The sequence below is a fragment of the Leucopleurus acutus genome (assembly GCF_964270905.1).
Source record: "Leucopleurus acutus genome assembly, chromosome: 17".
In the NCBI taxonomy this organism is placed as follows: Eukaryota; Metazoa; Chordata; class Mammalia; order Artiodactyla; family Delphinidae; genus Leucopleurus; species Leucopleurus acutus.
This window is the reverse complement of record NC_139159.1, coordinates 22,189,588-22,333,766: the sequence shown is the minus strand read 5'-3', so window position 1 is coordinate 22,333,766 and position 144,179 is coordinate 22,189,588. Positions and strand designations below refer to the sequence as shown.

The 144,179-nt window shown below is 34.7% G+C and overlaps 2 protein-coding genes across 2 annotated transcripts in view; one reads left to right on the top strand and one right to left on the bottom strand.

Annotated features, from left to right (window-relative positions):
* IL7 (interleukin 7) overlaps positions 1-50,843 on the top strand; it is a gene marked incomplete at its 3' end in the record, with an annotated part of 54,455 nt that extends 3,612 nt beyond the window's left edge. The window contains exons 2-5 of the mRNA XM_082859147.1: positions 5,982-6,115; positions 44,681-44,761; positions 45,832-45,963; positions 50,724-50,843. Of these exons, the coding sequence (XP_082715273.1) occupies positions 5,982-6,115; positions 44,681-44,761; positions 45,832-45,963; positions 50,724-50,843 (467 nt within the window). The remainder of the gene's footprint in view (positions 1-5,981; positions 6,116-44,680; positions 44,762-45,831; positions 45,964-50,723) is intronic.
* Positions 50,844-71,382: 20,539 nt separating this feature from the next.
* ZC2HC1A (zinc finger C2HC-type containing 1A) lies at positions 71,383-131,069 on the bottom strand (the record flags this gene model as incomplete). The annotated part of the gene is made up of 10 exons (XM_082858432.1): positions 71,383-73,633; positions 79,996-80,103; positions 83,688-83,804; positions 93,038-93,137; positions 93,766-93,865; positions 105,354-105,502; positions 107,831-107,972; positions 111,553-111,669; positions 114,004-114,077; positions 130,970-131,069. Coding segments are annotated over 10 exons (1,173 nt in total), but the record flags the coding sequence as incomplete, so codon positions are not given.
* Positions 131,070-144,179: the final 13,110 nt, after the last annotated feature.

The following is a 144,179-nucleotide window of genomic DNA, read 5'->3' as shown; positions in this document are numbered from 1 at the left end:
CAAAAGGATCTTGCTGTGATTTATGTCATAGAGTGTTCTGCCTATGTTTTCCTCTAAGAGTTTGATAGTTTCTGGCCTTACATTTAGGTCTTTAATCCATTTTGAGCTTATTTTTGTGTATGGTGTTAGGGAGTGATCTAATCTCATACTTTTACATGTACCTGTCCAGTTTTCCCAGCACCACTTATTGAAGAGGCTGTCCTTTCTCCACTGTACATTCCTACCTCCTTTATCAAAGATAAGGTGACTATATGTGCGTGGGTTTATCTCTGGGCTTTCTATCCTGTTCCATTGATCTATATTTCTGTTTTTGTGCCAGTACCATACTGTCTTGATTACTGTAGCTTTGTAGTATAGTCTGAAGTCAGGGAGCCTGATTCCTCCAGCTCCGTTTTTCATTCTCAAGATTGCTTTGGCTATTCGGGGTCTTTTGTGTTTCCATACAAATTGTGAAATTTTTTGTTCTAGTTGTGTGAAAAATGCCAGTGGTAGTTTGATAGGGATTGCATTGAATCTATAGATTGCTTTGGGCAGTAGAGTCATTTTCACAATGTTGATTCTTCCAATCCAAGAACATGGTATATCTCTCCATCTATTTGTATCATCTTTAATTTCTTTCATCAGTGTCTTATAATTTTCTGCATACAGGTCTTTTGTCTCCTTAGGTAGGTTTATTCCTAGATATTTTATTCTTTTTGTTGCAATGGTAAATGAGAGTGTTTTCTTGATTTCACTTTCACATTTTTCATCATTAGTGTATAGGAATGCCAGAGATTTCTGTGCATTAATTTTGTATCCTGCTACTTTACCAAATCCATTGATTAGCTCTAGTAGTTTTCTGGTAGCATCTTTAGGATTCTCTATGTATAGTATCATGTCATCTGCAAACAGTGACAGCCTTACTTCTTCTTTTCCAATTTGGATTCCTTTTATTTCCTTTTCTTCTCTGATTGCTGTGGCTAAAACTTCCAAAATTATGTTGAATAAGAGTGGGCAACCTTGTCTTGTTCCTGATGTTAGTGGAAATGCTTTCAGTTTTTCACCATTGAGGATGATGTGGGCTATGGGCTTGTCATATATGGCCTTTATTATGTTGAGAAAAGTTCCCTCTATGCCTACTTTCTGAAGAGTTTTTATCGTAAATGGGTGTTGAATTTGTCAAAAACTTTCTCTGCATCTATTGAGATGATCATATGGTTTTTCTCCTTCAATTTGTTAATATGGTTTATCACATTAATAGATTTGCATATATTGAAGAATCCTTGCATTCCTGGAATAAACCCCACTTGATCATGGTGTATGATCCTTTTAATGTGCTGTTGGATTCTGTTTGCTAGTTTTTTTGTTTTTTTTTTTTTGCGGTACGCGGGCCTCTCACTGTTGCGGCCTCTCCCATTGTGGAGCACAGGCTCTGGACGCGCAGGCTCAGCGGCCATGGCTCACGGGCCCAGCCGCTCCGCAGCATGTGGGATCTTCCCGGACTGGGGCATGAACCCGTGTCCCCTGCATTGGCAGGCGGACTCTCAACCACTGCGCCACCAGGGAAGCCCCTGTTTGCTAGTATTTTGTTGAGGATTTTTGCATCTATGTTCATCAGTGATATTGGCCTGTAGTTTTCTTTCTTGTGACATCCTTGTCTGCTTTTGGTATCAAGGTGATGGTGGCCTTGTAGAAGGAATTTGGGAGTGTTCCTCCCTCTGCTATGTTTTGGAAGAGTTTGAGAAGGATAGGTGTTAGCTCTTCTCTAAATGTTTGATAGAATTGGTCTGTGAAGCCATTGGGTCCTGGGCTTTTGTTTGTTGGAAGATTTTTAATCACAGTTTCAATTTCAGTGCTTGTGATTGGTCTGTTCATATTTTCTATTTCTTCCTGATTCAGTCTTTGCAGTTTGGGCATTTCTAAGAATTTGTCCATTTCTTCCAGGTTGTCCACTTTATTGGCATAGAGTTGCTTGTAGTAATCTCTCATGATCTTTTGTATTTCTGCAGTGTCAGTTGTTACTTCTCATTTTTCATTTCTAATTCTATTGTGGGTTACTTTTTATCCTTTTACTTTGACACTTCTTTTGGGAGTTGAAGTAGTTGAGGACGTACTATGTGGTCCTCAATTGTGCTATCTAGTTTAGATAATTTAATCATATTTGAGGACCCAAAAATGGAATAGCAATAAAAACAGAGAACTGAGAAAGATTAAAAAGCCTGAACAAGTATAAAGGAGGGTTACACAGGGTATCACATCAGTGTTGCAATGCCTTAAACAAAAATGGAAAATGTTATTTTGTAGGACCAGCTTACATGTTGATGTCACACATGTGATGTGAGATTGCTTTTCTGGCCTCATCTCTGACACATAACCTAATGCAATAAAGCAAATAATCAGTGTCTTTTTTCCTGAAATAGGAGTACGTGATGCCGTGTTTCAGGAATTGGCCAAGGAAACGCTGTAGTGAGATTCATCTGGAGGAAGATGGACTTTTGTACATTTCCCTTGACTACACACATGCAGTTATTTTTATAGGAAGCAGTGCAGCTCAGCGGCTAACAGCTTAGTTTCTAGACTCTTGGATTTGAATCATGCCTCTTACAAGACATATTTTATATGGGGGAAAAATGTTTGGGTCCCAGATTCTCCATCAGCAAAAATGTTAGTGATTGGTAGTACTTACCTCAAGAAATGGTTATGGGATTAAATGAAATATTGTATGCAGTATTCTAGGATGGCTTTAGAAATGTCTTTAACTGTTGTTTATCATGGGACTTGTGGATAGAATTTATAATCCAATCTTAATATGTTTGTGGAATGTATTAGAATTCTTTATGTGAGCATAATCACATTCATTTTTGTAATCTTAAAAAGCTGATTTTCATATAACATATGGTTATTGCCTACTGTTTATTAACTTTTTCTTTTTTACTCACTTGTACCAATTGTTCATATTAAAGCCAAGTCTTATATATTCAGATAACGTCTTTAATTCCATCTTAAATGTCTTTTGACCATTTCTTTAAAATCCCAGTGAAAATAGGTCTATATAATGTCTATAATAGACAATCAATAAACACTGATCAGTCTTAAACACTAAGGAAAGATTGGATTTGAAGGACTGTTGAAACTAATTTGTTCATGTTCACTTTCACCCCATAACTTAAGCATCTGAGGATTAAATGTATTATTTGGCTTAATTTAAAAACCAACAAGATTTTTTTTTAGACAGCCATCATTCTGGTTTAACCAAATTCCCTACTGAAAACAAATTCTCCAGTTTCAATCCCTTCCGGAAATCTCAAGAAAATTCCACAAGCCCAAGATTGCCTTGCATTATTCTTTATGGTTTGTCTTTTTTGTAACCTAAGGGAAAGTTCAAGGTGGAGGGAAGGAATGGGTATCTATGTATAATCTAAAACAAAAATAAAAGCAGAGTCCTTTTCTATTGTGACAACAATGTCAAAAGCGGGCTCAAACTAGGCAATATTAATATGTTACTGTCTATGTGGTGTGGAGAAAAGACTTCAATTGCAGACCAAACTGTAAGTCATTAATGAGACAGCTGGGAACCTCTGAGATGTGGATTTGAAGCCCTGGGTGTGTTTGCAACATTGTTGGTCAGGCGATTTCAAATCTAAAGAGTTATTGTATTTGGATGGCTGGGTAGATTCTTAGAATTAAGGTGCTTGAGAGTTGAAAGCCCCATTAAGAGATCATTTAGTCTAAAGTGAAGCTTTTATGAGGCTCTGTCCTTCAGTCAGTCACACAACTCATTGGCATACCAACACAAAACCCTGCGTCTCCCTCTGTACATTGCACTGCCCTAGTCTATCTGGGGCTAGCCTATTTAACAACAAAGATGGCAACCAAAGACATGCTTTCCAGATAAGGCAAATATTGTTTTAGAATTGAGAAACTGGTTACTCAAAAAAGACTGAATTTTCCACTAAGCCATCATTTGAAAGCATTGACAAAATGCCATCCAATGAGTAAATGGGTTGATGTGAATTTTGGGAGCACTAATTACTGAAATTTGGAGTGAAGAGGGCACAACAACTAGTGCTCATAGAAAATAAAACCACCTCCTTTATTAAAACATAAAATGTGGACCTTTGAAATGACGTTTATGTATAATAGTAAAAATGCCTCTTTTGCATTCTAGTATTTAATTATTTTGTTATATTTCTTTTAAAGCTCATTTCAAGTTATATGCTGTATAAATTTTCCTTACCATCTACTTCTCGCAAAGTATCCCTGCTGGACATCTGTAAGATGACAGAGAAAGTAAAAAGTTTGGCTCTGTGCAATCTATACAAAGCTAGGACTCAGTAAATAATTAGCAATTGATCACTGTTTGAGAATCTTCAGGATGAAGGGACTGTGGTAGAAGAAAGAGAGGTAGGGCTGTATAATAGTACATGGAAGTGGTTTTCATTCAGAAGACCAAAGTGATGACATGTTATCAGAAGATAATGGGCATTTCTGATCAAATCCTGGTGAAGTAACCAGCTCAGGTTAGAATCCAGACCTGGCACCTTACTATTTATGTTTTATAAAAAGATTAACTAGCAGGTAGGACCCTTTTGCTCCTTAGATAGTAAGTATAAGGCACTGAACAGTGCTTGGTACATGACAGGTACTCAATTAAAGGTAACTAGCCTCATCATCATTATTAATCTCCAAAGCGAATTCTTGCTCATCATGCATATAGAAATTTAGTGGCAGAGCTATGAATAGACTCCACATCTCATCTTGTTTCTCTTACCTTGTTAGGTGTCAGTGACATATTAAGATTAGATGTAGGATTCATGTTTGTTCCCCTATCTGCTGCCCAGCCTACATTCTCTATTGTAAAAATATAGGTCACTAATGGCACATAACTTACTGGGGAGAGCTACTAATTTTTATATGACAGGGAATGATGTAATAGATGAGAATGTTATGGGAAATTTATGATATATTTGACAGTCTTTAGGTTGTTTTCACAATATTAGTTCCTTGGATTCCAAGGAGTATTGTTTGTAATCTTAATCAGGAGAAGGCATACATGTGAAATATCTTGCACTCAACAAGAACAGTTAAAGTTCACTGGGGAAAATCGCAGGAAATATATTGTCAACAATACTTGATGGTTTACAGAAAGATGCAAACAAGACACTCCAGCAGGCTTATGAAGAAATAAAATCAGTCCCTATAAAACCAGATTTTAATGCCTCAGGGAATCACTGGCTTTCTAGCAGTGTATTACTACTGCCCAAAATGATACCATTTATAATTTCATTCCTTTTGATTAACAGTTGCCCCTAAATGAGAAGACTTATTTAAAAATAGATATAAATCATTAGTTTACAGGGTATGAATTTATTTATTGGGTTTTCCTAACATGTCAAGAAGCTAAACAGGGCTGTGTTTGAAGAGAATGTCGGTCTCTGGGCATTTAGAAAAAGAAGATACTGAAAAGATAAGGAGTCTCATAATATAAATATCAACTTTGGCACAGTTCTGAGGAGGGTAAGCCTTCTAGGATCCATCATTAAAAAGAAAGAATATAATCACCGTGCAGTACCATGCAGATAAACTTCCTGCAATGTTGTTTCCAGGAAGCAGCTGGACACTTGAACAACCATCAAGTTTTACATAAATATACAATCACGTGCCTTAGATCACAAAATTTCAAAAATGTATAATTGTTAACCTGTAGTTTACCTGTTTTTCTGTTGATGAGGCAAAGAGATTTTGCTGTCTTCACACTTGTTCTGCATATTCCCAAAGAGTTTTATCTGAATAAAAACTGAAAGAAACCTAGACTCTAAAATATTGTCTTTCTTTGGTAGTTACATAATATTGAACTTTAGAGTTCTTCCTACACTATGTAAAACCAAGATACATTTTAAAAATTATTAGAAATAAGTGGTCAGGCCAATTGAAATACCACCATCAAATGATATAATATGACTTATGACATTTAGCTTATTCTTACTTATTGTTGAATTTAGTTTCTTTTAGGTATATCTTTGGAATTCCTCCCCTGATCCTTGTTCTGTTGCCAGTAGCATCATCTGATTGTGATATTGAAGGTAAAGACGGCGGAGCCTATCAGAATGTTCTAATGGTCAACATCAATGATTTGGTATGTGTTTGTTTTCCTCACGTTTTAACTCACTGGGAAAATTTGAAATATACTGTTGGTATGCAGTTTTATGTTCTAATATTTATTTATATTCCTTGAAATAGGCTGCTAACAATATTTCTTTTTAAGTTGGCATTATTATATTCTGTAAAAAGAATTCTTTCCTAGACCTCAGACTCCCACAGCTGTCTTTCACTACCAAAATTTTTCTGAACATAACTTAGCATAATTATCTGCATTTCCTCACCTCCCATTGATGGTCCCTGTAAAAACATATTATATTAGGAGAAGGAAAATACCGGAATATAATGTTTAAAAATTATCGTGAAAAAGTTGTATAGTTATTCTATTTTATCTGAAAGTGTGTACATGAATATCCTTAGGTATTTTTATACATATGTGTATATATATATAATTTGCTGTTATTTTTTTACTTACTATGGACTTTTAAAATAATAGCTATTATTCTTTAGAGTAGTTTTAGGTTTACAGAAAAGTTGAGGAGAAAGTAGAGAATTCCCATATACCCAGTTTCCCTCTACACAATTTCCCCTATTATTAACATCTGGCATTTGTGTGCTACATTAGTTACAATTGATGAACCAATATTGATACATTGTTATTAACTACATTCCGTAGTTGACATTAGGGTTTACTTTTTGTGCTGCACAGTTCTATGGGTTTTGACAAATGCATCAGGTTGTGGATCCACCATTACAGTATAATACAGAATAGTTTCACTGCCCTTAAAACTTACCTGTGCTCCACTGATTCCTCCCTCCCTCCCTGCCTCTGAACCCATGGCAACCACTGATCTGTTATGGTCTCTGTGGTTAGCCTTTCTACAATGTCATATAGTTGGAGTCATGCAGTATGTAGCTTTTTTAGACTGGATTCTTTCACTTAGCAACGTGTATCTAAGGTTCTTCCATGACTTTTTGTGGCTCAATGCCTCATTCCTTTTTATTTTTAAATAAAATTCCATTGAATGGATGTACTACAGTTTGTTTATCCATTCACTGATTAAAGGATATGTCTTGGTGGCTCCTAATTTTTGGCAGTCACGAATAAAGTTTCTATAAACATTCATGTGCAGGGTTTTGTGTGGACATTTTCAACTCATTTGGATAAATTCCTAGGAGAATGATTGCTGGATCATATGGTAAGACTACGTTTAGCTTTGTATTAAACTGCCATACTGTCTTCCAAAGTGTACCATTTTGCATTCTCACCAGCAATGAATGAGAACTCCTGACATTTGGTGTTGTCAGTGTTTTAAGTTCTAGCCATTCTAATAGGTGTGTCTTGATACCTAATTGTAGTCTTAATTGGCAATTCCCTAATGTCATATGATGTTGAACATCTTTTCATATACTATTGCCATCTATATATCTTCTTTGGTGAGGTATCTGAACTCACATCTTATCTATCTTAACAATATTGAATCTTACTAACCATGATCATGGAAATCTTTCTATTTATTTAATTTTTAAATTTCTTTCATCAGAAGTTTGCACTTTTCCTTGTGTTGATCTTGTTAGTATTTTGTTAGAGTTATATCTAAGTATTTTGTATTTTTGGTACTTTTGTAAACGGTGTTCTGTTTTGAATTTCAAATTCCAGTTATTTATTGCAGGTATATAGGACAGCAATTGACTTTTGTATATTAACCTTGTATCCTGAAACCTTTCTATAATTGCTTTCTAGTTCCAGGAGGTGTTGTTGTTGTTGTTATTGGTTTTTTGGGGTTTTCAACATAGACAAATAAGTCATCTACCAAAATTAATTTTTTTACAGTTTAAGAGCTGTATTAAAATAATGGGATGTGTTGTTTTAACAGTGACCAGTACTTGAAACCCCAAATGACAAAGGAAAACCATCTCAGATGTTCATAAGATGGGAGGAAATTGTCTAACCTTTCCCTTTCCCCTCCTCCACTCTACTGTCTTTTCCGCATACTCATAGAGAAGTGGCATGACACCTTGGGAAATTCAGTGTTATACCTCTTGGAGGGATATGGAAAACTCAAGATGATACGTATTGAACACTGTAACACAGAGAAATGCTGATTTTGTCCACTGACAAAAAAAAAAAGTGCTCACTACGTGGTAATTGCCCCATTTTATATTTCATTAATTGGGGCATTTTTTGCATTAAATTATGCTACTAAATTAATCATTTTGAGTTAAGATAATGTTTTTTACTTGTTACTTACTCTTATTACCTTCATTTCACAGAGGAAAAATCTGAGACCCAGGGCCACCCAGTTAAGTGGCAGAGCCAGGATCTGAGCCTCTGCTGTTAACCAGCACGCTCTCCTGCCTTCCAATAACAATCTCTCTGCCAGTTTATTCATTCAGCAAACATTTATGTGGAGCCTATTATGTGCCAGTTATTATGGAAACCCCTTTTTTTGTGGTGGGGTGGTGGAGGTGTGGCAGTAGACACAAAAGTGGACCAGATACAGACCCTTCTTTTAAGAAGCTTTCGTTTGGTGATGGTTAAGTCTTGGTGTGAAGAATGCAAGTTGCAGCTTGAAAAGGAGTGGCTGTCATACTCTCATTTCAGACAGACTGGTTGTGAGTCAGATTTGGAAACAAAGAGATATAAACTGTGTTCTAGGAGGAGTTGAATAGATCAGCTTGATCCTAGGAGAGAAACCATATTGTGGGATAGTGTGCTGATCTCCAGACTTTTTAGACGGTACACCCTTTAGTAAAACTATCTTGAGCCTGCACTTCCAATATACATTAGCATTTATTTATATGTCATAGCATTTTCATAGTAATTTTGCACACATTAGTAATGATAAATACCAAATAATGAAAATTTACAAAAGATGAGGAAAAAATGTAGATAGAGTTCCTAAAAATTTTCCTCCCATGCTTGCAGTGGATTGTTCATTGTGGACTCCGCTTTGAAAAGACTGCTGACATAGTGGAAGACACAAGTGGATATATGTTATAACAAGATTGTCAGTGGTCTTGATGTGATGGTATTTAGACAACCAAAAGTCAATAGTGATTTGATCATAAAAGTAACATTGAATTACAATGCAAATTTTGAGCATTTACTATGTGCAATGTGAGCCATTAAAAATAAGATAGTCCTTGCTCTTCTATAATTTATGAGGATAAAGTATACACATGTCACTATAATACAAAATGATAATAGCAGTGCATTAAAAAACAGTTTCATACACATTATTTTATTTGAGCTCCATAATATCTCTATGAGGTGATAATAATAATAACAACTAACACAAATTTAGGGTTTACTATGTGCCAGAACTGCTCTGACTACTTTCCATGTAATAATTATATAATTCTTACGATAATTCCAGGTAATGAGAAAACTGAGACCTGGACCACATAGCTGGCAAGTGGCAAGGCTTGAATTCAAACCCAAGCAATCCGGTTCCAGAAAAAGCCCTCATTATTATGAGGCAAAGCAGATAATAGCCCTGGTTTTTTTGTTTGTTTCTTTTTTTGTTTTTTGAGGGAAAACACAAGATAGTTATGATGAGAACATAATGAAAGAAGAGTATCAGGGACACTAGATGGTGACTGAACCAGTTGAATTGTAGGGAAAGGTGACGGGGGGCTGCACAGCTATTCTGAATACTGTTAAAATCATCCAGAGCAGGTCAATAAGGTAGAATTGAGTTGTAGAAGTAAGAAAATAGGAATGATGGGAACTATTACATAGAGTCCAAATAGGGCCCAGGGTAAGAGTGAGACTCATTTTTCCACCTAGCTCAGAGGGAATGGGAGGTTCATAATAAATAACAAAGGTCCTTCTTCTATATGGTCTACTAAATAAGGAATTCAGATTCCTAGAACTGGGATGACTAAGTTCAATAGAATCAGCACTTTAAGCTTCTTAATACATATTACCAAATTATTTTCCAGAAAGGACCCATCAGTTTACAGTTCTTACAACAATATATGAGATCATCATTTTTGTCAGCATTTTTATTTTTGATAATATCTGCCAGGGTAGTAAGAAAATAACGTTCTGTTTTGATTTACATTTCTTTGACTGCTAGTGACATTGACTGTTTTTTTTTTAACATGTATCCATCGTTTATGTTTTCTGTGTTTATTTTGCATTGAGATAAAATTCAATGTACTCTCTAAAGTGTACAATTTAGTGGCTTTTAGTGTATTCACAAGCTGTGCAATCATCATCATTATCTACTTCCAGAACATTTGCATCACCTCAAAGAGTGATAAAACCATTTGCTCTAGCTTTCCATTCCTCATTAGCAGACCCTGGTAGCTACTAATCTACTTTCTGTTTCTATGGATCTGCTTTTTCTAGGTGATTCATACAAATGGAATCATACCATACACAGCCTTTTGTACTGGACTTCTTTCACTGAGCGTAATGTTTTCAAGATTCACCCATATTATAGCATGAATCAGTACCTCATTTCTTCTTATAGATCAATAATCTGTTGAATGTATATACCACATTTCTGTTTATCCATTCATCTGTTGAATGGATAAGTTGTTTCCACTCTTTAGTTATTACAAGTAATGCTTCTTCAAATGTTAGTTGTACAAGTTTTTGTGGAATATTCTTTGATATACACCTACAAGTGGAATTGCTGGGTCATATGGTAACTCTATTTTTAACTTTTGAGGAAATGTCAAACTATTTCCAAAGTGACTGTACCATTTTACACTCACACCATCAGTGTATGAGGAGGGTTCCAATTCCCCCGTATCCTCACCAAAACTTGTTGTCTGACTTTTTTACTCTAGTCATCCTAGTGGGTGTGAAGTGGTATCTCACTTTTCCTTTGATTTACATTTCCCTGATGACTGATGATGTCAAGCATCTTTTCAATATTGACCATTCTTACTGGCCATTTGTGTATCTTCTTTGAAGATTTTTTTTTTTCAAATACATTGCTCACTTTTAAATTGGGTCGTCTTTTTATTGTTTGGTTGTGAGAGCTTTTTATGTATTCTGGATACTAGACCTTTATCAGATGTACAATTTGCAAATATTTTTTCCTATTCTCTGTGTTTCTTTTCACTTTCTTTATGGTGTCCTCTAAAGCACAAAAGTTGATTTTGATAAAGTCCAATTTATTTATTCTTCCTTTTTTTGGTAATGCTTTTGGTGTCATATTTAAGAAACTATTGCCTATTCCAAGGTCACAAAGATTTACACTTACATTTTTTCTAAGAGTTTTATAGCTTTAGTTCATATTTAGGTCTTTGATCTATTTTTAGTTAATCTTTGTACGTGATATGAGATAGGGGTCCAAGTTCATTCTTTTCCAGTTGTTCCTGCACCTTTTGTTGAACAGACTATTTCCCCCCATTGAATTGTCTTGGCGCCTTTATTGAAAATCAATTGTACCAAAATGTATGAGTATATTTTTAGATTTCCAATTAGATTCCATTGTCTATATACCCATCCTTTTGTCAGTACCACACAGTCTTGATCACTGTAGCTCAGTAGTTAGTTTTAAAATTGGAAGTGTGAGTCTTCCAACTATGTTTGTTTTAAGATTGTTTTGGCTCTTATGGTTCCTCATCACTTATATTAAATCAATTGTTGATATTTATTCTACTTAGGGATTCTGTTGTTTAAAAGCTTTAGAATTTAAATGCAGTACAAAACTCTGGTGATGCCATTCCTCTGTGCAATAATTATACCACATAACTCCACACACCTGTAATCATGGCCGAGTCAGTGGCAAGGACAGAGGCAATAACAGTGGACAAAGCGGAGACCAGCTTAAGGATATCTTCTCCCTTATACCCCTCAAGATCCTTTGCCATTCTCCTATTGGCTTTTATTGATATTCCCATCACTTGGTGAGAGCTCATTATATATTAAGTATGATAACTTTATGACTGTCATATTTGATGAAAACATTTTCCAGTTTATCATTTACTTTTTATCTTGTTTTTTTTTGATATACAGATTTTATTTTATGTAGTCACATCTATAAAATAGATTTACATATAAAATAGGGCACAATGTAGGCATCAAAATGGGAGCTGCCATTTCCCTCTTTAGGGAGGAGGTCAGTCAAGACTTCATAGAACACATGAATTTTTTTTGTCTTGACTTATTTTCAAAGACAACTTTTTAGAGCAGTTTTAGGTTTACAACAAAATTGAGAGAACGGTACATATTTCTTATGTACCCATGCTCCCATGCATACATAGCCACCCCTATTATCAACATCACTCGCTTTTTTATGAAGTACATTTTTTATGAAGGATGCACCTACATTGACTTATCATAATCACCCAAAGTCCACAGTTTTCCCTTAGGGTTCACTCTTGTATTGTACATTCTATGGATTTGGAGAAAGTATAATGGCATATATCTGTCATTGTATTGTATTATCATACAGAGTATTTTCACTTCTCTAAAAGTCCTTTTATGCTCTGCCTATTTATCTTTCCATTCTCCCCAACCTCTGGCAACCACTGATCTTTATATTGTCTCATTGTTTTGCCTTTTCCAGCTTTATGCCTCCTTTGCCAATCTGTATACCTTTTATTTCCTTGACTTATTGCATTAACAAGGACTTCCAGTACAGTTTTGAAAAGGAGTGGTGTGAGGGGAAATCCTTGCTTTCTACCTGATCTTAGTGGGAAAACTTCGAGTTCCTCACCATTAAGTAAGACATTAGCTGTAGTTTTTTTTGCATAGTCTTTATCAAGGTGAGGAAGTTCCCTATTTTCCTAGTTTGTTGAGAGTTTTTTTCATGAATGGATGTTAGGTTTTGTCAAATGCTTTTCCTGCATCAAACGATAAGATCATGTGATTTTAAAAAATATATATGTTGATGTGGTGGATTAAATTAATTGATTTTTCCAATGTTGAATCAGCCTTGCATGCTGGGAATAAATCCCCCTTGGTTTTGGTGTATAATTCTTTTTTGTATTTTACTGGATTGGATATGCTAATATTTTATTGAGGATTTTTACATCTATGTTGATGAGAGATATTGGCCTGTAGTTTTCTTTTCTTGTCATGTCTTCATCTCATTTTGCTATTAAAGTAATGGTAGCCTCATAGAGTGAGTTAGAAAGTGTTCCCTCTACTTCTATGCTCTGAAAGAGATTGTAGAAATTTGGTCTAATTTCTTTCTTAAATATTTGTTAGAATTCACCAGTGAACCCATCTGGACCTGGTGCTTTCTGTTTTGGAAGGTTATTAATTACTGATTCAATTTCTTCAACAGATATAGGCCTATTCAGATCATCTATTTCTTCTTGTGAATTTTGGTCACAAATAATTCTTGAATCTTAAAATGCATGTAGGTTTTGCAAAATGGAGCAGAACAGGGTTGGGGGTCTCCCCCGGGAAGGGGATAGATCACCTTGCAAATGAATGTAGGTAAGAAAGCAACTGCATGGTGTGGTTGGGTTATAAGATACAAGAAGAGAACCAAATCCTCAGAGGAAGCCTGGACCACTGAGTGCTGGGCCTATTATACAAAGGAGTTTGAATTTTTTATCTAAGCACTAGGAAATCACTGAGGAATTTGGAGGGGAATAAAAGGCATTGAATATAACCACCACAAGAATAGAAATCTTTGTTCTTTGTGTTCACTGCTGTACCCTGAAGGGTTAGAAGTCTCAATAAATATTTGATGAATGAGTGAAGAATGAAATAACATCATCAGATTTTTATCTTATAACTGTTTTCTGGCAACCATGTAGATAATTTGTGTGTTAGGATGGAAAGCAAGGAGACAGTGGGAAACAACTTCAGTGATTTAGGTGTAAATCATTGATGGTTGTAGACTAAGGCAGTGATTCATAACTTTAGCATCTTTCAGATGAACTGAAAGCCTTGTTAAAACACAAATTTCTGGGCCCTACTCCCAGAGGCTCCTATTTTTGAGGAATTTTGGCGATCTGGGAATTCCACTGGATAACTTCACGTATGTCCTTGATGCGTATGGAAAAAATTCATAAAGTTAAAGGAAAATTTAGGATAGTAACCTGATTTTAATCTGATACCTAAATTCTATTGCATCAAATCTGCAAAGCTATATATTACACTCTGCAGGTATCAGCTGCTATGAGGCTTCTTTGTTTTTTTCAGTATTTAGCTCAACCACAGTAAGAAAAGCTACACAATAAATTCAATTAGCCATTATTTTAAAGTTATCCATTTTATTTTAGAATCCATGATTAAACATCTATTTTAAGGATAAATAAAGCAATCTTTTGCAGCATGGAAAAATATATTTTCATTGATAGCCTTGATTAGATTTCTTTTCAGTGAAATAGCATTGCAGTGCAGTATAAAGGACACTGAGTGAAGGATCAGAAGACCTAATTTGTTACTAGCTTTGTTATTAGCAAGCACTGTGATCTTGGATAGCTCATTTAACCTCTTTAGTACTTTTAAATTCCCTATGAAATGTGAAAATTGAATTATCTCTGGGGTCTATCATAGTGCTCAAATTTTTTGAGACAGGGAAAAGAAATCATGTTTTATTTTCTTCTTCCTCTTCCTCCCTTCCTTCATTACTGGCCTTAAATTGATTATTTTCCTCCTTTTATAAATATTTATCAATCTTCTACTATGTGGAATGCTCTGTGTCAAACATTATGCCTCTAAGTTAATAATAATAATAATTAATAATAAGCTATCTGTTGCCAAAAGATATATAATCAAGGACTGGAGTGAAATTTATTCAAAAATAATTATCTTATAAAGCAACAAATAAACCATATTTGTAGAAGAAAAGACTATTCTTTTCCCCATTGATTAGTCCTAGCACCTTGTCAAAAATCAATCAGTTAACTGTAGATGTATGGGTTTATTTCTAGACTCTTCAATTCTATTCCATTCATATACATATTTATCCTGTGCCACTACCAGAGTTTTATTACCATTGCTTTGGATTAAATTTTGAAAGCAGAAAGTGTGAAACCTTCTGGTTTGTTCTTTTCAAGATTGTTTTGGCTGTTTCAGTCCCTTGCAATTCCATAAGACTTTTAGAATCATCTCTTTAATTTCTCAGAAGTAGTCAGCTGGGATTCTGATAAGGATTTTGTTGCCCATATAGATCAATTTGATGGGTATTGCCTTTTTAACAATGCATAACAATGCTTCTTATCCATGAATATAGGATGTTTTCCCATTTATTTAGATCTTCTTTAATTTCTTTCAACAATGTTTTGTAGTTTCCAGACTGTAAGCTTTGAACTTATTTTGTTAAATTTATTCCTAAATATTTTATGTGGCTCTGATGCTATTGCAAATAGGATTGTTCTCTTAATTTCATTTTAAAATTGTCTGTGATTCTTAACTCTATACTCCTTGTATACTTACCTAAGTCTGTGTCTTAGTTCCCCGTACAAGTCTATAAGTATCTTAAGGACAGTTTACATCTGATTCATCTTTGTATCCCACAGAATGCTCAGCACAATACGATGCACATTGTAGTTTTTCATGTAAATAATAATATGAATTGTGATAACGTATAATAAATAACTTATGAATTATAAATTGACACCATAATTTGATGGAAATCCAGAACTTGTTTCAAATAGGCTAAGAAGTCTCTTTTTGTTGAACATCTGTTTGTTTAGAAATTTGTTATGAATCAAATGTCAAGTACTTTTCTGATATCCAATATGAGCTAGTTTTAGATGTTATACAACATTATTTTATCCATAAAAATCGTTTTGCCTAAATATGACTCATATGATTGAATGATGTAATTCTTAGCCACCAAAACAGAGTCTGGTAAAAATAATAAAGACTGATAAATATGGCCAAATACTTTCTGGGAATGACTCAGTCTAATTGCAGGCATATAAAGGGCTGCCCTTTAAATTATAAAATCTAATGATTAATAGTTTATAATTGGTTTTTATCATTTCTAATATCTTTAATTCTGTCTCTGTCTCTATTCCAGGGGCCCTCACAGATTTAAATTCCATAGATAGCTCTCAAATACCCTCAAGTCTATACCTCTTTTGTGAACTTTAAAACCATTCAAGTCAAATACCAATTAGAAATCTCTACCCAGAGGTATGTGGCACAATGGAAGACTGATTATCATCACTTTTAGCCTGTTCCTCCTTCTACATTCTCTGTCTTAGGGAGCAACATTTGCCCAATTATTTAGTCATCAAAGCCTGGACTCCCTCTTAATACATTTGCTCCTTCATCTCATCCATCACCAAATCCTACAGAGTAGTATATTTCCTTAACATCTGTATAAGTCATTCACTCTGTTGACTTCCACTAGCTTAGTCTTAGTTCAGGCAATCATAAAATTTCACTGGAACCACTTCTATACCCTTCAGTAAGCCCCAGCTGATCTCCCTGTCACCTGAGTGCATCTGTCCTCTTTACTGGCACTTGAGTTATCTTTCCAAAATCAAATCTAATACTCTTTCTCTCTCCTTTTCAAAAACTTTTTAATTCTTTAAAGTCTCTCTCCCCTAATATCTGTTGATCTTGCATTTGATTGGTATGTTAACAGAGGCAGCTAAGAAAATAAATGATCAAATTCTAGTTGCATATTACTTTAGAAATATGTCTAAGTATATTATGTTTAAATAACCGTAATTAACTGAGAAAAGATTTAAATTGACTAAATAAAGACTAAATTAGTTCTCTATTAATCAAATTATGCTAGAAGATAAACCAAATTTCCTGTGTATATAATTTAGCAGCATGACTGAATCAGTTACAATCTAACAGGAAAAGTAACCTTTTAAGAGGTAAGTCTTTTCATTCTATTAATGACTTTTTTCTTTTTATGATATTGGAAATTCTTGGAACTATTCTATTTATTTAACATCTTTATTGAAGTATAATTGCTTTACAATGGTGTGTCAGTTTCTTCTGTATAACAAAGTGAATCAACTACATGTATACATATATCCCCATATCCCCTCCCTCTCGCTTCTCCCTACCACCCTCCCTATCCCACCCTTCTAGGCGGTCACAAAGCACTAAGCTGATGTCCCTGTGCTATGCAGCTGCTTCCCATTAGCTATCTATTTTAAATTTGGTAGTGTATATATGTCAGTGTTACTCTCTCATTTTGTCTCAGCTTACCCTTCCCCCTCCCCATGTTCTCAAGTCCATTCTCTATGTCTGCATCTTTATTCCTGTCCTACCCCTAGGTTCTTCAAAACCTTTTTTTTTTTTTTTTTACATTCCATATATATGTGTTAGCATATGGTGTTTGTTTTACTCTTTCTGACTTACTTCACTCTGTATGACAGACGCCAGGTCCATCCACCTCACTACAAATAACTCAAATTAGTTTCTTTTTATGGCTAATATTCCCTTGTATATATGTACCACATCTTCTTTATCTATTCATCTGTCAATGGACACTTAGGTCGCTTCTATGTCCTGGCTATTGTAAATAGAGTTGCAATGAACATTGTGGGACATGACTCTTTTTGAAATATGGTTTTCTCAGGGTATATGTCCAGTAGTGGGATTGCTGGGTCATATGGTAGTTCTATCTTTGATAAAGGAAGCAAGAATATACAATGGAGAAAAGACAGCATCTTCAATAAGTGGTACTGGGAAAACTGGACAGCTACATGTAAAAGAATGAAATTAGAATACTTCCTAACACCATACAAAAAATAAACTCAAAATAGATTAAAGACCTAAATGTAAGACAAGACACTATAAAACTCTTAAAGGAAAACATAGGCAGAAAACTCTATGACATAAATCACAGCAAGATCCTTTTTGACCCACCTCCTAGAGAAATGGAAATAAAAACAAAAATAAACAAATGGGACCTAATGTAACTTAAAAGCTTTTGCACAGCAAAGGAAACCATAAACAAGACGAAAAGACAACCCTCAGAATGGGAGAAAATATTTGCAAATGAAGCAACTGACAAAGGATTAATCTCCAAAATATACAAGCAGCTCATGGAGCTCAATACCAAAGAAACAAACAACCCAATCCAAAAATGGGTAGAAGACCTAAATAGACATTTCTCCAGAGAAGATGTAAAGATTGTCAACAAACACATGAAAAGATGCTCAATATCACTAATCATTAGAGAAATGCAAATCAAAACTACAATGAGGTATCACCTCACACTGGTCAGAATGGCCATCATCAAAAAACTAGAGGATATGGGGAGTGGGAAGGGTAAGCTGTGATAAAGCAAGAGAGAGGCATGGACATATATACACTACCAAACGTAAGGTAGATAGCCAGTGGGAAGCAGCCCTATAGCACAGGGAGATCAGCTTGGTGCTTTGTGACCTCCTGGAGGGGTGGGATAGGGAGGGTGGGAGGGAGGGAGATGCAACAGGGAAGAGATATGGGAACATATGTATATGTATAACTGATTCACTTTGTTATAAAGCAGAAACTAACACACCATTGTAAAGCAATTATACTCCAATAAAGATGTAAAAAAAAATCTACAAACAATAAATGCTGAAGAGTGTGGAGAAAAGGGAACCCTCTTGCACTGTTGGTGGGAGTGTAAATTGATACAGCCACTATGGAGAACAGTATGGAGGTTCTCTAAAAAACTAAAAATAAAACTACCATATGACCCAGCAATCCCACTACTGGCCCTGAGAAAACCATAATTCAGATAGAGTCACATACTACAATGTTCATGGCAGCAATATTTACAATACCCAGGACATGGAAGCAACCTAAGTGTCCACCAACAGATGAATGGATAAAGAAGATGTGGTACATATATACAATGGAATATTACTCAGCCATAAAAAGAAACGAAGTTGAGTTATTTGTAGAGACGTGGATGGACCTAGAGTCTGTCAGACAGAGTGAAGTAAGTCAGAAAGAGAAGAACAAATACTGTATCATAATGCATATATATGCGATTTTAAAAAGCGGTACTGATGAATCTAGTGGCAGGGCAGGAATAAAAATGCAGACGTAGAAAGCAGACTTGAGAACATGGGGCATGGGAAGGGGAAGGTAGGATGAAGTGAGAGAGTAGCATTGACATTTTATGGGGAAGGATGCACACCTCTGTGACTGTATTAAAAGTCATTAAAATGTACACTTTTACATGGCTGATTTGTATGGTATGTGAATTATATCTTAATCAACTTGTCAGAAAATAAAAACTGCACGAAATAAATAAATAAAAATGCTCCTTTTATCTAAAAGAAAAAAAATCTACAAACAGTGAATGCTGGAGAGGGTGTGGAGAAAAGGGAACCCTCTTGCACTGTTGATGGGAATGTAAATTGATACAGCCACTATGGAGAACAGTATGGCGGTTCCTTAAAAAACTAAAAATTAATGACTTTGTAAAGTTGTAAAAATGAAATAAAAATACACCAGTTAAAAGACAGAGACTCTCTGAGTGGATAAAAAAAAATGAGACCCAATTTTATGTTGTCTACACGAAACCCAATTTAAATAAAAAGACACATAAAGGTTAAAAGTGAAAAGATGGAGAATGATATGTCATGTTAACCTTAATCAAAAGAAAGCTGAAGTAGCTATATTCATTTCAGACAAAGCTGACTTCAGAGCAAGGAAAACTCTCAGGAATAAACAGGGGAATTACATAATAATAAAGGGGTCAATTCTCTAAGAAAACATAAAATTCTTTTTTTTTTTTTTTTTTTTTTTGCGGTACGTGGGCCTCTCACTGTTGTGGCCTCTCCCGTTGCGGAGCACAGGCTCCAGACGCACAGGCTCAGTGGCCATGGCTCACGAGCCGAGCCGCTCCGCGGCATGTGGGATCTTCCCAGACCAGGGCATGAACCCGTGTCCCCTGCATTGGCAGGCAGACTCTCAACCACTGCGCCACCAGGGAAGCCCACATAACAATTTTTAATGTGATTGTGCCTAACAACTGCATTGAAACCTTGGGAGCAAAAACTGATAAAATGCAAGAAGAAATAGATAAAACCACTGTTATAACTGGAGATTTCAACACTCCTCTAGCAGTAATTGACAGATTCAGCAGACAGAAAATCAGTAAGGATGTAATTGAACTAAAAAGCACTGTAAATTAACCAGACCTAATTGACATTTGTAAAATAATTAATCCAACAACTACATGATACACACTTTGTGCAAGTTAACATGGAATTTTCAATAGGGTTGAACACATTCTGAGTCACGAAATATACCTTAACAAGTTTTTAAAAAATAGAAGTCATGCAAACTATGCTCTCAAACCAAAATGTAATTAAACTAGAAATCAACAACAGAAAAATAGATGGAAAATACCAAAATATTTGAAGATTAAAAAACACACTTTTAGATAACATATGGATCAAAGAAGAAGTCTCAAGAGAAATTTTAAAATATTTTGAACTAAATGAAAATAAAATACATATTAACAAAATGTGTGTAACACAGTAAAAGCAGTACCTAGAACATTGAATGCATATATTAAAAAAGAAGAAAGAGGTAAGTTAATTCTCTAAGATTCCATATTAGGAAAATAGAAAAAAGAGAACAAATTAAAACTAAATTAATCAGGCAGATGACATGATACTATACATAAAGAATCCTAAAGATGCTACCAGAAAACTACTAGAGCTAATCAATGAATTTGGTAAAGTAGCAGGATACAAAATAAATGCACAGAAATCACATGCTTTCCTATACACTAATGATGAAAAATCTGAAAGAGAAATTAAGGAAACACTCCCATTTACCACTGCAACAAAAAGAATAAAATACCTAGGAATAAACTTACCAAGGGAGACAAAAGACCTGTATGCAGAAAACTATAAGACACTGATGAAAGTAATTAAAGATGATACAAACAGATGGAGAGATATACCATGTTCTCAGATCAGAAGAGTCAACATTGTGAAAATGACTCTACTACCCAAAGCAATCTACAGATTCAATGCAATCCCTATCAAACTACCAATGGCAATTTTTACGGAACTAGAACAAAAACTTTCACAATTTGTATGGAAACACAAAAGACCCCGAATAGCCAAAGCAATCTTGAGAATGAAAAATGGAGCTAGAGAAATCAGGCTCCCTGACTTCAGACGATACTACAAAGCTACAGTAATCAAGACAGTATGGTACTGGCACAAAAACAGAAATATAGATCAATGGAACAGGATAGAAAGTCCAGAGATAAACCCACACACATATGATCACCTTATTTTTGATAAAGGAGGCAAGAATATACAATGAAGAAAAGACAGCCACTTCAATAAGTGGTGCTGGGAAAGCTGTACAGCTACATGTAAAAGAATGAAATTAGAACACTCCCTAACACCATACACAAAAATAAGCTCAAAATGGATTAAAGACGTAAATGTAATGGCAGATACTATAAAATTCTTAGAGGAAAACATAGGAAGAACACTCTATGACATAAATCACAGCAAGATCCTTTTTGACCCACCTCCTAGAGAAATGGAAATAAAAACAAAAATAAACAAATGGGACCTAATGAAACTTAAAAGCTTTTGCATAGCCAAGGAAACCATAAACAAGATGAAAAGGCAACCCTCAAAATGGGACAAAATATTTGCAAATGAAGCAACTGACAAAGGATTAATCTCCAAAATTTACAAGCAGCTCATGCAGCTCAATATCAAAAAAAGCAAACAATGCAATCCAAAAATGGGCAGAAGACCTAAATATAGCTATTTCTCCAAAGAAGATATACAGATTGCCAACAAACACATGAAAGGATGCTCAACATCACTAATCATTAGAGAAATGCAAATCAAAACTACAATGAGGTATCACCTCACACCAGTCAGAATGGGCATCATCAAAAAATCTAGAAACAATAAATGCTGAGAAAACCATAATTTCTACCCTGAGAAAACCATAATTCAAAAAGAGTCATGTACCACAATGTTCATTGCAGCTCTATTTACAATAGCCAGGACATGGAAGCGACCTAAGTGTCCATTGACAGATGAATGGATAAAGAAGATGTGGCACATATATACAATAGAATATTACCCAGACATAAAAAGAAATGAAATTGAGTTATTTATAGTGAGGTGGATGGACCTAGAGTCTGTCATACAGAGTGAAGTAAGTCAGAAAGAGTAAAACAAACACCATATGCTAACACATATATATGGAATCTAAAAAAAAAAGTGGTTCTGAAGAACCTAGGAACAGGACAGGAATAAAGACACAGATGTAGAGAATGGACTTGAGGATATGGGGAGGGGGAAGGGTAAGCTGGGATGAAGTGAGAGAGTGGCATGAACATATATACACTACCAAATTTAAAATAGATAGCTAGTGGGAAGCAGCTGCATAGCACAGAGACATCAGCTCAGTGCTTTTTGACCATCTAGAGGGGTGGGGTAGGGAGGGTGGGAGGGAGGGAGATGTAAGAGGGAAGAGATATGGGGATATATGTATAAGTATACCTGATTCACTTTGTTATAAAGCAGAAACTAACACACCATTGTAAGGCAATTATACTCCAATAAAGATGTTAAAAAAAACCTAAATTAATCAGAAGAAAAGAATTAACAAAATTTAGAGAATAAATTGAAAACAAAAAATTAATAGAGAAACTCATTGAAACTGATATCTGGTTCTTTGAAAGATGAATAAAATTGGTAAACCACTCTCCAGCCAGGATCACCAAGAAAATAAGAAAGAAGACAAATTACTAATGTTAGAAATAAGATGGGTCATTACTACTAGTTCCATAGATATTAAAAGAATAATAAAGGAATATTACTGTGATGTTTAATTTTGTGGGTCAACTTCGCTTGGCTATGGTAATCAGTTGCTTGGTCAAACACCAGTCCATATGTTGCTGTGAAGGTATATTTTAGATGATATTAACATTTAAATCTATAGACTATGAAGAAAACAGGTTACCTTCCTGATGTGGATGATCCTTGTTTGTTATGGACTAAATGCCTGTATTATTCCCAAAATTCATATATTGAAGCCCTAAATTCAACTGTGATGGTATTAGGTTGGGACTTCAGGAGGTAATTTTAGATGAAGTCATGAAAGTAGGGTACTCATGATGGGATTAGTGCCCTTATAAGAAGTGGAAGAGACACTAGAGCTTCCTCTCTCCATTATGTGAGGACATAGTGAGAAGATGGTCCTCTGAAAGCCAGGAGATTCTCACCAGGAACCAACTTGACTGGCACCTTGATCTTGGACTCTCCAGCCTCCAGAACTGTGAGAAATAAATATCTATTGTTTAAGCCACCTAGTCTGTGGTATTTTGTTATAGCAACCTGAGCAGACTAAGACATCAGTCAATCTCTTGAAAACTGTAAGAGTAAAGACTGTGTTCTCCCAAGGAAGAACGAATTCTGCCTCCAGATTGCCTTCAGATACAAGATTCCAACATCAACTTCCCTGAACCGCCAGCCTACTGAACTATCCTGCGAATTTTGAACTTCCCAGTCCCCAAAATCACATGAGCTAATTACTTAAATATAAATATATATATGTATGTATGTATATACCCCCTATTTGTTCTGTTTTTCTGGAGAACCTTGCCTAATGAATTATGAACAATTCTATGCCCACAAATTTGATAATTTAGATAAATGAACCAATTCCTTAAAAGACACAGTGACCAAAAGTCACACATGAAGAAACAGATGATCTGGATAGGTCTATTTTCTTTACTAAAGAAATTGAATCAACAATTAATAACTTTCCAAAACACAAAATTCCAGGTTCAGATGGTTTCACCGGTGAATTCTACCAAACATTTAGGGAAGAAAGTATACCAACTCTCTACAAACTCTTGTAGAAGTAAAAACAGAGAGAATATTTACTCACTCATTCTATGAGGCCAGCATCACCCTAATACCAAAACCTGATGATGGCATTACATGATAGGAAACCTCCAGATGAATATTTCCATGAACGTAGGTGGGAAAAAAAACTCAACAAAATATTAGCAAATTAATTCCAATAGTGTATTAATTATGCATCATGACTAACTGGAATTTATTCCAGGTATGCAAGGTTGGTTCCATAACTGAAAATCAGTTAATTTAATCAATTAATCAATAACATCAACAGGCTAAAAAGAAAAATCACGTCAATAAATGCAGAAAAGGATTTTACAAAATCCAACAGGGATTCATTATAAACACTTGCAGCAAACTAGGAATACAGAGTAATTTACGCAATCTGGTAAAATTTATTTACAAAACACCTACAGCCAAACCATACTTAATTGTAAGAAACTAGATGCTTTCCTTTAAGACTAAGAACAAGTTGATGATGTAATCCTCTCACCACTCGTATCAACATCATTTGAGAAATATAGCTAATCTAATTAAATGAGAAAAAGAAGTAAAATACATACAGAAGAAATAAAAAAGTGTTCTGTTTCTAGATGACATGATTGTCTTGATAAAAAAAAACCCAAAAGAATCAACAAAAGAACTCCTGGAACTAATAAGCAATTATAGAAAGGTACAGTTATAAGATAAAAGGTTAATTACAAAAGACTATTGATTTCTATATACCAGTAATGAACAATTGTCATTTGAAATTAAAAGCACAACACCATTTACATTAGCATGAAAATGAAGTAATCAGGCAAAAATAAGTACAATAACAAAATAAATACTATATATATATATGAGTAAAACAATAAAACTCTGATGAAAGAAATAAAAAAGAACTAAGTAAATAGATATTCCATATTTATCAATAGGAAAACTCACTATTGTTAAGATGTCAATTCTTCCCAACTGTCATGCCAATGTTCATAGAGGTTTTATTTACTTATAATTGTCAAAAATGGAAACAACCAAGATGTCCTTCAACAGGTAAATGGATAAACAAATGTGGTATATCCATTCAGTGGAATATAATCAGTGATAAAAGGAAATGAACTATCAAGCCACAGAAGGACATGGAGGTATCTCAAATGCACATTGTGCAAAAGAAGCCAGTGTTAAAGGCTTGTGTGTGATTTGTGTGATTCCAACTATATGACATTCTAGAAATGACAAAAATATGGAGACAGTAAAAAGATTAACGGTTCCAGGGATTGAGAAGGGTGGGAGGGAGGAAAGAATAGGTGCTGCACAGGAGAATTTTAGAGCAGTGAAACTGTTCAATATGACACTTTCATGGTGGACACATGGCATACATCTGTCAACACCCACAGAACTTTACAGCACAAAGAGTGAACCCAAATGTAAACAATGAACTTAATAATAATGTAACAATATTGATTCATGAATTGTAACAAAGCCGCCACTAATGCAAGACATCAATAATAAAGGAGACTGTGGATGGAGGGGAGGGGATATATGTGAACTTTGTCCTTTTTTTAGGTAAACAAGGTCCTTTGCATAGCACAGGGAACTATATTCAATATCCTGTAATAAACCATAATGGAAAAGAGTATGAAAAGGTATAAGGTATATATATATGTGTGTGTATATATATATATATATATATATATATGAATCACTTTATTGTACACCAGAAACTAACACAGCATTGAAAATCAACAATACTTCAATTTAAAAAGAAAGTACAGTTTATTCTTTTTACCAAAAGATGCAAAATAAAATAATTAATTAAAAATAAATGAAGACTAGTAATACTTATTTTATGGTGACTTAAATTCTACAGGTCCAATATGCTTTTTTATGCACAACTGGGTGCTAAGGAGGAAATAATTACATTTCCATAGGTAGTTTCCTGGGCAGAATGAGATTAAGAACCCAACCTCTTATTTTTTGAGGTACCATGATAGTCTTTACAAAAGAGTGAATTGTTCCTGACTGATATTCACTGACAGGGTGAATTCATCATGAGAGAAAAGAATACTGACTGGTCACCTGGACTCAATGCCAGGTTCAAGATATCTGTTGAGAAAAGTTTACTCTGGAAAAGAGTGTAAGGATTGGCATCACTTTCAGATCCAAGAACCCTGACATTGCAGATCTCTTTGGAGACAATGCTGGGCATATAAGTATGAATTAGATAATTATAAATTTGGGACTCAGACCTGTGCACCGTTGCAGCTTGTACAGGTATCTGGACCAGCAAGAACATCAAACTATGTTGCACTGGTTTTCTGTGTTGATACCTTTTAGCTGCAACAAAAATTTGAAAAAAAAAAAAAAACAGAAAAAGCATAAACCAAAATCTGTGAATGGATCAGATAATCTTGTTTTCTCTAGATGGCATTTGGAAAGAAACCTAGTTTGTTCTCACTGGGCAAACTCTGTATTCTTGGACAATTCAGGAGACCAAAAAGAAATCTCAAAAATTTGGGATTTCTACAAATTTAGCAAGTGGAGATAGAACTAGTTTAATTGGAAAAATTGAAAAGATATGACATCATGAGTACTCTCAATCTGCTGAAGTATGTCATACCTATTTTGATGGCATATCATACTCTTTTTAAAACTACTCATTACAGCAAAGAAATGATATAACATAGATTCTGACCTTCATGATGGACTTAACATACTAATCTAATGATTACGCAATAGAGTCTAAAGGTATATGTATCCCTGTCATTCATAAAGTAAAATGTACTGGTGGGGTAAGATGACAGATGGAAGCACATTAAAATGAGCTAAAATCGGTTACCTAAAACCTTACGAAAGTATAAAATAGAGAATCAAACTAAGTAAAAGACACTTTATGCAAAAAAGTCATTGAAAGCTGGCAGCCCGAGAATGAGAAAAATCTTTCAAGAACCCACATGACTAACAGCATCTCCTAAAATGACACCCCTCCAAAAATAATAATATAGATAGTGTAGTGAATTGAGTGGTGGCACCCCAAATGATACGTGCACCTAGAACCTGTGAATGTGACCTGATGTGGAAAAAGGGTCTGTTCAGATATAATTAATTTAAGAATCTCCAGATGAGACAGTCCTGGATTAGGTGGGTCCTAAATCCAATGACAAGCATCCTTGCAAATGAAGAATGGGGGAAAAGAGACAAAAAGGAAAAAGCCATGTGAAGACAGAGGCAGAAATCAGAGTTAGGCAGTTACAAGCTAAGGAACACCAGCAGCCTCCTAAAGCTAGGAGAGCGGCATGGAATTCTGTCAACACTTTGATTTCAAACTTTGGCTTCCAGAGCTGTGAGAGAATAAATTTCTATTGTTTTAAGCCACCCAGATTGCGAACATTTGTTATGGCAGTCATAGAAAACTTATATAGATGGTAACAAAAGTGGGTAAAATTCTGAAACAGCTCTCAGTAGTACTCCACCTTGGAGAGAGGCAGTGGACATGTCTGCTGGAGAAAGGCAAGTGAAGTGGGCAAATGACCCCTGAATATCATAGTCTCTGTCAAAAGCAAAACACTTCACTCTTAATTGGAAGGAAATCTTGAAGACCAAGTGACCACTCTCTCACCAAGAAAGGCAGCTCATCAAACCCCACAATGAACTTAAAAAAATAAATTGTTAAAAAAGGAGCACATCCTTGCTCACCAATACAACTGACCATAACTTTGCCTTCTTGCATTCCCCTGCTTTACTACCACCCTCACACACCCCTATCCATCCACCCTGTGTTCCCAGACTTCATAAGAGCAGATAGAAGAGACAATACCATGTCCTCATTTAGAAGTGCTGAGAAAAGACAATGTTGTCTGGTAGGTGAGAAAAGTGTCATGGGATAAGGAGTAGAGAATAAATATTAGAACAGAGTTGGCCACAGTAAATTTCAGATGAAAATAACAGGGCAACTATATAGAAATACCAGGGATAGTAATAAGGCAATTTATAGATAAATGTTCCTACAAAAGATAACGCTCAAATGGAAAAGTAAAATAATTTGTGACAGGGGAAAATTTTCCTCCAAATGACTGAAACAATGGAATTAACAAAGGGGAATATCATATACTATTTAAAAATTAATATAAAATGATTGCCAGTACATTATATCATGGTAGCATGACTGAACTTCAAGATAAAAGAAGAATAATTTAAGCGTTCAGGTAGAAACGGCACATCATCCTGGGGCGGGAGGGGGCGGTGATCAAAGTGGCTTCAGATTTCCCACCCCTAAATACAAAAGATAATGGAATAATAGCCACAAAATTCCAAGGGAAATAAAATGTGACTTGAAGAATTTTATACCTAGCCAAGTTATTGTTTAAGTATAAAGATCATGGGTAGAAAATTATGCATCCATGTCAAAATGTAGGGGACAGAGCACTCATGAGCCTTTTCTTAAAGTAGAAGAAAAAATCTGCTACAGTAGCCACAAAATACAACCAACTAAAAGAAAAATGCAGACTCTGTGGTGAAAAGTGAATTGATGAGCATAAAATTCACTTCCTTATAGAATTAGAGTGGCCTCTCCTCTCCCTGCAATGTCTTATATTCTTTCATTTTCCTCATACCTCTTGCTACTATCTGAAATTTTCTTATTTGTGAGGGCAGAGACTCTCTTGTTAATCACTATCCCCCAGCATCTAGAATATTGCCTAGCACAGAGTAGACCCCTCAAAAACAGTTATTGACTGAATGAATGAATGCACATACTTTACTATATTTATATAAAAAACTTGAAATGTCATTTTTAAATTATAGTGTAAAGATGTTAATGTACATGTGTGACATTGTAAAATTTATTACATGACTTACAGGTTTTTCCATACTAGCTATACTCATGACTTCTTACCACGCTTGGTTTATGTGCTACCAATACATGCACATGTAATTTACCTAATGTCTTGCTTATTGTTGCTGGACCAGGCATTGTTTACAGTTTTGCTTTCAGAATAAAGCACTCCCTTGTGACTCTGCATGATAGTTTGGTCTACCATGCTTGGTTATATTGCTTTCCTTGACATTTTTCTTCAGTAAATCTCTATCTTTGTTCTACCCGTGACCATCGCACCTCAGCTCAGCAGAATCTTTAAATAGATTCAGTCTAGTTCTTGGCCGCTCATTTTCTCTCATTCATAAAATCCTATGAGTCCTATAGTTGGACAGTGATATATAAAGTTCAGGCAAGTAGTAAGGCAGTTAGAGAATAGAGTATACAAGCACTGGTAATTAGAATTTTATATTTGGCACATTTGTTAATTGCTGATTGCCATGCTTATGACATAATATGTAACCATTACTGCATATTAACCTTAAGATTGATGAGTGATTAAAATCTCCTAAAATGATCATTGTGCATACGTTGGCAGATTTGCAATGAGTTTTTCTAGATCTCTGTAAAATCTTAACTTCTGTTCCTTAATAGTTCAGTTTAGCATTTATTAAGCATCTGCCGATTATAATCTGCCAATTCAAAGATGTATGATATGCACTCTCTCTAAGAACTCTAGTGACTGGAGAATTACAATTTTAATAGGACTTTGAAAAATGGGTAGGTCTTAAGGAAGTAAGATTGGAGTCCAGGTTTTAATGCAATTTTGTATGCATCTACAAAATGTCTGCTAGTCATTACCTGCAAGTTGTTAATTTTTTTCAGTTATACATATATAGATAGAGATATAGATATATATCTCTATATACATTCTTTTTCAGATTCTTTTCCATTATAGGTTATTACAAGATATTGAGAATAGTTCCCGGTGCTATATAGTAGGTCCTTGTTGGTTATCTATTTTATATATAGTGGTGTGTATATGTTAACACCAAACTCCTAATTTATCTCTCCTCCCCTCCCCCCATCCCCTTTGGTAACCATGTTTGTTTTCTATATCTGTGAGTATATTTCTGTTTTGTAAATAAGTTCATTTGTATCATTTTTAAAGATTCCACGTATAAGTGATAACATGTGATATTTGTCTTGTCTGAAGTCACTTAATATGGTAATCTCTAGGTCCATCCCTTTTGCTGCAGATGGAATTATTTCATTCTCTTTTATGGCTGAATGATATTCCATTATATATATATATATACATCTTCTTTATCCATTCATCTGTTGATGGGAATTTAGGTTGCTTCCCTGTCTTGGCTATTGTAAATAGTGCTACTATGAACACTGTGGTGCATGTAACTTTTCAAATTAAGAGTTTTCTCCGGATACATGCCCAGGAGTGGCTGGATCGTATGGTAGTTCTATTTTTAGTTTTTTCAGAAGCCTCCATACTGTTCTCCTCAGTGGCTACACCAATTTACATTTCCACCAACAGTGTAGGAGGGTTGCCTTTTCTCCACACTCTCTTCAGCATTTATTATTTGTGGACTTTTTAATGGTGGCCATTCTGACTGGTGTGAGGTGATACCTCATCGTGGTTTCGATTTGCATTTCTCTAATAATTAGTGAAATCGAGCATCTTTTCATGTGCCTGTTGGCCACCTGTATGTCTTCTTTAGAAAAATTTCTTTTTAGATCTTCTGCCCATTTTTTGATTGGGTTGTTTGTTTTTTGATGTTAAGCTATATGAGCTGTTTGTATATTTTGGAAATTAATCCCTTGTTGGTAAGCTGTTAGATATTGAACATGAGTATAAAAAAGACCAGTCTACGAGACAAAGTCCCAGTCCTGTAAGATCACAGTTTTGAGGAGAGACAAACTTTTAAATAAAGAATTATAACACAATGGGATAATGCTGATATTAAAGATAAAAATATTTAGAGACAGAAACTTATTAGGTATGGGAGTTGGGGAGTTGCCTTTAACGGTCAATGGCCTATGTGGCTTGAGCTTTGGTTGAGATGTGAGTGTATAAAGTTTGGAAGTTAGGCTGTGATCAGATCTTGGAAGACCTTGTGTGGCAACCTGAGGAATGTGAACTTGATTTTCTAGGACTATGTAATAGGGAGCCATTGATGGCTTTTTAAACTTCATAAACTTCATAGAATTAGATCTGGGATTTAGAAAGATAATTCATATGGCTCATATAAAATAAATTAGAGATGAGAAACATTCAGAAAGATGGTTATTTCAGTATTCAGAGTTTACATATGACAGTGGATGTCCTCTGAAAGTTTGGGAATGTGTGACTATTGATACTGTCAATCAAGCAGTAACTCTTTGATTTTATGAAGATACAATGGAAAACTTAAAAACTGATGAAATGTAGTTCTTGTACCAGAAACAAGTAAATAAAAAGTAGTGAGTAGATGGAGTTCTTAGAGCAAAGTTCCCAAAAGGAGTAGTGGGACTGAAATATCCCCCAGCAGCTGGAGAGAAAAAGAGGAGACTATAAATTGCTTGATTTATCAGGGTGAAATTCTATTGAACTTCAAACTTATGCATGACGATTTTGCATCTATAGAACTTGGAAGTAAATCATTAATAACTGTGATTTCAAATATTTATTAATCCATGAATTTTTTTTTCAAATGACCCCTACATAGAACTCCAGTGAGGCCCTGAACCTTGACTATTATGCATCATCTCATGCCTATTTATAAGGGCCCCCCAAGTCATCCTGTGGAACCCCAGGATTACCTGGGGTAATCCTGTATGAAAACTACTTCTCAAGTTCAATGAACTCAGTTTTACAGATGAAGAAATTCAAGGAGAGGCTACCATATGTCAGCATGGTGTTATAGGTCTACTGTTCTGGAATGAAAATGTTTGGGTCAGAGTCCCAGCTTTGCCACTTTGTCTTTGAGACTTTGAACAAGTCAGTTAACTGCTGTTGTGCCTTACTTTTCTAATTCATAAGATTAGAAATTTGGCTTGCATAATCTCTGAAGTCCATTACTGCTGAAAAATTATTTAATGCAGATAGTGGAAATGTTAAGATGTAGTTATCCACACCTCAGTTTCAGTGTTCTTCCCTTTGCACTGATGTAGGACTACAGTCTATTTAGAAGAAACAGAGAATGGATGCCCTGTATGAAACTTTTATATATGTCTCATAATAACATTCCTACACATCCAGAGTAGATATGCACAACTTCTTGATCTGTGGCACTACACCAGCTATAGGTGAATATGCTGCCAGGTTTCAGTAATTATTCCGTGTTTCTATTTGACATGAACATTGATATCTAGGGAAATCTGCCAATTGCTGAATAATACCAGTCCTGGAACACTGTTTCTTATCCCCAAGCTTACCTAGCCACACCTTGATTAACAGAAATGAATAAAATATCAAGTTATGTATCTAAGGGGTGTTGCTAACACTGGAAAGGCATCCCATAAATAGAGCAAATATATTCACTTCCAGAAAAGACATGCAAGGCATATACAATTTTACACAAGATAAAAAATGGGTTTAAGACTAAGATTTAGGGCTTCCCTGGTGGCGCAGTGGTTGAGAGTCCGCCTGCCGATGCAGGGGACACTGGTTCGTGCCCCGGTCCGGGAAGATCCCACATGCCGCGGAGCGGCTGGGCTCGTGAGCCATGGCCGCTGAGCCTGCGCGTCCGGGACCTGTGCTCCGCAACGGGAGAGGCCACAACAGTGAGAGGCCCGTGTACCGCAAAAAATAAATAAATAAATAAATAATAAAACTAAGATTTACTTATTACCCTTTCGTGGTATCCCCCTTTGTTTCGTATTCATAACACTGTAAGAGTTTCTAATGAATTTTGCTGGCTGATTGACTTTTAATTTTTTTTTATTGAAGTACAGTTGATTTACAGTGTTGTGTTAGTTTCTGGTGTACAGCAAAGTGATTCCATTACACATATATATATATTTTTTCATATTCTTTTTCACTACAGGTTATTACAAGATATTGAATATATTCTCTGTGCTATATAGTAGGATCTTGTTATCTATTTTATATATAGCATTTTGTATGATTGACTTTTTTATAATTGTGCCTCATCAAAGAAATTCTATAGAGGTATTTTCACAAGTTGAAATTCACATTAACAAATTTTCTTTCCTAACTTTTCTGCATAAAAAGCATATTGAGGGTACCTTTATTATATTATTTTGATACACTATATTTGATAATATAGTCATTTTCAATGTTATTTTTGGACTGGTGTTTTTTGCTTTTATTCCTGGCCTGTTCTCTACAGAATGACCATCAATATTAATTGTTAAATCACTTAACTTCCTATTTCCACTATTGTTTATGTACTATGGAGACACGCAATATAAAACATACTATTTTATGAATGTAAGTTAAATGAGAAGCAAAATGACAATAAATTTCATTAGAATTGCTTTACTTTGGCTACTCTTGGTCATAGGAAGGACTGGAAATAACATAATCACACTTTGGTAGCCTCAGAGCTTTGATTAATTAACTTATAGTTGTTAATTAATACTACTGTATATTCACCTTAGAATTTTAGCATAAAATTTAGTAGGAAACATTTTAGCTATTAAATATCTCCCCCAGTTCTTGAATATCAGAGCATAGTTACTCATAACAAAGAATAAATGCTAAAGCCAACAATATACCAAAATTAAAAAAACAAATGAAAAGGAGCATAAAGAAATAGTAAAGAATATCTGATAATAAATATGAATTATTTTAATCTCTGAACTTAAAACCAATTGTATACAAAAATATGCATTATGTAAGAAATACACCTGAAACAAAACATAGAAAGTTTAAAAAAAATCCTTATATAAAATGTAGAAACTGATCAGTAAAAGACAGACAGCCTAAGAAAATTGTTAAGAACAGGCTATTCATAGAAAAGGAAATGCAAACTGTCAATTAACATGAAATGATGCTCATTCTCTAGTAGTCATGGAAGTGAAAATTTAAGCTATAATGAGGCACAAATTTTCACATATCAGGGTTGGTAAAATTGTGAAAGGCTTATGACATCTGGTGCTGACAAGGATGTGACAAAACGGGCTCCCTTATTTGCTGGTAGAAGCATGAATCATTTTTACTGAACACAATGATTTTTAAATGAATATACCATTTCCTTCAGCAAGTCTCAATTATGGGAACCAATTCTACAAAAATGCAAACATTAATATAAAAGGAGATAATATACACATACAAATATATAAACACATATACACATACAAAGATGTCTATTGTAGTATTGTTTGTTGGAGCAAATATTGACTTTTTTCATCAATAAGAGAAGTGTTGAATAAACATTGGAATACACTTAATGTAGAATATTATGTAGCTATTTTAAAAAAGCTGTTCTAGATATGTTTGACTTAGAATGATGATCATAATATAAAGTGAAAATAATACAAAACAAGTCGAAGAGTAAGGTATATATTACGATCCTATATTTTTAAATGGTAAAGGAAAGTGCCTTCATAATCCCTATATATGCATGTATATGTGTCACTTTTGTATGCATGTATGTACATTACACATATGCATAGGTTTTTTGAGCAAGAAGGGTATTCTTATCAAACTGCTAATATGAATCACCTCAGGTAGGTGATTCTAGTGGGTGCAGTGGAGAAAAATTTTAAGGTTTTCATTATATATCTCAGTATTGTTTGAATAATGATAAGCAAGTAATATATATGACATTAAAATATTTTTATGTTCAAAATAATTTAAAAAGTTAAAAGATAGGAAAACCATATCATGCAAACCAAAATCAAAACACCATAGTACAAATAGGGTGAGAAAATATGTTATTGCCCAAACTGAAACACTTTTAAGAATGCAAGAGGGAGCTAACCAAACAGGTTGTAATTCTGGTATAATCCAGAATGATCCCAGAAAACTGGGAATTATGTCTTGGGGATGTAATGTACAGCACAGTGACTACAGTTAATAATACTGTATTGTATATTTTGAAAATTGCTAATAGAGTAAACCTCAAAAGTTCTCGTCACAAGATAAAAATTGTAACTATGTGTAGTGACGGATGTTAACTAAACTTATCGAACTAGACTGATTGTGGTGATCATTTTGCAATGTATAAAAATATCAAATTATTGTTGAACACCTGAAACAAAGCTTATATGTCAATTATGTCTCAATTTTAAAAATGTCTGAGGTTTGATATAGCTAAGGCAGGAATCTATGGTTTCAATATACGCTGGGCCACTTTTATGGGACCCTAGGTGGCAAGAGAACGTTACACTTCTATCTCGGTATTCACCTTGTCTAGGTAAAATCACCTCTGGCTAGAATGCTGATATTAAATGATATTTAAAAACATTTAAGTTCTTAAGAAATCAGTCACTGTGGATGTAAGGCTAATCACAAATGCAGTCATTAAATGACAGAATGTTAATCTGTTGATTCCCCACCTGTCTGTATGAACAACCTTAGTAAACAAGTCCTCTCCTTGCCTCTCCATATAAGTTTTAGAATCAGGTTGTTTGATATCACAAAATAACTTGCTGATATTTTTGAGATTATGATAAATCTATAGGTCAATCTGGGATAACAAACATCTTAACAACGTTGAGTCTTCCAATCCATTAATCCATGAACATGGACTATCTTCCCATTTATTTAGGTCTCCTTTGATCTTTCACCAGAGTTGTGTAGTTTTCCTCATAAAGATCGTGTACATATTTTGTTACATTTATACCTAAGTACTCTAAATGTGTTGTGTTTTTAATTTCAAATTCCATTTGTTCATTGCTAGTATAGAAGAAAACTATTAACTTTTGTCTAACTTTGTATACTGCAACCTTGCATAATCATTTATTAGTTCCAGGAGGTTTGGTTTTTTTTTTTTCTGTTTATTCTTTAGGATTGTCTGCATAAATTACAATGTCATCTAGTAAAAAAGACAGTTATATTTCATCCTTCCTAATTTTTATATCTTTTTTTCCTTTTCTTGTCATATTGAATCACCTAGGTTTTTTCAAAATACAATGTTGATAAGCAATGGTGAGAGGGACATCTTTGCCTTGTTCTGATCATAGGAAAGTTCTGAGTTTCTCACCATTAAGTATGCTATTAGCTATAGGATTTTGAAGATGCTCTTTATCAAGCTGGGGAAGTTCCCCTCTAGTCCTTGTTTACAGAGAGGTTTTTTTTTGGGGGGGGGGTTGTTTGTTTTGTTTTTAATGAATGGATGTTGGATTTTGTCAACTGCTTTTTCTGCATCTATTAATTTGATCATGTGATTTTTCTTCTTTACCCTCTTACAGTGATAGATTACATTCTTTGATTTTTTTGAATGTTGAACCAGTCTTACATATATGGGTAAATATCACTTGGTTATGGTGTATAATTATTTTATACATTGTTGGATTCAATTTCTTATATTTTGTTGAGGATTTTTGCATCTATTTTTACAAGATATATTGATCTGTGGTTTTCTTTTCTTGTACTGTCTTCATTTGGTTTTAGTATTAGTGTAAGCCTGGCCTCATATAACAAGATAGGAAGTATTCCCTCTGCTTCTTTCTTCTGGAAGAGATTATAGACAATAGCTATGATTTCTTCCTTAAGAGTTTGATAGATATAATCAGTGAACCCATCTGGGCCTGGTGCTTCTGCTTTGTAAGCTTATTGACAATTGATTGAACTGCTTTTATAGATATAGGCCTATTCAGATTGCCTATTTCTTGGTAAATTTTGGCAGATTGTGTCTTTTAAGGAATTGGTCAATTTCATCTAGATTATCAATTATCATCTAGAGTATCTATTATCCCTGTTAATGTTCATGGGATCTGTAATGATGTCCCCTCTTTCATTTTTGATATTAGGAAATTTGTGTCGTTTTTTTTTCTTAGTTAATCTGGCTAAGGCTTATCAATTTTATTTATATTTCCAAAGGAGAAGTTTTTTGTTTTGTTGAGTTTATTGATTTCCTGTTTTCAATTTAATTGATCTCTGCTTTAACTTTTATTATTACTTTTTTTTTTTTTTTTGTCTTTTGCTTACTTTGGATTTAATTTTCTCTCCTTTTGTAGTTTCCTAAGGTGGAAGTTTAGATTATTGATTTTAGATACTTTCCTTATTTAACACATGCAGTCAATACTATAAATTTCCCTCTATGCACTGCTTTCACTGCATCCTACAGATTTCAATGTTATATTTTTATTTATTTCAAATATTTTAAAATTTCTCTTGAAATTTCTTCTTCAATCCACATATAACTTCAAAGTGTATTGTTTAATCTCCAAATACTTTGGGATGTCCCAGCTGTCTTTCTGTTATTGATTTCTAGTTTGATTCTATTGTGATCTAATAGCAGACATTATATGATTTCTATTCTTTTAAATTTGTTAAGATTCAATTTATGGCCCATAATTTGCTCTCTTTGGAGAATATTCAATGTGTTCTTGAGAAAACTATGTAATCTGCTGCTGTTGGATGAAGTATGAAGTTGTCTATGCATGCCAACTATATAGAGTTAATTGAGTGTGCTGTCAAGTTCAACTATGTCCTTACTGATTTTCTGCCTGCTGGATCTGTCCATTTATGATAGAAAGATATTAAAGTTTTCAACTATAATAGTGGATTCATCTACTTCTCTTAGTATTCTATCAGTTTTCCCTCATGTATTTAGACTCTTTGTTGTTAGCCGCGTACACATTAAGAATTATCATATCTTCTTGGACAATTGTCTCCATTATCATTATGTTAGGTCCATTTCATCCTGATAACTTTCCTTGCTCTGAAGTTGGCTTTGTTTAAAATGAACATAGCTACCCTGCTTTCATTTCATTAATGTTAGCATAGTATATATTTCTTCATTTTACTTTTAATCTATATGTGTCTTTATATTAAAAGTAGGTTTTTTATAGACAGTATATAATTAGGTTGTGTTTTTTTGACCCACTCTGACAAACTCTGTCTTTTAATTGGTGTATTTAGACTGCTGACATTTTAAAGTGATTATTGATATAGTTGGACCAATATCTACCATATGTTTTTTACTGTTTTCTATTTTTTGCTCTTATTCTTTGTTACTATTTTTGTCTTCACACTTTATTTGTCTTTTATGATTGTGACATTTTATGATTCCATTTCTGTCCTTTCTTAGCATAACAATTATACTTCTTTTTAAACTTTCATTACTGGTTGCCCTAGAGTTTGGTATATATATTTGCAACTAATCCAAGTCCACTTTGAAATAACTCTGTGCCACTTCACAAGTAGTACAAGTACCTTAAAATAACAAAATATTGCTAATAATTCTTTTCTTTCCTCCTGTCCCTCATATCACTGCTTCATTGATTTCACTTACATATAAGCATGTATTTTATATATATGTATATATATATGTATATATGTAATCAAATTATATATAGTTAAATGCACTGTTGCCATTATTATTTTAATCAAAGTGTTAGAGCAATTCAGAATAAGAAGATAAAAGTTTTTATTTTTTTCTTCATTTATTCATTCTCTGATGCTCTTTCTTTTTCTATGTAGCTCTGAGTTTCTGATCTGTATCATTTTTCTTCTCTCTAAAGAACTTTTAACATTCTGTTCAAGGCAGTTCTACTGGCAACAAATTACCTCAATTTTTGTTTGAGAAAGTCTTTATTTCTTTTTTCCCTTTGAAGGCTAATTTCTCAGAGTACAGAACTCTAGGTCGGTGGGTTTTTCTCTCAATATTTTAAATATTTCACTTCACTTTTTTCTTGTTTGAATGATTTCAGAAGATAAATTGGACGCAATTTTTATCTTTGCTTTTTTGTAAGTAATTTTCCCCCGCTGACCCCCATGGCTTCTTTCAAGATGTTTTCTTTATCTTTGATTTTCTAAAGTTTGAATATGATATGCCTAGGTGTATGACTTGGGGCATTTATCCTGCTTGGTGTTCTGTGAGCTTTCTGGATGTGTGGTTTGATGTCTGGCATTGACTTGGGAAAAATTCTCAGCCAGTATTGCTTCAAATATTGCTTCTGTTCCTTTCTCTCTTTCTTCTGATATTCTTGCTATGCATATGTTACACATTTTGTACTTGTCCACAGTCTTAGATATTCTGTTCCATTTTTTCCCCTGGTATTTTTTTATTTTTTCTTTTCAGTTTTAGAAGTTCTATTGTCATATGCTCAAGCTCAGAGATTCTTTCCTCAGCCATGTCTAATTTAATAAAGAGCCCATAATTCCATTACAGTGCTTTCTATCTCTAGCATTTCTTTTTGATTCTTTCTTAGAATTTCCGTCTCTCTGTTTACATTATCCATTTTTTCTGCATATTTTCCCATTAAAGGTCATAGCATAATAATAATTTTTTTAAAAAATTCCCAGTCAGGGGCTTCCCTGGTGGCGCAGTGGTTGGGAGTCCGCCTGCCGATGCAGGGGACACGGGTTCGTGCCCCGGTCCGGGAGGATCCCACGTGCCGCGGAGCGGCTGGGCCCGTGAGCCATGGCCGCTAGGGCTGCGCGTCTGGAGCCTGTGCTCCGCAACAGGAGGGGCCATGGCAGTGAGAGGCCCGCGTACCGCAAAAAAAAAAAAAAAAAAAATTCCCAGTCAGATAATTTCAACATCACTGCCATATCTATCTCTGGTTCTGATGCTTGTTCTGTCTCTTCAAATTGTGTTTTTTGCCTTTTAGTATGCTTTGTAATTTTTTGTTGGAAGGTGTACATGATGTTCTGCATAAATAAACCTGTGGTAAATGAGCTTTTAGTAATATAGTGATAAGGTGTGGGGAGACGGGAAGCTTTCTATAGTCCTTTGATTAGGTCTCAGTCTTTTGATGAGTCTGTGCCCCTGGATTGTAAACTTTACCAGTGCTTCTCAATACCTATCCACTTAGGTGAGAAAGGATGTCTAGCAAGGACTGGAGCTGGGTATTTCCCTTACCCCAGATAGGTTAGGCTCTGATAAAATTCCAGCAGGTTAGGTTCTCGTAAGGGGAGGCCTTGTTAAGAATAACATAACACTCTGGCATATTTCAAAATCAATGCTTTTTTCCTCTCTCTGCCAGAAGCACATGGGGATTTTTCTCATATTCACTGTGAGGACCTCATAGAACTCCTGTAAGTAAAGCTCAGAAAAAGTGTGAGCAAAGGGGGGACCTCCAGTGGTAGGTCCCCTTGGAATTTTATCTCTAAGACTTGTCCATTCTGAGCTTCCAGTAATTCATCAATTACAGTTCAGGTTTTTCTATCCCAGCATTGGTTCACATGGAGGTTTCCGCTCCTGGGTTTCTGTTTCTCTAAATTGTAATTATTGCATCAGCTGTCTATTTCTCCAATATTTGGGGAGGCAGTTTACCCTGTGACCTCACTTCTCTGACAGATATAAGAAGAGTTGCTGATTCTTCAGTTTGTTCAGCATTTTACTTGTTGTTATGATGGAATGGTGACTTCTAAGCTCCTTACCTCCCAGACTGGAAACTGGAAGTCCTACACACAACTGTATTTTCATTCTAATATTCTTTGACTTATATAGTATTTAATTAAGTGATCTAATTAAATAAGAAGTATAACTTAGTGTTAAGGAATTGACTTAGTAAATATGCAACTCCAATTGTGAATGCAAAAACACATGAGTATATCAGAAACTGGAGTTGGGAGTCTTTGGTATACTGTGAGCATTAGTCAATATGTTTTACAGAAGGAGTAGAATATTGATTATCCCAGCAAGTTAAATGAAGATTAATTAGTCAATTCTTATACATATGTTCATGTTTGTGCATATGCATATACATTTGAATATATGCTTATATAGAACACCTTTTTCTTTTGAAAGATTTTTATTATAAGCATGTTTTATTATAAGCATATGTTCTTGCTTATAAATATTATCTCAAAACAAATATCATATCTGCTTAATACTTCATTTTACCATCTCTTATCAGCTGTTTTTCTAATTTAGACTTGCTTTCTTTATGTGAATAGATTTTGTACAAGACAACTTGACCTTTCAGTTGGCATTGTATATTTTGGATCACCACCTTCTTAAAACAGTCTATTCCCCAGGTTTTCTAACTTTCTGGCTTCTTTATGTATGTTCTTGGATCTCTGAATGTAAACTCAAGCTTCATCTGTTTAAAACCAAACATATTTTACTCACACCATCTCTACTACTATTCCCCATCTCAGTGAATGGCAACACAGTATATCCTGCTGCACACACCAGAAACCCAGGGATCAGCCCTGGTCTGTAAATCTTCCTTAACTTTAATTCTCAAATAGTGTTATATTGGCTTTCTAAATATTTCTCAAGTCTTTTCACCTATCTCTACATTCTTTCCCACCACCAAGTCCAATAAACCATTATTTCAAGCACTATGTAATTGTCTCCTAAAGATTCACACACATACTTTCTTGAACCTTTCCAAACCATTTACCATGCTGCTACTAATATGATCTTTGAAAAAGGTATTTAGTCATTAATTATTGATTTTAGGATCAAGATAAAGCTCCTTAACATGTCCTTAAGCCCCAGCATAATTTAGTTTCCTCCAGATCTCTTTCGTATGAAACCAGTGATTTCTCTTGCTTTCTCAGCTATATACCGGTTTTCCCTTGCTCTCTTTCATCCAGCAGCCTATCTGCCATTATTCCCTCCCACTTAGCTGAAGCCATACATGCTGTTTTCTACATCTTTACTCTTTCCTCTATTTTCTTTTTCTCTAGTTTACTCATGCTTCAGATCTCAGTTGAAGTGTTCCTTTCTTAGGGAAGGCTTTACTGAGGTTCCTAAGTAAAATCCTTCTTTATAGGCTTTATGGTAGCATATACTTTTTATTCATAACAATTATTGAGATTTGATTGTGATTATTGGATTGATGTCTGTCTTTACCACCAGACAGTAAATTTCTTGAAGGAAGGAACCCTCTGTGATTTTGATCACAATTCTCTCTTCACTACTATATGGCACGTGGTAGACGTTCGACAAGTATTTGATTGAAGAATAAATGAATGACTTTTAATTTAAGCAAGGAATTAACTACCAATTCTTACAATAATCTGGTAAGCTACCTAATGGTAAAATTTGTAACATTTGAAATAGGATTCCAAGAACAATACAGACTTTTTCAATTTTCATACAGGCTACAGATTTCATTAAAAATAAGTTTCACTTTTCAAAAGGTCCTCCAAATGAGTTTTTATATGCCATAAGACTTTGGGCCGTGAGTGTGCTGTGATAGTGATAATCAGAAATGAAAAAGATTTCTGTAGGGACCAAGTTCATTTTCAAAGAATAGTAAGACACGAGACTGAATCTTTCTTCTTCGTATCAAAACCCCAATCCTCAGGCCCAGACCTACAAAATAGAAGGAGAATAGAAAGGAGACAGCTATCAGTTATGTAGCTGCCAATGAGAATCATTTATGGGCAGTAAATAGACATTAGTTCACTTAGAACACATGTAACCATGAGTTCCCCATTAGAACAGGCATATGGAAGACATGTTGGAGAAAACCACACAAAATTGAATCTTAAAAAAATCAAATGTAAATATATAAAAGAAAAAAGTGAAATAGAAAATCAACTGTGTATATAATTAGTGTTTCTGGGGAAGGGGCTACTGTGCATGCCTTAGAAAAAAATTCAAAGATAGAAGAAAACTATGCTAAAATGAAAGAAAATGCAATTCTACAAATCGAAAGAACATTAGATATTTTAGGAACAACTTATGTAACATAATGTTTTACACTGGAAAATACTGAGTTCACAGTCAATGTGATCTTGACTTGTCTCTTGTGTCTTTCATATTCATAATAAATATGAAGAAATATTCAAATATGTCAAGATGCCTGTAAGAAACTATTACTGATAAAGTAATTCTACTATTTGTTAAATCAAAAGATAGATATATAAGGTTCTTTCCAACTCCATGATTCTACATATCTTAGTCTGAGCCACCCTTCTCACAGGGCTTAAATGGAAACAATTTCAGAAAGCAACTGTAGTTGGCACTCATGTATGCTTATGTTAAATCTATTCATAAAATGCACTAAAGTCAACTAGTCAACTATAATTGTGACTTTTATAGGAGTCAACCTTTTAAGTCAAACTTTTAAGTGAGAGTTTTATCTACTGCTGTACACAAATTACGTGGTATAAAAACACCCTTTCTGTATCTGCCAAAAATGAGTTTTGTTAAATACCTGGAGCAATGAAATGGCTTAACCAATAAGGCTTTTCAAATATTCGTGTGTCATGCAATTGGTTAAAATGCTCCAAGAAATAGGTACTAGTTCATTTAATATTTTTGGTAAATTGGAAAACATCATACAGATTAGCTGCACATATGTTTATCTTCTTTATTTGATGGATGGCATGGCAAAAATGAAAAGCATGTTTTATCAGAGAGAAATGTATATATGATTTATTATCCTTCTTAGGGTTAAATGCAAGTCAATAGGAAAATGATTTAACAGGCAAACATTAATTTTCCACTATCTTTTCAGGAATATGTATAATGGCAACATGAGGATAGTTATAGAAAAATATATCTATTTGCACTTGAGATATTTGCAGTATGACTGGGATGTTTGGCACTAACAAATCTTCTGTTTACATAAGCATACTTTTACAAATATAAGAAGTGATGTATAAGTGTCCAAGGATGCAGCATCTGCCCTTTACATCAAATGGCATAAGAAAATGGGACTGTGTTTTCTTGTCTTTGTTCCCCTATCAAGCTTGGCAGAGGACTTTGCCCATTGGCCTGTAGTAAGTGTTGAATGGTTAAATAAATGATTACGTGTTCAGGCTGTAATTCCTATAGATAAAACAGATACATTTAAAGTCAGGATGAATCCAGAGACCATTTATGCTTTTCAGTGGTGAGAAGAGTAATGCATATTTTTCTGAGAGGCAGATGAAGATTAGAAGTCCATGATTACATCCTGCCATTATTCCACTTTTTATCTGTCCCTTAGATGACAACACATAGGCTAAAATTGCTTGAAGTCCTTCTAGAAGCTCTGATAGCATGGAATGGCTAGTTTGCTGGACAGAGCTAGTCCAATCCTGTGCATAAAGAATCTGAATATTTAGGAAATTCTTCCTAATATGTCAAGTACATTCTTTTTTTTTTTTTTTTTTTTTGTGGTACGTGGGCCTCTCACTGTTGTGGCCTCTCCCGTTGCAGAGCACAGGCTCCAGACGTGCAGGCTCAGCGGCCATGGCTCACGGGCCCAGCCGCTCTGCGGCATGTGGGATCTTTCCGGACTGGGGCACGAACCCGTGTCCCCTGCATCGGCAGGCGGACTCTCAACCACTGCGCCACCAGGGAAGCCCTCAAGTACATTCTTGATTCAGCTAATCCCCACCTTCTAATACTACAATCCTTAGAAAAGAAAAATGAGAATGTGCCAGTCTGCCTTCCCCGCCTCTTACATGACAATGACAATGCACATATTCAATCTCACTTTTTTCTCAGCTAAATTCTACCTCAAACATCCCCAACTGGATTATTTAAAATGCTGCAGAATGAATTTCAACTTTACTCACTGTCAAGAGGCTTTGCCTTCATTCTAAAGTAAATTCCCTTTGTTGCTGTTTGATAGTGGCAGGAAATTGGACCAAATAACCTGTTAACTGCATCTCAACTTCATGATTTCAAAATTTATAGTACGTTGTCTATATAGTATAACTTCTAAAATAGGTACTTTTATTTCCCCAAAAAAGCCAGTTTCTCTCAATGATTTCTGAGATTAACCTATGGAGTCTGGGGGAAGCTCTAAATACGTGAGGGTTTGTGTATATACTTGTTTATTCTTCAACTATAGATAACTATTCTTCCTGCCTAGTCAGCTAAGTCAGACTAAAGTTATTTTCCTTAAAATGCACATATAAATACCAAGTATTATAACATTGTTATTTTTATAATTACTACATGATAGAAAGGTCCCCAGTTTAACCATATTATTTTATATTATTTATTACAGGACAGCATGATAGACTTTGATAGCAATTGCCTGAATAACGAACCTAACTTTTTTAAAAAACATTCATGTGATGATAATAAGGTAATGACAATTATTTGGAGTTTATATGTCATTCAAGCTTGATTTCATAGAAGCTTATTTTTTTATATCTCTGTTAATTATATTGATTATATTAATAACACAGTCTTTTGGCTCTAACCCGACAATTCCCATTGATATGTTAAGTTATACTATGGTCTTTTATACTTTTATTTTACAAATAGCCCTATGCTTATTTGATAAATATTCCTTTTAATTTTAGCATTTCATTTTCACCTTGAAAATACTAGAAGAACTGCTGAATTCAAAGACACATATCTCTTATTTCTAAAATTTTTATGCAGGAAAATGCTTGTCACACATACACACACACACACACACACACACACAAGTAATGGGTGTAATTTAGTTGTAGGCATTTTGAAATTTTTTCTTTCAATATTTGCTTATCTTCAAACCACTACCACTTCTATTTGGTATAATATTACAATCTACAGAACTTCCAACAAAAATTTGTGTCATCTCTTTCTGCAGAAACTAGTGTGCTATTCAATAGACTTTTTTAAAACTCACAATAGCTGAGTTAACTTCATGGCATTTAAGAGTATATCCATAAATTCTGGGTTTTTTTAAATTTCTTACATTAAATATTTGAAAAACTTGTTTTAGGTGAATAGGCCCTTTATTTTCTTATTGCCAGCTATTCGTCCATAGCTCAAAAAGGGCAAAAATAATAACAACAAGAAAAGTCACACATACCTTTCACTACTATTGCTTCCAGAAGACCTCTCCTTTAGTTATCTTGTTTAAAACTGAATAAACTTTTTATATGTTCACTCATAAGCGATAAGATCACACATAGCAAAGAAAAGAGACTTTAAAAAGTCAGATAATCATTAAACTGGTTCTAGGCACTTTAGGCTGTCACCTGGGAGCTAAACAGTTTCAGTCTAGTTGCTCTTCAGTCATGCGATTAACTGGAATAGAAGAAAACTGGGGTGGAGGTGGGGTGTTACTTAGCAATACAGTTCTGGCCTTAGGCTCCTTAGGAAAGCTTATCACTTCTTAATATTTTATTTGAAACAGCCCTTCTGATGTTTTTTCTGTAATAGGAAGCTTCGTTTTTATATCGTGCTGCTCGAAAGTTGAAGCAATTCCTTAAAATGAATATCAGTGACAATTTCAATCTTCACCTATCAACAGTTTCACAGGGCACATTAACACTGTTGAACTGCACCAACAAGGTAAGCTGAGGACTGTTTGAACAAAAATGTAAACAACTCCAGTGATAAGATACTATCATTCTCTGATGATCAAATCCGTTAGCATAGAAATCTAAGTGCTTATAAGAAAATTGAAATACATTACTCAATTCTAGAAGAGGAAAGCCTCAACTTGTAAAGTACCTATTCATCTCTTGGCGAGGGCAAAGAAATTGTTTTTAAAAAGGTACTAAAAATGAATGAAAGCAACATTGTAAGTCAACTATACTTCAGTTAAAAAAGGAAAATAGGGCTACTCTAGTGGCGCAGCGGTTGAGAGTCTGCCTGCCGATGCAGGGGACGCGGGTTCATGCCCCGGTCTGGGAAGATCCCACGTGCTGCGGAGCGGCTAGGCCCATGAGCCATGGCCGCAGAGCCTGTGCGTCCAGAGCCTGTGCTCCGCAACGGGAGGGGCCACAGCAGTGAGAGGCCTGCATGCCGCAAAAAAAAAAAAAAAAAAAAAAAAAAAAGAAAAGAAAAAAGGAAAGTAAATAAATGAAAGAAAATAATAAATTTTATTGTCATAATAACTTTCAAGGAGGCTAGTGTGATAAGTTGGGTGAGGAATGGTAAATTTTTATTTCTAAAATGTCTTAATAATTTTAATCCATATATGTACACACTTATAAGAACTCATAGCCAATAAAATGGGTAATCAAATGTATTTAACAAATATATTTGTATATAAAAATTGGGCATATTTATGTCCAACAATTTTCAAGTTTTTTGCCTCAATAATTTTGATAAGTATAGGGCTAATTTTTTCCTACTTCTCTGCTAGTGGTCATGAAATATAAACAATAAAACAAAATTTGGAAGACATTATCTTGAGACTAGACAACAGTTTCTTCATCTGCAAAGTGGAGAAAAATATAGTACCTACATTATAGGATGTGAAAATGACATAATATAGAGTGCTTAGTACTAAAAAGTTTCAATAAATGTTTTATAATTACTATTATTATTTTTACTCCCTCTTCAGGAATGTTACCAGCTGCCACATAAAGCCAAAAATATTTCTTATAATTTTTAAAAGAAAATTTTAACATTTTTATGATAGAAAAAGGATTGTGTGTGTTTTTAATTTTTAATACTAGTAGTTGCCCATAGAAGGTAAAATGGTAAGATTGTCTTTGAGCCCTACTGACAGTGATGAAAATATATATTAGACCATATAAGTTGGACCACTTCATTTATCATTACATTATCTACTTGATGCAAGCCAGTCTCCTCTTGGTGTTGTGGATTTGCCAAGCTTATTTCCAATCTTGTCCCCTTATAATGTTAGTCCCTTATATGGAATTTCTACTGTTCTCTTTTCTGTAAATCTGATCTCTCTTGTTCTATGCATCCTTTAAGGCCAAGCTTAAGATTCATGAAGACTTTACATTCTAGCCTACCATCTCTTAATCCTTATTTATAGTGACTTAAAGTACAGTCAGCCTTTCATATCCATGGGTTCTGCATCCTCAGATTCAACCGTGGATCAAAAATATTCAGAAAAAAATCTCTAGAAAGTTCCAAAAAGCAAAACTCGAATTTGTCAAGACACATCAACAACTATTTACACAGCATTTATTTTGTGTTTACAACTATTTACATAGCATTTACATTGTATTGAGTATTGTAAGTAATCTGGAGATGATTTAAAGTATACAGGAGCATGTGCCTGGTTATATGCAAATTCAGCGCTATTTTATATAAGGGACCTGAGCATCCATCCTTGGATTTTGGTACCCACTGGGGTCCTGTAACCAATCCCCCACAAATACAGAGAGACTACTGTACTATCTAATGCAGGAATAGCAAGTTCGTTTCATGTTGCTTACACATCCAGTTACTTAGTAATGGCTTATGTTGTGCATAAGCTTCAAGTCAGGGCTTAACTGAAAAGAATGCAGAGCAAACTAGCGATATCACCTCTTGGCCTAGAAAGGGTTAAAGATTATAGGTATGCTGTATATTTGCAATTCTTTCTCTCATGTATTGAGCTTTGCATTGATTACCATATTCCAAAATCAACTAATTGTAGAAAAAGAAAATACACAAATAATTTAAATTTTGAAATTAAATAAAATTATGTTACAAAATTAACCTGCTACAATCCAAATTTTTCTTGAAATGAGAAGGCAAGATGTTAAAGATGGTCAGCTATATTGAATTTTCTTCATGAGTTAGGCATGCTACAAGCTTTTTATAGTTATTTCATTTTGCTTCTGATGGGTAAAGCTTAATAAAATTTATGATAAGGATTTAACAAGTTAATGCTAATGTTATTTTCATGTTGATTAAAATTCTAATTTCTTGTCTCTGTTAGTATACCCTTCTATATTAGCTTTTCATACCTCACAGCAATTAACACAGTGCTGGGCATATTTGCAAAATTATGCATCCAGGTTATTCGGAAGACTAACCTCTCTTGTTTCTCCCTTCTCCCTGTTATTCAATTTCTAAATGAAATTAGTATTCTGCCACACTAACAATAAATAATTTAAAGTAGATATTCAAATAGATTAGATGGGCTGAGAGTAATATGAAAATTAGCAATTATATTAATGGAAGGAGTAATAAAGGATTAATAATCAATATTATAAATATGACTTGGTTTTTAAGGGTAAAGGAAGAAAATCAACTTCCCTGGGTGAAGCCCAACCCACTAAGAATTTGGTAAGAGTGATTGTATAGTTTTCTTATCAGCTTTTTACTCAACTTAATTCCTTAATATTTCTCTTTGAATTGTTTCCTTTTATATGCTCGATTTTGAAAATATTCATTATAATGTTGGTAAAAGGAGAAGGGAGGTACCCCTTAGAAATTGGATCCCTTTAAACTGAATTTTTAAAAACCACTATTTTAAAATTAAAGAAGCTAGGGAAAATGTCAGAGCATTGATTTTTTAAAAAGAAACAAAATTAAAACCTCAGTAGGTAATAGCAAAGGACATGAACAATATAGGAGAAAATAAACTAAACAACAAGACACAATGAAAAAACGTTACTCTAGTAAAGAAATACATACTAAAAATGAGAACCCATTTTATACCTATTTTATTAGTATAGACTGTACAGTATATACTGTATATGTATAATAGTATTTGAATATTCTATATTTATATATACTTGCACACATTCTATTAGATTACACAAAATTATATAGAAATGTAGAAAATATGAATGAAAAAGTCAGAATATTTAATTAAATCTGATTATACATTACAATGATATAAATATTAACTAGGAGGAGACAGAAAAATGAACACATCTGGTTCATGAGAGTGATAGATTCCTTTTTCACACTTCCGTTATTACGTTATTTGACCTATATATATATATATATATATATATATATATATATATATATATATATATATATGGAAATTTCTTATTCCTCTTAGAGAAGCAGTGTGAGTCTGCACACCCTGGGACTCAGGAAACTCTAGGAATTCCACCTGAAGTGGAATAGTTGAAATGAATAACTGAGCAATATAAATAAATACATTGAGGGCCTCTGGCTAAGGGAATTTAGAAAGAAAGTTTAGAAAAAGGAGATAACATCTGTGTTCCCAGGATTACAGAGGCAAAATCACGGTTCTTTGTTTTTTTGTCTTTTTAATGAATGTTCAATCTTGATCTTTGAGAAAAGTCATGAAATATTCACATCTATGTATTTCAAACCTGCTTAGTCACATAAACTTCAATTTGTACTTTTTAAAGATGTCCTGGGACCCTCATTAAAGAGAAGAATATGAGAAATTCTCCTTCATATTTATCTTTGAAATCTGTCCTCTAATCTTTTAAATGCATTATTTAAAGGGTATGTGTTACTGTTACTAAATATATAGCTAAAAGAGATCTGAATGTGACTAAACTAAAAATAGGACAAACAAGCTTAAGACCCAGTCATTATATTTACTTGATGTGTGACAATGGCGCCTTATTTATCCTCTTTACATCTCAGTTTCCTCAAATGTGAAAGGTGAAATCATCAATTTCATAATTACTAAGTAGATAAAATGAAATAATGTATGTATAGCACTGAGCACAATACCTGACCTAGCAAACACCCAATAATTGGTTGTTATCTAAATGAAGAAATTACTCAACCCTGTACTAATCCACTTCCCAGAGACTCACAGAAATATAACTGAGTATATATGCACAGCTACTCTCTTATATGTCTTTTCCATGTGAGGTATCTCTTTCTCCACTTTCTGTAGGTTGTACAGGTAGCCCTTATTAAGATTTTTGTCAGGGACTGAAAACTAGCTTATGAGGCAGGCATCTTCCATACTCTAGGGAAGACTAGGGAACAAGCTTTATCAGGTATGTCCTTATTAATCATCTTTGGCAAAATAAACTGAATATTTTCAGTATTAATTATTCCTTCCATAAAAACATTTTTTCCATTGTAAAAAACTCAATTGAATAATGTACAAATCTTTCTCACAAAAGTTTAAATAGCACTCTTTATGTCCACTGTTGCAGTGGTAAAAATGACATCCACCTAACATAGCTCTTTAATTAATCCTAAATCTTAAACCACAACAACCTTGACTTTCCTACACATCAATGATCACAATTATAGTTAGAAACCATATTTTAAAAAATATCATTCAAGATTCTTTTTAATTAAACCAAATTTTTAGTATAAGCTAGCATAATGGATATTAAAGATTAAATATTTTAAAATGTGTATTTTTATAAAAATATGAACTTAAAAACTTTTTTTATATATTTCTCTAGGAAGAGAATAAGTCTTTAAAGGAACAGAAAAAACAGAATGACCTGTGTTTCCTAAAGATACTACTACAAAAGATAAAAACTTGTTGGAATAAAATTTTGAGGGGCGCTAAAGAACATTGAAAAATATGGAGTGGCAATATAAAAACTTAAGAGCTTTATTTGTATCCTCCAAGAATCTATCTGCTTATGCAATTTTCCAGGGTAAAATGCCTTCTGGAAGTTACTGAATGCATCCTGGTAAAAACGGATTACGGCAATTGAGAAATCCTTACTGTAGTGCTAGAAGATGGACATAAACAGTGGAAACCAAACGCTGCAATCAACAAACTATTTCACATGCATGAGGACATATATCAATCGGTATTAATTCTGAACTGATTTTTGTAAGATAATCTATGTAAGATATTAGTTGCAATAATACTTTTTAAACCTGTTTAAAATTTTCAGAAGACATATAAATTCTGTGAAATGTATAAAGTTTACAAGGATTAAAAATTAACATTTCATTATTACCAAAATAATTTTATGGCCCACTATGCATCAGCATACTGCAATGAGAGTGGAAATTGTCATCTGTGCTGGAAATGTTTCAGAGTTACAGTGAGATATGCATAAGGCCCATGAGAACAAAAGTCATACAGCTTAAAGAAGCAGTAGCATAAAGGAATCCAAAATAATTGAGAGATGTAATTAAACATGAATGTATAACACAGTGCCTTTAATAAATGATATAACAGATGTTTTAAAATGAAGATAAAGAATAATTTCACAAAATAGAAAGTCATCTGTTCTAAGAATGCTAAACCATAGTACTAAGTTACTTTTGTCATTTATGTGTAATAAAATTTGTCTAAATGAGTTTGCAATTTGGGAACTATATTTTTAAGAGAATAATATATGTTGGCCTTTTAATTAATGGAATGTATATATTTAATTTTGACACTCTATTTGTATATAAAAATATTTTCATACAGTATTACAATTGCTTACTTTGGATAACATTTCTCCTTTGATAATAAATGACCTATGTATTAACACTGTCAGATTCACTTAATGAATCCCAATAGGAGTTTTATTTGTTTGTTTTTTGGCTGTACCATGTGGCTTGCAGGATCTTAGGTCCCCAAGTAGGGATCGAACCTGGGCCCCCTGCAGTGGAAGTGCAGAGTCCTAACCACTGGACCGCCCAGGAATTCCCCCAACAGAATTTTTTAAGATCAAGATTTTTAATACTGCACCACTATTTGATTTCTCACTTTCACTGAAATATAACCTTTATTCTCTTATTATTGAGAATGTACATGAGACCTGGACCGCCGAACACTGCTTTACTTCCCATGTTAAATTTTAGTCTTTTTAAAGAAACTTTTATATATACCAGATGCAGCTTAGAAAGGTTTGCCAACAGTCTTCACTTACTTATAAAGGGAACTGAAAACACTATTCTAGGCAAGCCAAGAGTTCTAAAACAGCCACCACGGCCTCATCACCACCTGGTTAAGAGCTGACTGGCTTTATTTGATCTACTGACGATGCTCAGGTGCCATCCTCAATGTGTGGAGGTAAGACCTTCCTCTCGGTTCGTGTCTGTCTCTCTGCATCTCTTCCTCACTCTCCCCAACCTATATGGAGTTTCTTCCTCACTGGTGCAGGTAGCTGTATAGAATTGTACAGACTGTTGTATAGAATTCACTGATTACCCCATTAATGAGGTGTTGACTCAGCTATGTTTTCTATTTGGTTTTCATTATTAACTCCAGAAAAGGGAGTTTACTAACACTTTGTAGCAGCAAATGATTCTTCAGCAAGCTTTTTCTTCAGATGGACTTTTCAAAGTAGGCTATTCTTCCTTACACCACTAAACAGGTCAACTATGTGGTACATTTCCGCCCTGATGAACTGGTGCTATTGGTAAACCATCAGCTATAAAATGGTGAAATTTTAAATTTCTAAAGGGAAACTTAAAACTGTTCTTTAAGATGTTTCCTTGAAGGCTGTTTATAACGTTCCCAACAGTGTTGAAAAAATTCTGTGATTGTGGCAAAATAAGGAACAATATTTTAAAGTGCTTTATTACAAATTATTAAAATTTTCTTCCATTTTATTTTAACCTTTGACCTTGATTTTTATCATTTTTTTATGATAGAATTGAATTTTACAGAAAATTTGCACTAAAAAATTTTTATTCAGCATGGTGTGTCAAATGCTTGGAAAAAAATACCCAGGCTTTTATGGTTATATTTCCCTTCTGTGTTTCCTAGCTACTAGCAAGGTAAGTAAAGACAAGGCAGGCTGGTTAATAATGATCTTGGATATTATATTTTTTTATTATTTCTATCCCCCTGTTAGACTTGTTTTATCTCAATGAACATTTTCTTTCAAATATGTATGTGGATGCTTTCAATCAGCATTTTCTAAAGTTTGTCTCAAGAAACTCTAAAACTTACTGATTATTAAAAATAATGATAATAATAATAATTAAAACCCCAGAGAATTCTGAGTTCTGAGGTCAGATAATTTTCTCTTGGAGACTCATAATTCATGTAAGTAATTTAAAACTCTGTAAACTCATAAAGCTTTTTAAAAAAAAAGTTTAACACTAACATAGCATTTCCACAATTTGACTACAGAACACTTTTATGTAAAAACCATTAACCTATCACACTTTGAGGAATATTGCTTTATACAAAGAAACTCCATTAGAAGTCTTTTAAAATAAGCTTTAAAGGGATCTGCTGAAGGAAATACTCCTTTCAGGATTAAGATAGTTCTATTACAATTAGAAGTATTTCTTTTCTTTAAGCCATTCTTTCAGTGACAGCCAGTTTAAGAAGGACATCTCATCAAATCTACTGTAAATATTTCTCCAGAAACACACATTTCTACTCTACGGTTTGTATAGTACTCTGTCAATGCAATCTTCATATCTTTAGTCATTATGTTCTTACTGCTTAGAAAGTTCTTCCAAATTCTATCAGATCCTGCTCAAATTTCTAGGGGCATCTTAATTCCTTTCTTCTCAATTGCTGTGACTTCCATGATAGTTGTAGATGAGGGATAAACTTGTTTTATTGTGCTTCGCTTTATTGCACTTCACAGATACTGGTTTTTTTACAAATTGAAAACTTGTGGCAACCCTGTGTCAAATAAGTTTATCTGTACCATTTTTTGCAACAGCATTTGCTCACGTCTCTGGTTACATTTTGGTGAATCTCGCAATATTTCAAACTTTATTATTATTATTATATGTTATGGTAATCTGTGATTTTTGATGCTACTATTGCAAAAAGATTATATAACTCACTGAAAGTTCAGGTGATGCTTAGCATTTTTTAACAATAAAGTATTTAATTAAGGTATGTACATTGCTTTTTTTTTAGACACAATGCTACTGCACACTTTTTAGACTACAGGATAGTGTAAACATAATTTTTACATGCACTGGGAAACCAAAAAGATTCACGTGACTCGCTTTATTGTGGTGGTCTGGAACTGAACACGCAGTATCTCAAAAGTCTGCCTCTAACGCTAATGTTTCCTCCTTTAGTTGCCCATAGAACTTAATTGCCTGCATTGCGCATTATTATTTGATCATGTTCCTCTTACTACTTTATCTTAAATACAATTATTATTAATTTTTCTATTCACAGTTGTTTAAAATGTTTTCTCTCCCCTGAAAGAATGTATGACCTTTTGTTTCCTTCAGCACCTAATGGATAAAGCCACACATATGGTAGTTAATAAAGATGAATTGTAAATTAATTAATAAAACCTATATAAATAATCCAGAAAATACATTTTTATAATATAGATTACTTAAAGATAGATAAGGCCCTAAAACATAACTAATTTAAATGAACATGACCCCTCAACGTCATCTTCTCACAATCTCAATGGAACTTTCTTTGATTTCTAAACGTTATTAGTTGTGAAACATCTTTCAGTCTTGATTCTGACCTAATAGGAAATCTTACAGAATAAGAGAAACAAACTAGGTAGATACATTGATAATTGCCAATTCCAACAGTTTTTAATGTCTAAATATATGTATTCATCTAGATCCACAAAACTAGTATTTGAGAAAGATGCAAAAATGGTTATTCTCGTTTAGGAATAAACTGGGGTTTGTTTTTCTACCTCTCCATACAAAATGGTAAGAAAGAAGTACATTTTTCTGTATAAGAAATTTTCTAAGTGGGGGATTGGTTAGTGTTCTTTAAGATACTATCCTAAAGGTGAATTAATTTTCTATCACATTTAAAATGAAGAAAATGTAGACAAGTGGCAATATTCACAATTTAAGTTTAGCTACTCTTGCATGCTGATTTATTCCTTTTCTTTCAAGGCTCATTCTAAGGGTCCCATCCTTTTTGAAGTCTTTTCACACCTTCCCAGGTGGGGTTGACGATTCCTTTGTTTGTGTCTCCACTGCTCAGCTCAGCAAATAACTCAATCACCTGATGCTACCATGTGGAAAGTGGACATGTGTTTGCCAATTTCCATCTTTGATGCTTATCACAAACTTTCTTATGTCTGAAATAATCTGGTTCTAACAGGAGCATTTTACTTAAAAATTTAATTAAACAGAAGAAAATCTAATAAATTGTCCTGGCAGTGATCCAAATACTATCACAAATAAAAGGAGCTTAGTTTGCAGGGCATCCAATATGGTGAGATAAAAGCCTTCTAGTAGAACCAGAAAGATCTGACAGAAAAGTACAAAACAACAGTTATTTACTCTGTCATCTCCTTGCCTCCTTCCCAACAGAAAGGAGGAAAGGGATTTGTCTTTTGCTGTGAAAAATCTTAAGTGTGTAGACCAATACATCTTTCTGCTTAGGAAAGAGTTTCACTCGGGAAAATACTAGGGTTGGGACTAATACATTCAGAGCCAGTGGGTTTAAAGAAGAAGCTCCAACTTTTAAATACTGACCGCTTAACAGGAAGATGCAACACAAATAGATAATTCATTCACTCAACAAATACTTATTAAGCATCCATCTCTAATGTGATGGTCCTAATCCTATTGGTACAATAAAGTCTGTGCTTTCATGAAGCATATATTCTAGGAGAGGAAACAGTAAACAATAAATAAACAAAATTACTACAGAAAACAAGTTCTAATGGAAAAGAAAAAAAAACAGACTGGTGGAAAGAGGTGGTATTTTAGGTTAGATAATCAAAGACCCCCTTTTAAGAGAAGACTTTTGAAAATATTTTCTTAGTCTCAAAAATTTTAGCATTTAATACATGGCTGGCAATATTTACACATTTAATAAATTTCATTGAAGGATTCAAGTCATTTTGCAACAGAAATCAAAGCAGAATGTTTCAACTATAGTACATGATGCTGTCATAGAAATAAATTATGAAATTACCAAATGTTTGACTTTGAAGTAGTCTACTACCCTAAAGTAGTGATACACAAGCTTTACTTTTTAGTTTGAAATAATTTCAGATGCATAGAAGAGTTACAAAAAGAGTACAGCATGTTCCCATATACCCTTTACCAAGTTTCCTCTAATGCTAATATTTTACAAAACCATAGTACATTTATCCAAACTAAAAAATTAGCATTATTTGTTGTGGGTATGGTTATGTTGTACATTGTAGGATGTTTAGTAGCATCCCTGGTCTCTACTCACTCGACACCAATAGCATCCTTCTCCAAGTAGTGACCATCAAAAATGTCTCCAGCCATTGCTGAACTGTCCCAGAGAGACAGTTGAAACTACTGTCCTAAAAGTTTTTAGAGACATATGTTTTACAGTTAGGTCTATGACTAATTTTGAGTTCTTTTTTTTATTGGAGTGTAGTTGCTTTACAATATTGTGTTAGTTTATACTGTACAGCAAAGTGAATCAGCTATATGTAGACATACATCCCCTCTTTTGGATTTCCTTATCATTTAAGTCACCGCAGAGCACGGAGTAGAGTTCCCTGTGCTATATAGTAGGTTCTCATTAGTTATCTATTTTATACATAGTATCTATAGTATATATATGCCAATCCCAATCTCCCAGTTCATCCCACACCCCCTTCCCCCTTGGTATCCATACATTTGTTCTCTACATCTGTGTCTCTATTTCTGCTTTGTAAATAAAATCATCTATACCAAACTTTTCAGAGTCCACATATATGCATTAATATACGATATTTGTTTTTCTCTTTCCGACTTACTTCACTCTGTATGAATATAAGGTGTGTATTAAGGTTCATTTTTTTGCATATGGACAATCATTTGCCATTTGTTGAAAAGACTATACTTTATCAACTGAATTACTTTTGTGCTTTTGTAAATTTCAGCTGACTGTTTTTGTGTGGATTGAGTTATGGATGCTCTATTCTGTTCCAATGACCTAAATGTCTATCTTTTCTACAAAATCACACTGACTTGATTACTATGGCCTTATAATATCTAGAAATTGGGTTGAATGAGTCGTCCAAGTTTTACTTTTTCAGAATTGTTTTGGCTATTCTAGTTATTTTGCCTCTCCATATACATTTTAGGATCAAGCCGTCAAACCACAAACTCCATCCCCCCCCAAAAAACCCAAAAACTTGCTGGAATTTTGATTGAGATTGCATTGATTCAACTGGGGAGAACTGACATCTATGCTATGTTTATTCTTTGAATTAATAAACACAGTATATATATCCTTAAATTTTTGTGTTCTTTCATCAGTGCTTTATAGTTTTCAGCATACACATATATTGTCACATTTATGCATAACTATTTGTGTGTGTATATGCCTGCATGCTATTGTATTTAAAATTCAAATCCCTATTGTTTATTGCTGCCATATAGGATTAACTGAGTTTTGTATATTGTCCTTGGATCCTATGACCTTGTTAGAACTAAACTTATATAAGTTCTAGGTTTTTTGGTAGATTCCTTGAGATTTTCTACATAGAAAATCATGTCATCTGTAAATAGAAGTCATGTGTTCCATGAATGTAGAAACTTCTAAAATCACTTTTTAAATTCTTAATTTACCTTCAACAGAACCCCAACCAGCCAAGATTTTGTCAAGCTTTACTTTTTGAGGTATTATGAAAGTAAGAGATACAATGAATTTGCTTTTTTAAACTATACATTACTGCACTATATCATCAGAAAATTTGGATACGTATTCCCCAGAGGTTTGTCTCTCTACTGCCATTGAGAATCTTTGCACCAGATTAATACTAATAAAGAGTTACTAACAAATTTTCTACATAAAACGTTTCACTTCAGTTTTCAAATTTGCTAGTTTGAAGACTATTACAAATATAAACAAATACTTGTTTTCTAAACATGTCAGTCATTCCCTGACATATCCACGCCTCCTGTAATGGAGTCTGCACCACCCATGACTTCTGCTAAGTGACTCTGTTCTTAACCACGTGAACTCATGCCTCTATCCCAACTAATGGGAAGAGGGTATAGGGCATCTGCTCAAAGTACAACTAATTGATAGACTGGGTAATGATCTGTGATTTATGTCACATAGCTTGAGAAGAGGAACTAGTTCAGGTGCTCTGTTCCAGAAATTTGAGCCACGATCCTAAATAAATTTGCCCAAAGTTAAGTCTGAAATAGAATGTTTTAAGGTTTTATTAAGTTGGGCATCGGCAAGCTAAGGAATGGGAGAACAAGAAAGGTACACAGGAGTGAGTGAAGAAGATCGGCAATTAGAGAATGGACAGATGAGCTAAGAGAAGCATAGAGGCTGGCAGATGGACCAATACTTAGAGCTTCCTCAGGACCTAATGACCTTCCAGTTTTAGTCCACATGCATCTTTTATTAACCCTCCCTCCTGCTTTTCAAGGTATCTTAGAAGGATCTCTGTTCCTCACATTTGAAGGTTATGTTGAGATTATTTTACATTGATGAATGAGGAAATAAGAATGAAATATAAGTTTATGAATATTAGGTACCATATTAAGAAGGTAAAATTAATGACTAAACTTTGCCTCCCTAAGTAAGACAAAATAGCTGCGTCAATAACAAATAGGGCTTCATTTCTGCTGAATGGAAACCTGTGAAATGAAGAAGTAGCTCATTTTGTGTTATACTCAGGTGGGGTTGGAAAGTTTGTTTGTTTCAACTCTAAAGTGCATCATGTAATTCTTTCACGAAGCTGAGTGTCAAGAGAACTTAATTTGATCGATACACACGGACATTTTAGGATAGAATGGGTGACGACTATTTTCTTTTGCCTTTTAGGGGCCGAGGAACACACACTCAGAGTATATGCTTAAGGCAGATCATGTCACTCCCTATTCCTATCTTACTCCGAGTAAGCCAAAATCATTTTGGTGGCTTCTACAGCATGAACAATCTGGCTACCTTAAATTTCTAATCTGTTCCTTGCTCACACCATTCCATATTTCCAGGGGTCCTACCTCAGAGCCTTTGTTCTTTTTTATCTTCTGCATGAAATACTCTTTTCTCTCTTGTCCACCTGCATGCTTCAAGATATTAAATACTCTTAACAGTAAGCACTTAAAATTAGGGGGAACGATCCAACAAACAATTCAGCACAGTAAACAAAAAGGACAAACAGTAAGGGCTCATCCCTCTTGAAGTTGTGCACTCAAATGTCACTTTCTGTCATCATCCTTCAACACCCTATTTAAAACTGCAACTCATGTCCACTCTCCCTCCTATCTCATTCTAACCATCTCTTCCCTGCTTCATTTTTCTCCATAGCACTCATCACATTCTAATACAACATATATTTATTGATTTAGCTTCTTTATTTTCAATCTTCCTCCACTAGAATGTAAACTTCAAAAGGTCAGGGACTTTTGACTGTTTTGTTCACTGCCCCTAGAATAGTGACTGGCACATAATAGGAATTAAATAATTATTTGAGGAACATATAACATGTACATATATCCAAAATTATATAATAAGTAATTTATATCATTTATTGAAAAGCAGTTAAGTGTCAGACCTTGTGGCAAAGATTTTATACACATTACTGCTAATCCTAAAATTAGCCCTGCCAGATGGATATAATTACATTAACTTAAATACATTTCTCAAAATTCAGTTTGTGCGCACGGCACGCCGCAGGCTGGTGCAACATCCCGCCGGCCTCTGCCGCCGCAGGCTCGCCCCGTATCTGCACCCCTCCCTCCCCCCCGGCCTGAGTGAGCCAGAGCCCCCGCATCAGCTGCTCCTTTAACGCCATCCGTCTGAGTGAAGAACAGACGCCCTCGGCGACCTACACGCAGAGGCAGGGCCAAATCCAAAGCTGAGACCCAGAAGCTGTGCGAACAAAGAAGAGAAAGGGAAATCTCTCCCAGCAGCCTCAGGAAAAGTGAATTAAATCTCCACAATCAACTTGATGTACCCTGCATCTGTGGAATATGTGAATAGACAAAAAAACATCCCAAATTAAGGAGGTGGACTTTGAGAGCAAGATTTATTATTTTCTACCCTTTTCCTCTTTTTGTGAGTGTGCATGTGTATGCTTCTGTGTGAGATTTTGTCCTTCCTTCCTTCCCTCCCTCCCTACCTCCCTCTTCCTCCCTCTCTCTCTCTCTCTCTCTCTCTTTCTTCTTTTTCTCCCTTTTATTCTGAGCCGTGTGGATGAAAGGCTCTTGGTGCTGCAGCCAGGAGTCAGTGCTGTGCCTCTGAGGTGGGAGAACCAACTTCAGGACACTGGTCCACAAGAGACCTCCTAGCTCCACATAATATCAAACGGCGAAAATCTCCCAGAGATCTCCATCTCAACACCACCACCCAGCTTCACTCAATGACCAGCAAGCTACACTGCTGGACACCCTATGCCAAACAACTAGCAAGACAGGAACACAACTCCACCCATTAGCAGAGAGGCTGCCTAAAATCATAATAAGTCCACAGACACCCCAAAACACACCACCAGATGTGGACCTGCCCACGAGAAAGACAAGATCCAGCCTCATCCACCAGAACACAGGCACTAGTCCCCTCCACCAGGAAACCTACACAATACACTGAACCAACTTTTGCCACTGGGGACAGACACCAAAAACAACGGGAACTATGAACCTTCAGCCTGCAAAAAGGAGACCCCAAACACAGTAAGATAAGGAAAACAAGAAGACAGAAAAACACACAGCAGATGAAGGAGCAAGATAAAAACCCACCAGACCTAACAAGTGAAGAGGAAATAGGCAGTCTACTGAAAAACAATTCAGAATAATGATAGTAAAGATGATCCAAAATCTTGGAAATAGAGAAAATGCAAGAAACATTTAACAAGGACCTAGAAGAACTAAAGATGAAACAAGCAACGATGAACAATACAATAACTGAAATTAAAAATACTCTAGATGGGATCAATAGCAGAATAACCAAGGCAGAAGAACGGATAACTGACCTGGAAGATAAAATAGTGGAAATAACTACTGCAGAGCAGAATAAAGAAAAAAGAATGAAAAGAACTGAGGACAGTCTCAGAGACCTCTGGGACAACATTAAACGCACCAACATTTGAATTATAGGGGTTCCAGAAGAAGAAGAGAAAAAGAAAGGGACTGAGAAAATATTTGAAGAGATTATAGCTGAAAACTTCCCTAATATGTGAAAGGAAATAGTTAACCAAGTCCAGGAAGCACAGAGACTCCCATACAGGATAAATCCAAGGAGAAACACGCCAAGACACATATTAATCAAACTGTCAAAAATTAAATACAAAGAAAACATATTAAAAGCAGCAAGGGAAAAACAACAAATAACACACAAGGGAATCCCCATAAGGTTAACAGGTAATCTTTCAGCAGAAACTCTGCAAGCCAGAAGGGACTGGCAGGACAAATTTAAAGTGATGAAGGAGAAAAAACAAGATTACTCTACCCAGCAAGGATCTCATTCAGATTTGATGGAGAAATTAAAACCTTTACAGACAAGCAAAAGCTGAGAGAGTTCAGCACGACAAAACCAGCTTTACAACAAATGCTAAAGGAACTTCTCTAGGCAAGAAACACAAGAGAAGGAAAAGACCTACAATAACAAACCCAAAACAATTAAGAAAATGGGAATAGGAACATACATATCGATAATTACCTTAAATGTAAATGGATTAAATGCTCCCACCAAAAGACACAGACTGGCTGAATGGATACAAAAACAAGACCCATATATATGCTGTCTACAAGAGACCCACTTCAGACCTAGAGACACATACACCCTGAAAGTAAGGGGATGGAAAAAGATATTCCATGCAAATGGAAACCAAAAGAAAGCTGGAGTAGCAATTCTCATATCAGACAAAATAGACTTTAAAATAAAGACTATTAGAAGAGACAAAGAAGGACATTACATAATGATCAAGGGATCAATCCAAGAAGAAGATATAACAATTACAAATATTTATGCACCCAACACAGGAGCACCTCAATACATAAGGCAAATACTAATAGCCATAAAAGGGGAAATTGACAGTAACACATTCATAGTAGGGGACTTTAACACCCCACTTTCACCAATGGACAGATCATCCAAAATGAAAATAAATAAGGAAACACAAGCTTTAAATGATACATTAAACAAGATGGACTTAATTGATATTTATAGGACATTACATCCAAAAACAACAGAATACACATTTTTCTCAAGAGCTCATGGAACATTCTCCAGGATAGATCATATCTTGGGTCACAAATCAAGCCTTGGTAAATTTAAGAAAATTGAAATTGTTTCAAGTATCTTTTCCGACCACAATGCTATGAGACTAGATTTCAATTACAGGAAAAGATCTGTAAAACATACAAACACATGGAGGCTAAACAATACACTGTGTAATAACGAAGTGAGCACTGAAGAAATCAAAGAGGAAATTAAAAAGTACCTAGAAACAAATGACAATGGAGACATGATGACCCAAAACCGAGGGGATGCAGCAAAAGCAGTTCTAAGAGGGAAGTTTATAGCAATACAATCCTATCTTAAGAAACAGGAAACATCTCGAATAAACAACGTAACCTTGCACCTAAAGCAATTAGAGAAAGAAAAACAAACAAAAAAACCCAAAGTTAGCAGAAGAAATCATAAAGATCAGATCAGAAATAAATGAAAAAGAAATGAAGGAAACGATAGCAAAGATCAATAAAACTAAAAGCTGCTCCTTTGAGAAGATCAACAAAATTGATAAACCATTAGCCAGACCCATCAAGAAAAAAAGGGAGAAGACTCAAATCAATAGAATTAGAAATGAAAAAGGAGAAGTAACAACTGACACTGAAGAAATACAAAAGATCATGAGAGATTACTACAAGCAACACTAGGCCAATAAAATGGACAACGTGGAAGAAATGGACAAATTCTTAGAAAAGCACAACCTGCCAAGACTGAATCAGGAAGAAATAGAAAATATGAACAGACCAATCACAAGCACTGAAATTGAAACTGTGATTAAAAATCTTCCAACAAACAAAAGTCCAGGACCAGATGGCTTCACAGGCGAATTCTATCAAACATTTAGAGAAGAGCTAACACCTATCCTTCTCAAACTCTTCCAAAATATAGCAGAGGGAGGAACACTCCCAAACTCAATCTACGAGGCCACCATCACCCTGATACCAAAAACAGACAAGGATGTCACAAAGAAAACTACAGGCCAATATCACTGACGAACATAGATGCAAAAATCCTCAACAAAATACTAGCAAACAGAATCCAACAGCACATTAAAAGGACCATACACCATGCTCAAGTGAGGTTTATTCCAGGAATGCAAGGATTATTTAATATACAAATATCAATCAACGTGATACACCATATTAACAAATTGAAGGAGAAAAACCATATGATCATCTCAATAGATGCAGAGAAAGCTTTCGACAAAATTCAACACCCATTTATGATAAAAACCCTGCAGAAAGTAGGCATAGAGGGAACTTTCCTCAACATAATAAAGGCCATATATGACAAACCCACAGCCAACATAGTCCTCAATGGTGAAAAACTGAAAGCATTACCACTAAGATCAGGAACAACACAAGGTTGTCCACTCTCACCACTCTTATTCAACATAGTTTTGGAAGTTTTAGCCACAGCAATCAGAGAAGAAAAGAAAATAAATGGAATCCAAATTGGAAAAGAAGTAAAGCTGTCACTGTTTGCAGATGACATGATACTATACATAGAGAATCCTAAAGATGCTACCAGAAAACTACTAGAGCTAATCAGTGAATTTGGTAAAGTAGCAGGATACAAAATTAATGCACAGAAATATTCCTATACACTAATTATGAAAAATCTGAAAGTGAAATCAAGAAAACACTCTTATTTACCATTGCAACAAAAAGAATAAAATATCTAGGAATAAACCTACCTAAGGAGACAAAAGACCTGTATGCAGAAAATTATAAGACACTGATGAAAGAAATTAAAGATGATACAAATAGATGGAGAGATATACCATGTTCTGGGATTGGAAGAATCAACATTGTGAAAATGACTCTACTACCCAAAGCAATCTACAGATTCAATGCAATTACTATCAAACTACCACTGGTATTTTTCACAGAAGTAGAACAAAAAATTTCACAATATGCATGGAAACACAAAAGACCCCGAATAGCCAAAGCAATCTTGAGGACGTAAAACGGAGCTGGAGGATTCAGGCTCCCTGACTTCAGATGATACTACAAAGCTACAGTAATCAAGACAGTATGGTACTGGCACAAAAACAGAAAGATAGATCAATGGAACAGGATAGAAAACCCAGAGATAAACCCATGCACATATGGTCACCTTATCTTTGATAAAGGAGGCAGGAATGTACAATGGAGAAAGGACAGCCTCTTCAATAAGTGGTGCTGGGAAAACTGGACAGGTACATGTAAAAGTATGCGATTAGAACACTCCCTAACACCATTCACAAAAATAAGCTCAAAATGGATTAAAGACCTAAATGTAAGGCCAGAAACTATCAAACTCTTAGAGGAAAACATAGGCAGAACACTCTATGACATAAATCACAGCAAGATCCTTTTGACTCACCTCCTAGAGAAATGGAAATAAAAACAAAAATAAACAAATGGGACCTAATGAAACTTCAAAGCTTTTGCACAGCAAAGGAAACCATAAACAAGACCAAAAGACAACCTTCAGAATGGGAGAAAACATTTGCAAATGAAGCAACTGACAAAGGATTAATCTCCCAAATTTACAAGCAGCTCATGCAGCTCAATAACAAAAAAACAAACAACCCAATCCAAAAATGGGCAGAAGACCTAAATAGACATTTCTCCAAAGAAGATATACAGATTGCCAACAAACGCATGAACGAATGCTCAACATCATTAATCATTAGAGAAATGCAAATCAAAACTACAATGAGATATCATCTCATACCAGTCAGAATGGCCATCATCAAAAAATCTAGAAACAATAAATGCTGGAGAGGGTGTGCAGAAAATGGAATACTCTTGCACTGCTGGTGGGAATGTGAATTGGTACAGCCACTATGGAGAACAGTATGGAGGTTCCTTAAAAAACTACAAATAGAACTACCATATGACCCAGCAATCCCACTGCTGGGCATATACCCTGAGAAAACCATAATTCAAAAAGAGTCATGTACCAAAATGTTCATTGCAGCTCTATTTACAATAGCCAGGAGATGGAAACAACCTAAGTGTCCATCATCGGATGAATGGGTAAAGAAGATGTGGCACATATATACAATGGAATATTACTCAGCCATAAAAAGAAATGAAATTGAGTTATTTGTAGTGAGGTGTATGGACCTAGAGTCTGTCATACAGAGTGAAGTAAGTCAGAAAGAGAAAGACAAATACCGTATGCTAACACATATATATGGAATTTAAGAAAAAAAAATGTCATGAAGAACCTAGGGGTAAGACAGGAATAAAGACACAGAGCTACTAGAGAATGGACTTGAGGATATGGGGAGGGGGAAGGGTAAGCTGTGACAAAGTAAGAGAGTGGCATGGACATATATACACTACCAAACATAAAATAGATAGCTAGTGGGAAGCAGCCGCATAGTAAAGGGAGATCAGCTCGGTGCTTTGTGACCACCTGGAGGGGTGGGATAGGGAGGGTGGGAGGGAAGGAGATGCAAGAGGCAGGAGACATGGGGACATATGTATATGTATAACTGATTCACTTTGTTATAAAGCAGAAACTAACACACCATTGTAAAGCAATTATACTCCAATAAAGATGTAAAAAAAGAAATGCTAATTATATGACATGGTAGAGGTGTTGGCTAAGGCTATGGTGTTAAGCATTTCGCACTATATAAGTGTATCAAATAAACACCTTGTACACCTTAAACTTACACAATGTTACATGTCGATTATATCTCATAAAGCTGTTAAAAATAAATACATGGTGTCTGTTTAACCAATCTTATTGTATTTATATTCAATTTTAACTCTTAAATTTATGTATCTTAATATGTAAATATTAAGATGCATAATATTAATACGTATATAATAATATAGCCTATAAAATTTAAATAAGCAACAGTTTTTTTAAGTCAAAGTAAATGCTATATCAAAAGACAGAAAGAAACTTTATAAAATATATTTTTCTTAACCATATTTGCTTAATTATCCTAGTATCAGTTACTACTAATCACCGTTATTGACTAGTTCTGTTGTTTTGTTTAAATGGTAGCATTTATGTAACAGAAAAGTAAAGAAGACATAATTTCAAATAAACAGTCATTTTTGATACTTAAAAAAAAAAAAAATTCAGTTTGTGATTATCTAACACCATGCTTGGGATGAGGAAAGTTGTCTTAACTCAGTACATTGAAGAGTCCAGCTGTAGAATATGGTTTTAAGCACTTTTCAAAAGTGAAGCACAAGGTCATACCAAAGTCTACCTTTGAAAGGTTTTTTAGTTCAAATAACAGATGCCAGTCTACTTAGTTTAAGCAAAAAGTAATTTATTAAAAGCTATTGGGTAACTCACAGAATCTCTGGAAGAGCCCGCTAATCAAATCTAGCAGTTGTTCAGCCAGAAACAATGCCCAAATCATAATGAAACACTACTCCAGTGGAGGACAGTCAGCTAAAGTGCCACCATGGGGACATGTGATTTAAATTTTCAAGTTAAAAGTAAAACAACTGGGCTTCCCTGGTGGGGCAGTGGTTGAGAGTCCGCCTGCCGATGCAAGGGACAAGGGTTCGTGCCCCGGTCCGGGAAGATCCCACATGCCGCGGTGAGGCTGGGCCCGTAAGCCATGGCCCCTGAGCCTGCGCGTCCGGAGCCTGTGCTCCCCAACGGGAGAGGCCACAACAGTGAGAGGCCCGCGTACCGCAAAAAAAAAAAAAAAAAAAAGAGTAACAAGTCACATCTTGCAATAAGGGTGCAATTTCTTGACTCTGCCACAGTCCCCTTCAAAGTCCTGTGTCTCCCCACCATCCTCAATAGAAAAAGATGCTATACAGCATCTGTTTCCCCGCATTACTTGTTTCAGAATCTGAGTCTGGTCCGTAGTTCCCAAGTCACATGACTACTCCTTAGCCACAAGAAAGGATGGAAAACTAAACTCTGGCAATGATTTCAAGGCAGTGAGATTCAATACAGAAAACTCACCAAACACAGGATTTTCAAAAGATGCTGTCCATAAACTGGACAAATGCCCATTACAGATAGTAAGAAAATTTGTTTAAAATTAGATCAAGATAATTTTTCACTACTAGCTATGTTTTGAGCAGTGTTTAACTACTAGTATTGTTCAAAGTTTTCTACTTAAATTATAGTAAAGTATCTAAGGCAGTGAGTGATAAGTGCCCCTCCGCCTCATATCAGCTTTCTGGTAATGGCATCAGTGAGAAACAATCTTTCTAGAGATACTTGAGGGAGAATCATAACACTGTTTATCAAAAGCAAAGACCATGAGAATACAGTGCCTCACCAAGGATACAGAGCTGATCTAGCAGACGTGTTGCTCATTCAAATGGTGTTTTGATTTTGTCTATAGTAAGGAATAAATTGAAAAACAAACCTATTGTTTTAAATTTTCAAATTAACAGAATAGTATGTTTCCAAAGAGAATCACCCTTGAAGAATTAGTGTTCAAAATAAAGAATTTCTGATGTTTCTTGTGAGGTACATATGACTTTTCCCTATAAGGACTCTTAAGTTTGGGAAGATTAGTAAAAATGGAAATCTATTTTTAAAACTTTCTGGTTCTTAAAGTATTCTCCTTGATTAAAATAACAAGAAGAAAGTAAGATAACTTAAAAAAATCTTTAAAGTTTTAAAGTATAGTAGGTATGTGAAAATAGATGTGAATGTTTCAAATATACACACACACATACACACATATACACACATACACACACACACATACACAGATATACACACACACACACACATACACGCACACACACATATATTTTTTTGCCCCCACAGCTCAACAATGGAATGGCAAAAAGCAAAAAACCTCTAAAATATTTAGACCAGGTTTAATTTTTACTTTATGCTCTATAAATTAAAATTTCACTTGTATTCCTTGGACTCTTCAAATCATAGGTGATAAACAGTTAAGGGAAGGAGGGCTATACAAGAATATAATATGATTAAAATTCAAGAAAAATTATCTTATTAAAATTATACATAGAGTTGACAGAAACCATTTTCAGCAACAGGTATCAGAAACAAACTAGCTTAACTATATTACAAGGGCTATCCTCTACATCTGTGAATGTCAGAAAATAAATGAAGATGAGGTAGTGATTTTAAATAAATGCTTATCACATACAAGTGATTCTGAAAAACATAACCCTCATTTTTTAAAGATTAAAAAAGTATTATATATTCATTTAAAAATTGGCAATACAAAAAATATAAAGAATATGTAACATTACAAATACTTAGTAGAAACAAGGAAAATATGATAAGGAATATATTTCAAGCCTTTTTATTTGTGCAATCTTTTATATAGCTGGAATCATATTTTACACACATTCCCTATTTTAGGCTATTTGTCCTAATAAAACATAACCTCATCATGCCATTAAAAATTATTTGAAAGTGCTTTATTAACTTACTAATTTTTATCACTACAAATAGTAGTACTATTAAATGTATTCTGCATAAATATTTTTCTTTAGATTACTCCTTCAAGAAGAAATACATCTTAGAAATAAAATTACTGGGTTATGAGGCATGTGTATTTTAAAGGCCTTTAAAGTAAATTTTAGTCAACTTCTTCAAAAAGTATCATCAATTTATATCTCCGCCATCAGTAGATAAGGACATTTATCTTAATGCCCCAGATGGTTTTCAGTTTTATTATAATTTAAGATCGCTGATTTGATGAGTGAAAATCAGCATTTCATTGTCAAGTATAATCTACTCACCAATACTGGCAGCCTCCTAACCCTGGCCTTATTGTTGCAGATTCAAAACAGGCATAGAAGCGGAGCAAAGACAGGAAAAAAAGAGGACAGTGAAAGTTAAAGTGAAGAGTTATGTGAGATAAGATTGAACAGCTGGAATTTTCAGGAACTTTTACTCAGTACTGATTTTCCTCAGTCCTCAGGACAGTCCACGTAGTTCACATTTTACAGCTCTGACAGACCCCACCACACACATATCCTTCTCCACTGTCACTTGCCTTTTCCTCACTAAAAGGTGGTGCAGCTCTCACTTATATTCTACCAAGTTTTCTCCTAAGCATTGGCACAAGGAAGGAAAAAAGAAGAAAATAGGAAATGGTCAACTGTATGACTTGTGATAAGAAGCTTCAACGCTTAATAAAGCATTTTGTTGGCACTTTTGTAAGGAAAAGTTCCAGTAAGATGAATCCTTTCACAACACTGTAAATCAACTATACTTCAATTTTTAAAAATCCTTCTTTTTGTCCTAAGTTGTAATTGTCTGTTTATATAACAGCTTTTCCAAATAAATTATCAACTTCAAGACAGGGACTAAATCACATTTTACTTATATCTCTTGATTCCTAGCATTTCATAGATTTAAGAACATGTAAAGCATTTTTTTAACTGTTTGGAAAGTTTTAGCTTTGTGCATCTTACATTAGTTGGTCTAACCACTTATTTAGCTCCTATCTAAATCGATGTCACTTGCGTATGTTAGATATAATGTTAAGACTAGCTGATTGAAGGAAAAAAAAATCCCCATCTTAAAAGGAGACTGTAACTGTTATACAATTAAGATGAAATGTTAAAGTAATAGTACAAGAATTATTTGGTAATGTGCATAAGTAATATGTTTGAGATACATAATTTTTGTTAACAAAATTATGTGAGGTGTTAATATGAAATATTTCTATCAAAACCTGCCAGGCTGGTACCCAAAATGAGCTACACTAGGTTTCTTAAAAACAAACAAACAAAAAAACATATGGGATATTAAAATCACGACAAAATAAACAGCAAAAAACTACATCTTTTAAATCTGTAATTTCACGTTATCAAAAAAATATACTTATTGCTGAGCGGCCTTCAAGTAATAGCTGGAGGCTGGCAATATAAATTATCCAAAAGCACCCTCTAGTGGCAAAAAAGCAATTCACATATAAAAGCAAAATTGTATAAAAATAATGAATGTCATGACAATAATATTTAACTAAAAATTTTCTAAATGAAAATAAAAATGAGTGTGGCTACCATAAACTTTGTTTCAATGATTCTCCACCGCTCTATGCAATAACATAGTCAGTTGAAAAAAATCAACCTTAGTACTAAAAATACACTTACCATTAAAAAACTGAAAATATACTTAGCATATAAAAATACATATATCTGCAATGCTAATAAAGACATAAGAGTTCTGCTGACTTTCTGTAGCTATATACCTATTCTACTATTTTTTCATTCCCTGAGCTTCTACTCATGGTAGAAAGTGTCCACCTCTAGCCTAAGGAAAATTGAGTGCAAATTAAACATGTCTAATCTGATTTTTTCACTAGAGACAGCTCCTGTTTAAAATTTTAAATATGATGATCTAAATCACTAAGTATTCATCACAAATACTTTCTGCCATTCAACTGTATATTACCTAATTAGAAATATCCATGTTTCCTATCAACCTTGATTTCCCTAATGTTTTCAACTGCTAAATTTTATTGGCTATGAAGAGAATGTTTCTATGCCTTAAAAATCTTGTGAAGAAACATATTTATAATGCTTTGAAGTTATAAAACATTTCAATTCAATAAAATAGTAATAATTTCTTTAAAAGCTGACAGCACAAAAAAACTGCCAAAGAGAACTCTTCTCATTAAAAAGTCTATATTCTGACTTCGAATATTTTCTTTATATTTCAGTACATTCCTATCTTTCTACCTGTTTCTGGATAAAAGATAAGACATCAGTGAAAAACAACTAGCATTTTTTTGCTTCATGTCTTTATTGAATAGGTTCAAAAATGAAGACATTATTTGTAATTAAAAAACAGTGAACAAGAGACAACAACAGCCATAATAATCTTACTTTTCCAAGCTAATAACTTTCAGAATATTACATAAGCAATTTTTACATTTTTAATTTATGCTTACAGTCATATTTTTATCCTACCACAATGGAAAATACTTGTGAAAATAAATAAAAATAAAATAAGTGATGCATAGATCAAGGAAAATTTCTTAAAAACTGAACTATTGCACAACAAATCAACATGAGAATAATATATGCAAGTAATATAAAAATGCATTTAAATACATTGCATCATGGTTCATAATTCATAAATATATTTCACCTACTTACTGTTTATAATAATCTCTGGGTTCTGGAATTAGATGATTTCTTACCAACCCATTTCCATGTAGTACATTATAACATTTACTTGCCACAGTAAAATTCAGTGAGAAACAAACATGTGCCACTTTAAGCTCATTCACCTATCCCTTCCTTGGGCAGACAAAAAATGTGATCTTTAAAAATATATTTGAAAGAAGACAGTGCTCAATTCTAGATCAAGACAAGAGTTTGAAGTTCTTCTTCATATGATTTATAATAATTAGAACAGAAGAACAAACTATTGAAATGGAATCCTAATATGTACATTATTCTCCTAAATTTATTACAGCTTATTCTAGTTGATGGAATAAGCTGTAATATTTTTTTTGACTTTTGACCCTTCCTTTTGACCAATATGACTGAATAAAGGCAACCAGAAAAAAAATTAATAGAAAGGAAAGAAACTATAAGGTAAATAATTCCCGTTCCTACTAAGTTATCCCCTGCCCAAATGGAAAAAAAAAAACAAAAACTCAAAACAAAAAAACTAATGAATAAAATTATAAAGTATATGTATAAATAAATTTCAGAGAAAGTTATAAGCCACAAATTTCTACAATGATCCTTACAATTGATCAGAATCAAAAATAAGAAGTTAGAAACTACCTATATAGATCTGCTTGTACCTTTATAATAAGATCAAGGCTCTGTTAGGTTTGATTCGACAGAAACTACTACTGAATTACTGAATATGGCTGCACAAGCAATCAAAGATGTCTACTACTAAATACTATGTTACACTGAAAGTGACAATGACTAAAAGCGGTATTTTAGTCAAAGTTAAAGAGGAAGTATAATTACATTTTTGTGAATGTTTAATTACATAATAAATCAGCTATCCATTAAAGCAATGCATTTTCAGTGGCTTTTTATTGTGATGTAAATTGTGATCCAGTGTTTAACACTAGAAAGGAAGTATGAGTAGGAAAAATTAGATGTTCTCTTAACCTACCCATAACTACATATAACTATACTTCAAGTGACTAAAATTCAAATCCTTTTAAACCTGCATGCCCTGCAATAATGATTATTGAAGTTACTATTAGGTGAGATGGTTTGTTTTAAAATCCATTAATATGATTTCTTCTAAATCAAGTACATAGATATAAATGCAAGATTTTGCAAGGAGTTTTTTGCATCTTCTATTAAATAATTAATATGCAAACTTTGCAAAAATGAAGTAGCAAATTAAAATTACTGTTCAGACATGAGTTTATGGAAAAGAAAGGAAAAAAGTGAAATTAGAAAGAATATATGTTCAACTAATACACAGTTAAAAATCATTCAGCTATAACTAGAATGAGATACAGCTGTATTTTCAGCCTTGTATCTCCAAAAAAAAAAATTGCATAATTGCATTTTAAAGAATTGAGCAAAGATCTCTAAATTATATAATCAATAATACACCGAGTAAAGGGCAACAGAGACCATAGGGGGTTTTTTCCCCTCTCCTTCTAAAAAATATTTATAAAATTAATAATTAAAGAGCTCTACAGAAAAATGACCTCACATAACTAAGTGTAACTAAAAATATTCTCTTCAGTTCCAAAATTCCAAGCATCCCATCCTAAATGATACTATCTGAAAATAGGTACCAATAATAAAAATGTTTATTCTGATTTTCTGCTCAAAGTAATGATCATCCTCAAGCTTAAAGGGTTAAGCACTAGTGTTTGAGAGTTGGTGGAGGTATGCTTAATGTGCTTTAACAACAACAGAAAAGTAATACCTAAGTTAATGATTCCACTTGAAATTATTTTCTGACTGATAAGTGAACATCTCCTTGTATGGCACAGTTTAGGTTGTCAGGTATTTATTATATACAGTATATGTACACACACATATATACACACACACACATTACACAGCCAAAGGATTATGCTCCAAAAACTGTTGAAAAAAGTATTATGAATGATTTTAGCACAAGATCACTAGAGGAAGTGCTCTAGATGTCCAAGCAGCAACAGTCATAAAATTCTGGACTTAGCTCTTTTTCTGTTTGGATTCTGTTCACAGAACCATTCTTCGAACGCCACATTCGCAGCAGAACTTTGCCCATTCTACAGGGTATTTAGTCCCACACTCATGGCAGAATTTTGGTAAGTGTCCCACTGAGTTTCCTTCAATGCCTTTAATGTTTCCACCATTAAGTGAGGAGACATAGTCTCCATCTGGCCTGGGGAGGTACAGAAAGAAAGTAGAAACACAAAGTTCATGTCAGTAGTTTTCAATCTGTAAGCCTTGGGAAACAGAACATAATATTAAGTGTAACTAAAAGCTTGCTTAATCTCATTGTTAATATTCTTCTAGTTCAGATTAAACAAAATCCATGGGGTCTTTTTCTAACCACTCCATCATGATCCATTGTTCTATTTGTCTACCCTTGAATCAGTATCACACTAATTACTATAGCTTCATAAATCATTCATGCATTATTCTTTAACTTGTCCTGGCTAATGTTAGGCTTTTGCTCTTTCATATGTAAAGAACTTGTCAGGATTCATAAACTTTGTTTGAAAATGGCACAGAATTTATACATTGATTTAGGAGAGAATAGATAGCTTTATAATATTGAATTTTCTATTTTATAAAGAAGGTATATTTCATCTTTGAAGTTTTGTAATTTTCTCCATCAAAGTTAAACTTCTTGCTTGGTTTTTAAATTGATTACTAAATACCTTAAGTGAGAGAGAGAGAGAGAGAGAGAGAGAATGTTTCTGAAGACTGCATTTTCTGTTTGTTGCTGATAAACAGACTGCAATAACTTTCAATATAATGATAAGAAAACCAGCAAATTTATTAAAAGACTTCATTATTATTTATTAATTTGTCTTTTTTTAGGTATTCTATATATAATCATAATATAGATATGTAAATATATCAGTTTTGTGTCCTTATTTCCATGTCTTGTAATTTTAATTTTTTTTTTACTACACTAGCTAGATGAAAATAGAAATTATAGCCGACATTCTTGTGTTATTTCTGCTTTTACAGAAAATGCTTCTTACATGCCACCACTAAATATGAAGAGTGATGTAGGGTTCTAGTAAATCTAGCGTTCTTGTCAATTTAACGACATTCCCTTCTATTCCCAATTTTCTAAGAGCTTTTTTAAAAAAATCAAAAATAGGTGGTAAATCATATATTATTATTTGACGAATATTTTTTAACCCTTCCATCTGTTGATGTGAAAAATTATATTAATAGACTTTCTAATGTTAAATCAATCATTTTCTGTGATGAATCTACAGTGTCATGAATTTCACGTCTGTGGCCTGGGTTTGATAAATTTCTTGGAGATTTTTATATGTATTTTCAAGTTTATAAGTAAGCCTGATCATAATTTTGCATTCTCTCATTAGTCTGGATATCACGGTTTCACTAACCTTTGAAAATAAGTTGAAGAATGTTGTTTTCACCTCACTCCCCTGGAAAAGTTTGGTAGAACTTACTATATAAAACTATCATGAGCCCATTTTGTGTGTGTGTGTCTGTGTGTGTGTGTGTGTGTGTGTACACCGTATGTGTGTGTATGTGCACTCGTGCAGTGAGGAAGCAAGCATAGTTTAATTACTGATCCAATTTCTTTAATGATTATAGTTCCTAGTTCATTTGAAATAAGTTTTCAAAAGTTATATTTTTCTAGGAAATTGTGCATTTTATCTGTTTCAAGTTACTGGCAAAAAGTTGTTCTTATAATTTTAAATCTCTGCTGCATCTGTGGTTGCATTCCTCTTTTCATTCTGCATATTATTTGTACCGTTTCTCCTTTTTTGTTGATCCATCTTGAGAAGTTTATCATTTTAAATCAACCAACCTTCTCGTTTTGTGAGTCTTCATCATGTGTTATTCATTCACTTATTCATTTAAAAATATTTACTGGGAGCCTAGTTTACGTAAAGTACTCCTCTTGATCCTAGAGTTAAGAGCAGTAACAAAACAGATAAGAATCCCTGTGCCTAGGGAGCTTAGTTTTATGGAGAAGAAACAACATAAATAACATATATAGCATGTCAGCTAGAAAACAATAAAGCAAAGAGGACATGGTACAGGGTGGCAGAGACTGGTCAGAGCCGTTAGGATTGCAGTAGAGGGGATGAAGAATGAAAGAGTTCGGAGCATGTTGTGACAACAAAGTAAATTAGAACAAAGGGCCTGACAAAATTCAACCTGATGACAGCAGGCTGATGAGAATTTGAATTAATTAAAGGTGAAGTACCACACAGAATCCTGAAGCTCCCTCTCTACCTCCTGCCAACAAAGATACAGAAGCCAAGATTCGGATCTACTGGTCTAATCAGGATCTCTTGCAGTTGCTGAGCACCATCCGGGAGGAAGCTCCTATTTGACCACCAGTTTTTTTCCTTAATGCTCTCCATTATAATCTTTTTATTTCATTAATTTCTGTTTTATCTTTATTATTTCATGTACTATTAGTTTAGATTTACTTAATTACTGATTTCTTCACCGGTCCGCCTTGCAAAATTCCTCCTCTTCTGGACACTTCACTCTTTCCCAAGATACCCCCTTTGAATGTTCTTTTAGTCACGGTCTACAGCTGGTAAAATTTCTCAATATTTTTTGTCTGAAAACAGCTTTATTTCATTTTCATTCTTGGACTGACAGTATAGCTCAGTGGTTCACAAAGTGATGTCCTTAATCTGGCAGCAACAGCATCACGTGAGAATTTACTATAAATGCAAACCTGTGCCCCACTCCAGACCCACTGACTCTGAAATCCTCAGGTGGGGATTCAACACAAGCTGTGTTGAAATTAGTGCTCCAGGGGATTCTGATGCACATTAAAGCTTGAGAACCACTGGTTCAGCTGGTGAACAATCAAAGGTCCACAGTTATTTTCCCTCGGCACCCTGAATGTGTGGATCGATTCCATTGTCTATTGGCTCCAAGTGTTGCAAGCGAGCTCTGTACCAGCTGAGTGATCCTCACATTGTCTAAGTAACGTCTTTCCTCTGTGGCTGCTTTTAAGACCTTCTCCCAAGTTTCATTACAATGCATCTACATGTTGTTTTCATTTCATTTGTCCTGCTTGGGATTGTTGTTGTTTGATTATGAGAACTCATGGTTTTCATTAATCCTGGATTATTTGCAGGTATAAATTATTCAAATGTTGCCTCTCACTCACTCTAGTTTCTTTTGACCTCTGACTCAATACATCATAGACCTTATTTTACCACCTATGATTTTTAATCTCTCTCACGCTTTCCTTCTCTTAGGACTACACTCTAGATAATGTCTTTGAATCTTTCCTCTAGTTCACTCCTCTCTTCTTCAGCTGGGTCTCATCTACAATTTAAACACCATCTTTTGAGGTTTTTTTCCCCTTATATTGAGTTGTTTGGTTCTTTTGTAAAGATGCTCTAATCTTTTTTTGATAGTATATTATCACTGTTAATGACTTCAATTCCCTGTCTTGTTTCCTTATATACTTCAAACTGACTTATTTTACAAGTCATAATTATGATGATTTCAGTATCATAAGTCATGGGCACATGTGTTCGTTTTTTTTTTGCTTTCATGACTGATTCCTTGTTTCCTTGTACAGTGTGAAATTTCCATGTGTGTTCTGTAATTCAGAATTGCAAGCTCATGTTTATTTACCTGTGAGAATCAGGAGGCCTGGGTTAACAGCATTTCACACCAGAGATGATTCTTTTTGCTTTTGCTTTTACAAGCTCCAAGGAAGCTCTTAAACCAAGAGTATCTAAGCTATTTTTTCAGTTAAGAATTTCTTAGAATATGCAGATGTTGTGCTTTCAAACCTTAAACTCATGGGAAGGTGCGCCTGTAGTTATGAATTATTGGTGGGAATTCTCACATCCCTCTGAGCCATGGCTGAGACAGACAAGTTTCCTTGGAGTCTCTTATTCCTGGGTGGTAAAAAAAATTGTTTTTCCTAGTCCATCCTTTCACTGAGAGATAACCCTTTGACTACTGTGAGAGAAGGGTTAACACACTCTTTCTCCTTTTCTGTGGACATATTTGACCTTGGGATAACTTCCTAGCTCTGTTTAATGAAAACCCAACATAGGTGAAATGCCAGCTGTGTTTCTAGGCAACGGTGTTTGTAAGCAGTCCACTGAAACTGGTATCTCCCTCAGGATAACCTGGAAGCTGTGCCTATGAAACTGTTATATGAGATACTGGTTCCCTTTGGGGACAAAGGATTTCTCATTAAACTGTCCCTACACCCACCTATGAGAACTTATTCTCTCACACCTAAGCTGTCAGCTAGACAGTCAAGGAAGACGAGCTCCAGGACCGCTGCAAGGGCTCCCATGAAAGAGAAACACCTGACACTGCCCTGCTATTATCCTATATTTCTGTAAACAATTCCAGTGACAAATGTAATATACTGTCATATAAGCATCTCTGGCTGAGTCTAAGAAGACTCTTTACTGAATCTTTTAAGAGTCTTGGCTTAGAGCAAGAGGCACGGCGGGAACGGCGGGAAGGGTAAGGAAAAGTTGTTTTTAACATTCCATTTTGTACAAGTCCAAGAAGTCAACTCCTCTCTCCCACAATGACCTTAAAACCCAAGTCTCTACATAGTGAAGATCACCGAAAACCTCAAATGTAGCTGCAGTAATGACAGTTAATTTACAGTTTGACCTCTAGCTTCCTTTATATTTTCGTCTGTAGAAGTTCCCGTTACTTTTCTGAGAGCTAAGCTATACATTCAGAAAGATATTTTTTCTTTTTTATCCAGCATTTCTAGGTGCTTTGGGTGGGAGGGGTTGTCCTGGAAATGTAGTCTATCACACTGCCAGAAAAGTAAATCTCTGAGAATTCTCTATCTGTTATGGTTATAATTATTTCTGTCTGGGATGGGGGCAGAGTATAAGTCAAGTGAGTAAGGCTCAAGCCTTCCTATCACATATAAAGCTCTAAAAAGTATAAAAAAAGAATAAGCCAAACATTTTTTAATGTGATTTTTACTCCTGCCTGTTGACACTTCTTTTGTCCACCTCTTTGGAAAGATAAAATGATCCTTTTATTCAATCATATGTATTTATTAAGTTTTCCATTTTATAAGAATGTTAATCTTATACTCAGCATTGACTCAAAACACATGGTTCCACACATATACAACAACACAGTACAACCACACTCCGGGACTCTAAGAAACATAAGTTAACTTCTTTGATATTTAACATGTATTAAAACCTCAGGTGAGACAAACAATATTTATTACAGAATCTAGCTGAAAAGACAGCAATTCACCAATTCCTCTACGGTCCTCATCTTATGCATAGGCATCAATCACTCTTAAAACTTTCCAAATGGCAGATGCCCAGATCCCACTCTCCAAATTAAAGAAATCAAAATCTCAGGGAGGGATCCTGACGTGTTCATTTTCAGAAAGCTCCACAGATGCTTCTTTTTAATGGGCAACCAGAATGGAGAGCTAGCATCTTAGATACTTGAAAATCTATCCCCGGATTAAATCTGAATAATGACTATGTACATGTTACATACTTACAACAAAAGCAGACAATAAATACAGTTACACATAAGACACCCACATCACAACTGGTTTTGGTGAATCACAGGATGTCACATTATAGGCTTGCATTGAGGGCATCTTAAAAAAAACACCCTATGAAATCCACTGCCATATTTAGTATGGATTCTGTAGGGATGTTAATTAAGAAGTTAACAATTAAGTTATCCAGTGTCTCCTTATGAGAAATCAAAGGAGAACTTTTGAAGCCTCAGAACCAGTTGTACTTTCACAGAGAAAGTGATTTATTTTTCTGTTTTAGACATCATGAATCATGTAACTACTCCTATCCTCTCCTGTACTTTGGCTCCTAAAACAAAGTTCAAACTCCACTTTGTGTCCCAGGGCTAGTCCATCTCCAGGGTCTCATGACACACATTTTGTGGACTAACCCCATTCCTTTTTCCATTTCTCGTCTTTCCTTTTCCTATTCTTCCTTCATTTAAAAAAAAATGCTGTATCTCACTATGCATCATGGCCTTCTGTACCTTTCCTTAAAACTTTCTGGAATAAATTGGGATACATATAAAAAATAAATATAACTGAAATGATTTCATTATATGCTTAAAAACAGTGAATGTCGAAGCTGTACAAATACTGTGACAGATCAGAAAGGGAAGTACATAGATAATCACAATCGCAGCAGGGGAATTTAAATGTATTAAAACGCTGCTGAAAATTTATAATAGCAGTGGTGTAAAGGGTCAATTCAATTTCTAGAGGTAAAAATAAGCATGTTGCAGTTAAAATTAAGACATAAAAAACAAATGCATCCACTGTAAATGAACAAACATCCTTGAGTATTTACCATAAAGATTATAAGGTATAAGAAGACAGTATTTATGCCCAAACTATTTCTTTAGTGTATAACATAAAAGCCAAATTAAATCATATAGCAAAAGAAAAATTAGATTTCCTATAAATAGCCTGATAGAAATTTTTGTATATGGTCCTTGAAAAGCAGCATATACTCATTTTTATTTTAGTTATTAGAATATCAGAGCTAAACATACCTGGCCATGTAGCTCTCAGTATATGTTTTTCTTTTGCTTGTAAGCATACCTGAGGCAGGATTTCTAGCCAAACTAGGTGGTGTGGAATTTCGAGGTTTGATGTTAGCTCTAGAAGAGAGAAAGAGATGGCATAATGAAAATCCTACTGAATAGTAAGCATTTATTTCTCAAATTGCTTATTTACATGATTAGAAAAATAATTAGGTACATATATACAATGGAATATTACTCAGCCATAAAAAGGAATGTAATTGGGTCATGTGAAGGATGTGGATGGGCCTAGAGTCTGTCATACAGAGTGAAGTAAGCCAGAAAGAGAAATACTGTACATTAACACATATATGTGGAATCCAGAAAAATGGTACAGATGAACTTATACGTAGGGCAGGAATGGAGACGCAGACGTAAAGAATGGACATGTGGACACAGGGGGCAGGGGAGGGTGGGACGAATTGGGAAATTAGGTTTGACATAACTATACTACCATGTGTAAAACAGAGAGCTAGTGGGAACCTGCTGCACAGGGAGTTCAGCTCAGTGCTCTGTGATGACCTAGATGGGGGAGGCTGGAGGGGGTGGTAGGAGGGAGGTCCAAGAGGGAGGGGATATAGGTATACATATAGCTGATTCACTTCATTGTACAGCAGAAACTAACACAACATTGTAAAGCAATTATACTCCAATAAAAAATAATAATAATTAGAAGCTGTAGAGAGGTAAATTCAAAAGATTAAAATCCAAATGATTAATTCAAAACTGAAATCCTTAATACTAAGGATAAACCAAAGCATTCTGCATTTATTAACATTATCTTGATGATACATAAAATCATTTGACATATGTATATATTCTTTAGATGAAATTTATAAGTTAATCATTCTAAAAGGTCTCAAATTTTTTAAAGTTGAAATCTACAGTTCCCTCAAAATAGAGATGTGTTTCGTTAAGTGCCTATGAATAACTGTTAAATAATAATGTTAAAAGCGTATGAGGTGTGGTTAAAAAAATCAGCTAACCATTTTAAAAGGATAATATTCTATTTATGAAAGTCTGTTGTTGGAAAGAGCAACTAAAATAAGTGGGTTAATATAAAGATTTAATTTCACCAACTATACAGCCTGGGCTACCTGTTACCAGTAAAGAAGAAGTTGTGGCTGGATCATAACTGAATTCCCTTTCTGAAACTGTCAGAATCAAAGAAAGCTTGTAAACTATATGAGGTAATAATGGTATTATTGAATGAATCTGGATTCAAATTCCAACTGTTTCTGAACAACTCTGTGGTAGTGGCAATCTCTCTAAGTTCCCTCATTTATAAAATATGACCATCATCACTTATCTTACAGAAAGTTAGATATATAAATTGTAAATTTTATAAACATTTAGCATAGTTGATGGTGGTAATACTACTGTTACTACTATGGCTATTGCTACTACAAATTAACATTTATATAACAGTGCTTACTACGTTTGGTATAACTACTTTTCTAATTGCCTTCATATAAAACTCATTTAATCTTCAAAATAATCCTATGAAGTAGGAAGGATTAATAATTCCATTTTACAAAGGAGGCAACTGAGGCAAAGAGTAATTTACCGAAGGTGACAGACACAGTCAGTATGTTGCAGAACCAGGGGTAAGATGTTCAATACAGTGTTAATTCCCTCCCACTCTTTAGAAATTTAGTCACATCTTTTCATTTCAGAGATAAGCAATGTTGTGTTATATGATCAAGTAGGATACTTTAAAAAATGCCTTTATATTGGAAGTTCTCAAACTGGCTGAAATTCTTCCTTTTCTACTTATACAGCAAAGTGGGAGAGAGTCTCCCAAAATTTTAAAGGGCTATCTCCAAAATACATGCAGGAAATAACAACATCTACTATTTTTCAAATGCCCATTACATGCCAAATATGATACCAGGTACTATGCATACTTTGCTTCTTTAATCTTCACAAAAATCTCAGAAGATATTATTCCCATTTTAAAGTTGAAGAAACTCATATTCAGAGTTAAGTGAAGTGCAAAGCTATTACATGGACAGAGTGTTTGAACTTGAATTTAGGTGGGTCTTATTACAAATCTTATATTCAATATGCAAGCCCATCCATGAGGTGTATTCTACTCTACTTTTATACAGCCTCTCTAGGGATGTTGTAGAACTATCACATGCCTTTTTAGGAACTCAATCTCTGAAAATTCATTGCCAAAGGATGGCAATTCCTCCAAGTAATAAGAGTTATAAGAGAATCAGGAAGGACACATTTCTTTTTTGGGGGGGCTCTAGAATAAAGTCTTGTTAGAAATCCTACCACCTTCATATAATATGTGTATCAGATATATAGATAATGCAAACAAACCCATGCATATACACACACAACTTCATTATCAATAGTTATTCAAATAATTAGAAAATTTTAAAAATTAAGGAAAAATATAAGGTTATCATTATCAACTACAGCTTCCATTATTCAATGCCAATCGTGTACTTTTAGTAACATCTATGAAGTAGAATTGGAATGTTGAGAACCATTCTTAAGAGACTGGAGAACTAGAACCATTTTGAGCAGTACTTAAAACACGTTGCCCCAGTCTCACATGGTCAACACATTTTTCTTCCTGGCCAGAGTCTGAAAAGTGCTACCCATATTATGTATCTATAGTCTGCCTGCTGTAGTTCAAGCAATAACAAAGAGAGTTTAATTTTGGAACTGCACTTAATCTACCTCATTGCTAATCACTGTTTCTTTGAGATCTGCTTCAGAGGGTACAGAGAGCTAGAGTACAAAGAAAAAGGCTCAGGGCACAAATTTTTCCTTCTAGGATTTATCACTAACTACTTAAAAATAACACATGACGGCTGCTAACGCATCAAAGACTTTTCCCATCTTTGTTTTACTGTATATCTAGTTAAATTTATTATAATCTAGTGTTAAGAGAATGTAGCGGGCCTTGGTTTAAAATTTAACTAAGTAAACTCTATTTAACAACATATTTTTCAATGTTAATAAGTAGTTTAACTTATGAGACCCTAAGTTCATCATTTTAAGATGAGAGGGCTAGACTTGATTTGGGGGCCCAAACTAGTAAACCTTGAAGGCCTGTGCAGGAGAGCTCCAAGACTGCCACTGCCACTCTTGCCTCACTCAGTCTGCTAGGCCAGTACACAGAGGGGAGTGTGCTTGGCAGTGTCATAACCTTTTCCCTGTTTTATGTGGAATTTGTAACCATCTAACAAAAAGACTGAGGATCCTGGATTGAATGTTTTCTAAGATTTCTTTTTTCTCCAGCTTTTTTATAATAATTTATCGCCTGCTTAACTAAAAGATAATCTAACAGTGTTATATATGATGTAATATTCCCCGTATTCTTCTTTAAAAAATGTTACTCCTAAAAAAGAGCTTCATAAAAATAACAATTATTGAAGGTGACTCCTATTTCGACCCCCTAAAAATTAAAATTTAATGGAATAAAATGAAAGCTCTAAAAACAGATTTAGGACAATAGAAATGTTCATCAAAAATCAAAGTGTGATAAATCCTAGAAGAGTATTTAGTACTTCTTGGCTTAAAAATGATTAAAATAAAAAAAAATTAAGTATAGGAATGTACAAATTTACAGTGTTCCGTTATATAAAGCCTTTAAGGAAATATCTGAAAAAGATTAATCAAACTGAGTTACAAATACTTACTTGTAAATGGGTAATAACTCATGTCTTTTGATGGCACTGTCTGATTTTGTATCACTGTCATGCAACCTTTGCACATGTCTTCCAGTTCGAAGTGGAGGGCCTAACTTGTCCATCTTACTATTAAAATATATAAAGGTGTACCCATAAGGAGAATGCTACTGTTTGTTTCTTTATATTAAAAAAAAATTTTTTTAAGACATTATTCTGGTTCATCAGAAATCCAACTCCCAAGCTCTTAATTATCTGCCAGGGTAAGGACTAACGTCAAAAAAGAATCCTCAGATAGTTCATACAATGTCCATTATTAGATATGAATATGCTGACTATGCAGGCCACCCTGCCAGTTTTGATAAATATCCTAACAAATCCCACACTTACACACAGCAGGGCAATGGAATCAATAAAAAAAAACTTTAGAAGGATTTGTTTCAAAGAAAATTTGTGAAGCCAGAGATGAACTGAAAGTTGTTAGTCTGGTAAATAAAGACAGATTTGACGTTTGTTCTTGTGGAGCTCACAAATAATCTAATTTTCCCCTTCCTTGAACCATAGAACCTTTCTCTGTTTTTCTTTATTATTTTATTTTATGATTTCCCCTACCTTTAAAAATTCCAAATATAAAATAATGAATCAAATAATGTATTTTTATCTTTATCCCTATCTGACTTTCTAACAAAGAATGACTATTTCTAAAATTTATCCAGAGAAATGTAAAACATGATCCTATGAAAATGTGGATGGCAATTCTAAAAATCACATGTAAAAATGTTAAGTGGTCATGCCATCTGAAGCTTACTAATTTTTTTTTAACCAGAAGTATAAAGGATTTCCAGCTAGTGAATAACAGAAAAACTACAGGTTTGCAAAGAACTCATTGTTTTACATCAACCAAATTATATTATCACCAGCCAATATCCATTCATAGTAGGGAGTAGGGAAAATTAAATTAGGAAACTACAACTATCTTAAATGACTACTGAATGACACATCACTGCTTGATAACTTAAAAAGTATCGGGCTTCCCTGGTGGCGCAGTGGTTGAGAGTCCGCCTGCCGATGCAGGGCACACGGGTTCGTGCCCCGGTCCAGGAAGATCCCACATGCCGCGGAGCGGCTAGGCCCGTGAGCCATGGCCGCTGGGCCTGCGCGTCCGGAGCCTGTGCTCCGCAACGGGAGAGGCCACAACAGTGAGAGGCCCGCATACCGCAAAAAAAAAAAAAACAAGTATAGTTTTTTTAAAGGGATTTTTTTTTTTAACTCATTTAAACCCTGAGCACTACTATGTATCAGGCACTGTGCTAAATTCTGGGGATATTGTGGCAAATAAGACAGACCTGATGCTTTGTTCTTACTAAGGAGTTTAGTGTCTAAAAAGAATTTGTTCATTCGTCTAGATAAGGGTCTCTAAGGAAGGACACATTTTATCCACTTTCTGTTCCTTCAGTATCCTATACATAGCAGGCATTTTGATGTAAAAGGTGATATTAATATTTTGCTGGTGGTGATACTTAAATTAGGTGTTTACATCATACTCCCAAAAACATTTTAAAGGATTTTTTAGATGCCTCCATTAAATATATGTATATATATCAAAATTTCTGAAATTTCTGAGACATTAGTCTCAGAACATTAATTCTGAGACTCATGTCTCAGAATATTAATTTTATGGGCTTTATTTGTGAGAAATTACTGGAAAATTCACCTATTTCGAATTTTACTTAAGAAATCAGATTTCTCTTTAAATTACTTAATAACAATCAAAACATTATTGTTCCAAACAGTGTTTATCTCACAAAAGCCATCTGTGGATTTGGAAAAAGAAATAAAAAATCTTACTTTCTTCCTCAGAAAAAAGTTATTGCAATTAAAATTTAAAAATTTAGAAACATTTTAAAAATGAATTCCTCTAACATGATAACTATTAAAATCTTATGTACGATAAAACAAAGGAGATGAGTAAAATCTAAAGGTAATTATCTAGTGGGAATATTACATATTTTCCATATATGAAAAAACTGCTAGTATTTTTCAGATTTTAAAAACATAATTAAAAGGCAGTTCCAATGATGATTTTACTGTACCACATACCTGTGTTATGAAATTCAACTCAATTGATATATCTACCTATGTATATTGATATATCTACCTATGTATATGTATGTGTGTGTTCAAATGTTACTTAGGCTAAATGTTAGCATATGTTGTATTAAGCTCAAATCACTTGAACTTATGTTCCAGTAAAATCTGCTACTGTTATGCTATGTTATTATCAAGGTCTAACTGTACAAAAATAAAATTTAAAAATTTCATAATGTAATCAAGATTATATAATACATAAATTTATACATAAAGTATTTTCTATAATTTTTAATAAATAATTTTATATAAATGAATTTATATATTTAAGTGTTTTTACATATAAATTTTGCTTACATATATATTTTAAATACCGTGAAATAACAGTCAATGTTGGGCTAATTAAATACATTTTAAAATTATCCTGGGACCTAATTAAACTTAAAGGCTTTTACACAGCAAAAGAAACCATTAACAAAACAAAAAGACAACCAACTGAATGGCAGAAAATATTTGCAAGTAATACGACCCTTAAGGGGTTAATATCCAAAATATAAACAGCTCATACAACTCAACATTAAAAAAAACAAACAAAAGACCTGAATAGACGTTTTTCCAAAGACACCTACAGATGGCCAACAGGCACATGAAAAGATGCTCATCATTGTTAATCATCAGAGAAATGCAAATCAAAACCACAATGAGCTATCAAAACTTACACCTGTCAGAAAGGCTACCATCAAAACGACCACAAACAACAAACGTTGGTGAGGATGTGGAGAAAAGGGAGCCCTTGTACACTGCTGGTGAAAATGTAAACTGGTGCAGCTATTGTGGAAAACGGTAAGGAGGTTTCTCAAAAAACTAAAAATAGAACTACCATATGGCCCAGTAATTCCACTCCTGGGTACAGATCCAAAAAAAAACACTAATTCAAAAGGATACATGCACCCAATGTTCATAGTGCCATTACTTACAATTGCCAAGATATGGAAGCAACCTAAGTGTCCATCAACACATGAATGGATAAAGAAGATGTGATATATACATATATATGTACATATATACACACACACACACACGTAATGAATACACACACACACACACACACACACACACACACACACACACACACCGGAATACTATACAGCCTTAAAAAGAAATGAAATTTTGCCATTTGCAACAATATGGATGGACTTGGAGGGTATTATTATGCTAAGTGAACATAAGTCAGAGAGAGAAAGACAAATACTGTATGGTATCACTTATATGTGGAATCTAAAAAATAAAATAAAATAGTGAATATAACATAAAAGAAACAGACTCACAGATATAGAGAAAAAGCTAGTGGTTACCAGTGCGGAGATGGAAGGAGGGAGGGAGAGTTTGGGGCAAGAGATTAAGAGGTTCCAACTACCATGTATAAAATAAACAGGCTACAAGGATATACTGAACAACACAAGGAATACAGCCAATATTTTATAAGAACTATAAATGGATTATAACCTTAAAAACTGTGAATCACTATGTTGCACACCTGAAACATATAATACTGTACATCAACTATACTTCAATAAAAAATTTAAAGGTAAAATTATCAGTTTATGAAAGAAGACCTTTCAAATACTTAAACGGTTCCCTAAACTGACTCGGATCCAGACCATTTACCATCTTCATATTTATTTTAGTGAACAAGAACACTTCTTTGCTCACGTCTCCTTTTCTATTAAACCCCTTCTTTTCTGTCCCTATACCTTCAGTAGCACTAAAGATAAGTCAAAGCAGGAACAAGATAAAGGGATATTTGAAAAGAAACTGAAATCTTTGCAAAAGTAGTGACATATTTTCAAAAGCAATTTAAAGTTTTAAACCCAACTGATTGCTCTTTGGTCAAAGTTCCTTCCTTCTCTATGTCTTTCTTGGTCTTGCACACCATCAGTAACTGACTTAAGGAAGTGAATAAAACAAGTAAAGGAACCAGGAGTTCTCTATTACATGTTTGGCCTGCCCTCAGGGGCCTTAGATGCTTCAAGTTATGAAAAAAAAATCACCTTTGTTGATTTTAATATTGAATTTATACATCTATCTACATTGGGGGTTACTTTGTTAATAAATTTTGAAAAAGTACAATGAGAAATCTACTTTATAATGTATTTTTACATTATTTACAAAGTTTGAGAAATTTCAATTTGATAGTAATAATTATGGACTATCAATATCAATGTTTTTAGAGTGCCTCTATGCTATTTTTCTTTTAAAGGGTCCAATTCAGTAATGACAGTGATACACCCAAGGTCTGAAAGAAATTAAGGCAGGAATAAACAAATCCATTCAGCAGTAAAAGAAGTCTTGCTACTGCTAAGGAAAAAAAAGGAAGGTATTTTGAAGCCAAGCAAGCACACCTACACAGGGTAAATCTGGTGCAGAATAAGCAATTCTACACATAATGTAGAATCCCATACGAAATTCAAGGATATGTCCTGAAATTGGCACCTAGATTTGGTCAGAATCAACATGAAAGTGTATTTTTAATCCCTTATTGTTCTTTCAATTCAACCACAGTAATGTGTTTGAATGGATTAATAAAAGGCTTTTTTAAAAAAACCCTTTGGTTCACGGGAACACTAATCTTTGGCCTAACTTCCTAGATATTCCACATGACTTAAAAACAGTTCCATCCTTGGGAATAAATGAAGAATCCTTAAAACCCATACCTTCAAATTATAAATATCTAATTCCTATGATAACTCGCTCATTCAGAAAAAAAGGGAGTGGCAAACTTTTCCTGTAAAAAGCCAGACAGTAAATATTTTAGGCTTTGTAAGCCACACCATCTCTGTCACACTCAACTTTGTCACTGTAGCATGAATGCAGCCACAGACAATATATAAACAATTGGGTGTGGCAATGTTCCAATAAAAACAATTGTTGGGGGCTTCCCTGGTGGCGCAGTGGTTGAGAGTCCGCCTGCCGATGCAGGGGACACGGGTTTGTGCCCCGGTCTGGGAAGATCCCACATGCCGCGGGGCCGCTAGGCCCGTGAGCCATGGCCGCTGAGCCTGCGCGTCTGGAGCCTTTGCTCCGCAACGGGAGAGGCCACAACAGTGAGAGGCCCGCGTACCGGAAAAAAAAAAAAAAGAAAAAGTACAAAAAGATCACCTGTTCTAAAATATCAAAATTCCATACATGAGAGCATGCCAGTATTTTAAGATTTTGAAAATCTAAATAAAAGGCAGATTTCAATGATGATCTTTAAAATTTTACTATAGTTATGATAAATATCACTAGATTATCCTGTATTCCTAGACAAAAACACTTAACTTTTTGTCAAGCTAATACATTTCTATAGATGATAAACTCTTCAATTTTGACCTAGACTTTTTAAAAGGACTATCTCTAGTTGCATGTAACTGCTATGATATTATTAGTATATCTAGAAAGGAACAATACTTTGGCAGGCTTTCCAAATATTCATAGCTGAATGAGCATTTTAAAAAATATTTGGCAACAGTATCAATCTATTTCTAATTTGAGACAAACTTTAACCTAGGGAAGGTCCTTGTTTATTGTTGATACCATTAGAACGAACCCTTAGAAAATAAGCCACTCAGTCCTATACGACTGTAACAAAGCAGAATAGATAAAATAAAAATAAATGATGTCTGAAATAATTTGGGGAAAAAATTTATCAAGTGGTATTTTGTATCTTTGTAGACATCTATAGCTCTGATAATTTGAGGCACTCAAAGTTTTGAAATCTGTCATAAAATTAATGACAAATTAATTTTAATCCTAAACTCATCAATCCTATATAGATAATGTAGTATCTCAATTCCATGGCAAAGTGAGCTTCCCTAGTCCAACAGCCTAAATCATTGTTATCCACAAAAGAAGCCAAACTCTGAAATTCTAGGTTGTGGCATTTCTATATCAATATTAAAAGACAGAGAAATTCAGAAAAATCTAAATAATGGTCCACACAACCCACACACATCAAAAGATTGGCTTATAAGAAAAGCCTGCTTCCACTCATACAAAAATATACTTAAAAACTAGACATTTGGGTTTCCCTGGTGGCACAGTGGTTGAGAGTCCGCCTGCCGATGCAGGGGACACTGGTTCGTGCCCCGGTCTGGGAAGATCCCACATGCCGCGGAGCGGCTGGGCCCGTGAGCCATGGCCGCTGAGCCTGCGCATCCGGAGCCTGTGCTCCGCGACGGGAGAGGCCGCAACAGTGAGAGGCCCGCGTACCACAAAAAAAAAAAAAAAAAACCTAGACATTTATTTCTCCCTTTTGTTAATATAAAGTATGAGAAACTAATTTCTTTTTTTTTTATTAAAAAGTGCTCCTTACATGCATTCTGTTTCTCTAGTTTTACCACATCTATTACATTATATCTCAAAGTAAACTCCTGTTTTTCAGAGTAACTGAACAGAAGTAAATCTTTGAAATGTGACACTTTAGCTATTGAAAATTATCAGCTGAAGTATTCATTTAAGCTAGTAATTAACCATTAAGAAAATACAATTCTCAAGACAAGACTATGTAAACTCTCTGATACATTTCAAGCATGGCAATATTTATTTAAAAGCTCTGTGTTTCATCATACGTCTAAAATCTCTAGGAGTAAAGAAAATCATCTTTTAGCTAAGAAAAAAAATTTTCTATCAGGGGTATGTTTTGCTTAAATAAAAATTCTGTTTAAATCAGTCAACCCACAGGTTGTCTAGAATTATCAAACATGAGAATTTTTCCAAGTAAAAAGATAAATTTTTCTGTGGTATGACTCCAATATATGCTAAACATTACAGACCACTGATATGTATGATTAAAGCTGACCACAATAAAGAATATATATACCAGGCTCTAAATAATCAAGCCACTAAAACGACTCATTTTACTAATCTCAGAAGGGTGCTCAACTGCTTGAACATCACAGCTAGTCAGATGTCTTAATTCTATCTTTATTCAATCCTGAATTATCTGTGTCAATAAAAATGATTATTATCATATAAACCTCTAGTAATTTTCTTACCACTACCAGACCATGATTCTGTGATGGGTCAAAAAATTGACAAATGAGGAATTTATTGATTCACTATTTTTTTCATATATTCACCAAAAATTTGTGTGCCTATATGCCAAGCATTATACTATTTACATTTTGTAGTTATATCTGTAAGCAAAGCAGACACAGGGCTTTGCTATCACAGAGCTTATAATCTAGGAAGGGCAAGAGACAAATCACTACCTCAATAATCTAAAAAACATAACCAGCTGTGCCACTAAATAGTCATGAAGGATTCTATTCAATATAGTAATACAGTAATGTTCCAGTTAATACAGTAATATATTGATCAGAAGCACACATCACCACTCTCCTTCCGGTAGTTGGAAACAACGCCTTTAACACATAAGGATCATATATAAAATTGGGATTTAAACAGTTATGTTTGACAGTTTAATATAATATGGGACCACCAAAAATTTTAAATCTTTATAGCACTGTAGCAGCACATAACTTATAAATTCTTGTGCCTAAAGCCTTTGCTAGTTAGTAAAAAATTTTCTCCTAAAGATAAATAAATGTTGGTCAGATTTTCTTAGATTATCTGTCAAGGTGTAAGCAGTCACAGAAAGTTGTCAGAGCGAGACAGAGAAAAGAGATATGCACAAAGTCATATAGGTATTTAGGGGCAAAGTAGGATCTAGAAGCCTAGCTTTCTAATCCAAAGTCAGTAACCCTTTTCATCTTACCAGCCAGCTTCACATGTCCTCTTTTAAAAACGGTGTCAGTACAACTTAATAGTGTCAACTGATAAAATTACCAGTATGAAAGGAAAGGTACTAAAAAACTACCAGCCTTTAATTCATAATCAACTAAATGAAACTACTGTTTGTAAAGTTAAAACATATTGCTATGTCTATACTTCAGTTAAATATCTAGTGGGTCAACTCAGCAGAGAAGCAAAACAAACAAACAAAAATCGATGAGTTTTTTTTAGCACTGGAAGATGAGCTTTTTACTTTTCAACCACCTGTTCTACTGATAACCTGTCTCTTTCTTAAGGATAGCCTGTCTCTTCTTTTTGGAAGCACAACAAAGAGGAAAGACATTTAACTAATCAGATCTCGTTCTTTTTCTACAATAATTACATTAAACTCTTTTTAGGTCTTACACTTTCTATGTAGTCCAAATTAGGAAACAAAAGGCAGTTAGTCTCTATGGATAGATACCATCATATATATTTCCTACATAAAAACCAAAGTGAGAACCTAGATCTGAAAATAATGTACGCTATGTTTCCTAAATCAACTTTATCAGTATGTGTAAAGATAAAGAATAAGGCCGCATTGCCAAAGATAATCATATGGCAATTTCTTAATTTTCTAGTTTATCAAAATGGAAAATGAGTTTCTACTGGAATAGAAAGACTTCTATTAAAAACTCTAGTGTTATCAACAAATTTTCCCAGATTAAAATAATTGTTGAAAGCTTAATTATGCTACTTTATTAAAAGCCATGTATATAAAACCATAGAAAGACAAAAAGTATTTTAAAATTATTAAATTTTTATAGCTTCTATCAAAGTATACATGGAATTTGTATCCCACATACTTCTCTTATAATAGCAGGATCATCTTTTTAAAATTTATATATATTTTATGATTGTATAATATTCTTTTGTAGATTTTCACAATTTGCTATTCAAACAAAGCTAGATATTTGGGTGATTTTTTTTTTTTTTTTTTACTTTACAGAAAAAACATGAAAAGAGACCAGTGTTTACTGCCAAAGAGACTCCAATTTGTATCCTGCTTCCAACTCTTAACAGCTGTGTAGCTTTGAGCGAATTACTCTGCTTCTCTGATCCTCTCATCCTATGGCAGCGGGTAGTTTTAATAAAAATAATATAAAATATCTAGCACAGTGCCTGATACGTGCTTAAAAAATAATGATTATAAAAACCTACCATATTTTAAGTGATTTCCTTAGACTAGATTCCCAGAAATAAAATTATTCAATCGAAGATATGAATGTTTTTAAGACTCTTGATAAATGCCACCAGATTTTCTTCCTAACTGGTTATACTAATTTAGATTCTCAATAGCAGTGTGTGAGCTCCTGATGAGCAATATGTTAAAAGACAAACTTAGAAATTAAGATTAATGAAAAAGCCAATTACCTAAACAAAATAAAACCTTAGTATCGTGTGTGTATATATATATGTATATATGTATCACTAATAAATTAAATTCAATGTAGACTTACCCTACATGAGGGACTGCTATCCCTTTATGGGAGGGAGACAAGGTCTGAAGTTTGCTTCCCAAAGAGCTGCTAACTGAAGACACTTTACCTGAAGGAACACCTTATAATAAAAAAGGTATTAGTTTTAACGACAGTCTGAAAAACAAAAATCACATAAAACAGAGCATCTGACAAGGAAAACAGTGCTTTAGTGGCAATAAATCTTTGTGGCAAAATAACAAAATGAGTCATCAAATAAGAAAAAAAAATTAAATAAAATTTCCAAGGAACAACATACACATCCTTCATTTATAATTTCTGTATTTCTTTCTTACAATTTATATACAAATAAAGATACACTTCAGTAATCAGTATTTCCTTCAAATCATTAAATATTTGTCTACTAAGGATAACTGTCAAGTTCAGAGAGGGATAGGCAGAAATGAGGGGAAAAATACTGTGGTCAAAGAATCAAGAGAAGAACTTGGTTGACTTCTCAAGAGATGATATATCACTACAACACTGAGGGTAGACATATAGCTAAAAAAAAAAAGGACTATAAAATACCTAAAGTAGAAGCTACTGAAAGTTACTTTATTTCTAAACCAAAATAATTACTTATCCTCCACATCTCATCCTAATTATAAATCTATTTTGAATAATCCAGAACAGAATACTATATTCATTTCCTTTTGTACCAACACTGTTAAAAGAAAAAAAAAATCAAGTTATTTTATGGATCTCATTACCTACAACAGTTTTGCTAGTGCCACTTGGCTGTGGTAATCGTGAAGATCCTGATGAGGTGGCTCCAGGAGAACTGGACTTTTTAAGTGCAGGAGGCTTATACTAAAATAATGAAAATAAAATATTTGATCATCATCACTCTTTGATTATGGATTGTAAACCGGTATTTCAAAAGCATACATTACCTTAAATGAGCAATCTTTTTATTAGTTCCTGGATTATCCAAATTTAGAAAGTGCAGGTTAAAATATATCACCTCACAGAGAGGTTTCCCAAAATATGTTTCTTCTCAAAACTGGAGTACTAAAAGTTTGGCTCAGATGTTGTACTGCTAAAATAAACTAAGAGCAACTTTTCCTCATTCAAAGAAAACAAAATGGATGAAATGGAAAAAAAATTTCCTCAATGTTAAGATTTTTTTTTTTTTTTTTTTGCAGTACGTGGGCCTCTCACTGCTGTGGCCTCTCCCGTTGAGGAGCACAGGCTCCGGACGCGCAGGCTCAGCGGCCATGGCTCACGGGCCCAGCCGCTCCGCGGCATGTGGGATCTTCCCGGACTGGGGCACGATCCCGTGTCCCCTGCATCAGCAGCCAGACCCCCAACTACTGCGCCACCAGGGAAGCCCTCAATGTTAAGATTTTAAATGCCAACCATAATAACAGAAAAACTTCGAAACACCCAATGATGCTCACTCAGTGGTGTAGCTTTAAAGGTCAATATTCTTACATGTTCCTGGGTATGGTTTTATATTTCATATATATAATCCAGTCATATTTCTTACTGATAAAAATTCATAAGAGTACCTATCAGTCTGAACAAGCTTTACAATAGCTGCTTAATGGATTATTGCCCCAATGTGGAGAGAAAGAGCTAATTCTGGCTTTATTAACCTCACCAGACCATGTTAGATGAATGGGATGTGGGCTGAGAAAGATAGGGTATTTTAGCTTATCTCGTTTATTCTCATTTTTTCTCTCTTCTCTAGAGATATCACCGTTAATTTTATTTTACTGTCTCTTACTTGAGCCAAACTTTGCTCTGTTAACTGAATTTAAAAGAATCTTATTGAACACCCACTCCAAGATAAAGAAGTGAATTTGCCCAGGGTTACACCCCAACTTAAAAACAAAATAGGAATTAAGACTCACGCCACCTTAGTTCTAGCCCTACACTCCAACTATAAGGTGATTACTGTGCTTGCATGTATGTGTACTTGAGCCCAATGCATTATTTAGATTGCTTTGGACTTAATGAGAAAAACTGTTTTTAAACCTAATTTTCAAAAATCAAATCACATTTATAACCTATAATCAGTATAAAATTTAAGATGTGCTTGCTACCAATGAAAACTGCTAAGCACAAATTTTGAACTCAAATATTATCTCTCTTCAAAATTCAGTATCTGACCTTTTGCAAAAACAAATCTTGGTAAAATGGTCTCTCTCTCTCTCTCGCTCTCTCTCTCTCTCTCTCTCTCACACACACACACACACACACACACACACACACACACACACACACAGACAAATAACATGGACATTTGGCAGTATAATGCCAGAAACTGCAATTTCTTAAGCACTTGGCAACTAGAAAACCTTCGATAACTGTCTGTCAAATGAACAAATGACTAGGAGACTTTGGAGATGAGCCATATAAATATACTGTTTCTTTGAAAACCTAAGGGGTATTTCTGGTTAGTGTCAGTCTCTCCTACTAAAATACCAATGCCAATGAAGACATTAGGCAAGATTTTAAAACTAACAATATGGAAAAAAAGACCTAACAAAGATTTGTCAAAATATTAGAGGCATGTCTACTAAAAATAGGGTCAATAAAATTGGATTAAGAAACAGGATTGGTGACCCACTCATACTGTGCTAATTACCAAAAACAGAGCAAAATGATTAGCATTAATAAAAGATACTGGTATAGCATATTACACATTGAGAGGTCAAATTTTAGGCAGGAAGGGCCCTGGCAGCATTATATACCGGTACTAGAAATTTTTATTCACATATTAGGAATTACTATTATTAATTAATGGCTTACAAACAGAAAAAGGCAGAATATTCCTTTCAAAAGGTGCTTTGTTTTTCCCCTCCGTAGAGACCTCCTACTATTTTACTCAATTTTTTGGTCAGATCTGAGATGACCAGAACCTAGCCCAACTTTATCTATCTCCTATAATATTTCCTATTACTTTCAACCCAAACTAGTCACGTTAGTTTCCTTACTGAATCCTCATACTACTCTGAATGCCCCTTGTTTAAAACATATTCACCTGTCTCTCAGTAACTTGCTGTTCCCCTGACCTAGATAATATGACTCCTTCCTTACTGACCTGTATTTTGTCTATTCTACAACATCAAGCTGAAATTCTACTGGTAGGCTTTCAGGATGACTCTAGCTAGCAACCATTTTGTATAAAATTACTTTAATGATCAAAAGAACAAACTCTGATTTTATAGTTATACTCAATACATATTTCATTCGTCATATAAGTATTTGTTAGGTGATTATTTCATGTGTTTTTATACAGATCACAAATCTAATAAATTGTGTTAGTAACATATTTATATTTACGAAGACTTTCTATTGAAACTGGAAAAAGCTTAAAGAACGTGGAGGATGTTCATTTCTGATAAAATGGTAAAAGGTACTATTTGTACCAACCCTTCAACTAAAAAATTTTAAATGCTCAGGAAAGTATAAAAAATCATTTTAAAAGCACTGAATGTCAGATGAGAGGAAAAAGAACTGCCAGGCCAACACCATGTGAGACTGTAAAAGGGTCTGGCCATCACATGGATTTGCTTTATGATTATGCATTACTAGACGGTACAGCAAACTAAAGCCAGTAATTTAATTTAATGTGCCTCCAGACTGGTAGATACCTGGAATAAACAAGTACAAATTTTCTCTGAAAAAGGCACTTCACAAGATTAATCCTCGAGAATAACATTTTAAGGGCAACAGCAGAAAATGGTCGATAATAATTACAAACATAATGATATAAGGAACCACAAATGAAAAAAGAAAGCAAGAACATATCTATAAAGGTCACATGATGTAACAATTATCAGGCACATAACATAAAACAATTATGCTTACTACATTCAAAGATATAAAAGACAACTTTGAAAATATCAACAGGGAATTGGAAACTATAGAAAGTAACATAGAAAATTAGAAGAAGAAATTAAAAATAAAATAACAGATTACAAATTCAATGGTGCAGAAATGAAGCAGCTGTATAATCCTCCTATAGATAATCTATAATCCTCCTTATAGATACAGATATAATCCTCCTATAGATTTAAAAAAAGGATTTTAAGAGATTGGAAATCATCCAAAAGCAGTCCTTCTGGAAACTGTGTATCTCTGGGTTTAATTTCAGGAAACGAGAAAGAGAAGGGAAGTGGAAGGGAAGGGGAAAGGGGAGACAAGAAAAGGAAAATGAATACAGGAAAGCATGACCCATATTCAGCAAAAAAAGTCAACAGAAACTGACTTCAAGTGGGCACAGGTGTGTAAGACTTTGTAATTAAGAATTTCAAAACAGTTATTATAAATATGTTGAAAAAGTAAAGGAACATATACACAAGGATTAAAGGGAAATATGGTAACAGTGAATGAACAATATAGGGAATCTCAACAGAGAAATGAATGTAAAATATATGCATTTTTTCAGATAACCAAAAACAGAGAATTCATTGCCAGCAGATCTGTACTATTAGAAGGCTAAAGAAACTTATTCGGGCTGAAGGAAAATGACTAAATATGGCAACAGAGATTTATAAGAAGAAATGAAGAGGTCTGGAAATGATAATATGTGAGTAAATACAAAATGCAGAGTATATACACGTATGCATAAATATATATAGTGTGTGTGCCTATATACGTATAAATATATGTTCACATATTATTTTCTCCTAATTTCTTTAAAAGACAGATTTTAAAGCAGTAAGTATAACACTTATAACAATACGCATCAAGAGTGTTGATGGCTTTATAATGTCTACAGAGTTTTACATATATACAACAACAGCACTAAGATTGGTGAGAGGTATATAAACATATCAATAGACAGGGTTAAGTTAAAGATGCATTTTGTTATTCCTAGAGTAACGATTTTAAAAAATACAGAGACTTATGGCTAGAAAGCCAATAGAGAAAATAAAATGTCTTCTACTAAAACAGGAGAGGCAAGGAAGAAGTAACAGAGGAATAAAAAAAAAAAATAAAGACAAAATAGAAAATAGCAACATAGCAGACCTAAACACAAACATATCAATGATTACATTAAGTGTAAATGCCAAAACACCTCAACAAACAGGTTGAGGTTGTCAGATGGATTAAAGAAAACTATAGGCTGTCTACAGAAGATGCAAACCTACAAATTTAAGTTAAAGAATAGAAGGAAAATTAGGATAATTAAGCTGAAACAGCTATGTTATCGATGAAACAAATTTCAACACAAGGAATGTCACTAAAGACAAAAAGGGACACTCCATATGATAAAAGAATCAATAAATACAGAAGATATTACATTTGTAAATGTAAAACACATTTAATAAGAGAAATTCAAAATACTTGAAGCAAAAACTGGTAAAATTAATGAGACAGAAAAGCTCACAATCATAAAGATTTTAACACATTTCTCTTAGTAACTGATGGAATAAAAAGAACATGGAAGATCTGAATGAAGCTACCAGCCACCTTACCTGACTGACATTTATAAAACTTTATACCCAACAACTGCAGAATACACTCTGCTTTTCATATGCCACAGAACATTCATTAAGAGACCACATGCTAGGCAATTAAACAAATCCCAATAAGATAAAAATCTTACCAAGTACATTCTCAGACCAGAACAGAATTAAAACAACAACAACAAAACATCTAGAACAGCTCCAAACACAGTTGGTCCTCTGTATCCACGGGTTCTATACCCACTGGTTCCACATTTACAGCTTCCGAATCCATGGATTCAACTAACCACAGGTCAAAAAAAATTCCAAAAAGTTCCAAAAAGCAAAACTTGAATTTGCCACATGCACACAACTATTTACATATCATTTATACTGTATTTACAACTATTTACATAGCATTTACATTGTATTAGATATTATAGGTAATCTAGAGATGATCTGATTAAAATATGTGGGAAGGATGTAGGTTATATGCAAACACTATGCAATTTTACATTAGGGACTTATCCTTGGTGGGGCAGGGAGCGTGGGGTGGGGTTCCTGGAACCAGTCCTCCAAAGATACCAAGGGATGACTGTATCTGGAAGTAAATGACTCATATTTGACTAGACTTTGAGTAAAAGAAGTCACAAATTTAAAAATGTTTTGAACTGAATAAGAAAAAAAAAAAACACATTCAGATTTTTGAGATGTAGCTAAAGCAATGCTAGAGCAATAAAACCAAAAGCTGTTTCTCTGAAAAGATATAATGAAATCAATAAATCTCTAAACAGAATCATCAAGGGAAAAAAACTAACCAGAGGGAAAAAAAGAGAATACAAAATACCCATATTAGGAATGAAAAAGAGGATATCACAACATATTTCTACGTTAAGAAGTTAACACCTTAGGTCAATAAATCCAATTACACAAATTATTTAAGAGATACAAATTGCCCAGACTGACACCAAGAAGAAATGAAAATCTGAACAGCTTTGTATCTACCCAAGAAAATGATGTAGATGAAAAGCTCTGAAAAAAAGAAAAACCCATACCTAGATAGCTTCACTGGTGAATATTAGCAAACATACACAATAGGAATAATACCATTACTGTAAAAGTCTACAAAAAAAGAATTTACAAACTCTTTCAGGAAATGGAGGAGGAAACAACTGCAAATCCATATGAGGCTAGCATTACCCTGATACCAAGACCAGCTAAAAACATCAAACGAAGAGAACTATACACCAATATTTCTCACAAGCATAGAGGCAATAATTCTAAATTTTAGCATATCAAATCCAATAATTTATAAAAAGAGCAATAATTCATAACAAAATAGAATTTATTCATAGAATGCAAAGTTGGTTTAACATCTGAAAATAAGTGCAATTCATCACATTAACAGAGTAACGGAAAAACTATGGTATTTCGATAGATAAAGAGCGTTTGACAGAATGCAAAATGCATTCTCGGTTTAAAAAAGAACTCTCAGCAATTAGGAGAGAACTTTCTCAGCCTGACAAAGGGCATCAACAAAAATCCACAGCAATATCGTACTCAATGGTGAAAAACTGAATGGTTTTCACCTAAGAACAGGAAGAAAGCAACTCTCTTTCACAACTTTTACTCAACACTGGACTGAAAATTCTAGCTAGTGTAATAAATTATTACAGGGAGAAAAAGGCATAGAGATTGAAGAGGAGGTAGTAAAACTGTCCTTATTTACAGATGACATGATTGTGTACATAGAAAAACCCTATGATATCTACAATAAGCTATTATAATTAATAAGTGAATTTAACAAAATAGTAGGGTGCAAGATTAGAAACAACGTCAAGATCAAACAAGATAAGGAAAACACTCTTGAAATAAATTTTGTTTTTCATCGTAAGAAAAAAAATTAGGTAATCATGTATGATGATGGATGTTAACTAGACTTATTGTGGTGATCACTTTGTAATATAAACAAATATTGAGTCATTAGGTTGTACACCTGAAACTAATATAATGTTCTACATCAATTATATTCAATTAAAAAAAGAACACCTAAATAAGCAAGAAATATAACAAATTCATGGACTGGACAATTCAATATTAAGATGTTAATTTTCCCCAAATGATTTATATATTTAATGTAATTTCAATCAAGCACTAGTAGACTTTTTTTGTAGAAACTAGCAAAACAAAAAAATTTATATAAAATGTAAACAACCTAGAATAACCAAAGTAATTTTAAAAAGAAAAAACAAGTTGAAGAATTTAGACTACATGATTTTAAGGCTTATATGGTATAATATTTAGTATGGCAATAGTGTGGTATTGATAAAAGGACATACAGATGAATGGAACAGAACAGTATGTCCTGAAATAGAACTAAAAATATACATTCAACTGACGATCAAACAAGGTGCTTAGGCAAATTCATTGGGTAAAGAAGTCTTTTCAACAAATGGTGCCGAAACAACAGATTATCCATATAGAAAAAAATTAACAATTGCCCTTTACTTCACATCATACAAATATTAGCTTGAAATAATCCACAGATCTAAATGTAAGAGATAAAACTACAAAATTTCTAGAAGATAAAGGAGAAAAATCTTTGCAAGCTTGGTAAGGGTAAAGATTCCTTAGAACCAAGAAGAAAAAAAAGTCATAAAAGAAATAATTTATAAATTAGACTTTATCAAAGTTTTAAGCTTTTGCTTTTCAAAAGCCATCCTTAAAAAAAAAAGCCAAGACACAGAAGGGAAGAAAATATTGTTAATACACATTTGAGAAAAGACTGAGAATATTTAACACATGCTTTCATTCAATAAGAGAACCCAAAAAAAGGACCAGAAAAACCTTCCAGATACTTCACAGAAAACACAAATGACCAATAAGAACACAAAATGAGGGCTTCCCTGGTGGCGCAGTGGTTGAGAGTCCGCCTGCTGATGCAGGGACACGGGTTCCTGCCCCAGTCTGGGAAGATCCCACATGCCGCAGAGCGGCTGGGCCCGTGAGCCATGGCCCCTGAGCCTGCGCGTCCGGAGCCTCTGCTCCGCAGCAGGAGAGGCCACAGCAGTGAGAGGCCTGCGTACCGCAAAAAAAAAAAAAAAAAAGAACATACAAGGGAGAAAAGACAGTCTGTTTAATTAAGTGGTGCTGAGAAAACTGGATGGCTACATATAAAAGAATGATTATAACATTTCCTCAAACCATATACAAAGATAAACTCAGAATGGATTAAGGACCTAAATGTAAGACCAGAAACCATAAAATTCCTAGAAAACAGGCAGAACACTCTTTGACATGAGGCATAGCAATATTTTTTTTAGATATGCCTACTAAGGCAAAGGAAATAAATGAAAAAATAAGTGAATGGGACCTAATTAAACCTAAGAGCTTTTGCACCGCCAAGGGAAACCACTGACAAAACAAAAAGACTACCTACTGAGTGGGAGAAAATCATTTGCAAATGATGTGACTGATAAGGGATTAATATCCAAAATTTATAAACAGCTCATACAACTCAACATGAAGAAAACAAACAACCCAACTAAAAAATGGGCAGAAGAGTGCTTCCCTGGTGGCGCAGTGGTTGAAAGCCCGCCTGCCGATGCAGGGGACACGGATTCGTGCCCTGGTCTGGGAAGATCCCACATGCCATGGAGCGGCTGGGCCCGTGAGCCATGGACACTGAGCCTGTGCGTCTGGAGCCTGTGCTCCGCGACGGGAGAGGCCACACCAGTGAGAGGCCCATGTACCGCAAAAAACAAAAAACAAACGAAAAAAAAGGGCAGAGACCTAAACAGACATTTTTCCAAAGAAGACAGAGATGGCCAACAGACACATGAAAAAATGCTCAACACTGCTAATTATCAGAGAAATGCAAACCAAAACTACAGTGAGGTATCACCTCACTCCAGTCAGAATGGCTATCATCAAAAAGTCTACAAATAATAAATGCTGGAGAGAGTGGAGAAAAAGGAAACCTCCTACGCTGTTGGTGGGAATGTAAACTGGTAGAGCCACTATGGAGAAAAGTATGGAGGTTCCTTAAAAAACTAAAAATAGAGTTACCATGTGATCCTGCAATCCCACTCCTGGGCATATATCTGGAAAAGACGAAAACTAATTCTAAAAGATACATGCACCCCAATGTTCACTGAAGCACTATTTACAATAGCCAAGACATGGAAGCAACCTAAATGTCCACTGACAGATGAATAGATAAAGAAGATGTGGTATATACATATATACACAATGAAATATTACTCATCCATTAAAAAGGAATTAAATATTGCCACTTGCAGCAACATAAATGGACCTAGAGAATATCATAGTAAGTGAAGTCAGAGAAAGACAAATACTGTAGGATATCACTTACATGTGGAATCTAAAAAAAACACACTAGTGAGTATAACAAAAAAACAGACTCACACATACAGAGAACAAACTAGTGGTTACCAGTGGAGTGATAGAAGGTGGGAGGGGCAAAATAGGCATAAGGGATTAAGAGATACAAACTACTATGTATAAAATAAATAAGCAACAAGGATGTATTGTACAGCAAGGGAAATATAGCCATTATTATGTAATAAATTTAAATGAAGTATAATCTGTAAAAATACTGAATCACTATGCTATATACCTGAAACTAATATAATATTGTAAACCCACTATACTTCAATTAAAAAAAAATCATAAAGCTATAGTAAAAAATATTAATGTGGTCTGGGGACTATATAAAAAGGGAAAAATTGATTATATGTAAAGTCAAAATAGTGACTACTTCATGGGTGTTGGGGGCTAGGAGTGAGAGAACATTACATTCTGGGAGTGAAACACTAGTGGAGGCTTTTGTAAGACTAACAATATTGTATTTCTCAACTTTCTTGTGGTTATGTATGTATTTATGTTTTATGCTTTGTTTTCTATGTGTATTATTTACAAAAAAATAACGGGAAAATTGTAAGAAAAAATCTGAATAAAAGTGTTGTAAAAAATAAGAGCTTAGAGATATTTAAAATGTTAACTATGTTGATAACTTTTAAAATATATATATTTCTCAAATTTTCCATAAAGAATAGGAATCCTTTTAATAATCAGAAAAATATTTATTAAAAATTGCATATCATCTTTCCAGACTTAAAACTTCATTACTTTAGAATAAGTAGGGTAAGAATCAATCAGAATACTGATTTGGAAGTCAGAATATGATTTCCTATCAGAATATGATTAGGAAAATTCCTAAATCATAAAATACTTATCGTATTGCTTTAAACTCATAAGGTAACTCAGCCTAGCCTAATCTGATGAAAGACTACTGCAGGATCTAAATTATGCATGAGTTATTTCAAAATAATTTGTTCTTTTAAAATAACAAGACATGTAATTTAGCATACATTAGATGGTATTTTTGGTTCCTATGTCTTCATGGGTCTACTTTAATACAACCATGCCTAAATTTGATAAAATTCCTAGTGAAGGATTATGACAGCTTAACTGAACGGTAGAACTTGTTGTTTTTACCTATAAAAACCTGATCTTCACTGTGTTTGTATCATTATTTTGATTAGAGCAGGGTCAAAAAGTGGGCTGTAATCAGGCCAGATTACAGCTGCTAAATATGACAAGGAAGCATTTAAGCGTGTTTAGGAAAAGTACTCTACTTAGTTTACTAATGTAGATCCAGTACCGGGTACAGTGTCTGGTTCAAAGAGAGTACTCAAAAACTTCTTGAATAAATACAGATGAGAAAATATGGGGTCAGACTGAAATAAATATATATGACTAGGCATGGTATCAGAACTGATAAAATTTAAGGTGGGAACTTAAAAACTACTTGGATTTTACATTTACAAATCATTTGGCACCAAGCTGTTGGAATGCACACATTCTATTGTATTTCCTTTGCTCTACTATTTTATTCTTAAAACAAAACAAAATCCTATTGATGTTCTTAACTGTTCAAAAGATATACATTGTTTTCCATCTGTTTTGGAAATTCTTCTAAATGAGTTTTCTTCGCTATTCTTTCCCCACAATGATGATGGTAATAAGGATATGCTCCATTTCCAATAATATTAACAAAAATTCAATAGGAGGATTCTCTCAAGGAGGTCTCAATTGCAATGTGGTCTTTTAATCCAATATTTTATTCATAAGTAAGAAAAAAATAGATTTGATTATTCACTGTTTGCTAAGTTTACAGTACTAAAAACAAGTTTACAAATGAAAGCTTTGTGAAAAATAAAATTTGCTTAAAAGTATGATATTGTCAAAGTTTTTATGTGACAATATGCTTAAAGAAAAACAACAGTAGTGTAAAAATAAATTTAATATAACAAAATCCTTATATGGTTTATGGTTCTCTAAGTGCTTTCACATACATCATTTCATTTGCTTCTCACTATAGTTATGTAGATTACCACTTCACAGATGAAGAAATGAAGGCTTACATACATTAATGTCATTTGTCTAAAAGTTCAAAAGTAGCAGTCTGGATGTAACCCCATGTTTTCATTTCCTCAAATGTGTTACTCATATATAACATGGAAACATTCACAACTTACATGATTTTCAAATGTGGATTTTTATTGCAATTTTCTCATTCATCTAACCCCTCTAGTTTCCTCTGAATCTGCTGCATCTATTTTAAACTAATTTTCTCCCTTTTTTCCTAATACCTCTTTAAATCTGTATATTTTTAAGTCTTTACTAACTCAAGTCCACTTCAAATTTTGTTCTCAACTAGCCATTCAAATTTCTTACTAAATCCCTGAACAGTAATATATAAATTTTAGCAGGTGAGAAACTGTAGTTAAATGTGCTATAAAGAATAAACACAAAACTGTGAACTTAAAGTCATTTTCTCATTTATTTGTAGAAATGACCACAATGATTACCTGTGTCCGAGAAGTCGATTTTCCTTTGGTATCGGTAGAAAATTTGCCTTTATTACTAATACGTGCTGCCTGTTCTTTACAGAAATTTATATGTCTATCAGCTGCATTTTCATTAAATCTCCTCTGGCAATATGGACACTGAATATAATCTAAAACAGAAAAAAGAAACAGACTAGTAACATAATACTTGAAATGGGACATAAAGAGTTATAAGTTAGTAACTCAAGACATATAACATAAATAACAACTGCTAAGCAAAAACTCTCACTTTCTTATAACCACCCAACCTGACTTATCTAAACTTAGTAAAGACATTTAAGAAAAAAAGTATGCTAGTATACGATAAACTGCAATTTTCTCCCAGCTTAGAATCAAATTTGAGGGGAAAAAAAAGATAAATCGTCCCTACATAAAAATGAATAAGTAAAGGAAAAATGTTAATTATTTTTTGCTTCTATATTACCATATGTTTTCATCACAAATATATATTTTCATAAGGTAGACTAGGTTAAGTAGTTAATAACACATTACATTAAATAAAAATTTACATAAAATAAAAATTTTAAATTTGGGCTCATCTGTTAAAATCTTTAATTTCAATTAGAGGAAAGCTGTCAAGAAATAATTTAATAGACTTTATACAGTTTTATTTTCTCTTAGAGATCCCAACAGATGGAATAATAAAAATATATCTCCTAACATAATTAATTCAAATTTAAGAAACAGCAAATGTTGCAGATTATTCTCCCCAAATGCAATATATAGTACAAACAAAACTTCTCACAAAATAAATCTTAAAGTTATTCCAGAAAGAACCAAATTTTATAGCACTGTGAAAGATTTCAACTCTATAAGATACAGAGAAGAAATAAATATAACAACTTAGCAGTGTCAAAAAAAATCTTCAATTTATTTCAATAGGTTTACTTTTTGAGATGGAGTTTTTTGCCCTTTAGAATTTACACTCATCTGAATCTCAGAAATTTGTCCTGCTAACTAGTGAAATAGGTCTAAAATCTCTAATAACAAAGAAGTTGTTCTGTCAGGACTAAGAGATCAAAAAATTTCTGAAGTCCAAATTATCCTGAAGAACTGCCCCCTGCCCCCCGCTCTGACTTAACATAAACATGAGAAATATAACTGTGTTGAATAAGATGCAATATACAAATACCTCTAAAACAGAGAGAATTCAGCTTCATGGGGAAAATTAAGGTAGAAATAGAAGAGATGCAAACCCAAATGGAACATTCCAGAAATACTCATAGCATTAAAGTTAATTACTAAGACTCAAACAGGAGTTGGCAAACAAGGGCCCATGGGCCAAATCCAGCCTGCCTGGTGCATGTTTCTGGAACACTGCCACATTCATTCATTTACATATTTTCTGTGGCTGATTTCTTGCAACAGTGGCAGAGTTGAGGAGTTGAAACAGAGACCTTATGGACTGCATAACCTAAGATATTAACTATTGGTCCTTTATAGAAATTGTGTATCAACCCCTCCTTATAAAGATCATATCTAACTTTCTCTTTACTAAGAAATTAATCCCAACTTAGAATACTAACACAATTTTAATGCAGCTAACTTGTTATATTAAAATAACTACCTCTTGAGGCTACTCCATTAACCACTGTCAAAATGTCAACGGTGCTATTTTAAATCTTTCATCATCTCAATTATCTCATATGTGGTTGCCAGCATCTTGCCTTGCTTTTGGGAACAAGAAACAAGAAACTTTTACCCACCCAATGAAGAAAATATAAAAATACATGAATTTAGGGCATAATCTAGGTATATCCATCTGTATGGTGGTTACCCCACTAGAATAATACATTTTTAGAAGCAAAATTATGATTTTTTTTTCCCTTCCCAGATTAGAAGATACCAAAGAACCAGGCAACATAATTATTTGAATCTTACTGAATGACTACATTTCAATAGACATTATGCATGATTAAAATATTTCCTGAAGGGGCTTCCCTGGTGGCGCAGTGGTTGAGAGTCCACCTGCCTATGCAGGGGACACGGGTTCGTGCCCCGGCCTGGGAAGATCCCACATGCCACGGAGCACCTGGGCCCGTGAGCCATGGCCGCTGAGCCTGCGCGTCCAGAGCCTGTGCTCCACAACGGGAGAGGCCACAACAGTGAGAGGCCCGCGTATCGGAAAAAAAAAAAAAAATTTCCTGGAATATTAACATTTAATAGTTACTACCATAATTTTTAAATGATATTAAATGCTTTATAAAGTATTGAGATAAAAAGATAATGCATTTCTATGTCCAACACTGATGTGTCTTTATAAGCCTAAATACCTGGATTGTCACCATTATTTTGTAGGAAAACTTTTAAAGATCATGCTTCATTAGGTTCAATTATTATAAGTTAAGTTTAATATCTTAAAATTTATAAGAAATCTATCAATACTATCGATATTTCTTTCCCACATGAACAATTTCTGTCAACAATATGACATATACCAGGATCATAAGAAGGTGGAGGAGGGGGAGGAAGTTTGCCACCCTCTTTAAGGGCCTGACCAAGGCCTTTAGCTGCTCTTATGGTGGCTATGAACTCTTCATGCTTCCTCCTCCAATTAGATGGCTTCTTTGGTGGTTCGGGCTGCAAACAAATTAAAAAAACAAACAAAAAACAGTTTCAAAACAATTTTTAATAAATTAAAATAAAACTCAAGAAAACACCATATTATTTTAAATGTTCCCTCATCAGGAGTCCTTAAATGATCTCCCTCCCAAATTTATAATTTTGAAAAGAAACTTTAGGCAACTAAATTATATGCAATTTTTAAAATACAATTTTAATTGTGACAGACACTGCTAAATTGCCTCCTGTAGGTGTTACAAACACTTAAGCCACCACTAAGAGTGTATTTCCTTATTTTCCCATAGTTTCTCCAACATAGTATGATACTAAACTTCTGGTTTTTTAACTGATTAGAGAGGTGAAAAATAGTTCTCTGTGGTTTTAACTGCTTTTTTTCCTATAATGAGAGCGAACATCTTTTCATATCATAAAGAATCACTTGTATTGTCTTTTCTGTGAACTGTTTATAAGCCTGGTCAACGTATGTATTGGGTTATTGGCCTTTTTTTTTTTTTTAACAATTTCTAGTAATTCTTTATAGGAGACCAGCCCCACCCCTCCCCCACAATACATCTCTTTTAACCTTGTTTAAGGGTCTTCCGATATGCAGAATTATTTTTAAATGTAGTTTAACTTACTTTTCCTTTTATAGTCTCCAGATTTGCATTCAGTTAGCAAGGCCCAACCTCACAACAAGGTAAAATAAATTTTTTCCATGTTTCTACCTAGAACCATTCTTAAATTGTTATTCATTTGGAATTTATCCTGATTTATGACATATGGACTCTATTTTCTGTTATTTTAACATGGCTATGTGGTTATCTCACCATCCTTTATTAACTTTTCTCCCCAGTGAATTGAGAGAACACCTTTCTCATATTCTCTTTGGCATTTGGGTCTATTTCTGAATTCTCTGTTGTACTGTTCTGACTATGTGTGTCAGTACCCATGTTTTAAATATTGAGATTTTATAATAATATTTTAATATCCACTAAGGTAAACCTACTTTATTCTGCTTTTCTTTCAATCTTTTCTGGTTATTCTTATATGTGTATTTTTCCATATGAACTTTAGATTCAGCTTGTCTATTTTTTTAAACTAAATTTTAACCAGAAAAATTAAACATTACATTCATAAACAACTTAAGGAACTTAAGGACTCTATTTTGCTAAGTCTACCTATCCAAGAATGAGATATATTTCCATTTGAAGAAGTGTTCGTTTGTGTCTTTCAGTGGTTTTTTAAAGTAGTCTTTGCGGAAGTCTTGCACCTTCATTATTATAAGGTTTATTCCTAAATATTTTATATTTTGTGTTGTTCTTTTATAAGTGTCTTTTAATCATTTTTATATTTCAAGGAGTTGTTTGTTGAAGTATGAAACCTGATAATTTCTGTATATTAACATTACATCTCATTACTTCACTGATTTCTCTTATTGTTTGTAGTAATTTTTCAGTTGATCTCTTGGGTTTTCCAGGTATATCATCACCTAATAATGATAGTTTTACCCCCTCTTTTCCAATTCCTATGCAACTAATTTCTTGTTATTATTTAACTCTACTGACTAGCACTTACTGTATTGGTTGGAGCTTAATCTTGTTCCTGACTTTAATGGAACTACCTCTAAGTATCTTTCCATTAAACATACTGCTGGCTTGTGTGCTACAAAGAAATTTATTTTGTTATAATACTGAAATATCTGATTATTCCTATTATGTCTTTGTTTTTCAAATCAAGAATATTATGTTGAGCCAACAAAGTCAAAAGACTGTTCTTTAAAAACACTTATAAGGCAAGACTAATCTAGAAAAAAAGAGAAAACAAAAATTACCAAGGAATGGAAAACAGTTCTTACAAACATGAGAAAGAAAAGAAGATATTATAAAAAAACTTTATGGTAATACATGGGACATTTAAGATGAAATGGATAATATCCTTGACAAACACCACAAAACAGATACCAGAAACAGAAAAATTATAATAGTCTTATATTTATTTTTAATGAATCTATTATTTAAAAGACCCACAAAGAAAACTCCTGGCCCAGATGCCTTTACTGTTGAATACTTGCAGACATTTAAGGAAGAAACAGCACCAATCTTTTAAAAACTCTTTCAAAAACAGAAAAGAGAACAACCTTCCAACTAGTCCTATGACAGCAACAAAACTGATGAAAAGAAAAATCACAGGCCACTTTTCTCATGAATATAGATGCAAAAATCTTAACTAAATAAAAGCAGATTTAGATGTTTGAGATGACTGATTCTTTAGTTTCTTACTTTATAGTGAGATTTCTGATCACAACATTCATCTGCTCCACAGTGAATATTACTAATTTCTGCTGCTCTCATCTACCTTTTCTTCTCAAAGTATTATTATATATATTATTATATTAATGCTTAGCTAATGTTTTTTATTACCCATCATTGAATGAGTTAGGTTTTCCTGGTACAGCTATTTACAAGAGTTTCTGGGAGAAAAGAGCAGCCCAGGGTAGCTTTCTAGGCTATACAAAACAGTTCTCTTCTCTGATGTACCAGATACAGATACAAATAAGGCCTCTGTGTGTGAACTCACCCAACACAACAAAGTAGCAGAGCCAGGGTTAAATCCAGGCGGTCTGAATCTTGAGCCAGCTTTCAAACCCACTATGCTAGACCAAGATTTAATTAATTTATCTAAGCTAATTAAAGCTAATACAATCATACATCTGGCAGGTTACCAAGAGAAACTTTAAATAATAATTTATGTACCTTATTCAAGCTTCTCCACCCTTCCCTTAAATATTCATAAACTGAAAAACAAAGATGAACTGACTTTTCTGTTATCAAAGGATTTTATTAGTAAGATTAATTGCCCCATAGGGAAATGTTTTCCTGTAACACTGGGAAAATTTATTACCACTGAAAGTAGTTTGTTTCAAAAACCTATTTAAGTCAGGTACTCAAATTTTGACTATTACACTGAAATAACTCTTTAAAACTATGTCGGACAAAGCATTTATGTGATTTATTCTTAGCAAATAACATATCATGAAAGGTGGTATTAAGGAGAGATTAGCATAGGAGATTCATTGCTTTTAGTTACAAAGAAGAAAATAAGCTGACAATGATCATATATGAACAATTGAGCAACGTATAAAACTTTTCCCCAGAAAGCGTAACAAGATGATAAATGCTGACAAATCAATCAGTCAAGATAGTATTTATTATACTAAGATGTTTGTAACTAATAGCTTTCCTTTTGTAAAGTACAGGGATTACACTACTGGTAATAGTGTAACATACTGAGACATAAACCTAATTATAGCTGAAGTAATTAACGACTCACAATGAATGTATGAGGACTTCTCAGTTATTTCCAGCCTATAGCTAAGCAATTGGCTCTCCAATGCTACAAAAACCTCCCTGTAATAGTCGGACAGTACTTTGGCCTCCCTTTTGTCGAAATTCAAAATAAACAAGTTTCTGATCACTTCTAAACTGAGAACATGACACAGAATTCTGCTTATTCTTCAATCTTAGTATAATAGATTATTATAATTTTTTCATTACACATAGCAGCAAGGTTCATACTGTTCACAAGGTCATGTAATTACCCTAGGTTTAAGAGGTTTTACTGTTGGAATATCAGTTCCTTCAGCTCTTTGTCTGCTTGAATCAAACGTCTTCCGTTTTTTAGTGGCAGTTTTCTGGCAAATAGGTCCATGTTTTTTCTGTCAAGATGAGGAAATACAACATGTCATTTTCTTTTCTACAAAAAGACTATAAAACTTTAAATTGTCATTTGAGACCAGTTTAAAAACCTGAAAGATGAAATAAATAATAATCCATAAATAAGAAATGTTTTAGCTAAAATTGTTAAAAAAATATATGCAACGCATGTTACAAGTTATCTTTCTCACAACAAGAAAGTATTGATAAATACTCTCCCAAATTTTTTTTTAGTTATTTAATAGTCTCCTGGTTTTTACACTGCTAAGAATAAGGAAACTAATGTAAGCAAGTCAAAGCTATTGAAGTGGGAAAAAAGTTACCTTTATTACTAAATACTTGAAAATAGATACCAGAAAAAGGAATGTAAATGCAAAACACATTAGCATTAGGATTACAAAAGCTAACATAATAATAATAGTTGGGATTACTCAAGTTAACGAAATAGTAGTTTGTTAACACAGAATATAGGACAAGGTGGTCAGGTTTGTGTCCTTACTCCACTATCATCCCTTGCCCCTCTCTGGAACTCAAATTTTCCACCTTTTTTTTACCAAGGATTTTTCTTGTGCTACCTAGTGTCCCACTCCTACAGTTTTTGGGTGGGGGGGATGGGGGTTTGTTGTTGCTGTTGCTGTTTTAATATGGCTGCCAGCTCATTCAGTCATTCATATATTCATTTTAAAGACATTATAATGGAAGCTCTCTTAACTGACCTCAAATTAACCTACTGGATAAATAATAATTCTCCTTCCCCTAAATAAAACATGTTGACTAATAACACAGAGGATGCTAAATGCCCTTTTCTTATTTTGTATTTTGATAAACAATGAACAAGTCAGAACTGCTAAACTTTATCTGGGAAAATAGGAACCTCAGAACTGGCTGATTCAATGTTATGGAGCCTCTAATATTTTCAATACACAACTGTTTCACATACTTGTTTTTGGATATCATTCTGACAAACACAGTAACTATTAGAATAAAATCTCTTAAATATTAAAAAAAGAAAAGGATAGCTAATGGGCGACTTTCTAGAGAATGTCTGTTCTCACATTGAGCTGTATATGTCAAAAGTACGTAGTGCCTGTTCCCAAAACTGATGTATACAAATTGTAGTTGTTATCGTGATTATATCATTTAATTAAATATTAAATAAATACATAAATGAGGACCAAAAAAAGGCATAATTTTCCCAGTGAAAACTCAGCTTAATGCTTTGAAAATGGTTTGAAAAATAGCTAATTAATAACAAAAAAATGGATGAATTAAGCGTGGGCAAGAAAGGTTTAAGAAAGAAAGCTGTTAATATTTAAGAGGAGTCTGCAGTCAGGTGGACATTTTGGGTCATTAATTCCTCACTGCTTTAAAGAAAAACTGGAAACAATGAGAGGATGCAAAATAAAATGTAGCAAAACTCTAATCAGCAGACCCATGCTCAAAGAAAAATCTTTATTCCACATCAAAATATTAATAAATACATATTTATATTTGAAGTTAAATAAGGCATATTGACTTTCTTATTCTCTACTTAGCTAGAGATTTTATATTAAAATCAGTTAACTGTGCTTCTATTTGTATATACTAAGCATCTAAAGAATGCATAATATATTTTAGGTGCACTTTTAACGAAAATATTTTTTCCTTTGGAATATTTCAAACATACATAAGAATTGACAGAAAAGTGTAATTAGCTCCATTTACTCATCCCTGCCTCAACAATTACAACATTTTAGCAATCTTGTTTCATCTATCCCAGCCCCAGCACTTTTTCCTAAAGTTTAAAGAAAATCCCAGACATCATAGCCTTCTGCTTCTTTAAATACATTATGTCTAACAGTATTTCTAAGAGTTTATTTTGGTTTTATTTTTGTTAATAGTCCCACAAAGGGAGAAAACACTTTAATAGTTTAACAGAGAGGAGTTCTGAAGACCAATCAAACTCTGAAGGAAAGAGAGCACTCTGGAAGAATGACAAAGATGGAACTGAGGGCTTCCCTGGTGGCGCAGTGGTTGGGAGTCCGCCTGCCGATGCGGGGGGACGTGGGTTCGTGCCCCAGTCCGGGAGGGTCCTGCGTGCCGTGGAGCAGCTGGGCCAGTGAGCCATGGCCGCTGGGTCTGTGCATCCGGAGCCTGTGCTCCGCAGCGCGAGGGGCCACGGCAGTGAAAGGCCCGCGTATAGCAAAAAAAAAAAAAAAAAAAAAAAGATGGAACTGATACTCCTGAGCAATGAATACTAGCCAGTATCTCTTTAAATTATTCCAAAGGTTCTTTCCATTCTCCTGAACTATTAAACAATTAAAGATCTACCAAACTCCAAAAAAAAAGGTACTCACTAATGCCACTGGAAAGAATGTTCTTCCACAAATCCTGCAAGGTAACAATTCTCCAACTTGGACACTTCCATTTTCTAAAATCGAAAAGAATGTAGTCAATATACTCAGTGGCTCAAATTGTGAAACTTCCAAATTTTAATTTCTTCACTTAGTTTCATATGTAAGTTGTCAGTTCGTGCGAAAAATGTCATGTCATTTTGAAATAAGTAACATCATCAATTAAAATGGGCAGAAGACTTAAAGTTATCAGTGGTCAAAAAGGCAAATGCCAAATACAGAATTCATACTTTAAGGAGAACCAAACTGATAATGTTGGAAATATCTGGTTTTCTTCTATTTTAACCAAATCAATTTGTCAGTCTCTTAATTTATAGGCTGTCTCTTTGTAAATTACTGAAGTTTAAAAACCAAATTTATCTGAAGGTTAAATACATTATTTATCTTCAAAGCATTAAAGAATAACATTGGTGGCTAGTGGAATGGAGAAGATGAGTAGGAAAACCCTGAGCTCACCTCCTTCCATGGGCACAACAAAGTTACAACTATTTTACAGAGCAACTATCATGATGAGAACAACCTAAAGACTAGCAGAAAAGATCTTCCACAACTAAAGATAAAAAGAAGGATCCACAATGAGACAAGTAAGAGAGGCAGAGACATGGTACAGTCAAGACCCACACCCACAGGTAGGCTACCCACAAACACGAGGATAATCACAATTGCAGAGGTTTTCCCCAAGGAGCAAGGGGTCCAAGCCTCACTTTGTACTCCCCAACCCGGGGGGTCCTGCAATGAGAAGATGAGACCCAGGGGGCTTACTTTCGGGAGACCCAGAGGGCTGTGGGAAATAAAGACTCCACTGTTAGAGGGCACACAGAAAATTTACATGCTCCAAGACCCAGGGCAGAAGCAGTCATTTTAAACTGGCCTGGGGTCAGACACACATGCTGATCTTAGAGAGCCTCCCAGAGAGGAGGAGGCATGTGGGACTCACCCTGGGGACACAGACACTGATGACAGCCATTTTCTGGAGCTCATTCTACCATGAGGAGTGCTCGTGCTGGCAAGAAACATTAGGGAGTTCTCCTTCTAGCTTCGTAGTGCAAGGACCCAGCCCTACCCACCAGCCAGTCTGCAACAGTCCTTGGGACCCACAGGGCAAGCAGCTAACTGTGGGGGCACAGCTTCACCCAACAGCAGGCTGGCAATGACCATAGGCATCTTGGTTCCCCCAGTCACCCAGGGACCCAGCCCTGCCACCAGAGAACCCAGGACCCAGCTCCACCCACCAGAGGGCTGGCACTAACTCCAGAACCTGGCCTCGCCCACCAATGGTCAGGCACCAATCACTGGACTCCCTTGGCCCCAGTGCTGCCAATCAGCATGCAGACCATCTGTAAGACACCTTCAGCCAGCCACACCAGGGTCCAGCTCTGCCCACCAATGGACCAGCACTAGCCTAGGGACCCCTAAGCCTTCACAATCAGCCACGTTGTGACCTGGCCCTACCTACCAGCGGCTGTCAGCATCCACAAAGGCAGAGCCTGCCAATCAGTCAGACCAGGGGCCATCCATGCCTACTACACCACCAATAGAAATCAGCCCACCACAAAAGAACGGCCCATGAAACCCACATAGGGGACATTCCTGGAACATAAAGCTCTGGTGACCTAAGGGAAGTGAGCTGCTGAGAGGCACAGGACCTCTCCTATAAAAGACCACTTCAACAAGATCAAGAAATGTAACCAACCTACCAAATACACAGAAATAAAAACAGCAAGTTAGGCAAATGAGGTGACAGAAGAATTTGTTCCAAACAAAGGAATAAGATAAAACACCAGAATTGAAGTGGAACTAAGGAACTTACCCAATAAAGAGTTCAAGGTAATGATCATAAAAATGTTCAAAGAACTTCAGAGAAGAATGGAAAAACACAGTAAGAAGCTAACAAAGAGTTGTAAAATATAAAGAAGAACAAAACAGAGCTGAAGACAACAATAAGTGAAATAAAAACATACTAGAAGGAATCAACAGTAGATTAGATGATATGGAGGAATGGATCAGCAAGCTGGAAAACAGTAGTAGAAATCACTCAAGCTGAAGAGAAAAAAAAAGATTTTAAAAAATGAGGACAGGGCTTCCCTGGTGGCACAGTGGTTGAGAGTCCACCTGCCGATTTAGGGGACACGGATTTGTGCCCCAGTCTGGGAAGATCCCACATGCCGCGGAGCGGCTGGGCCCGTGAGCCATGGCCGCTGAGCCTGCGCGTCCGGAGCCTGTGCTCCGCAACGGGAGAAGCCACAGCAGTGAGAGGCCCGCGTACTGAAAAAAAAAAAAAATGAGGACAGTTCAAGGGACCTTTGAGACAACACTAAGCATGCTAACATTTGCATTATAGGGGTTCCAAAAGGAAAAGGGGAGGCAGAAAACATATTTGAAGACATAATGGCTGAAAACTTCCCTAACCTAGTAAAGGAAACAGATATACAAGTCCAGGAAGCACAGACAGTTACAAACAGGATCTACCCAAAACCAACCACACCAAAAAACATCATAATTAAAATGGCTAAAATTAAAGACAGAGTATTAAAAGCAGCAAGGGAAAAGCAACTAGTTACATACAAGGGAACTTCCATAAGTCTATTAGCTGACTTTTCAGTAGAAACCCTGCAGACCAGAAGGGAATATCATGATACATTTAAAGTGATGAAAGGAAGAAACCTACAACCAAGAATGCTCTACCCAGCAAAGCTATCATTCAGAAAGATAAGATAAAGAGTCTTGCAGACAAGCAAAAGCTAAAAAGGGGTTTCCCTGGTGGCACAATGGTTAAGAATCCACCTGCCAATGCAGGGGACATGGGTTTGAGCCCTCGGCCAGTAAGATCCCACATGCCACGGAGCAACTAAGCCCGTGTGCCACAACTGCTTAGTCTGTGCTCTAGAGCCCGCAAGCCACAACTACTGAAGCCCGCGCACCTAGAGCCCATGCTCCACAACAAGAGAAGGCACTGCAATGAGAAGCCTACGCACCACAAATAAGAGTAGCCCCTGCTTACAGTGACTAGAGAAAAGCCCGCGTGCAGCAAGACCCAACACAGCCAAAAATAAAATTAAATAAATAAATTTTAAATATTAAAAGCTAAAAAAGTTCAGTACCACAAAACCAGCTTTACAAGAAATGAAAAGGCACTTCTCTAAGTGAAAAAGAAAAAGCCACAACTAGAAATATGAAAGTTACCAAAGGAAAAATCTCATTGGTAAAAGCAAATACACTGTAAAGGTAGTAGACCAACCACTTATAAAGCTAGTAGAAAGGTTAAAAGACAAAACTAGTAAAATCTTCTATACACAAAATAAGTAGTTAAGAAATACCCAAAAGATGTAGACTATGATGTCAAAAACATTAAACATAGAAGGGGAGTAAAAACTCAGGGTTGTTAGAATACATTCAAACTTAAGAGGACATCACATCAACTTAAAATAATCACATATATATTGATTGCTATATATAAACCTCTGGTAACCAAACTAAAAATCTGTAACAGACACAAACACAAAAAACTGAAAGAAATCTAAACATAGTATTAAACACAGTCATCAAATCACAAGGAATGAGAGCAAAAGAAGAAGGAATAACAACAACAACAAAACTACAAACTAAACCTGAAAACAATTAACAAAATGGCAATAAGTACATACCTATCAACAATTACACTTAAAATGTATATGGACACAGAGTGCTCCAATCAAAAGACATAGGGTGGCTCAATGGATACAAAAACAGGACTTGTATATATGCTAATCAAGAGATTCAGTCCAGATCTAAAGGAACACACAGACTGAAAGTGAGGGAATGGACAAAGGTATTCCATGCAAACGGAAATTTAAAAGAAACCGAGGTAGCAATACTTATATCGGACAAAGTAGACTTTAAAACAATGACTGTAACAAGAGACAAAGTAGGACTTTACCTAATAATAAAGGGATCAATCCAAGAAAAAGCTATAACAATTGTAAATATATATGCACTCAACATAGATGCACCTAAAGACATAAAGCAAATATTAACGAACAAAAAGGGAGAAATGGACAGCAACACAATAACAGTAGGGGGCTTTAACACCCCACTTACATCAATGAACAGATCATCCAGAGAGAAAATCAATACGGAAACACTAGCCTTAAACAACACATTAGACCAGATGGTCTTAATAAATATAGAATATTCCATCCAAAAGCATCAGAATACACATTCTTTTCAAGTGCACATGGAACATTCTCCAGTATAGATCACATGGTAGGCCATAAAACAAGTCTCAGTGAATTTGAGAAGACTGAAATCATATCAAGAAACTTTTCAGGCACATGCTATGACACCAGAAATCAACTACAAGGAAAAAAAACTGCAAAAAATCCCATAAACATGTGGAACTAAACAACCAATGGGTCACTGAAGAAATCAAAGAAGAAATCAAATCTATAGGTTTCAGCAAAAGCAGTTCTAAGAGGGAAGTTTATAGCAATACAAACCTACCTCAGGAAACAGGAAAAATCTCAAATAAACAACCTATCCTTATACCTAAAGGAACTAGAGAAAGAAGAACAAACAAAACCCAAACTTAATAGAAGAAATCATAAAGAATACAGCAGAAATAAATAAAATAGAGACTAAAAATAATAGAAAATGTCAATTAAAATAAGAGCTGGTTCCTTGAAAAGCTAAACAAAATTGATAAAACTTCAGCTAAACTCATCAAGAAAAAAAGAGAGAGGGCTCAAATTAAAAAAAAAATCAGAAATGGAAGTGAAGTTACACTTAATACCATGCAAATACAAAGGATCATAAGAGATTACCATGAACAATTATACGCCAATAAAATGGACAAGTTAGAAGATATGGACAAATTCCTAGAAAAATATATGAGCATTGACTGAATCAGTGCTCATCCAGAGAGGAATGGATAAAGAAAATGACACACGTGCGTGCACACGCACGCACACACACACACACGAATACTACTCAGCCCTAAAAAATGAAATCTTATCATTTGTGACAAAATGGATGGAACTAGAGGGTATTATGCTACGTGAAGTAAGATAGAGAAAGACAAATACTGTATAATTTCACTTATATGTGGAATTTAAAAAACAAATGAACAAACTTAAAACAGAAACACAGTCATAGACACAAAGAACAAACAGGTAGTTGCCAAGGGAGAGGGGTTGGTGGGGTGGGGAGGAAATAGGTGAGGGAGATTAAGACAAACAAACTTCCAGTTACAAAATAAATGAGTCACAGGTATGAAAAGTACAGTGTGGAAAATAGTCAATAATAATGTAATATCTTTGCATGGTGACAGATAATAACTAGACTTATCATGGGGATCATTTTGAAATGTAGAGAAGCATCAAATTACTAAATTGTGCGCCAGGAACAAAAATAGTTTTGTAGTCAAATATACTTCCTAAACAAATTCATAGAAAAAGAGATCAGATTTGTGGCTACACGGGGTGGGCGGGGGGGAGGATGGGAAACTGGACGAACATTATCAAAAGGTACAAATTTCCAGTAATGAGATAAACAAGTACTAGAGATGTAATATACAATATGATAAACATAATTAACACTGTTCTATGTTGTATATAAAGTTAAGAGATTGGATCCTAGGAGCTTCTCATCACAAGGAAAGCAATGTTTTTTTTTTCCTTTTATTTTGTATCTGTATAAGATGATGGATATTCACTAAATTTATTGTGGTAATCATTTCATGATGTATATAAATCAAATCAGTATGCTGTAAACCTTACACAGTGCTCTATGTCAATTATATATATATAAAACTGGAAGAAAAAAATAAGATAAAAACAGGTGCTACTGTTTGCAGAAGATATGATACTATACATAGAGAATCCTAAAGATGCTACCAGAAAACTACTAGAGCTAATCAATGAATTTGGTAAAGTAGCAGGATACAAAATTAATGCACAGAAATCTCTGGCATTCCTATACACTAATGATGAAAAATCTGAAAGTGAAATCAAGAAAACACTCCCATTTACCACTGCAACAAAAAGAATAAAATATCTAGGAATAAACCTACCTAAGGAGACAAAAGACCTGTATGTAGAAAATTACAAGACACTGATGAAAGAAATTAAAGATGATACAAATAGATGGAGAGATATACCATGTTCTGGGATTGGAGTAATCAACATTGTGAAAATGACTCTACTACCCAAAGCAATCTACAGATTCAATGCAATCCCTATCAAACTACCACTGGCATTTTTCACAGAACTAGAACAAAAAATTTTACAATTTGGATGGAAATACAAAAGACCCCAAATAGCCAAAGCAATCTTGAGAATGAAAAACAGAGCTGGAGGAATCAGGCTCCCTGACTTCAGACGATACTACAAAGCTACAGTAATCAAGACAGTATGATACTGGCACAAAAACAGAAATATAGATCAATGGAACAGGATAGAAAGCCCAGAGATAAACCCACGCACATATGGTCAATTTATCTTTGATAAAGGAGGCAGGAATGTACAGTGGAGAAAGGACAGCCTCTTCAATAAGTGGTGCTGGGAAAACTGGACAGGTACATGTAAAAGTATGAGATTAGATCACTCCCTAACACCATACACAAAAATAAACTCACAATGGATTAAAGACCTAAATGTAAGGCCAGAAACTATCAAACTCTTAGAGGAAAACATAGGCAGAACACTCTATGACATAAATCACAGCAAGATCCTTTTGACTCACCTCCTAGAGAAAGGGAAATAAAAACAAAAATAAACAAATGGGACATAATGAAACTTCAAAGCTTTTGCACAGCAAAGGAAACCATAAACAAGACCAAAAGACAACCCTCAGAATAGGAGAAAATATTTGCAAATGAAGCAACTGACAAAGGATTAATCTCCAAAATTTATAAACAGCTCATGCAGCTCAATAACAAAAAAAAACAAACAACCCAATCCAGAAATGGGCAGAAGACCTAAATAGACTTTTCTCCAAAGAAGATCTACAGACTGCCAACAAACACATGAAAGAATGCTCAACATCATTAATCATTAGAGAAATGCAAATCAAAACTACAATGAGATATCATCTCACACCAGTCAGAATGGCCATCATCAAAAAATCTAGAAACAATAAATGCTGGAGAGGGTGTGCAGAAAATGGAACACTCTTGCACTGCTGGTGGCAATGTGAATTAGTTCAGCCACTATGGAGAACAGTATGGAGGTTCCTTAAAAAACTACAAATAGAACTACCATATGACCCAGCAATCCCACTACTGGGCATATACCCTGAGAAAACCAAAATTCATAAAGAGTCATGTACCAAAATGTTCATTGCAGCTCTATTTACAATAGCCCGGAGACGGAAACAACCTAAGTGTCCATCATCGGATGAATGGATAAAGAAAATGTGGCACATATATACAATGGAATATTACTCAGCCATAAAAAGTAATGAAATTGAGCTATTTGTAATGAGGTGGATAGACATAGAGTCTGTCATACAGAGTGAAGTAAGTCAGAAAGAGAAAGACAAATACCGTATGCTAACACATATATATGGAATTTAAGGAAAAAAAAATGTCATGAAGAACCTAGGGGTAAGACAGGAAAAGACACAGACCTACTACAGAATGGACTTGAGGATATGGGGAGGGGGAAGGGTAAGCTGTGACAAAGCGAGAGAGAGGCATGGACATATACACACTACCAAATATAAGGTAGATAGCTAGTGGGAAGCAGCCGCACAGCACAGGGAGATCAGCTCGGTGCTTTGTGACCACCTAGATGGGTGGGATAGGGAGGGTGGGAGGGAGGGAGACGCAAGAGGGAAGAGATATGGGAACATGTGTATATGTATAACTGATTCACTTTGTTATAAAGCAGAAACTAACACAGCATTGTAAAGCAATTATACTCCACTAAAGATGTTTTAAAAAAAAAAAGCAAACAAAAAAACCAGGTGCTACAATTTGGGATGATGAAAACGTTCTGGGGATGGATAGTGATGATATTTGCACAATGTGAATGTACTAAATACCACTGAATTGTACACTTAAAAATGGTTAAAATGGTAAATTTTATGTCTATTTTTCCACAATACAACGTTTTTTTAAACTAAAAAAAAAAAAAAAGTAAGAAATAACCCTGGAGATCAGTGAGGTGGCTTCCTGATATGATTAGGGAGTCTAGAATTAAAAGAATGTTGTCCTCCCCGACAACAGAAGTATTAGGTTTTAAGTAAAAGATCACCTAGTTACTATGCATTATGTGAATTGTTCATTAATTTATACATATAATATTATGTTAAGATTCACTGGACCAACAAATTGAGATAATCTGACCTTATCGGCACAACTGATTAAATAAGGAAGAAGTAGCTGCAACTTTTACAAAATCAGAAGTTAATGTATCTATCATGTACTTGCACCGAACAAATTTCATCACATGTACACACACACAAACTACATTCTTTGGGAATCCTACATAACTAAGTCAATTTGTCATTTTATTATCTAGCCAAACAGCACACCTAAATTTATTTCCATACCTGTAATTTTCATAAAAATGACAAAAATGATATCCTTATATCTTTTGCTGAATTTCTGTTAAAATTCTTTTATCATATGAAAGTAAAAAAAACATTTTCTTTTAGAAGTAACAAACTCATGAAAAAAGTACGATTATGGACTTCATGTAATGTGTTGTTCCAAGGCATTTAGTGAGTCCACAGAAAACTTATCAGGAGAATCAAAAAAGACATTGGTGGAAATGCAATCAAACAGTAACAGAAGAATTGTTTTGTTCTCTCATTCTCCAAGTACTCTACTGCACTATTTCAGTGGTAGATAGATGGAGGCCAAAGTCTGTATGGTGGCGGGTAAGCTGTGAACACTACAAAAGCAAAACTAAGATTTGCCTGATTTGTGTTTTCCAATAGCAAAGACGAGGTTATTTAGGGAGGGAGAGCAAAGCAGCTTCATTTTTCTGGATCACTTAATTCCATTAAGTATCCAAAAAGTTGAAGCAGTTGCTGGATGGAATCCATTAGGTATATGAAGATTAGAATGTCTTCATAACGACTGTCAAAGTGATACCACATACTGCATAATCTATTAGGCTTGCCTATTTAGTTTTCATGTCTTCCTTTAAATTCCAAACAATAATTTAAAAATGTATCCATATAAAATGTTGAAAAGTACCACTATGTTACTTGCTTAAAAGTATATTTCAGTATTTCCTTGTTAAATAGAAAACAAAGCAAAATCTTATAAAAAATTAACTATTGAGAAAAATCAATTCAACACATGGAAATAATGTGAGTGTCTACTTGAGTACCTACTATCAATACTTGCCAAGCATGTACCAAGTAACAGTGACACAAGGGTGGAGTCACACAATCTTTGCTTCATAAAGCCAACAGTCTACATGATTTACTTCTTCACTATATCTAAGAGCCAAATCATCTTCCTTTTTTTTTTTAATACAAAAGCTTAAAACTTAATATAACAGCAACTAGAATACTAACATAAAATAAAATCCAACTCCTGGGATTAATTCCTACAAGTCATCAAACATGTTCAGACTGTCTTTAAAGGAAAAGAAAATTATTATCACTACAAGGCATAAAAAAGAGAAAACAGCATTAAAGAGAAAACATTTAAAAACAATTATCACAAAAAAATTTTTTAAGTTATTACTTTATTCAAAATAAAATAAATAAATAAATTTACAGTTTCCTCTTATAGAGTATAGCCCTATAATCCACAAAATATATCATGTGTGTTGGTATCAACATCCCCTGAAAAGAACTTCTACCGACAGGTAATGATAAGCAGCTTAGGGTTTAGAGTCACACCACCACATTTTGTTCTAATGGCATTCATTAAAAGACACGAGAGTGTCGTAGAAAAGGCACTGGAATTTGTCTCATACTATCTAAGTTCACGTCCCAGCTCTGTCACTTAGAGCTATGACTTGCTGGGCAAGATATTTAACCTAAGGTTCACATTCCTCTTGCATAAAATAAGAAAGTTAGATTAAATGAACTATGTGGCCCGCTTCTACCTCTATTATGCCATAATAAATATAGCATACTTATTTAATAAAATCTACCTTAAGACCACATTAATAAGAAAAGTAAATGATGATAAGACACCTCCCTTACTGATGTTATATTAAAAAAAAAAGTTGGTCACATATAAGAATGATTAAACCAATTGACCAATTGTGGACAGTAGAATGAATGTTTCAGGTAGTGTGCAGGATGCTGAGGAAATCACTTCCACTTGTCTATATATAGAACTGAGAATCTGCGAGGACCTATAGCAAAGAACATGATGTCTCTCTCCTTGTTGGAAAAGTTTTCACTATATGAACTACAAGAAAATGTATGACTAATCATATAGGTAGCCTGAAGTTTAACATCTGTTAAATGAAGATAACGTCCGCTCAATCTACCTTAAAATTTAAAAGGATCAACTGAGATGTTATATATAAAAATGTTTCACAACCAATGAAATAAAAAATACTACTCTCCAGGGCATACAGGCAAACTCCACTACTTTCTCCTGAGTGGCGAATGCTAGAGAATTGTGGGGCTTATATAAATACAGTAGAGAGAGATGATATTCACTGTTGAAAGAAGCATTCAAACTGATAGACAGAACCAAGTGAATAAGTATTTAATATTCTAAAACTTTAAAGAAGCCAACCTCTCCTTACAAAATTTATCCTGTACATACTGTTGATTCTGTTATGAGTTACTGTATTGAGTAATTTCAAAATCTGCACGATAATAAGACTTAAAATGGTATCTTTATATAATACTATTATACAGGTGATGTGAAATAATTTGCTCTTATCTAAAATAGTTATGACATTCTAAAAATGTATATATTTAAGAAATAGTAGAGAACATTTCCAAAAGAAAAATCTTGGAAATCAAGAACAATTCTGGGCTCTGTGTTTCATGTCTATTCCTTCACCACTGGTCACTGCTTATCTGAAACCAACCTTTAAAACTCAACAAACCTCTCTTTTGAAGTACACAGCACCTGTTTTACTACTTTCTTCCTACAATCCTTTTTTAAAACCGAATTACTTCCAGGTCAACAATCTCTAATATCTCACAAGATATTCCTTTTCAGCTCATCCTAGATTTCAACGTTTCAACATTCATGCTTAACCTACTCAGCACACATCCTTCACCCTCCACTCCACTTTAGTGGCCTGCACTACAGTTCAGCATAAAACCACCACTGCTAAAACAACTTAGAATGATCCACCTCTGGACTCTTAAAATACACAAGCTCCCTCCGGAACCACAGGCTTCTACCATCTACCTCTAAATCACTTTCTTGATCTCAGAGTGACTTGCATTTTCTTGATAACCCATTCTTGACTGCACTTCCCTTCCTATCCAGTCTGAACCTGACTAGTCATGTCCACTACTTCTACCAAGCACCCTTAAATCCTTTGATCATGGTCAAATGTTTGGAAAATGCTAAATTAAACAAACAGGTTTTCTTAGAACAGAACTTCCTCAGTCTTAAAAAAAAAGACAGAGAAAGATTTAGTATGCTGTTATTTCCCCAACATAAATTCTTTCTGCCCCTAAAAGGTATTTAGGACTGATGCCCCAAGTATCATATTTTTTGAAACACTGGCTTACATTTACTGACTAGCTCCTCTCTACCTCTCATTCTCCCCCTATCTGAACTGCAGGCAAGCTTTAACAGGATTAAACACTATATTAAAATAGACCCATTTGTTGATTCAACAAGTATTTATGGAGCACCTAGCATGAGACAGGAACTGTTCTAGGAGTTAGGCAAACAGTGATTAAAAAAACAAAGATCCTGATCTTATGGAGTTTCTATTCTTTGGGGAAAAAAAAAAAATCACTTTTTTTTCACTACCTGACATTTTATATATTTTGTTATGTGTGTGTTTGAGAAGTGGGTAAGATCAGTGAAAGCTTCTTTAATAAGGAGGCATTATGTGCTCTAGAGCCTGCGAGCCACAACTACTGAAGCCCGCGCGCCTAGAGCCCGTGCTCCGCAACGAGAAGCCCCCGCAATGAGAAGCCCACGCACCACAACGAAGAGTAGCCCCTGCTCACCGCAACTAGAGGAAGTCCGCAAGCAGCAACGAAGACCCAAAACAGCCAACAATAAAATAAATAAATAAATTTATTTTAAAAAATTATATGTACTTTGTTTCCTACCAATTCAGAGTGTGCATTTTTGTATGACTATAAAACATGGAGAAATTTATGGTGTATTTGACCACAAAGAAAACTTTTTAAAACTTTTTGAAAGGTAGACTACTCATAGAACACACAAAATTAAAAGTAAATAAAAACTAATGACTAAAAACATCTTAACAAAAAAAAAAACTTAACATTTTGGAAGTTAAGGAACACTCTCATAAATAACCTCTGAATCAGAGAGAAATTTGAAACTGAAATTACATACTATCTAGAAAGCATGGAAATGAGAATACTTCACATTTAACACTTTATATTAAACCAACTGAGTTTATATTCAGGGAACAATGCATAGACTCAAATTCCTTCATGTTTGAAGAAATTTGAAAATAAAGTAATTTAGACTCACTGTTAAAAAAAAAAAATGAGGCATTAAAGACCGTAAGAAACAGAGGCAACTGATCACTGTTAACCTATTAATTGTCAAACTGAAAGCGCTCTTTTGAATCGTCACCTACTGGACCTTTCTACATCATGAGGCTCTGCTGATCAATCCCTTCTGCCTTTAAAGTCCTTTCTCTCTTGGCTTCAATGGTATTTCTCTCTCCTAAGCCCAAGTTTTTCATATTTCACAACTAAGCAGAGTTTAACCTAGTCAGTACTTAGATCTCCAGGAATACCAGGTGCTATAGGCTTTTTCTAGCATATTCATTACTTAGTAAATATTTGTTCTCCCCCAATTCCCTTTCTTGACAATTTTAAACCTTTTTAAAGACTGTTCCCCACTCCAACTTCCTTTCTTGCTCAACCCTAAAGCATCAGTCCCTCACAAGTTTTTTTCTTTGTTTTGTTAAATATAGCTTTCCTGGGCAAACACATCCACTTGCTGTCACTTATATGCTGATGACTACTAAACTAAAAACTCCAGATAGATATTTACAAGTAGCTATAAAATTTTTCCACCAGATATGCCCCAAGTACCATACAAACACAACACTTCTAAAGCCAAAATCATTACCTCATCTTCCAAACTTGTCTTTCTCTTGGTTAAAGATCTTAATGTTAACTCTTAAGTCCAAGCTAGAAAGCTGCTTTATCTTTGATTCCTTTTCCCTTTCACTTCGAGCAGTTCTATTTCATCTTTCCATCTCAGAAATATCTTCTAAATCTATACCCCTTTTAATTTCTGCTACTTTTGCCTTACTTCAAATCCTTATCACATATATGTATTTCCAGCCTCTCCCTTCCCCAATCTATCCTGCTGCCATAATTATCTAGTGAGATTGCCCACAGTCCCTTCCAAGCCTGCTATGTTTTACCTATATTGAACCACTCTCAAGGTCCTAACACATGTCCTGTGATTTTATCCATCCAACAAACAAGTACAGGAGGGGGCTTCCTATGTACTAGGCGGCTTGCCAAATGCTTTATACATGTTTTCATCATTAAATTCTTAATATAGTTCAGGTAGATTGGTATTTAGTAGCTCCATTTTTTATAGCTGAGGAAACTGAGGTTCAGATTAACCAAATCACAGAGCTAAAAACAAAACAAAACAAAGCAAGAATCCAAACACAGACCTGTCCAATATGTTGACTATTAAAATAACCTAGCATCAGATTCAGCACACACACAAAAAATGAATTTAGATAAATTAATAAAGATGAAGAATTACTCAGTTAAACCATTGCTTAGATTAGGGAAAAACAAAACAAAAAACCCTAATGCGACAGCATGGCTGTCTTCAACTACATCAAGAGCTACATTAGAAAAGAGCAATCAGACTTCTAATCAAGTTTTAGAGGGCAGTACACTAAGATCTACTAATTTTAGCAGTCCAAAAGAGGAATAGGCAGCTTGATCTCTGTCTTATTTGTTAATAACTGCTTATCAAGATATTATGAAAGGAATGAAAATAATATGGATAAAATCTGCTTAGGGTTTTTCATCTCTCCATTTTACAGATGAAAAGCTTATGAGAGACTGAACTCTCCCAAATCTAGAAATACGTCTATTGCCTTTAGACATACCTATAGGGCACGAGCTTTAGGTGAAAAGGAATTAAAGGCTTTACTCTAATTGCACACACAATGCAGAAGTGCTCAGATACAGAGTATACAAAATCATGAGCAATAATTTAATATTTTATTTTGAAATACAGTGTTCAACCTAACAGCTCAACTCCTGACAATCCAGGAAATATAAAAGTCCCAGAAAGACCAAAAATAATGTAAGCGATATATGATCTACATGCAAGTTATTTTAAAAATAAAGAGTATGATAATCTTCAATAAAATTTTTCAGGGGTCCGTATATTTTCTGGTTTTACAATCAAGATTAGTCTGCTAACTAGCTTCAACTAAAAACATGGGTCTAATGCCAAGCAGTACAATATTTGCTCAATTACTATGATATATATTAAGCAAACTCTTAAAGATTTTCTACTGTAATATAATGTTCATTAAACACCTTCAAAGTGCTAGGTTTTAATTTCCAATAGGGAAGAACTATCTTAACTATCACTGTACCAATGTATCACTGTTTATTAAACGAAGGCATAGATGAATGAATGAATGAATGGTAACCCTGAGACTCAAAGTTCATCTTTATAAAGTATGACCTAACAAGGACTAATTTTAAAAAAGGAGTAAAAGAAAGGCACTAACTTCAACAAAAGACTCTTAGAGCTTTTATTTTATTAAAATAAAAAATTTTATTTCATTACTATTTGAAGTTACCAATATTCAACTGTTTTGGCCTACAAGAATAATTTCATATATTTTAACCTAATTCATTACAATTAAACACATCATAGTTAATGACAGCAACTTATTTTGTTTAAAAAAAAATGAGTAAAGAACAAGTACTGTTTAACATGAAACATCACAAGCTGGCCCCCTAAAACACGCCCGCGATAACATACCATATTACACCAGAATTCATGTTTTCCTCCACCCATGTAATTGAGTATTATAATAGGTTTTCATTATATTTTAAAAGCATCCTTGGTAAGATTTCAATAGTAATGTCTTAGCACTGCTAAAATATGAGATTCCCTAAAACGTAGGCTCCATGAGAACAGGGCTTTGAATTTTTATTTTTTTCTGCATCCCCAGAGCCTCTCATAGATAAAGTCATTTATCTAACAAGAAATATTTACTGAATACCTACTTTGTGTCAGACACTGTTTTAGATGCTTAGAATACATAAATGAAAAATCAGATGAAGATCTTTGCCTCAATTATAAATGTTGAATAAAATAATAGGAATCTGCAGAAAAACAACTATTCTAAAGCACTTTATGTATATTATGATAATTTCATGAGAATTCCAGGACCCATGATCCTACCCACTATGCTATAATACCACGTTTGAAAATTTATTTTAAAAAAATAAAATAAAAGCTGCCTCCAGGAGTTCTCTAAACAAAAGTATCTTGAGTAAAGAATACTTTCATTACAATTCCTATTTCATGGAAACTTGAGTGATCTGCCTAAAATTAAACAAGCAAAGAACAAGAACTTCATTTGTCGTAGTATACTGCAGCAGCTCACAAGTGGAAAAATCATCAGAATTCTTGATTATCTATCATCCTCAAGGTGTTTACTATGAGAGCTTCGCCTAGGAGCAAAAGCATGAAATACTATCACACTCATTATTGCATTTGTTTTCTGGTGACCCTAGGTCACTGTAAACAGTCATCAGTTATTACTTTTCCTTTCATAACACAACATGAAACAATTTACTCTCTAGCGTGCAAAAATACACAGGACTCAGTGCCTCTGTTTATTAATTCCACCTGAATCTATGTAAATTAAGAGGGGAAAAAAAATCAAGGCTAAATCAAGACAATAGGATCTGGCAATTCTGCAGGCTTATTCTTCATCAGAAGGATTGACCACAATTTGAAAAGGAATTTTGACACTGTTGTTGCTAATGCTAGCTGGGTTTTCTTCCCCCCTTTGTTGTTTTTAAGCGAATGCTGTATTACACAAGATAAAATGGGTAAAAAGAATAGAGAAGTGAAAGAATTGGGAACAAAGCAAAATGTGGAGTCGTGGTTACAGCACAAAGATAAACCTAAAGATAACGAATCAATGCTGGCTCTTCCTTACAGAGTCCTCGTGAATGAACCCTTAAATCCTGCGGTTAATCTATTGTCCCGGCTCTAAAGCTGATCAGTGACACTTCCTTGGGAGATGCTCTTGGCATCGCTCCCACAGAAGATGCTGTAGAAATGGAAAAACGGTTACCTAGGGAAACCAAGGGAAGTGGCCAAGAAAAGTATCAGAAGCTCGAGGCTGGAGACACATCACGGGCCTCCAGCAAAGGCTGGCGGTGGGGAGGCGGTAGACATTAACGGAGAGTCCACTTTGCAAGGAAAATAAAATCTGGCCGGAGGCTGTGATTACCAACAGGACCCTCTGGGAGTCAGGCAAGACCAGAAAATGGTAGGAAGGGATTTGCAGGCGTTTACCAGCATCAGGCCCGGGGTGGGGAAGCATCAGGTGAAGACTGTTTGAGGAGGGGCAGCCTGAGGCTCATTAACTCGACCGCGCTGGGGCTGCAGGGCGCCCGCCTGTTCCCCGGGCCTCCGAGGAGCGGCGGGGTCCATCTCTCCGGACCTGCCCTGGCCTCCCCGGTACCGAGGTCCAGGGCAGCCCCTCCTGCCAGCCACCCCACCCCCAGACGCCCGGCCCGCATCCCTTCACCTCCTCACCTTCCAGTGACTCCATGGCGCCACCGCCTCGAGTTCCGCCAGACTCCTCCAACAGCACGCCGCCGCCGCCGCCGCCGCCGCCGCCGCCGCCGCCGCCGCCGCCGCCGCCGCCGCCGCCGCCGCCGCCGCCGCCGCCGCCGCCGCCGCCGCCGCCGCCGCCGCCGCCGCCGCGGCGCAGCTCGGGCTGTAGCAACCCGGCCGCGCCTCCCACCCGCTAATATTCCGAGCGCCTATTGGTCCGGAGCTGAAGGGGCGGAGCTTCTGGGGGCGGAGCCTCGGGGTGGAGTTTCTCCCGCTGCCGCTGCACAGCTGGCTCTCGGCGCTAGGCTTTCGAGGTAGTCCTCCGAGTAATCCTAGAGCGGTTCGGTTTGCCTCCTGCCGTTCCACGGCGCCTTTGTTCGATTCCAGCCTTGTTTTCTTCACGCCTTATCCTCCTGTTTAGAATATCTCAGCACCTCAGGGTTCCCGTCCGCAGTCCCTCAGTCAGTGCAGTTCTGAATTCCCGTCTGTCCCTCTCTGAGGACTTGAAGCAAACAAGCAGAGCCCACGTCCTACACACTCCTGAGCAGCACCCTCTCTGTTACCCGCTATTGTCACACTTTATCTGAGTGTATTCCCTAGACTTTATCTTTACACACAGATTTATGAGTTAAGGGACCTTTTTCCTACAGAAACCATACTTTCTAACTGGGATTGTAGAACTGAGATTCCTCTCAGTACTTAGAAACAATTTCCTCAGCATGAAAGCTTGGGCCAAAAAGAGGTGAAACCCAGCCCTCCCTTCATCTTCAGCTACTCTTGGCCCCCCCCTGGCCCCAGATTTGATCATTCTTGAACTAAAGTAGAATGCAGGTCTCCCAGCTGATGAGGTAACATCAAAACTATGCTTGATCAGGAAGTTTAAGGCAGGAACGAACCTATACATGACAGAACGAGGCCTGTTTCTGTGAAAACCTCTTGGGAATGAAGGTAGCTTCAAAACTAGCTAAAACCTCTGCTTAACAGTCTAACACATTTCACCAGAACTAAATGTCTTTGGAAATTTGATTTAGCAGTGATAAGCAAGCCATATCGTCAGGTAACTCCAGTATACCTCTCGGCAAGTTATCAGTATTAATGTAATTTCCATAACAAATCTTATATTAATTTTCTTATTAATCTGTTCAGTTACAAAGTTTTGGCATCATATCTAACTATGTCTACCGTTAGAAGTATGTATCTTACGAACCAGTAGCCTTTATGAAGCGAGAGTTCTGCTCTCCACTCCAATGATGGCATTATCAACAAGTAAACAAGCACTTGAGGGCAGCACCATCTCTTATTGGGAAGATGATCTAAGTATATTTGAATGTGATGCAGTCCATCTCTTATATGGAATCATGAGACAGCCCTGTCTCAACACCTCCCCTACCCCTGGTTCTGCCCTGGCTCTTTTGTTCCTCTGAGATCTGAGATCCTAGACCTAATGGGCCAGCCCACAGCCTTTCCTGCCACTTAGTCACCCTGGACTGAGTATGGAAAGGTCCTTTCTCCTTGGTGCTGCTAAGGCTGAAGTGAGAATCGTGGGGGCATTGAAGTGCTTTAAAAGAGCACTGAGAAGGAAAAAAGCACACTTGGAAGAAAAACCAAAAATAAACAATTTACTTTACAAATCACAAATTCTTGAAGTCAAGCCAAAAAATGGAGTTGGCTGATACACACCCTATTGGGCATAAATGCTATAGTAACAGCAAAAACAATAATAAGGATAATAGTAACCATTAAAAAAATCATATTAGGCATGTTTTAGGTCCTTTTCATATATTCACTTATTTATTCTTCAAAACAGCTCTACCAAGTAGATACTATAATTTTTTTTTTTTTTTTTTTTTTTTTGGCGGTATGCTGGCCTCTCACTGCTGTGCCCTCTCCCGTTACAGAGCACAGGCTCCGGATGCGCAGGCTCAGCGGCCATGGCTCACGGTCCTAGCCGCTCCGCGGCATGTGGGATCTTCCCGGACCGGGGCACAAACCCGTGTTGCATCGGCAGGCGGACTCTCAACCACTGTGCCACCAGGGAAGCCCTATAATTTTCATTTTTGAGAATTAAAGTCTTCGATTTCTAGATGTCTCAGAGAGATTAATTTTTTTGCTAATATTTTATACTTTTAGTGAATGGTAGCTTGGATTTAAACTCTAGTCTGTCTGAATACCTATGACGATTTCATGGGACTCCTCACTTCCCTTCCTCCTCACATTGCTTTCTAATTATCTTAAATGTAAATCCAAATATTCAGATTCATTGTTTAAGGTGTATTTGTGTAGGCATTACTACTGTGAATCTTAGTTCTTTAAAATGTGCCTGTCAATCTCTACAGGTAATGGTCTCTCAACACTTTTATGCTCCAGCTACCCTGGCTTCTTCAGCTTTTCCTGGTCCTGATACCTGGGTGAAGAGGACAATTTCTTACTGCCTTCCTAAGTTCCTTCCTCTATCTCTTACATGCCTGGCCTGAGAATCTCTTTGGTCTTGATGCTTTCCTCTGGCTTTTCTTCCTCTTGATCTATTCCATTTTTCTGATGCCTTCATTCAACAAATATCTGTTGAGTACCTACTATGTTTCAGGCCCATTTCATTACTATCCAGTTACTAAAATGAATGAAGCTCAGTTTCTTCTCTATGTTCCTAAGCTTTTATCTGTTCATAATTTTCTTTTGCTCTCCAGTGATCTTTTTAGCTAATGGTAACATTCATAGAGGAATATGAATTAGAAATCTTCCCACCTCCCTATCATACAAAAAAGAAAGGAAAGGTTCAGAGATGTTTGCTGGCTCGATCCAGATTACAAAACTACTAAGTAGCTGAAATAGATATTGCACGCTTGTCTGATTACATCATATCCCTGATTCTTTACACTTTGCAATACTTTCCCTTCAACCACCATTCCCTGGAGCCCATCCACATCTCATTTGCACCTTCCAAAGGGCTGAGCAAGCTGCTTATATCTTCTTGTTTCAAAGCTCCAACCTCCTGTTGGATCTTACACAAAGATCAATTTCCCTTTCAGAGACATCCTTTGGCCCTCATTCAAATCATTTTCAGAACACAGCTAAATGAGATTCTGAATCTCAGTGAAAAGCCAACTCATTTTCTAAACCTACTCTATAAGGTATTTTTTTCCCTCCACAGTCTCCAGGGGACTGACCCACCACAATTTAATATATAAAAATTTATTTATACATTTGGCAATCATAACAAAAATTATAGTTTTCATCAAAAACAAAAGAGACATATTTTCCTTAAAAATGGGGAGAAGGGGCTGAACAAGTGTTCTAGACTGAGGAACCATATTCTGAGTTAGGTCTTATTAGTTTTATTTTGTAGATTGAAGCAAAACAAAATCTTTAAGTGTTCAGGGACAAAATAATGATAGTCCTGAACAAGGAAACACTAAGAAAAGGAAAAAGAGAGGATCCTAAAGCAAACTTTATTGCCTTCATTGATTGGAGGGTTACTTCGTTCACAGTGTGATAGTGATTATTCTACCTCTTTCTCCTCTAGTTCCAGAAAGAACTCCAATTCCTTAAGGAGCCTCTATTCTCCTCCACTTTCAAAACTAATGCCCAGCTGCAAAAGGATGAATTTTTTAAACCTTCAATTATGATCCCATCTATCTGTCGCTTGCCACCACAATTCCAAATCTCAGATGAAAATCTATTAGTTCAAATACTTATTGAGATACTCCTACATATGTAACGCTGTTCTAGGCACAACAGGAAGCTCCAAAGTAGTCTCTTTAGTCTCTAGGAAGTTAACATCTAGTAAAGGAAGCCTGGGCAAGACATAATACAGAACAATAGAGGACAATATATGCAATGGATTATTAAGTCTTAGATGTTGTGGTACAGCTTATAAGAGTAATTGGTTTTAAATAAATATTCATTTAGAGATTCACCTATGCTGCTGTATATAACACTAGTTTATTGCTTCCAAATGCTGAAAAGTATTTTACCATATGCATACACCACAGTTTATTTTCTCATTCCTGCAGTGAAGGGCACCCAGCTGCCTCTAACCGGCTGCTACAATGAACATCTTTGTGACTGTCCCCTTATGAACCTGGGCTCAAGTTCCTCTGGGATGCATCCCTGGAATGGATTACTGGGCCATATTCATTTCCAGTAAGTATGCCCAGACTGTTCTCTGCAATGTCTGTACCAGCGTACACTGCCATCAGCAGCGTGTAAGACTGCCCATCTTCCTATATCTCATTAATACCTGGCTTAGCTCTAATTTTTGCCAATCTGCTGGGAATCACGAGTTGGGAATCTCTTCATAAACTTGCTGATTCAGATTTGCCTTTCAATGAATTGCCTAGTTTTATCCATATTTTATATTGTGATCTCATCTTTTTGTTATGGATTTTTAAATTCCTTATGTATTCTAGATATTAACTTCTTGCTGATTTTGATTAGTTTAAAAATCTTTTTCTAGTTTGTCAAATATCTGATAACTTTGTCTATGATGCCTGTCATTGAATAGAAATCCTTAACTTTAATTTTGTCAAGTCCATCAATATATTTTCTTTATGATTTTTTATTAAAGTTCTCTTCACCTCTAGATTATGAGGGTATTTGTTTACATGTTTTTCTGTTAGTGAAGCCAAACCAAATCCTAAGAAAATGGAGATAATTTAGATTCAAACTGGAGAGGACAACAAAAACATTTTTTTCTAGTGTCTTTTATGTTATGGGGTAACTCTAAAAATTCAAATAAGAACCAATGCCCAGAATGTTTTGAGATGTTGTGAATTTCAGCTTTATCCAATTTTGCCTATTGTTGCCAGGAAAGCAAAATGTTTTTAGGTGTTCCTTTTCTCACCTGGAGGAAGAAAAACAGAAAAAAAAAAGTGAAAAATATTGAGTCCTTCCGCCTTGCTTTATTATTAATCATAGCAGCTTCTCACAGGCTTTAAAAGAGTTTCCTTTAAAATGCTGTATAGTATTGCTATTAAATATTATATAAATATTATATAATGCTGATGATGTCATCACCACTATAAATCCACTAAATAAATACCTTGGCACTTCTTTATGATTTTAAAAGCCTTATGGCTCTGTTTCCTTTTCTTTTTCTTTTTTTTTTTTTGGCTCTGTTTCTTAAAACAAATATTAGGTACTATAGTTTTTGCAGCTACCTTTTAATGGAAACAGCTATATAAGAATTCACCCCATAAACACATGCTAATTACTAATATAATTGATTACTTGGTTTTGCCTAAAGAACTAACAGGTAAAAGTGAAAAACTAAAGCTCTAATTTCCATCATGGATACACATGTTATTAGAATTATCTGCCATTAACTATTTATACAAATGCCCACGTTTGTAATCCTGTCTTTCTAGAAAAGTTGCTTTTTACAGTTTTACAATGAAAGTATATTATTCTGTTTACTTACTTGCTACTTAGAATGCATACCAAAAGTGTAAGTTTGGTATATTGTTGATCTACTTTTGTCATATGAATCCAACAATTGTTTGCTTGCTGTTTCCAAGAAACAGAGTTGCTTAAGCCTATTCACATTTATGTTTCTTAGCAGCTGACAGATAATCAACAAAACAGAAATAAGAATCTCCTCTGGCTCTGTTTTCAAAACATAATAAAATGTATATTTTCATAAGAAAGAGAAATTACATATAATAAAATATTAGTATTCGTAGGAATTTAATTTACATATAATTCAAGGAACAGCAGTTTTCAGAGCATTTGAATACTATAAAAGACCGTATGGGGCTTCCCTGGTGGCGCAGTGGTTGAGAGTCGCCTGCCGATGCAGGGGACACGGATTCGTGCCCCGGTCTGGGGAGATCCCACATGCCGCGGAGCGGCTGGGCCCGTGAGCCATGGCCGCTGAGCCTGCGCATCCGGAGCCTGTGCTCCGCAACGGGAGAGGCCACAGCAGTGAGAGGCCCGCGTACCGCAAAAAAAAAAAAAAAAAAAAAAAGACTGTATGGATGTCAGTAAGGATTCAGAGAGTTCAGAGGATTCAGAGAGTTCTTAACACCTTTGCAGTGCATCTGTTATTATTATGAACATCAGTGGTTCTTTGTAGTGAAGGTTATTGTTGCCCTGTTCTCAAATCTCCTTTACACTGGAAGGTGCATCCAGCCCCACTTATTAATAATGTTGGCTGGGGGCTTCCCTGGTGGCGCAGTGGTTGAGAATCTGCCTGCTAATGCAGGGGACACGGGTTCGAGCCCTGGTCTGGGAGGACCCCACATGCCGCGGAGCAACTAGGCCTGTGAGCTACAACTACTGAGCCTGCGCTTCTGGAACCTGTGCTCCACAATAAGAGAGGCTGCGAGAGTGAGAGGCCCGCGCACCGCGATGAAGAGTGGCCCCCACTTCCCACAACTAGAGAAAGCCCTTGCACAGAAACGAAGACCCAACACAGCAAAAATAAATAAATTAATTAATAATGTTGGCTGATAACCCATAGCTACTTCCTTCCCCTGAAAGGTTATGGCCTTATCATCAGGGAGCAGCCCACAGCCAGTGACTGACTGACTCTGGGGTACAACAGGCTAACCTTTGACTCGAGGTGGGCTGAGGCCAGTCTTCAGATAAGACCACATCCTTTCTTACCTTTCTTCTTCCCTACTGCCCTACCTGCTTCCTTCACTCAAGAGGAGTCATCTCTAACAAATCGCTGCCTCAAGAATCTCCCTCTCCATCCTTGCTTATAGGGAACCTGACCTAAGATCCCTTTATAGATAAATAGTAATGCCAATTTAATGACCTAGTGCTATTATTAAAAGTTACTGCATCCCATGCCCAGTAGTAATTGAGTTGATAAGAACTATATATAATACCAACTATTTATTCAGTGCTTTTGATAATTCTCTACATTTTTGTAGGATGTTGTTTTAGAGACACTTGGTTTAATATTTCAATCAATGGTATTCAGTACATACTTGCTAAATGATATGAATAGATATGAGTGAATGGTGTGGTCTTCAAAACAGTTCTTTTAGGTAGGCAGAGAGGTTTTATTTAACGCATAATGGTTATGGTTAATATGTCACTATGAAGACCATTTCCCATATAGTTTCATGTGATCCTCATAACCTACCTTTGAGGTGGGTGTTATTCTTTCCATTTTTATGTCAAAGAAACAGATTCCATAAGAGTAAGTGACTTTTTCAAAGTTATAGTGAGTGAGTAAGTGGCAGGGTTAGAATATGTAAATATATTCTCTAAATTGAGATCCATCTACTGTAGCGTAACTGATTTTTCTAAGTAATGACTCTGAGTCTGATGAGAATGACAAAAGGGAAAGCATTGGATTCCTGTTCTGTCTCAGATCATGAAAGAGAGGACTCATAAACTGTCCATGGAATGAAATAAATGGGAATGAAGTAAATGGAAGCCATCTGAATTATTCTTTATTTCCTTCAACGACAGAATCTACGTCTGATGTTTTATGTGTCTACGTTTTATGTGTCAATTTGGCTAAGTCAAAAATTACTCTAGATATTTCTGTGAAGGTGTTTTCTAGATGACATTAACATTTAAATTGGTGATCTTTGAGTAAAGCAGATTGCTCTCCATAATGTGGGTGGGCTTCATCCAATCAGTTGAAGGCTTACCTCCTCTAAGAAGGAATTCTGTCAGCAGAGTGCCTTTGGACTCAAACTGAAATTCTACCCTGGGTCTCCAGCCTAAGGACCTACAGATTTTGAACTTTACAAGCTTATACAACCACAGGAGCCAATTGCTTAAAATCAATCAAGCTCTCTCTCTTTCTCTTTCTCCCTTGATATAGATAGATATAGATATAGATATAGTTATAGATAGGTTCTATTTCTTTGGAGAACCCTGATTAATACACTATGCTTACCCAGGTATTTGGGTAACCAACATCTGGAAAGCAGCAAAGTAAAACCAAGAATATTCTCTGAAAGAATTCAAATCTTTATATAACCTTTGCCCTTATTCAGATACCCCATTGGCTGCTTCCAGTTGTCAGAGTTCTCCTTTGTTCCCATCCTCTTTTCAGAGGTAGATATTTCATCTCTTTGTGTCTCAATTTGGACACCATAGAAAGAAGCAAACTATGGCCCAATTAAAAAAAAAATAAACCTATAAAGTATCTTAATCTCTCTCCACACTTTACTCTAGAAAGACCCAGAAAGATTTATTAAAAGATTGCCCAACATGGATGGTTGGTTGGCTAAACCATGGACCAGAATCCAGGTCTTCTGACTTCTGGCCCTTTGCCCTTCAGGCTGTAAATTTGTGTCTCTTTTTATACAAATTATTACATAGTTCAGTTCTAGGCATTGTAAGCATAAAAGCCTGTGACTTCAAGGAACTTAAATTCTAGTTCATTGAGCAAGAACATGTGAAGATAATAATAATAAATGACTAATAGCAAATAACATATTGGATATAATTTAAGGGATAAATGAAGACTATAGAAAATATGTACTAAATAGTCAAAGTAGAGAGATTATTTCAGGCTGAGTTTCTAGGGAAAGATTAATGAAGAAGAATGGATACTGAGAATGGAAACCCTACAGAAGTTTACAATCTAGATGGGGTTAATAAGATATAAAAACTTGCTAGGAATATATGCTCGCACACGAACAATGCTAGAATGAAAAGTTTAGGTCAAAAAGGCAGAGGAGTTATAGGGAAGAAATATTCATATGGTTTGGAATTGGAAAATGGATTGTAGTTAATGGATTTTGTATTTGTTCTTTTAAGTTGTGTAGGATTCTGACAGATATTTTGGGTAGGGAGTTGATCACAGGATGAACCAAGGCCAGAAAAGCAGAAATGATAAGGGAAAGTTCAGAGGACAGTGAGAACATGGTGAAGATGGAAAATTAATTAGACAGGTATTTAGTGAGGATTTATTATATGTGGGAAATTAAAATTGGGCCCAGATTACAGAGGGTTTCGGATTGAAATTTATTTTGTAGACAGTGAAGGCTCTTCAGCTTTGATGATTTTTGAACAGGATGAAACATTTTTTTAAAGTATAATTTAAGATGACTATCTCTGGTAGAGACAGTGAGTGGAGTGATCTTTTGGAAGGACACTGAAGTGACCCAAGCCTAACATGATGATGGTTTAGTTTATTGTTGGTAACAGAGTTGGTAGATCCAAGGGTGTGGTTTTATAATATTTGATATTATCATTCTCCAGGATACAAGTTTATGAACCTTCCCTTGTCAATTACTCCAGCCACCAGTGGGTTACATTAAGTAGATTATCCATGAAAAATAGTAACAAAATGGGGCTTCCCTGGTGGCGCAGTGGTTGAGAGTCCACCTGCCGATGCAGGGGACACGGGTTCGTGCCCCGGTCCGGGAGGATACCACATGCCGCGGAGCAGCTGCGCCCATGAGCCATGACCGCTAGCGAGAGGCCCGTGTACCGCAAAAAAAAAAAATAGTAACAAAATGTAAAACACTTTATTATCGGTTGGGCTAATGTTCAAAAACTCCATTGTAGAACTGTTGGTGGGACTCCACAGTATTAGCGTATTAGTCAACTCAGGCTGCCATAACAAAATACCATAGTTGGGGTATGTACTATAGAAAAAAGAAACTTATTTTCTCACAGTTCTGGAGGCTGGAGTCAGAGATCAGGGTGGTTGCAGGGTTGAGTTCTGGTGAATACACTTTTCATGGCTTGCAGACACCAGCTTCTTGTTGTGTTCTTACATGGGAGAAACAAAAAGATCTCTCTCTCTCCTCCTTTCTTATAAGGCCAGAAGTAATATTGGGGTAGGGCCCCACTCTTATGACTTCATTTAACCTTAATTACCTCCCAAAGGTCCTACATCCAAATATAGTCATACTGGGGGGTTAGAGCTCCAACATGTGAATTTGGGGGTGGGGGAGGGACACAATTCAGTCTATAGCAGCATTTTTTTTGATATACTAGTAAAAAACTAAAGTGTGACATACAAGGTGCATGGCACTGTAATTTACAATGACTAGAATAAAATGGCTATAATAATTGAAGATTAACCATAACTCCATGACTTTCTGACAGTTAAGGTTACCTCAACTTAGAAGAAATAAACCAAATTACAAGATCTCTTTATCAGATATTAAGAAGTATTCTGACTCTTCAGGAAACTTCCTCCTAAAATTGAATCATAAAAGCAATTTATGGTAAGACATGAGAATTGAAGGCAAATTAGAAAATAAAGATGACTAGTTTGGAGGATTAAAAGGATGGAAATTCTAATGGAAGGAAATGGAAATTGGCAGAGAAGTTCATTGGAAACAAAAATATGCATTTGGTAATTTATAACAATAAGATATTTTACGAAATGAAAAATAAAGCTAAATATGGTATTTTCAATAATACATGAGATAGTTGTCAAAGTAACACTTTAGTTTGTGTTGCTGTTTAGAAGTGAATTGTTAAAATCGTGTTTTTTTACAAATGTTTCTGTGGCAAGATATGAAGTAGTAAAAGTTTTGGTGATTATTAACAAGTCAAACCATTTGTATCAGGGAAATTATAAAATAAAGATAATGAGAGCTTACTGAATTAATTATCACAAGATTGGTGGGTAAATTTCACCACCTTTCTACAACATGAGATTCAACCTTAAGCGATCAAACAAACATTTACAAAGATATCCTGGTAGAAACAATGTAGCCAAGACATTTAAAATAAAGTAAAATTTATTCTGAAATTTAAAATGAAGCTTAAATATTTACAAATGGACCTTAGAAATGCAAAAATGAAAAGGGACATTTTGTTTTCATTGGGATTTTTTAAATTTGTTTGCTTTACACAGAATGAAGCGTCTTCACAGCAAACACTTTATAGTGTTTCCTTAGGGACAAAAACAGAAAGAAATTTCAAAATTACTTCTTGTGCTCCAACTGAATAATGAGCACTTTGCTCACTAATTCTGTGAAGTCTGTCTAAAAATTGCAGTAGCACCACAGTGTTTACACAGCTTTAGAACAGAATTGACCTATTTGAAGTCAATTTGTCCTTTGGAAATTTATTTAAATTGAACACTCTTTTCTGTGGGAAGACCAAGAGTTTTGCCAATTTATAGATTTTATATTTTCTTGGTCATATCTGACTCCAATGACATAGTTCTGCTGAATTATTAACTTTATCCCTGGTGCTGGGTCTCTTCCCCATGCTCCATGGTGATCACTTTGTGGAAATCAGACTCTTTTCCTTGAATCCCTGTATGCCATTTCCATAAATATCTGCATGTACAATATAGTGGATTTATGATAACCCAGTCTAAAGAATAATACACTGAATTAATCCCTAATTTATCCCTCTCCCCGCCTCCCCTGTGGTTACCATAAATTTGTTTTCTATGTCTGTGATCCTATTTCTGTTTTGTAAATAAGCTTATTTGTATCCTTTTTTTTTTTTTTTTAGATTCCTCATATAAGCAATATATATTTGTCTTTTTCTGGTTTACATCACTTAGTATGATAATCTGAGTTCGGGATTAAAATATACACACTACTATATATAAAACAGATAACCAGCAAGTACCTATTGTATAGTACAGGGAGCTATACTCAATATCTTACAATAACCTACAATGGAAGAGAATGTAAAAAAATAATATACGTATATTTATATATATGTATAACTGAATGACTTTACTATATACCTGAAACTAATGCAACATCGTAAACCAACTTCAATAAAACTTTTTTTTTTATTTCCAGAAAACCCTAAAACAAAGAAAGAATAATACACTGAAATCACAAGTTTTTGTCACTAAACTTAGAAACTAAAATATTAAAGATATAGTTGAAGACTCTTCTACAAGTCTCTCTAATTTAGATACAAAGTAGTTATTAAATTTTGGTTTTAAATAACAATTTTTAACAAACTTATTTAACAAGTGAAATTAAAATAGATATCTGAGCCAGATCATAAATTAATAGAATTTTTTATCATTGGAAATTTCTATTTTAAATCAAATCACTTCTTCAAATTTTAAAAATGAAAAGATAAGTATCTACTCTTTATTGTTTTAGATGTATATCTGGATAGAACTTTCAAAATATCCAAATGATTTACAGGACTTTTCACATCTCAGTGTAATGGTTCACTCTTAAACAGCAGTGTCATCTAATTAATTTTACATTAACTTGTAGGAATACGGGGTATAAAATTGAATGAAATATAATACCATGTTTCCAAGTAAAAGGATAAACACAATAGAAGGCACAGTAATATGGCAAAGTTTAATAAATTTTATGAATTGTAGGACACTAAAAATCTTTAATTGATAGAATTAGATATGAATACCATTGAAAATAATAGGATTTAGAAAAACTTATAAACAGATTGAGTCAAATGTTTTCTCTAGGGAAAGACAGGTTGAATTCACTTTTTTTCTCTTCTCTAAATTGTCTTTACTGTTTCTCAAGGCAGAAATTTTATTTGGCTGCTCGCCAGATATCAGCTTTCAATGTAACTTTGTACTTATATTAAAGAACATTACCTGAAATTTCAGAAGGTAATAAAATCAGTGACCATTCCTGGATAATATTTTCTGGCTGACACTCAACAGTGTCAGAGTTGAATATTTACAACAGACATTGCATGGCCCGCAAAGCCTAAAATATTTACTACCTGTCTCTCTAAGAAAAAGTTTGCCAATCTACCCCTGCACCACAAACCTGGATTTGCACCCTTCGTTTCCTTGAAAAATAGATTGAACTCCTCTGAGGCACCCATTTCATAGTTATAAGATATGGATAATAGTAGCTAATTCATGAATTATTATGTAGATTAAATGTGGAAGTTCAGGTGAAGCACTTAGTACATAGTAGGTATTAATAAATGTTAGCTGGAATTATGAACTTGAATCAAGCCATACTTTGTTCTGTATTATCTCACAGATTTGTCTATAGATACTTCAGTCATTAACCAACACAATTCATAATCTCACTAATGGTATAAGTAATAAGTTGTTAACCTGTGTGGAATGTTTTAAAACAAAAAAAGTTATATTCATTCATAAAATTTAATGTAACATACATAATCATCTTTCTTACCAAGTAGCTTTATTCTGATTTAAGACACATTGAAGAGCCTCCAGTACTGGTTAAGATAGAGTAAGTATATTCCACCCTGTCTCTGCCACTGAATGCAACTAAAATCCCTGGACTGAAGGTATGGAACAGCTATCTGAAATATATGGCAGCGG